This window comes from Lathamus discolor, chromosome W, assembly GCF_037157495.1.
Source record: "Lathamus discolor isolate bLatDis1 chromosome W, bLatDis1.hap1, whole genome shotgun sequence".
In the NCBI taxonomy this organism is placed as follows: domain Eukaryota; kingdom Metazoa; phylum Chordata; class Aves; order Psittaciformes; family Psittacidae; genus Lathamus; species Lathamus discolor.
The window spans coordinates 20,054,290-20,198,468 of NC_088908.1; the positions used below are offsets into that span (position 1 = coordinate 20,054,290).

Sequence of the window (144,179 nt, forward strand, 5' to 3'; positions counted from 1 at the left end):
GCCCAACCAGAATCTCCCCAGGAGTAACTTGTGGGGAGATTGGAAGATGATCCTTGATGTCCCTTCCAACCTGTTATTCTATGATTCTATGTGTAAAGGGGGAGCTCTAGGAAAAATTAAAATGATGCTCAGAAGTGCCTATAAAGCAAAATCTGGGCAATGTATGAAAACACAGTTCTTCCAGGAAATCTCCACTAGGACTGCCAGGAGCACCGGCTCATATTTGCATCCCACAATAGCCACTGGCATTACTGGAAAGCTAGTTTTGAGACAAGACTATTGACTTGGATTCAAGCTGTATAAAACCTGGTGAGGGAAACCCGTGAGATTTAGGCACATGCATCCCCATTGAAGGGATGGTTACACTCAGAACCTGCCTCCATTGCCCACCTATAGGAAGTTTCAGGCTTCATCTTCCTACTCAGGTTTTTCTTTCTGTATCAATGTATCTTCTTGTCCATCCATTGAAACACATCACCACCCTCATCTGGAAGAAAACCTTCCTCTGTATCAGAGCTGGAGGGAAGAGATGCAACTGGAGTGGCTGGAAAATTTCCCACTGAAGCTTTTTTTTTATTTCAGTTGAAAATGCCTTTTCAAACTACACTGAGTCCTTTGTGAATGCAAGAACTGTTCTCGTTATACATTGAGGGGTTTTGTTGGTTTGTTGGGTTTTTTTTCTAAAAATATCACACTTCAGGTACTGCATTTTTGGCAACTGCAAACTCCCATTTTTTCATGGAGGGAGACTTTGGGTGGAAACCCCCAAACTTTCCAAGAAAATCACTACAGCTGAAGTTACTTAAATGCATATTAAAATTTTGGCAGAGAAAGGAAAGGAAAGCACCTTTCTGGTGTTTTCATGGTATTTTTACATGCTTATAGTAGTTTTACGTGTTAATTGGCACATTAATTAATGGCCAGCTATTCCTTCTGTGGAGTTCAATGGTGTATAAAGACCAGAAGCTAATGCCTGTGCATACGCCAAGGTACAATACACCTCTGACCAAGTGGGATGCTGCTCCTAATAAAATAGGTGTTTAAAAGAACAGCATGTTTAGTGGTACCTGGTGAAAAACAAATCACTAATAACAATCTGCTGAGGAAGAAGAATGAGATTTACTCGTGACAAGCTCTAGTGCAGGGCTGTCAGGATGGTGCACGGTTTTAAAATGAGTATGATTTTGGGAACAGCACCTTTGTGGGCAGTTTCTATACTAAAAATGCAGCCATGTGTTACATTTTTGGTTCATGACCTGATTTAGTTTCTGTGCTGCGCCCATAGGCTTTCTTGCTGCACTGTGGCTGGAGTGGAGGGTTTGGTTAGAAAGGGCCATCTTGGTTATTAAAGGATTTAAGATGGGCTTCAGAAGGCTCCAAAAATTGCCAAAAGCCATGTTGGCAGCCAAATAAAGAAAATTGTGGGAATACAAGATGAAGGGACTGGATGCATGATTACAGACACCTGGGTAAACATGGTGTGGTAGCCAACCATGACACAGCCATGCTGCTGTCCCTGAGCCTATCCCCAAATAAATCTGGTTTTCCCAGACTTCATCCAAAGGTCAGAATTTAGTTTAAAATAAAACCTCACACCCCAATCATCTGCAGTCCTTACTGCCCTGGGGAGTCCTTTCCAGGCCAGTTCATATTTCCTCGGTGCTGCTGATATGTGGGAGGCTGATGGAGAGGAAATTCCAGATTAGATCTCACACCAGCCTTGAATATCTGCAGGGTTTTCCGTCTGGAAGATGCTTTTGCCACCACTGAGTGTCAGGTTGACCTCCGCAGATGCTGCCATTCCAGAGCTGGATCTTGACTGTCTTTAAACCGCAGCAGGATTTCTCCAGTACATTTAACTAACTCTGGAGACGCTGCCTTAAAGGGTACAAACAGAATTAGACAGGGCTGTTAAGTTGGATTTTTTTAATAACCTGGTGCACATGTGGATGGAGTGAGGTGACATTTGGGATAAAAGAATAATGATGAAAAAATACAATAAAAAGCAAATCAGCTTATGATAAGTAACTGAGCATGGATGGGGGAAGACAAAATAGCATTGAGCAGTGGGAGCAATGCAAAATATAGAGAATAAAATTAGCACCATCCTATTCCTGGTGTGCCTTGCAGTCAAAAACACTGTGGAAAGGCACAGATCTCCGGTTGATCCCATCCCTTGAGTGCAGAAACATTCCTGGCCCTATAAAGAGCAGAGCACAGCCCAATGGAGCAGTTCTGGGGGGATGGGGATACAGGTAATGGGTTTTGATGTACAACATGGTTCAGAAAGACAAGTGCAACGCATCAGGGAGACCCAGCCTTTGCAGAAAACCTGCTGGGAACTTCAGCTATGCTTGAGAAAGAAAAAGAACCTGCCACAGAGCAAAGGGAGAGAGAGGATTAGCTGGAGGAATGCATGCTGCTACTGCATCCTCAGCATGAGAGTAGCGGGATGTATCTCTGAAAGTCCAGCTGCTCAGAAAAACATCTCCAGCATCCCAGGAAGGCAGGCAGCTTCTACTGGGAATGTGATCCTGTGAAGAACAGAGGATGGGGAGAGGGGGAGGAGGGACAATGCACTGGCTTCCCCAAGCCCAGGCATGAGGTGTGATTTGAAGGCTTCTCAATTCAGTGGGCCACCATCCACAGGGGAGGATGTTTTTTGGCACTAGCAGCAGGGCTTCGCATGACCTCACAAATTGCAGGCAGCAATTAGGGATGCCCAAATGATGCTGAAGGGGAAGCAAATCAAAGTGAGCTTAGAAAAATCAACCCTGTTTCACAGGGAAAGAAAGGGAAAAGGCAGCTGAATGTGGAATTAAATACCAGGTTGTTTAAGTGGTTTAGGGAGGTTTATGTTTTCCCAGGCCATCTGTGGTGGAGCTGTAGAACTCAGCTGACCTCCATCTCAATGGGAAAAGCTCCTGGAGGGTATTCCAGCCAGCCAAGCCAGGGGCACGTTATCCTGGTAACATAATGGAGGAGGAATAAGGGCACTGGTCCATGCTTGCTCCAAACAAAAATACAACTGGGAAATCACAAGACAGAAAGAAGTGAAACTGCAGCGGCATAAACCCACCAACGCAAGGTGGAATTGCTGAATACACGCCACAGCCTTGCTCCTGAGGCTGCAGGCTGGTGGGGAGATTTCTCTGGCCAGAGTATTGCAGCCCTGTGTTACAACCACCTTTTCTGTTTGATTCCCACTCCTGTTTGGAGATCTTGATCTGCCAGTCCTGATCCACATCTCACTGGGACGGTTTGGGGAGCTGATATCTCCTTCTCCCAAGCACCGGCAGTCCTGGGCTGGTTCCAAGTCATAAGCAACATGGAAATAAATGATCCAGAGTTCTTCAGAATCAATATTCCTGGAAATAAAGCACAAGGCAAGAAGGGTCTGCAGCAGACCACCATGCCACAGCAGGGACTTGACACAATCTGATCTTTAAGCAGCCACATCCATAATATCTAATCAAAATCTTGTGATCACTGGGGACTTCAGACAGAGCGATGGATGCTGGAGGTTCTGAGCTTCCAGTATTAAAATATCCTTAGGATTTGAGGAGTAAAAAACAAGATAATTTCCTAACTGCAAAAAATATTGCCTCCCACATGAAGGAATTCCACAATCAACCTCACCCTGGCAGGTGAAGATGAATTTCTCACCATACTAGGCACAAGCAATCATGGCTTGATTACATTTGTTATGTGCAAAAAAATAAAGATCAAAGCAGTAATATATTTATATACTTGCCACTTTAAAAGGTCCTGTTTCACAAAGCAGAAAATAATTACAAGTCAGATCGATTTGGAGAAAGTCTTTAAGTGATAAATGTATTGGAAAGGGAGAAGCCTTTAAGAATATTTTATCCAAAAAGCAGCAATGGAGACAGAAATCTTAGTTAAAAAAAAAACCTAACAGGGCTTGGAAAGGAAGTGAAAGAGCCTCCAAGACTAACACATAAAATACAAACAGCCACCAAGACTAAAACATAAAATATAAACACACAAAAAGAACAAAAGGGAAACTGGTAGTAATTAATAGACCCCAGAAGACAGGGAAATTAAAGAGAGAAGGATATTTTCCAGGATTTTCAATAAAAGGAGCCTTGTATTAGCAGTAGGTCAATATTCCACAGAAATTGAAGGTTTATCAATAGCATCTAAAAGGCAGAAATGCTCAGTGCAGGTTTCTTCCTGGTATCTGGTGGAAAAAAGACAACATGCTAATGAAATACTTTCCAAGGAGATACACGGAACAGCAAGCTGATGGAGCTCAATATTTTTAAACCAACAGAGCTGAGTAACTTGCAAGAGTTGTAGAGGAGTTGGCCAAGGAGCTGTCTAGATTGTTAATGGTGGCTTTCAATCGGTCCCGGAACAGTCATCGAAAGTACTAGAAGGCTGGGAAAAAGCCAGCACCATGCCCACGCTTTAATGGGGGAACAGGATGCCACCAATTTTAATCCTCTAAGCCTGGGAGGGATCTTGGACAATTAATGGAACCAGTAACACTGAACTTGAGAGATGGAGAATTAAGATGCTGAAGTAATGAATGGCAAACAGGAGTTAGAGGGAAATAATAGGCTCACCGCCTTTCACTGATGAGGTGACAAGGGTGTTAGGTAGAGATAATCATACCCATGCAGTATCCTCAGCTTTCTGCACAGCTCTTGGTTTGGTCCCATGCAACAGGTTGATCAGGAAACAATCGGGGGGGGGGGAGGGGGGGGGGTGTGAGTGAACGAGCTTTTGTGGTTGGGTTTAAGCCACGACACAGGGCTTGCATGAAACAGATGAAAACTGCATAAAGGAAAGGGCTCAAAGCACAGCTGTAAACAGCGAGTGTGGGTTGAGCAAGCACGTGTACAGAGGCAGCATAGGTAGCAGCTCTGGGCTGCAGCATGCCTGGATAAGGTAAGGACTGAGGTGGTCCGAATATCCTGCCTGTGTCACCAGTGTATGCAGAGGAGCTAAATGCTGGGGATCAGAGCAACATGGCAGGAAGAAAGAGGAGGGGTTTATTCTCTATATCCAGCTTAGAGCCCTGCACAGTGGGACTTTCCAGAAAACATATCTCTGCCTGGCAACAGGGTAGGAGTCAGTGGGGGTCCTGCAGCAGCCAGATGGATGGGAAGCCCTCTGGGATGGGATCAGACTCGATATGAGTGTTTTTAAATAAACAGGGGACCTCCCACCCTGGCTTGTAACTTTTTTGACAATTGTTCACCTTGTGTGTCTCTCCTGCATTTGGATGGGTGCTGTGGGCACCCCTCACTACCACCACCAAGCACAACTGCCAGAATATTCCCAACATCTAACAGCAGGTTTGGAAACTGGAATGATTTTCATTTTTGCTTCCCACTCATTTCCTCCCCCAGTTAATTGAATTCCAGGAGTATACAATCACCTGATGTTGTCCCCAAATTTTATCTACTTTGTCTCTAGATGAATTACCCCCAAACCCAATCAAAGAACAGAATGATATTGCAGCAAGCAGGACTACTGTTAATCTTCTGGTAGATTATAGCTTATGAAAGTAATTGAAATGGTTGGAAATTACATTACTTGAAAGAGGTCAGCCTTTGAGTCGCAAGTAGTATTTTTCTTTTTTAATATGTGGCTGCTTCAGTGCTAATCATCTTTCACGGGTTGACAAAAGTCAAGACCCGGGTTAACCAGAATAAGAAACTCCTGTGTGTCCTTGGGTTTAATACCTTAGCAAAGAGCTAAGGAAAAAAAAATCCGAAATGTTTTGCATTCTACAATAACCCTCATTGTCTCAGAGGGGAAATGGGTTTGTAGAGAGAGGAAGGACAGGGATGGCTAATGTGCATGTTACAGGCATGAGTACAATAAATTACCTTGATTGATTGTCTTCTTTGTGCCAGGCATGGGCTAAGTGCATTTGCTGGTCACTGAGCGTATCACATTAACCTGCTGCATACAGTATGTGCCTGTTTATCCTGCCAATGACTGCAAATCTAATCAGCTTTATTAGGGTAAAAATAGAGCCAGTTTCTGTGTGGAAATCAAGAGGCACAAAAACAGCAGCAAAGAAGCTGATCCTGATCAACTGAGCTCATGGGATGAAAGATTTACAATGCTGGGAGCATGGAACGTGTTATGATGTTTTCTTCCTTGTGGCCAGATGGATCTTTCCCCCCAGGCCTATATTTTCCTCAGCACCCATCGGACAGCCTGAAGGAAGGAGCTGGGGAGCTTGGGAACCACAGGCAGGCAGAGACCTCTTCTGAGCACTGATGCTTTGTGTGCTTTCAGGAGCAAAGGAAAAGAGCTTCAATCAGCTGGAAGGGACAAATGAGTTGACACTGATGCAGAAGGAGGCAGAGGTGTGCACGAGGTATTTTGCATTAAGGGCAAAGAAAGCTGAGCAGGTAATTCAGGTCATTTGGAATTCAGGCTGGGGAAAAAAACCATCTTGCTGCAGGTTTATCTAAATTGGTAGAAGGATGATAACCACAGCCAAGTTCCTATGTGCTGTGAAAGACACCCAGCAAGTGTATTCAGTAAAATTGACCTGCTATCCTGTGTAAAGGCCCACAAAGCAGATATCATACATGGAGAAAAGGAGCAGTATGTGGCTCCACAGGTGGTAGCAGCTCATCCTTACTCCCTCCATCCCTCTGTGATGCTTGACGAAGGACAGAGGTAGCTTTTGCCCACTGTGATCTTGGAAGCTGAAAAATAAAGCCAAAGGAAAACAATGTGATTTCCCCCGAAGATGCCTCATTTGCCCTTTTATTTTACTAGATCACCCTACAATAACTGTGTGTTGAGCTGTTTGTTCATGATAATCCCTACATCCTCCTCATGGTCACTGCTCTGAAAGACACAGCCTGCTATGTAGTGCGGCTCTGCTTTGCCCTTCTCATCCAGGTGGCAAACCTCTGCAATAGTTAATGTGATAACATAATTTATACAAACGGACTCGGCTTCCCCAGTCACCCACATCTCCCCATATTCTCTACCCTGCTAGTCTGCCCACTGCTCTCATGGAGGTCGGGCATGCCCCTTGGCACAGCAGAAAACTTGGTGGCTAACTTTCCATAGCTGAAAGATGCTGTCCATCATATTTGAAAAATCATGGCAGTCAGGTGAAGTTCCCAATGACTGGAAAAAGGGAAATATAACACCCATTTTCAAGAAGGGGAAAATGGAAGACCCGGGGAATTACAGACCAGTCAGTCTCACCTCTGTGCCTGGCAAAATCTTGGAGCACATTCTCCTGGAAAGCATGCCAAGGCACATGAAAAACAACAAGGTGTTTGGTGACAGCCAGCATGGCTTCACTAAGGGGAAATCCTGCCAGACCAATTTGGTGGCCTTCTATGATGGGGCTACGGAAATGCTGAAAAGGGTAGAGCAGTTGATGTCATCTACCTGGACTTGTGCAAAGCGTTCAACACTGTCCCACATGACATCCTTGTCTCTAAATTGGAGAGACATCAGTTTGATAGATGGACCACTCAGTGGATAAAGAACTGGCTGGATGGCTGCACACAAAGAGTTGTGGTCAATGGCTCAATGTCTGGCTGGAGACCAGTAATGAGTGGTGTCCCTCAGGGATCGGTGTTGGGACCGGTCTTGTTCAACATCTTTGTTGGTGACATGGACAGTGGGATTGAGTGCACCCTCAGCAAGTTTGCCGATGACACCAAGCTGTGTGGTTTGGTTGATACTCTGGAGGGAAGTAATGCCATCCAGAGGGACCTTGACACGCTTGTGAGGTGGGCTGATGCCAATCTCATGAAGTTTAACCATGCCAAGTGCAAGATCCTACACCTGGGTCAGAACAATCCCTGGCACAGCTACAGGTTGGGTAAAGAAGAGATTCAGAACAGCCCTGTGGAGAAGGACTTGGGGGTGTTGGTTGATGAGAAACTTAACATGAGCCGGCTTCAGTGTGTGCTCGCAGCCCAGAAAGCCAACCATATCCTGGGCTGCATCAAAAGGAGCATGACCAGCAGGTCAAGGGAGGTGATCCTCCCCCTCTACTCTGCTCTTGTGAGACCTCACCTAGAGTATTGTGTGCAGTTCTGGTGTCCTCAACATAAAAAGGACATGGAACTCTTGGAACAAGTCCAGAGGAGGGCCACGAGGATGATCAGGGGACTGGAGCACCTCCCATATGAAGATAGGCTGAGAAAGTTGGGGCTGTTCAGCCCGGAGAAGAGAAGGCTGCGTGGAGACATCATAGGGGGCCTATGAGGATGCTGGGGAGGGACTCTTCCTTAGGGACTGTAGTGGTAGGACAAGGAGTAATGTATTCAAACTTAGGGAACGTTTAGATTGGATATAAGGAAGAAGTTCTTTCCTGTGAGGGTGGTGAGGCACTGGAATGGGGTGCCCAAGGAAGTCGTGAATGCTTCATCCCCGGCGGTGTTCAAGGCCAGCTTGGACAGAGCCTTGGGTGACATGGTTTAGTGTGAAGTGTCCCTGCCCATGGCAGGGAGGTTGAAACTTGATGATCTTAAGGTCCTTTCCAACCCTAACTATTCTACGATTCTATGCTTGTAAATAAAACCTAGGTAGCCAGACTTAACCAAACGAAACAGAGCCTTCATTTCAAGCCCCTGAATTTTACTTCTAAGACCAAGGAGCAGGATCAGTGCTGATAATTAAAGGACATCTGTCACCTGCATGTTTCTGCTGGTTTTGTCAGGAAAGGTGACTAACATAATGTGTAGACGAGAAACCTGCTTCAGAAAATGACTTGGCAAGCTGGTTTCCTTATTCATCACTGCCATGTGCAGGGCTACTCCTGCCTGCTGAGGGTGGAAAGGGCCAGAGGAGCTAATGCGGGGCTGGTCAGCCTTCCCGCCTGGGCTGGGTTACAGCCCAAAGCTTCACCAAACCTAGCAGCAAAAGCCATGTCTGCTCCCTCTGTCCCACCTCAGTCTTGAGACAGGCTTCAACCTGCATGAGATTTAAATGAATAAACAACTCAAAGGGGGATTTTTGTTTGTTTTGGGATATTTTTTGAAAGGAGATTGCTTTTTCTGGCTTTTCTTAACAGCTACAGAAAGTCATTTCTTTTTATTTGGAACGCTCCCATAAGAACTCCAGGATTTCTGGAGCTGAGGGTTGCAAGTATTGGCCAAAACTGCTTTCATAGAATCATAGAATAATTTGGGTTGGAAGGGACCTTAAAGCTCATCCAGTTCCAATCAGTTGCCATGGGCAAGGTCACCTTCCACTAGACCAGGTTGCTCAAAGCCCCATCCAACCTGGCCTTTTTTCCCTTTTTTTTACTTTTTTTCCCCTCAAGCTCACAATGGACTGAATACTAATATCTGACTTTGCCAGTGGGGAAACTGAGGCTGGGACCAGCAACACATCTTGCCAAAGGTGACACTGAAAGGCTGTACCACTGCTGTCACACAGCCATGGTCAGAAAGAAACACTCATTCCTCTGGAAAAGGCTTCTCTGACTCTTTGGAAAAGGTGCTGCTTCTGAACTCTGGAATCAGCATTTGCTGTTGATGGAAGAAATAAGGCTCCATCCCTGTTTTCAAGAGTACAGAAGATTACTGGTGTTCTGCAGCTCATTGTGTATCGGTACAGCTGCTCCTGTTGCTAGCTACAATCATAGGATTTTTAGGCAGTGTTGTCCTCTCCATGGGATTACCCGCCACTCGCCAGCCTCAGCAAAGCCAAGCATTAAGCTTGAAACTGTGGACACTCAGTTATGTATCAAATAATGAAATAGTTTGGCACCTGATTAGAAAAAAGGGATCATGCTTTCACTGTAATGGAGATGCTGATGTAGGAATTTCTGTGTGAATAATGAATGTTTGGAAATGCTTGGAGCATTGCAAATTGTAAGGGCAGTGTATTTTCCTGTATTCAGAAAGCCAGTGGTGGTAGTTCCCAGAATTGTTTGGACTGTAGCAATAGAGATTCATAATTCATAACAAAGAAGAAATGTCTTTCATCGAAGCAAGAAGACACAGTGAAATAAAAAAGTTGACATTTCTCATATTCTTTTCTTATTAAATACTGTCACGCAAGGGTCTTTTTTTTCTGAGCAGATAAACAGCTATTGAAGGATTTATTCCATATTTGATATAGTTTTTCAAACAAGGTTTCTTTCTTTTGGCCTGTTTTGTAGGGGATTTAAGCAGATTCCCTCTGCAGTCTAGAATAGCGTGTCTGATACTGTCTGAATAGACTATCTGAACACATGAAATCCTTTGCTTTCCAAAAGCCAGAGTAGAAAGCTGTACTACACATTTCATTCATTGTGTTTAAAAAAAAATGCAAAGCACAAAACAAACCTCCACAAAACTCAAAGCCAGATTCATGGGGTTTCAAGATCTACTTAAGGAGTCATCAAGCAGGATTCAGAAATAGTTAATAAGAGATTGTATTAGTACCTATTAACATGGAATAAATCAGGAGGAAAAGAAAGAGCAAGGGATAAAGGAATGCCACCCTAGAATAGTGAGACACTTAGAAATTAAGTCATGAGAAATCTAAACCATGAGATTAACTCAGCTGTCACTTTCAAGCAACACCCCAGGTACAAAGCATGGTAGGCAGCAGGGATGAAGAAGAAAAGGGTATTTGAATTTTCACTGTGATAAAACACACACATTTGTCCTGCTGAGAAGATCTCAGGAGCACATGGTGCTGATAAATCCCAGCTGGGAACTTCTCTGAAGTGAGGAAAATTTGGATTTGGTCTGAAACTCCACTGCTCATCCCAGACACAATTGGATGAATGGAGCTCCCTGAAAGGAGCAGAGCTGGAGGCTACCTTCCCTGTCCTCCATCTCGTTCACTTCATACCCAGTTTCATTTTCATCCAGGAATACAATCTTCCTTGGGCTTCCACCTCTTGGAAATGATATTTTACTTTTTTTTTTCACAAACACTCCAAGCTCCTCCTTTACCCTCTGATCATATTTACCAGTATTACTTGACTCTAACGAGGAAATGCACTTGCACCACAAACAGCTGGAGTTTTCTCCTAATCAATCTGGCACCCCAGATGGGACACTCTCTGCTCGGCTGCAGGACCCGCTGAGGACAGGGCTCCCTAGGGCCCTCGGGAATTTTTCCTGGAGGGACCCCTAGACTCATTCGGATCACTGCGGGAGCAGACAAGGACCATCTTCATAAAAAGGTATTCTTTTCTTTTATATAGTCTATAAGGTGCAGGGGGCATCTCGGTTTGGTTTGGTTTGGTAAGCGTACGCATGGTTTGGAAGCCTTCCGTAAATCGAGATAGGAAATCTCGTAGGTAAAGGCATATACCCAGCTGCTAGTGTCCATTTGGTATACACCCACAAGAAGCAAGGGGCTTCTTGTGGTTTTGGGTCCTGCAAGACGCAGGGGGTGTCTTGTGGAAACGGTTTTGAATCTTACTGGTCAATTTGTTTTGTGGCTTGTTACAGTGCTGATTTTGGTCTTGTGATTTTGGTCTTGGTGAACTGTATTATTAATTGTGTTTGATAGAATTTTAGTCTCTGTATCTGTTTCAAGTGTTGTAACTGTGTGGAGTGTGTCTGTGGGATCCCGTGTGTGTGTGAGTGAGAGCTTGATAATGGGAAATCAGCAGAGTGAGGAGATCATGAAAAAGAGTCCTTTAGGGTGCATTTTGGCACACTGGAAAGAATTGGGAGGGTCTCCTGGGAGCTCAGTAAATAAGAAAACATTGATAAAATATTGTAACCAATGGTGGCCTTTGTACACTCTGGAGGATCAGGAAAAATGGCCTAAAAATGGAACTCTGAATTATAATACATTGTTACAATTAATGTTGTTTTTGAGGCGGCAAGGAAAATGGGATGAAGTAATATATGCAGATATGTTTTTAACGTTGCGAAATCACCCAGAATGGCAGAAAGAATGTGGAATTAATATAGCACCTTTGTATCCTTTAATTTTGGCTTTAGAAAAAGAAAGGAAGCAGGCAGGGAATAGATTGGAAAGATGTTGTTCTGGTTGTGATATTGGGGAAATTTGTTTGAAACTTAAGAAACGAGCTGAGGATAACAGGGTTGAAGATAGAATGGAGGATTATGTTTCCCCAAAAGTACCAGATCAGAGACCACCTCTGATTGAGGAGGAATCCTCTGATTCAGATGAGGAGCAAGAACAAAGTGTAAAACAAGAACAAAGTGTAAAGCAAATTTCCTCCTCTCCTGTTGCTGCCTGGATTCGTAGTAAAACTAAGACTGTCCTGCAAGCCCTTCTGAGGGAAGCAATGGGACCGGAGGGACGTACTAAAATAAAAGTGAATTTTTCTTTAGGAGATTTGGATAATTGGAAGCAGATTGCAAAAGAGTATCGAAATAACCCTATAGGGGTAGCAAAGAAATTTGAGATACTGGTAAAAAGCCAGGATCCTGACTGGAAAGATATAGATGTAATCCTGGATGCATTAACAGGGACAGAAAAACAATTGGTTATAAAAACTGCTTGTACTCAGGTAAATGCTCAGATTACTGCAGGGGCGATAGAGGGGAGGGTTGAAGATCATATTCCCCTTACAGCTCCAAATTGGGATTATGATGATGATGAAAATTATGCATCTTTGAAAAGATATCAGAATTGGATTAAATATGGGCTTGAAAATGCTATTCCTAAAGCGGTAAATTGGTCGGTGCTGTTTGAAATAAGACAGGGGCCGAGGAAGTCGATGACAGAGTTTCTGGATAAGCTCAGAGAAGCTATGAGAAAATGCACCACACTGGATCCTTCCTCAGAGGAAGGAAAATTACAGCTTGCAAATTCCTTTGTGGGGCAGTCATCGGATGATATCAGGCGAAAGCTTCAAAAGTTATCTGTGACTGAAATAAGAGATATGGAAAAGTTACTGGAAGTGGCTTGGAAAGTATACAGGAATAGAGAACAAGTTAAAGAAAAGAAATTAGGAAAGGTCGTAACAACAGTTACAATTGCAGCATTGGGACAAGTGAATGAGGGATATAGTGGAATGAGAGGCAGAGGTCATGGCCGAGGAATGGGAATGAGAGGCAGAGGGGGGGACTATAGGAGAACTCCCCTTAGTCAGGATCAATGTGCAAACTGCAAAGGATTTGGACACTGGAAGTGGGAATGTCCACAGAGAAAACAGCAAACTCAATTGACCACTGAATTGGAATTAGATTGATGGGGACCTGGGGAATCTACCCTAGCGGATCCACTGGTTAAAATCAAGCTAGGGGCCACAGAAAAGGAAGTGGAATTTCTTATAGATACTGGGGCAACTTATTCAGTTCTGAATCAAGATTTGACACTAAAAGGAAAAGAGTCTGTAATGGTTGTGGGAGCTACTGGCTGTCAGGAAAAGGCATTCTTTCTAAAACCTTTAAAATATAAGATAGGAAAACAAATTGGGGTACATCAATTTCTATATATGCCAAATTCACCCAAATCATTATTGGGAAGAGATTTATTAGAACATTTGGAGGCGATCATAACTTTCAAAAGAGGTGAAATAGAACTAAAAGAGGACCAATTAATTGAAGCTATGAGTGTGTCATTAATTCAACAGGAAATCGAGAAGTCCAATTCACCTGAAGTAGAAGAAATCCTCAATCAGGTATATCCAGGAGTTTGGGCATCAGAAATTCCAGGTAAGGCAAAAAATGCTTTGCCTATTAAAATTGAAATAAAAAGGGGGGCCTGCCCAGTTCGAATAAAATAGTATCCTTTATAGAAGGGGAATTAAAGGAATAATTGATAATTTTTTAAGATATGGTTTATTAGTGGAATGTGAATCGGAATATAACACCCCCATTTTACCAGTAAAGAAAGCAGATGGGAAAAGCTATAGGCTAGTTCAAGATTTAAGAGCAATAAATAAAATAGTAGAAGATATTCACCCTGTGGTGGCTAATCCATATACTTTATTGACCAAACTAAAACTAAATCAGAAATGGTTTGCCGTCCTGGATTTAAAGGACGCTTTCTTTTGCTTGCCATTAGCCAAAGAAAGCCAAAATTTATTTGCTTTTGAATGGGAAAATCCTGATACAGGAAGAAAAACCCAATTAACTTGGATGGTATTACCTCAGAGGTTTAAAAACAGTCCAACAATTTTTAGAAATCAGTTAGCATGAGAACTAGAATCCTGGAAGCCACCTATTCAGACGGGGACTCTGTTACAATATGTGGATGACCTGTTAATTGCTACAGAAACAAAGGAAGAATGTATCCAGTGGACAGTGGAATTATTGAATTTTCTGGGTCTGAATGGTTATCGGGTATCCAGACAAAAAGCCCAACTAATCCAAACCCGAGTTTCCTATATGAAATAACAGGAGGACAGAGAGAACTTGAAACTGCCAGAAAAGAAGCCATTTGCCAGACTCCATGACCGTCAACCGTCAAGGAGCTCCGGACATTCCTGGGAATGACTGGATGGTGCAGACTTTGGATCCATGATTATGGAGTTCTTGTAAGACCACTATATGAACTGTTGAAGGGAAACCCTCCCTCTTTGGACTGGACTGATAAAGCAGAGGGGGCTTTTAGAAATTTAGAGTTAATGAGAGCTCCAGCTCTGGGACTTCCGGATGTAACTAAACCATATTGGCTATATTCCTATGGAAAACAAGGAATAGCCTTGGGGGTCCTTGCTCAGAAACTAGGACCATACAGAAGGGCAGTGGCATATTTTTTAAAACAACTGGATGAAGCGAGCAAAGGATGTCCTGGATGCCTAAGAGCTGTGGCGGTGGTTGTCATGAATATTGAAGAGGCTCGCAAGTTCACCTTGGGACAGAAGATTACTGTGCTAGTGTCCCATGTGGTATCAGCAGTCCTGGAGCAGAAAGGAGACCACTGGTTATCTCCTTCACGTTTTTTAAAATACCAGGCCACCCTTGTGGAACATGATGATACAGAAATTGCGGTCACTAATGTGAATCCAGTATCCGTTTTGCAAGAACAATCGACAGAACCACTAACACACGACTGCTTGGCCACCATAGAGACTGTGTATTCGAGCCGACCAGACTTGAAAGAAAAACCTCTGGAAGGTGCTGATTCTTGGTTTACTGATGGTAGTAGCTTCATGAAAAATGGTGAACGAAAGGCAGGATATGCCGTTACCACCACTTCACAGGTAATAGAAGCTAAACCTTTACTCTCGAGCACCTCTGCCCAGAAAGCAGAAATAACAGCGTTAATGAGAGCCCTGGAATTGACTAAAGATAAAAGGATAAATATTTGGACTGATTCTAAATACACATTTGGTGTGGTACATGCACATGGTGCTATCTGGAAAGAGCAAGGACTTTTGAACACACAAGGGAAACAGATTAAACATGCTACAGAAATTCTACAATTACTAGAAGCTGTTCAGCTACCTGAAGAAGTAGCTATTATGTACTGTAAAGGACATCAAGGCGACTCTGATCAGGAAATTGGAAATAATTTGGCCGATTTTGAAGCCAAACGAGCAGCTGAACAATCTAAAATCATGTCCTTAATCCCTGATGGCAAACTAACAATTGAGAAATCTAAACCTAGGTATTCAAAAGAGGATAGAAAATTGATTCAAGATCTAAAAGGACAGGAAAATAAAGAAGGTGGGGTTCAGATACCTGATGGGAGAACTGTAATCCCCTATAACCAACTCTGGAATTTAGTTCAGGAGGAACATAATAAAACTCATTCGGGTAGTAACTCTTTGTATAAATACTTAAACAAACAAATTGTAGGAAGAAATCTATATACTATAGTTCAATTAGTGACAAAACAATGTCAGCTATGTCTTAAGAATAATCCTAAAACTGAAAATAGAAATCAAATTGGGACAACTGTGAGAGGAAGTTATCCGGGACAGCAGTGGCAAACAGATTTTTATGAATTACCAAGAAAAGGGGGTTATCGATATTTGTTGGTGTTAACGGATACTTTTTCAGGCTGGCCAGAAGCATTCCCTTGTAGGATAAATAATGCAAAACAGGTGATTAAGACATTATTAAATGAAATAATACCTCATTTTGGAGTACCAGGGACAATTTCTTCTGACCGGGATTCACACTTTAGTGCAAAATTGTTAGAAGAAATTAGCAAAAAATTAGAAATTGATTGGCAACTACATGTTCCATACAGGCCTCAGGCCAGTGGGCAAGTAGAAAAGATGAACCATCTGAATAAACAACAGATTAATAAAATATGTCAGGAAATGAATTTATATTGGTACCAAGCGTTACCACTGGCTCTATTAAGAATTTGAACTAAACCTCGGTTGAAAAAAGAGGTTAGCCCATTTGAAATTTTTTTATGGAAGACCATATCAGTCCCAGTTTAAAGGAGAAAGTCTTCAGGAAGTGGAGGAAGGCTATCTCTAACAGTTTCTGATCAATCTGGGAAAACAATTGTAGGAGATAAATAAGAGAATAGTAGGGACAAGAGCAAGAGGTTTGGATTATCCGATTCACCTTTTCAGATCTGGAGACTGGGTTTATGTTAAGAATTTTTCAGGATATCCTCTACAGGAAAAGTGGAGCAGACCGTACCAGATATTACTGACCACCTTTACAGCAGTGAAGATAAAGGAACAACCTGCTTGGATACATTATTCAAGAATAAAGAAAGCACCAGAGCCAGAGAAGACATGGCAGGTCGAACCTTCAGGACCCTTGCATATGAAATTGCGTCAGTCACAATTAGGACTCATATGATAACTGGTGTACAAGCTTGGAACCAGAATTTATACCTGAAATTAGTGCAGAATGTTACTAATATTTTTAATCGTAGTGACTGTTGGGTGTGTGCACAGTTGCCTAAACCAGGAGAAAGCCTGCATCTCCCATTAACTGGAGTTCCAATTCCTAACACTGTCTCAATGACAAATTTGTGGGTGAACACTAGAAATCTGTATTCGAAGGAAAGGTTAAAATTTTGAATAGTTAATCCTAATCCAGGTAATAAATAGTACACCTGTGCACAAAGATGTATTACACCAGGAACCAGGGTAGGAGATCATGCTTGTTCAAATGCCACAGATGTAGGTCACTATTCAAAATGCAATCATACTATTAATATAGATGGCATCGTAGTTCAGTGGTGGCTGTTTCCTAAAGGGAAAGGATGGTATTGGTTATGTGGAGAAAATGCATACAAGATTCTACCCCCCAACTGGAAAGGAGCATGCACCTTAGGTGCTGTAATACCCAATTTTACTATTATCGACAGGTATCCTTCCGGGACCTGGATTAGAAGTTTTGCTAAACGGATTAAGCAAGGATTTAACCCTATTATTGAAAGGCACACTGCATTTCATAGTTTTGTAAGAGGGCTAATTCCATCTTTGGGAGTAAGTGAATTAGAAAAAGCAATTGCAAATATCTCAGCAACTATAGAGGAAATGGAAAATAAAAACACTGATATAATCCAGGCAGAACAACAAGAGATAACCAGCCTGTCTAAAGCGGTATTACAAAAACGAATGGCTCTAGACATGTTATTGGCATCACAAGGAGGGGTTTATTCCATAATCAATTAAAGCTGTTGTTCCTATATAGACCAAAGTGGCAGAATTGAAACAGATCTGGAGGAAATTTGGAAACAAATTAAGATATTTCATGAAATGGCTATGGATGACACCTCCTGGGGTTTTGAAAAGATATGGAAAAGGTTAACTTCATGGTTACCCAGTCTCTCCTGGTTAAGGCAACTGGTTGCAGTAATATTGATGTTAATTACTTTAATATTGATTACCTGTGGTATGATACAATGTTCCCTCTGGTGTTGCAAACGATCTATGATAAATTATGAAGATTGGAAAAGAAATTAAATTAAGCACCAAGTAGAAACAGGAAATTATTTCAAAAAGACTTTTGATGGCAATGGTAACATATAAAATGCTGCAAAAGAATTTGCAAAAGGACAGAAAAAGGGGGGAGTTTGAGACAAGGGGGGCACAAAATCACAAAATGGAACATATAAACCTTTAGAATTAGTTTTGAGTAATGTCAAGTTTGATGGCTTTTTAACAGTAGCAGTGGAAAATTACTGAGGTGCAGGATACATAGAGAAAAAAAGAGTACAGCTAGAGAACATACTGAGAAATCTCACACAAGATAAATCGTTATAGTTGACATAGTTTTAAGAAAAAACAGTCTAGAAGAACAGGACACAGGGATAAGGAGTATCTGGGAACGGCAGGTGTCCAGGATGGGCTACAGTTAAACTAACTGATAAGTAGGAAGATAGGAGTCTCTGGTGCTAACGAACCAATTAAACTGGTATAAACATCTACTGCGCATGCTTCAAAGGCTGCCAGAAGTGATGAAGATTGTTGGAAGAAGTAAACGACCCTCAGAGACCACCACCACAATTCTGTACGCATGCGGGGAGCTTTCTGGAAAATGATGTAATCAATACGTAGCCTCATGAATATGTATGTATGCCCAGTGACTATAAAAGGACAGCGTGTGTGGCAAATAAGGAGACACACGTTAGGTGGAGCTATCCCCCGTGTCTCTCGGCACCACAATAAAGAATACCTGCTTGTCAGCTTGAAAACTTTGTTGGCAAGTTTGTTCCTGGAGTTTTCTCCGAATCAACTCTTTCCTCCAAACTTCATTTGTGATTAAAGTCACCAGGATTTTCAAGAGCCTGTGAATTTTGGATGGTTAATTCTGAAGAAGGTCTCAAACTGAAAGTCAATGCCAAATGAATATCTGCTTCAATTTTTCCCTTATCTCAAATGTCCAAGGGCTTGCCATCTTTATTATGAAACTGAAGAACATACAGGGGTCTGATTTGTTAAAGTAGGCAGCCCAAGTCAAACTCTGGAGTGAAAAGCCTCCAAATCATTTGTTGAAAGTGAAAATTTGGAAGAAACTGGTTTTCAAGCCACATGCAGGCACCCAACAGACTACCAGAGCTGCTAAGCACTCAGCTTTGGTCTTCAGCTCTGAACGTATTGATTCTACACATTTATCCATAGCTCTGGAGCGCTGCAGAGCATCCTTTGCTCCTACTGAAATACTGGCAGCACTCAGCCCCATACAGCATCTGTCCCTAAATCTGTGTATAAACCTCCAAAATTTCAACAGCCTACTTTCCCTGCTGGGCAGAGTATGGCAGAGGGGCATGTCCCAAAAAGGGAAAGTCACATCCTGGGAAAAAAAAAAAAAAACAAAAACAGCTGAAGTCAATGAAGGATTAACCATGAGTTTGAACACGGCTGGGATCTTGTGTTGCCTGCAACAGGTGTCTGTTTTGGTGTCTGTCCTGGGTTCAGCAATAGCAGTCATTTTTCTCCTTCTTAGTAGCTGGTGCAGTGTTGTGTTTTTGACTTTCAGCCTGGGAACAATGCTGATAACAATGATGTTTTCAGTTGTGATGCAGAGGGCTGACCAATGTACAGGGGGGTTGTACAAGGGGGTTGTGCACGAGGGGTTAAAGGAATTCTGCTTGCTTAACAGAAAGTACTGTTTGCACATACCTATCATGCTTGCCATGCAGTACCAGGACAATAAGCTGCTGATAAGGGGGAGAAACAGACTGATAAGGGGGGAGAAACAGTTACTTAGTTCCAGTGAAAACCAGCTTTTCGGTTTGGACTTTGACCAGACTCCTAAAGAGCATGCGTGATGGCTAGAGGTGAAAAGTTCAGGCTCGAGGAAGACTCATTTACTTCATCTTGAAGACCTCTACTCACAAGAGGAAGACTCATTTACTTCATCTTGAGACCCTCGCCTATGCCCACGGGGAGACACTGTGCAGGAGCAAAGGACCTTCTAGATCATTATAATACAAAGCGGGGATAGCACATAAATATGTATAGGCGTGTTGTGCAAACTTATGTATATGTATAACTTTAGAGGATAAATGTAAAAGGGAAAAGGCATTGGGGTGTGCATGCTTTGGAAGATCTATCCCCATGCGCCTCAGCACTGAATAAAAGCATACTTACTTTACAACTTCAACGAGTTGTGGAGTCTATCTGCCTATCAGTTGTTGCTAAGTAATGTTTACTCTGACCAAGGACTTTCTGAGTCTCATGATCTGCCAGGGAGAAGGGGGAGCCGAGAGGAAGCAGTGATATAGTTAATCTGCCAGGTGAGACAAGGAGGCACAAAAGCACAAAATGTAATCAGTTCTAAGTAACCTTAAGTTTGATGGCTTTGTAATGGAAAATAACTGAGGTGCTTGAAGGTAGTTGACATAGTTTCAGGTCCTTAGGACCTTAGTACAAAAAGTGTAAGAAAAACAGGACAGAAAAACAGGACCGGAAAATGGGGAAGTGAGTAGCTCGAGAGAGGACACCTTCAACACCGAAGCAGGGGAGAGATCAGCGTCCAGGAGCCTCAACTCAGAGCGGCCAGAGCCACCGAGGGAACCTCAAGTCCTCGATAGGATCTGCCCAGGAGCTGGCAGCTCAGCTGACGCGAGCAGCTGACTCACAGGGGGCGGAGCCAGGAGCAGCGGCACCATTTTTGAGTGGTAAAAAACCTGCCCCAGGGAGCGTGAGCAGGCGAGCACCTGTCGTATGACCAGGGCTCGATCAGGGAGCTATGCTCTGGCTGCCCCGGCGGTGGCCAGCATAGGCAGCCAGACAGAGCCCATGAGAGGGGAGGCTGCAACGCAGAGCTTGGAGTGTAGAGAGTGCCTGCACTGGTCTTGTGAGTGAAAGGTGCACAATGGGCAAGGTTGCACTCGGTGCTCCCTGGTGGAGGTCCTCCTGCAGCAGGTGGCTGAGCTGCGGAATGCTATTAACGGGCTGCAAGATGTCAGGGTAGCTGAGAGGAAGCAGGGCTGCTTGCTCCAGCTCCAAACTGTGCAGGGGCCTCAAGCTTCCCCTCCAGCTCATGAAGAAAAGAAGGAGGCTGTTATCCTGGGAAGCTGGAAATTAGGGACAAGGAAAAACAACAAAAGAAGGAGGAAAAGGACAATTAAAAGCAAGGGGCTTCCTCCTAAATCTGTGGTCCCCACGCAGAACCATTTTGCTGTCCTGCAGGAGGCTAACGAGGAAATGCACTTGCACCACAAACAGCTGGCTGATGCACAGGTAAAGATCTCTACTGGTGCTGCCAAGAAAAAGCGGTGGGTTGTAGTAATAGGGGACTCTACTTTGAAAGGGACAGAAGCACTCATCTGTTGGCCTGACCCTGTCTCAAGGGAGGTGTGCTGCCTACCAGGAGCACGGATCAGGGATGTTACAGAGAGGCTGCCTGCTCTAGTAAGTCCCACGGACTATTACCCGCTCCTGGTGATCCATGTGGGTGCTAGGGATATAGATAGTAGTAGACTGGGGACCATAAAGAAAGACTACAGAGCCCTGGGAGAGGTGGTTAGGGGCTCTGGAGCTCAGATAGTCTTTTCGTCAATTCTCCAGGACACAGGGGAGGACCTAAAAAAAGCTAGGAGGATTAGCCAGATTAATAAATGGTTAAAAGGGTGGTGTCATAGTCAGGGGTTTGGGTGTCTTGAACACGGGACTGAAGTTCGTAGGCCAGGTCTACTGGGGGCTGGTGGAGCTGGTCTGATGATAAAGAAGGGGAAGAGCAGTTTTGGTAGGAGGCTTGCCAGACTGGTCAAAGAGGCTTTAAACTAGTGTTGTGGTTTAAACCCAACCACAAAAGCTTGTTCACTCACTCCCCCCACTTCTTGCCCTCCCCCTGCTCCTGGAGGGACGGAGAGGAGAATTGAAAAGAATGCAACTCCCACGGGTTGAGATAAGAACAGTTTAGTAACTAGAGGTATAACACAAACCACTACTGTTAAAACCAATAATAATAATGATAAAAGAAATAACGAGGAAAGAATACAACACCTCAACACCAGCCGACCAATAACTCTCCCCACTCCCCCCAGCCGAGCACCAGCCGATACCTCGTCCAGCCCTGCAGTCCTAGCCCTTTGGGGTCCCTGCCATGCCCGCACGAAGACGGAGGCGAGGACAAGGGCCAGGACAGTGAAGAGCAGCGGGACGGCCAGGTACAAGTCCACGGCCACGTCCATCTCGCCCTGCTGCCAGAGCCCGCCTGTATTACAAGTCCTTGCCATAAAGTACAGTGAGACAAGAGCCTTAGCCCAAGCCCCCCATCTTATAAACACTATCACAGCAAATACCGGCACTAAGTAATGTGCTACATTCTGAAACTCTGAGAGCAAGAGGAATAACTTTGAGAGCAAATAAATCAGCATCGTGACGACTATTAATCCAATCATCTCTGTCGTTATCTCAACCCTTCATGCCCCACGTTGGGCGCCAAAAAGAACTGTCATGGTTTAAACCGATCCACACAGCTCGTCCACTCACCCCCCCCCCCCCCCCCCCCGACCCTCCCCGCTCCCGGAGGGATGGGGAGGAGAATCAAGAGAATGTAACTCCCACGAGTTGAGATAAGAACAGCCCAGTAACTAAGGTATAACACAAATCACTACTGCTACCATCAATGATAATATTGATAACAGAAAATAACAAGAGAATACGATACCACCGCCAAACGAGTTCGACCCCCCCTGAAGAGAGACCGTGCCCTTCCGGGTAACTCCCAGTTACCTCCCTGGGCATGACGTGCTGTGGTATGGAATACCTCTTTGGCTAGTTTGGGTCAGGTGTCCTGTCTCTGCTTCCTCCCGGCCTCCCCTCATCCATGGCAGAGCATGAGACTCATAAAGTCCTTGGCCAGAATAAATAAATATATATAATATTTATACATATATTTACAAATATTTATATATTTACACCTATAATAAATGCTCGGAACAATGTAGATATATTCCAGCCGCTCCAGCCAACGAGCTGGCTTCATTTGGAGCTCGGCTCAGATGCCTCTATACAAATGCCCGTAGCATGGGGAACAAACAAGAGGAATTAGAGATGTGTGCATGTCTACAGGGGTATGATATAATAGGCATCACAGAAACATGGTGGGATGGCTCCTATGACTGGAGTGTTGGAATGGAAGGTTGCAGGCTCTTTAGAAAAGACAGGCCTGGCAGGCGGGGAGGGGGAGTTGCCCTTTATGTTAGGGATAGGCTGAAGAGTATGGAACTCTGTCTGGGGACAGGTGAGCAGTTTACAGAGAGTTTGTGGGTCAGGGTTAAAGGGAAAACAGCCGTGGGAGACATTACTGTGGGAATCTGTTACAGGCCGCCTGATCAAGGAGAACCTGTGGATGAAGCACTCTAGAGACAGATAGGAAAAGCCTCACGCTCGCAGGCCCTTGTTCTCATGGGGGATTTCAAGCACCCTGACATCTGTTGGAACGATGGCACTGCACGGCACAAGCAATCCAGGAGGTTCCTCGATTGTGTGGAAGACAACTTCCTTCTGCAAGTAATAGAGGAGCCGACAAGGAGAGGTGCCGTGCTTGACCTTGTGCTCACCAACAGGGAAGGGCTCGCTGAGAATGTGGTGCTCCAGGGCAGCCTTGGATGCAGCGATCACGAGATGGTCGAATTTGAGATCCCCAGGACAGTGAGAAGAGCGTGCAGCAAGCTCACTGCCCTGGACTTCAAAAGAGCAGACTTTGGCCTCTTCAGGAGCCTGCTTAGTAAGGTTCCATGGGATATAGCCCTGGAGGGCAGGGGGGCCCAAGACTGTTGGTTGATATTCAAGGATCACCTGCTCCAAGCTCAGGAGTGCTGCATCCCAACTAGAAGGAAGTGCGGCAGGAGGGCCAGGAGACCTCCTTGGATGGAAAAGGAGCTGCTGAGGAAAATTCAAAGGAAAAAAGAGGCTTATAAAAAGTGGAAGCAAGGACAGGCAGCCTGGGTTGTAGTACAGGCAGTACAGGGATGTTGTCCGGGAAGCTAGGGACCAGGTTAGGAAGGCTAAGGCCCAGGTAGAATTAAACTTGGCTAGGGATGTTAAGGATAACAGGAAGGGATTCTACAGGTACATAGGAAACAATAAACAGACTAGGGACAACATAGGCCCCCTGAGGGAGCTCTTGGGAGAACTGGCTACACAGGATTTGGAGAAGGCTGAGGTTCTGAATAAATTCTTTGCCTTGGTTTTCACTGGCAAAGGCTCTGACCACACCGCCCAAGCCTTAGAAGGTAGACGCAGGGACTGTGAGAATGAAGACCTTGGGCCCACTGTAGGAGAGGATCTGGTTCGAGACCATCTTAAAAATCTGAGTGTGCACTAGTCCATGGGACCTGATGAAATCCATCTGCGGGCCTTGAAGGAGCTGGCGAATGAAGTTGCTAAGCCACTGGCCATAATATTTGAAAAATCATGGCAGTCAGGTGAAGTTCCCGACGGCTGGAAAAAGGGAAATATAACCCCCATTTTCAAGAAGGGGAAAATGGAAGACCCGGGGAATTACAGACCAGTCAGTCTCACCTCTGTGCCTGGCAAAATCTTGGAGCACATTCTCCTGGACAGCATGCTAAGGCACATGAAAAACAACAAAGTGCTTGGTGACAGCCAGCATGTCTTCACTAAGGGGAAATCCTGCCTGACCAATTTGGTGGCCTTCTATGATGGTGCTATGGAAATTATGGAAATGGGTAGAGCAGTTGACATCATCTACCTGGACTTGTGCAAAACATTCAACCACTGTCCCACACGACATCCTTGTCTCTAAATTGGAGAGACACCAATTTGATAGATGGACCACTCGGTGGATGGCCACACGCAAAGAATTGTGGTTAGCATTTGTTACAGGTTTATATACTTTCAATATTGCATTAGTTGTATATATATTCATAATTCCCGCATATAAGCGGGGAATATTATAACTAGCTCCAGGAACTTATTATCATAAGTCTCCTCCTCTTGGTGTCTGCGCACTGCTCTGTGGTGATTGTGGGCAGGGGTCTTGAGGATGAAGTAAGCAGTCTTCCTCATTTGCGTAGGGGTCTTCAAGATGAAGTAAGCAGTCTTCCTCATGGTGTACTTTTCACCTTTGGCACAGTTGGACGCCCCAGTAATCACAAAACTAGCTGAAACCAACCATATCTGTAATTCTTCTGATAGCTGGCAAAGATTTAGAACATTGTGACCTTCATGCAAAATTTCTTGCAAGGAAAATTGGATGGGCAGACAATGAGTATCCAAAGCTAGCAGATGTTTGGGATGCACTGTCTCTAAACTAACTGGTAAGTAGAAGGATGGTGTGAAGTAATTCACTCATGTTTAGTGGGGCACTAAATTCTGTTATCTCACCACAGACTTACAACACAAACATTGCTCTTTATCTTCAACCGAAATTAAGCTAAAAGTACTTTAACTCTGTGTCTTCCAGGCACTAGCTTTCCTCATATCAAGACATCCCCCCCCCCTTTTCTTTTACCTTTACAAATTCTTTTACTATGTGACTCCATTTTGCTTGAGAGTTCTGGCCATTTTCAACTTGTTGTCTAATCTTGTGTCTTTAGCGAGCTTTGTTTCTGTTATTGTGAACTCATACAGTTATATCCACATAGCAACACCTATGATTTGCGAAAGCCAATACATTTATGCGTTTATCACAATACCATCCATGCAACCCGTAGGCAAATCTGAAGATGATAAAGCTGTTTCAAAATGTTAACCAGAATCCCAGTATAGAGTGGGAAGGGGGGGGGTGTGTGTGAATATCGCCATTTTAAGAGGCCTTTAGTGTCGCTTATTTCTACATTTTTAAAGATAATCTAAAGTCAACTGTCCAATTTTCTTTGCATAGCACGGCTTGGTTTGATGAGGCTGTTCAGGCAAATGCTAGTACCAAAAGCTTTATCAGGATTTTGGCATCACGCACCCAGCAGCAGCTCGGCCATACCGCATCCCTGCACCAATCAGCGCCAGGGGCGGGATTAAGGGAGGGGTGGGCTATAAGGTGGTGATTGACAAGTCTTCGAGACCCTGTTTCTGTACGTGAGGAAGGGCGTAGGGCCAGTGTGCTGGTAGCCAAGCACCAGGTGTGCGTAGACGGCTCAGCTAATCGCTGGGGTGGTGGGTGTGGTTCCCCGCAGGGTCAGGCCGGGAGTGAAGGTGTTCCGCCGCTCCTTTTTCTTTTCCTCCCGCTCCATTTCCGGTTGTGACTTCTCACTGCGGGATCCTTCCGCCACTATTCGTGGGTTATCGTACAACCCCGGCTCCCTCCGCCTGCTTGCTGCCTTCCCGCGAGGGATTATTTCCCGCGGTTGTGGCGTTGGCGGGGTGGTTTTGGTGGGTTTCAGTGTGGCGAATGGAGTCAGCTGACGCCCGGTTGAGAGAAGGAGCTGCCCCGTGAGGGAGGGAGAGCGTGGGAGCGCAGAGAGCTGCTCGAGGCCGCCAGGCCCTGCCGGGTAGGGACCCTGCGGCGAAGCCACGCTTCAGCGCTCGGGCCTGCGCCGCCGGTAGCCGCCCTCGGGGGGCCTGTACCTGTCTGCCGTCAGGGGCTGCCCCAGCGCTCTTTGCTGCCGGCCCCCCTTGCCCCCCAGGAGCCAGGCTTGTCAGGGGGGCGGGAGCGCAGAGGGGGACGTTTCGGGGGTGTAAAGGCGCTGGCCTTACGGATCCTCCTCGGGGCGCTGTTGCCCGCCCTCGCCGCCGCGGCCTCCAGCAGGGTGTGCGTCTTCCGGACCAGGAGAAGGCGGAGCACCATGGTGGAGAAGCGGTGCCCGCGGCTGCAGCGGGACGGTGTGTATCGCTGGTTCTCTGAGCTGCCCTCTCCGCAGCGTGTGGAGTTCCTCTGCGGCCTTCTGGACCTTTGTATCCCGCTGGAGCTGCGCTTCCTGGGCGCCTGCCTGGAGGACCTGGCCCGCAAGGACTACCACTCCCTACGTGACTCTGAAATCAAGGCCAACAACCCCACCGACCTGGGGAGCCTCACTAACCTGACAGACGAGGTGGTACGTAGCAAACTTCTAGTGTCTCTCGCCCTGCTCGGGTCTGCACACCGAGAGGCGGCCGGGGTCCTCTTCCGTACCCTCACCCACATCGATTCGGTCATCAACAACTATGGGCTACAACTCAACGAGGGCCGCACAGGGGATGAGTTCCTGTTGCTCTTCACAATGGCATCCAACCATCCTGCTTTCAGCTTCCACCAGAAACAGGTCCTGAGGCAAGAGCTCACCCAGATCCAGAATATCATGGCCAGCACCAGCAGGAATCCCAGCACCTCTACCCTCCATGCTATGCCAACCTATCCTGGCTGCCGTAAGGTGGGTATGCTGCTTTTGCACCCCATGATGGCACTGCTGCAGGGTAGTCGATTGTATTTTTAGCTATGATTTTAAACCATTCTTTTAGTACAGGCATTCTAGTGGTAAATGGCAGCCTGAGACTGGTGGTGACCACTTACTTGGTTAATGATAGGGATGGTCAATTGAGGGCAAAAAGAGATGCATGGGGTTTCTATGGGCTTGTGACATTTAAATGGGAAGGGGTTCACAAGCTGATTAACAGGCAGCAGTGCAAACCTTGACTGATTGTTTCTGGCAGTACATCTGCTGAGGGGACAGTCCTGCCAGTTGTGTGGAAGACCAGTGATTTAGTAGAGGAAACAAATGTGTAGTATTTCTAGATTTGGGAACAAGTATCTGTTTTAATAGTTTTCTTGGAAGAAGTTGGAAAGGAGGATTAGCTTTGGGAGTAGCTTTCTAGTGGCAAAGGCATCTTGGTAAGTCTGAGTTTTGTTTAGACAACTGTGATGGCAAACACTTTGAGTTTTTGATACTAAACTTGAAGAAATATCGTGGTTGCCCATCACCCTGAATGTCTCAGGATCTTAGTGGCTCACTGTCATAAAATTGCTGTTTGTTCATTCAGCTGCCAGCAATTAAGCTAGACAGTATTATTTTAAGATGTGCTGCTAATCATTACATATGTTACTGAGTGCTCAAGCGCTCTTGGCCTTCTGCAACTTAAGGGAGTTAAACTGTCTTTTTGACTGAATTTAACCTGCCTGAAAGTTCAAGCTAACTACCAGTGAGGTGGGAGTATGTGATCTGTTAAACAGTCTCTAGCTTTTGAGGATACATGATATTAGTCAATAAATAACTGTTTTAACCTTCTATTGGGAAAGGTGGTGTATACCTAAAGGCTATGGAAATCCCTGGCTTGGAGTAGGATCCTAAATAAAGCTTTTTCAGAGGGCTCAGTACAGATTCTGTTGAGTATTGAATTTCAGACTGAGATAGAAATCTATTCTCAGTCTTCCCCGAATACATATTTTTCTGATTTTGTGTGTGAGTACCGCTGCTTTAATTGTAAAATTTAAATGAGTATTATTAAACTTTATATTTCTCTTTATCTTACCTTCCTATGTTAGACATAAAAATAGTGCTTTTTCCTGACATTTCTTTTTCAAGGGAAAGAACAAGGTATGGGATTGCCTTTTTCTTCAGTTTAAGCCTCTATGTGAATAAAATATAGAAGGAAAGATTTCATGCAGAATGTAGAAGGGTATAATTAAAACCAGAACAAACTTCCTTTCAGATGCTTAACTACTTGCAACTTCCCTTATTCAAAAGGTGCATGGACCCTAGGCTTGAAAGGGAAGGCTATAAATCAGATACAAGTTTTCCCAAAATAAGGTGAGTAAAAAAAGATAAAATTTTGTGGGCAGGAATATTTTTTTTTTTTTTTTTTTTTAGAGTATGCTTTCAAAGCTTCACAATAGCCCACAGTTTATGTAGCTGAAAAACTATCACTATATCAATCCATCCTACCATCTCTTGTGCCAGCAGTAAGGCACACAGAACAGTCGGGGTTTTTTTTTGTTGGGGGTATTTTTTGTTTTGTATTACACAGGGTTTGTTTTGGGTTTTTTGTTTGCTTGCTTGTTTGATGGTTTTTTTTTTGTTTTTTTTATTCTGAACTCATTGAAGGGTTGTTTCTTTAAGAAGTACTTGTTGAATACTGGTTGCCAAGTACAGGATAGTTGAGAGGGAACAAAAAAAAGGCGACTTTGCTTTCAGTCTGTTGCATATGCATTTTGTTTGAACAGATAAAATTTTCCTTTTTTAAAATTGTTCCATTTTTTTCATGTTGATAGCTGGGTAATTTTGCTACTTTTAGAGTAAGCACTTGGCTTAAAACAGGAGTTGGATGAAGCAAGTGGAGAAAACAAGGTCTTTGTTCATTCAGCCCAGTTTAAATATGCACAAATCAATTCCAACACTGTGGACTTAATTTAGTAACATCACAAGATCATGTTGTGACAATACTTGTATTGTAACATCACCTAGGAGGCAAAAATCCCACAAAAACAAACAAACAAAAAAACCAAGAATGCAGATGTCAAGAGAAAGTGAGTGGCAGTGGGCTGCTGCCTGCCAAGAGTTCTGTGTTCTTTGTCTTCTTTGGAACTGGAAAAGAATTTATTCCCCAGTGCCAGCACTTTCTCATCACTCTTGTTGCTTTACTACGGCTTGAGCTATGTGAAACCAGTACTTGAAGTCAGTGCTGTGTGTTAAATTGTGTGAAAACTTCTTTGATCTCATCATTAAAAATTAATTTGCAGAAATGAGCACCATTTGAGGTCCTGAGAAACTTTGTGAGTCTCGAATGGCATGGATGTATAATGGCATGCAAATAGGGAGCTCCTTGCGAGCAGGGCTGGTTATCCATCAGCGTTTCCCTTGTGCCAAGTGTGGGAATAGGGACTAACACTTTTGTGTGACCACCATTTCTTCTGTATAACTAGAGATCTGTTGCAGTTTCTAATGACTTGTACTTAACTTGTTTATTCAGGGAGTTACAACAAAACAAGTTGAAGTGTTCTGTTGTCTTTGCAGAAACAAATGTAAATGTTGCTGCTTCTCCTTAGTCCTATTAAAATATGACCTAACTTGATAATACCTACTTTTTTTTTCCAGAGGATTGGAGCTTGCAGTCCTCCTTCCATCTCTTATCTCTTTCACATCTTATAGTGAAATATCTCAAAAATAAATTCTGAAGTGACTGAACAGTTGATACAAAATTACTGTAAGCATTTCATGACCCTTCAAGTTACTTCACATCACTAACTAACTTCAAATGTCTTCAACTACCCCAAAGAACTGCTTTTTGTTCTCTTTTACAGTCTGCTGCAATTACTGAATACAAGGAGGCTCAAAACAACTGCTTTAATTTGTGCTCTTCAAGCTTATTCTTGTAATACATGAATTAAAGCAAAAGGTGGCTGTGGCTGGTTTTATGATGGTCAGTAATTACTAGGTTTATGGTTTCTACTTGATATTTCAAAATTAACATGGTTACTTTGCCATGACAAGGGAGAATTCTGCCTTCTCTACAACAGACTACGGCTTTAGTTTCTGTAAAGATGATAAATTCTGCCCCTTGTCATAGAATCATAGAATGGTTAGGGTTGGAAAGGACCTTAAGATCATCTAGCTCCAGCCCTCCTGCTATGGGCAGGGATACCACAGCACTAAACTGTGTCACCCAAGGCTCTGTCTAACCTGGCCTTGAACACTGCCAGGGATGGAGCATTCACAACATCCTTGGGAAAGCCATTCTAATACCTCACCATCCTCACACTAAAGAACTTCTTCCTTATATCTAACCTAAACTTCCCCTGTTTAAGTATGAACCTATTACCCCTTGTCCTATCTCTGCAGTCCCTACTGAGGAGTTGCTCTCCGACATCCTTATAGGCCCCCTTCAGTTACTGGAAGGCTGCTATGAGATCTCCATGCAGCCTTCTCTTCTCCAGGCTGAACAGTCCCAACTTTCTCAGCCTGTCTTCATATGGGAGGTGCTCCAGCCTCATTGTTGTCCTTATGGCATTCCTTTGAACATGTTCCAACAGTTCCATGTCTTCCTTATGTTGAGGACACCAGAACTGCACACAGTACTCCAAGTGAGGTCTCATGAGAGCAGAGTAGAGGGGCAGGATCGCCTCCTTTGACCTGCTGGTCACTCTCCTTTTGGTGCAGCCCAGGATAGAGTTGGCTTTGTGGGCTGCACACTGAAGCTGGCTCATGTTCATTTTCTCATTGACCAACACCCTCAAGTCCTTCTCCACAGGGCTGCTCTGAATCTCTTCTCTGACCAACCTGTATCTGTGCCTGGGATTGATCCAACCCAGATGTAGGACCTTGCACTTGGCATGGTTGAACTTCATAGGGTTGGCATCAGCCCATCTCACAAGTGTGTCAATGTCCCTCTGGATGGCATTCCTTCCCTCCAGTGTATCAACCGAACCACACAGCTTGGTGTCATTGGCAAACTTGCTGAGGGTGCGCTCAATCCCACTGTCCATGTCAGCGACGAAGATGTTGAACAAGACTGGTCCCAACACCGATCCCTGAGGGACACCACTCATTACTGGTCTCCAGCCAGACATTGAGCCATTGACCACAACTCTTTGTGTGCAGCCATCCAGCCAGTTCTTTATCCCCTGAGTGGTCCACCTATCAAATTGATGTCTCTCCAATTTAGAGAGAAGGATGTCGTGTGGGACAGTGTTGAATGCTTTGCACAAGTCCAGGTAGATGATTTCAACTGCTTTACCCCTTTCCATCATTTCCATAGCCCCATCATAGAAGGCCACCAAATTGGTCTGGCAGGATTTACACTTAGTGAAGCCATTTTGGCTGTCACCAACCACCTCATTTTCATGTGACTTGGCATGCCTTCCAGGAGAATCTGCTCCAAGATCTTGCCAGGCACAGAGGTGAGACTGACTGGTCTGTACTTTCTTGTGTCTTCCATTTTTCCCTTCTTGAAATTGGGGATTAAAGTTCCCTTTTTCCAGTCCTCAGGAACTTCACCTGGCTGCCATGATTTTTCAGATATGATGGGCAGTAGCTTAGCAACTTCATTTGCCAGCTCCTTCAGGATCTGCAGATGGATTTCATCAGGTCCCATGGACTTGTGCACATTCATGTTCTTAAGATGGTCTCGAACCTGATCCTCTTCTTCAGTGGATCTTTCATTTTCTTCTGGTTTTGAATGGTGGCAGTGCTTGCAGGACTTGAGTTGTGGATTCTTCAAACTATTTGCTTGTAGGTATGAAATCTAAGGTGGTTGTATGATTTTTGGAGATTAAAACAGTGCAGCAAATTGTCTTCAACTGAAGGACAGGCATATGTCTGAAGAAGCAGTTCTTTAAAAGCTTTTGCTCCTGAGATTAACAGCGATCGGTTTATTTTTAACTGGAAATGATGTGACTGAGTTTTCAGGCTGGTTTTGTACCTTACGATGCCCATTCAGGTGTCTTATACCTTTGCCACAAAGGAGATGGAATGGTTTTCTGGCCAGTACTTCAAGCCAAGCATCTCATTCTTCTGCTGATGTATAGTGCTTAGAACTGCAAACTGCTACTCTCTTCCTAGTGGAGGGGGAGATGTAAGCATCAGGGCACATCAAAACCAGTAACCAAATGTCTGCTGCCGTACATGTACGTATCTGGGTGCTTTGGCAGGCAAACTGCCACTGCTGAATTTGTAACTCACAGAGAATGGGGAAATGCCTCTGTCATAGTTCAAGCCCAGCCAGTAGCTCAGAGCCACGCAACTGCTTGCTCACTCCCCCGACTTCTTCCCCCCCCAGCTCCCAGAGGGGTGGGGAGGAGAATTGAAAGAATATAACTCCCACAGGTTGAGATCAGAACAGTCCAGTAACTAAGGTATAACACAAACCTGCTACTGCTACCACCAATAATAATAATGATAAGGGAAATAGCAAGGGGAGAGAATACAGTTGCTCACCACAAGCTGACTGATACCCAGCCTGACCCGAGCAGTGATCTGGGCTTTGGGGTGACTCCCCCCATTTTTTGTACTGGGCATGATGTGCTGTGGTATGGAATACCCCTTTGACTGTTTTGGGTCAGGTGTCCTGTCTCTGCTTCCTCCCAGCTTTCCCTCTTCCCTGGCAGAGCATGAGATTGAAAAGTCCATGATCGGGGTAAGCATTACTTAGCAGCAACTAAAACCATTGGTGTGTTATCAGCATTGTCCTCATGATAAAGTTGAAAACACAGCACTGCACCAGCTGCTAAGAAGGAGAAAAATAACTGTTACAGCCGAACCGAGGACTGTATCCACCCCTTATTCCATACCATTCATGTCATGCTCAGATCCCATTTTTTTCAATATACCATTGCTTTTTTTTTCATATATATATGTATGTATAATACACACCCCCACACAGAAAGAGATATCATTCCTTAGTCTGTGGACCAATACCTATGAAGTTGCTGAATTCATCTAGTCCATGATGTCAGGCTCCATCTTCTGTACCCATCTTTCAGGGCAGGAGAAACGGTGTGTAGTGTTGGATTGTTGTCTGCTGACGATACCGTTGAACTTGTCTGGTCACTGCTGAGCTCCTCTGGTTTCATCAAAGTTCATTTTTTGTTGGGGTGATGATCAGAGGGAAGTCAGGCTCAGATGATTGTGACCTCAGATGATGGTGATTGGCATTTCTGCTGATATTGGCTTTTCCCATGACTTTATTCTCTGCTAGTCATCATGACAGCACATATCTTCTTTTTAAAGCCCAGAATAGTGATGGGCATATAGCTGTTGGGTTATAAAAGTGTTATATAGCAGGCAACAGCATATCATTGAATTCATTGGCTGTTTTCCCCTAAAATCAAATCCCCTTGAGGTACACACTGGAATTCCCCATCTTCCCGCATTACCCACCAAGTATGTCCAGGTCCCTGAGCAAAAGCAATCCCACGAGTGGGTTTGCCTTTACCTGAAGCAGGAATAACCCAGACTGTCTTCCCCAACAAATTCTTTATGTGCACCACAGGAACTTTGTCCCCCCTCTACAGTGCATAAAAGTTCTGATTGGGCTGGGGCAGCCCTGTTGGCAGATCCTCTGGTGTTGACCAACCAGGTGGCTTTTGGTAAATGTGTATCCCTGTTCTGCTGACAGACAAGGTAGGCCACAAAATGACCACATACTAGCTGTATAATATGCAGAGTTTATTAAAGAAGCACACTAAAGCCAATAAGCATGCTAAAAGCAAGCACACTAATGTGAATTAGGTAAGTATCTCTATATATAGTGAATAAGTAAAATAAGGCAAATTGGAGGTAGAGGTATATAAGTACCAAAGTAAGTTAGCAATGTATTAGGTCATTACTGTATAGAGAGAATAGAGATTAAGAAGAAATGCATCACCAATTACCACTGAATCATCATCCAGGCCCAGCAGCCTGCTTCAGCCCAGATGGCTTTACCTCTGGGTTGCCACTTGCCCTGCTTCTATTGCTGCAACCACACCCACAGGGCATTTGCCACCATTCGTGAGTCAGTAGAGAGAGAAAGTACTGGCCACTGTTCTCGTTCAGCAATATTCAAGGCCAGGTGGATGTCTTTCACCTCTGCAAACTGACTCAATTCACTCTCTCCTTCATCAGGTTCTGCAGCTTGTCTTAGGGGACTCCATACAGCTGCCTTCCATCTCTGATGCTTTCCAACAATAAGGCAGGACCCATCAGTAAACAAGGCATGCTGCTTTTCACTTTCTGACAGTTTATTATATGGTGTGGCCTCTTCAGCGTGCATCACCTCCTCCTCTGGTGACATTCCAAAATCTTTGCCCTCTGGTCGGTCCATGATAACTTCTAGGATTCCTGGATGACTGGGATTTCCTGTTCTAGCTCACTGTGTGATTTACGTGGCTCACTTCTTCCTTGTAGCATTGGTTGCATGATGTGTAGAGAAGACCCTGCCTTAGAACATCCAGTTCAGCACAGGCAGCTGGGGTGCTGGGAGGAGCTGTGCTTCAATGCCAATCACTTCTGAAGCAACTCAAACCCCTTCATAGGCTGCCAGTATCTTTTTCAGTTGGAGTATCGCCAGCCATGTATCCCTGTATCTCTGTATCCCTGACTCTAAAATCCAAGGGGTCAACCTCGAGTCTCCCCTGGAGTTTTCTGCAGAGGCTTCAGGTAGGACCATTCTCCCCAGCTGTGGTGTAAAGCACTTGTTTCATATCTTGCCAGGTCCGGACTGCTCCAAGGGCTACTGCATGAACTATCTCTCATTTAGTTTGCTCAAAAGCTTCTTGTCGCTAAGGGGTCCATTTGAAATCATTCTTCTGAGTCACGTAGTAGAGAGGGCGTACAATTGAACTGTAATTTGGGATGTGCATTCTCTAGAACCCCACAACTCCTAAGAAAGCTTGTGTTTCTTTCTTATTAGTTGGTGGAGACATTGCTGTTCTCTTGTTGATCACATCTGTGGGGATCTGGAGACGTCCATCTTGCCATTTTATTCACAAAAATTGAATCTCCTGTGCAGGTCCCTTGACCTTACTGTGTTTTATGGCAAAACCAGCTTTCAGCAGGGTTCGGAATATTTTCCTCCCTTTCTCAAAAACGTCTTCCACTGTATCTCCCCACACAATAAAGTCATCAATGTACTGAAGGTGTTCTGGAGCTTGCCCCTGTTCCAGTGCAGTCTGGATCAGTCCATGGCAGATGGTAAGGCTGTGTTTCCACCCCTGGGGCAGTCAGTTCCAAGTGTACTGGACACCCCTCCAAGTAAAAGCAAACTGTGCCCTGTACTGTGCTGCCAAAGGAATTGAGAAAAATGCATTGGCAATATCAGTTGTGGCATCCCACTTGGCTTCCTTTGACTTCAGTTCATACTGAAGTTCTAGCATGTCTGGTACGGTAGCTCTCAATGGTGGTGTGAATTAATTCAGGCCACAGTAGTCTACTGTTAGTCTCCACGCTCCGTTAGACTTTCGCACTGGCCATATGAGGCTATTAAAGAGTGAGCAGGTCCTACTGATCACTCCTTGGCTCTCCAGTCGACTGATCAGCTCATGGATGGGAATCAGGGAGTCTCGGTTTGTGCGATATTGCCACCGGTGCACTGTTATGGTTGTGATTGGCACTTGTTCTTTGACCCTCAGCAACCCCACAACAGAAGGATCCTCTGAGAGACCAGGCAAGGTGGGCAGCTGCTTAATTTTCTCTGTCTCCAAGGCAGCTCTACCAAAAGCCCATCAGTACCCTTTTGGGTCTTTTAAATACCATCACCTGAGATAGTGTATGCTAAGGATACATGGAGCCTCTGGACCAGTCACAATGGGGTGCTTTTGCCACTCCTTCCCAGTCAGGTTGAGTTCAGCCCCCAGTACAGTCAACTCTTGGGATCCTCCTGTCACTCCAGAAATAGAAATGAGTTCCACCCCTTGATAGTTTGATGGCATCCTGGCTGTAAGCAGGACCCTTTAATAGTGATCCTAAGATTCTCCAGTTTGCATCTTGTAGAAAGTGATTAGAATTCCTTATCACAGGAGCTGGAGTAAAATCACCTCTTCCACTCCTTCTGGGAAGCTGCTCACCCAAGACTGGAGTAGCAGCTTTTTTGGGAGGATAATCCTTGACCACTGTTCTCCAATTCACGCACCTGTTCCTCCAGAGCTGAGGTAGGTTTTCCATCCCACTTTCTCATGTCTTCTCCATGATCCCACAGGTAAAACCATGGGGTGGCCCATTGAGTGTATCTCCTCTATCTTCTCCCTCAGGTAGTAGGGTGCTTTCTGTTATTAGCTGAGATGTGGGTTGGTACACGTAGGGAGCTGGATAGATCTTCTCTCAATTGTTTGAACTCGTGGGGCATTTTTTCCACAGCTGAAATGGTGGAAGGGGTGAGATTGTCTTCAAACTCTCGGAGCTGATGACTCATTTCATCCACTGTTGGTGTTGTTGCCTCACTCCAGGTCATTGATGCCAATGAGTGGGCATATGATGATGGCACACACCATGTAAGTTTCCTCCTTATGAGTCATATCCATTCAACTTTATTTGGATCTACGGATGCATTCCTGGCATCTGGCCTATGATAGATCATCATCTATGGAGGATGATCAGGGGACTGGAGCACCTCCCATATGAAGACAGGCTGAGAAAGTTGGGACTGTTCAGCCTGGAGAAGAGAAGGCTGCATGGAGACCTCATAGCAGCCTTCCAGTATCTGAAGGGGGCCTATAGGGATGCTGGAGAGGGACTCTTCACTAGGGACTGTAGTGATAGGACAAGGGGTAATGGGTTAAAACTTAAACAGGGGAAGTTTAGGTTGGATATAAGCAAGACGTTCTTTACTGTTAGGTTGGTGAGGCGCTGGAATGGGTTGTCCAGGGAGGTTGTGAATGCTCCATCCCTGGTGGTGTTCAAGGCCAGGTTGGACAGAGCCTTGGGTGGGATGGTTTAGTGTGAGGTGTCCCTGTCCATGGCAGGGGGGTTGGAACTAGATGATCTTAAGGTCCTTTCCAACCCTAACCTATTATTCTATGATCTCTAGAACAGCTAATTCCCTCAGGTACTAGATGGCTTTTTCTATCCTGGTCTACTTGGCTGAGTGACACATTACATCATCCTTGTAGGGAACCCTTTCCTTCACAGCTGCCAAGAGTCACCTCCAGAGGCTAAGGTTCCATTTCTCTTTTGCAATCTCTTTGTCAATTCCCCCTTCCCTAGCAAGTGATCCCAGCTGCTTAGCTTCCCTGTCTTCTAGTTCTTGACTGTTGGCCCCATTGTCCCAGCATCGGAGCAACCAGGTGATGATGTGCTCCCCTGGATGATGAGTGAAATCTTTTCAGTTATTCCACAGTTTGGTTGAGGTCTGGGATCGAGAAGTTACCTCTTCTTCTTTCTCTTTCTCCAATTCCTGTAGGAATCCCTCTCAATCAGAAGGTCCCCTGTAGCACACGCAGTGGGTCTTTCTTCACTGCACGAATTGTTGCTCTTGTTTTCTTTTGCCCTTGCTTACAGGGGCAACTGGTGTTGGCATGGATTGGTCTTTTGGTTTATCTGCAGTGTCTTTCACTGTAATTGGAGTGGCTGCAGTTTTTGTCACCAGAGATGGTATGGCTGCAGTGTTTGTTGTTGGGGTTGGTGTAGCTGCTGTTCTTTGGGGTTGAGTATCTGTGTTGTCTGTTGCTTTGCCATGAGATCCAGTTACATCTTTTTCCAGAGACGCTCTGTAGGCATAGGCCAAGCCCCAGCATGTTGCCGTGATTTGTCCCTCTGATATTTCCAGGAAGACAGCACAGCTTGTCTAAGTGTTCTGCTAATTTTTCCAGATTTCGCACTTGTTCAGGGTGAAATTCCAAAGCAATGGAGGGGCCACTGGCCTAGGAGCTTGCCCATATGATCCTACACTCCTTGCCACTTATGACTGTCCAGCCTTGGGGAAGATCTCTTGGTGGTCCTTTCAGTTTGTCATTTAACCTTAGACAAGATCCAAGCCCGACCCTGCTTAGTTTTTGAGGTCAGACAAAATAGGGTGTTCTCAGGGTGGTATGGCTGTAGGTAAAACATGCTGTATGTGTGGCAACATGGTGATCCCCAGTAAAAGCAGCAGACAGGTTTCAAGGGTATCCAAAGGTAATCCAGAACCTTTGGAATTCTCACATGCTGCTGTAAATAGCCTGGTGGGGGAGTGGAGGGTGTGAGGGAATGTCTCCTTCTTAGGTTGACCCTGTGAGGAGTTAAAGATGTGTAATTGCTAAAAATTCCCATTATATGCCTCCCAAAGTATATAGGTGATGACTACGCTGAGAACGCAAGCCAGACCAGTTTCATGATCAATGATTCTAGTGTATTACAAGTAATTGCCATGAAGTACAGTGAAACAAGAACCTTAGAGCAGCCCCCAAAGCCGGTAAACGTTAAACAGCAAATACTGGCTGTAAGTAAAGTACGACATGCTGAAACTCTGAGACCAAGCACAACAACTCTGAGAGCCAATAACTCAGCATTGTGACGAGTGATTATTTATCCGAAACAATGAATGCTTCTCACAGATACAATTAGACACACTCTGGTCAGATCTGTCATTATCTCAACCCTTTGAGTTCCATGTTGGGTGTGACAAAGGACTGTCGTGGTTTAAACCCAGCTGATAACTCAGGACCATGCAGCCGTTCACTCACTTCCCTGTCTCTGCTTCCTCCCAGCTTCCCCTCTACCCTAGCAGATCATGACACTGAGTAAGTCCTTGGTTGGAGGAAGCATTACTTAGCAACAACTAAAAACATCGGTGTTATCAGTGTTGTTCTCAGACAAAAGTTGAAAGTACAGCACTGCACCAGCTACGAGAAAGGACAAAATTAACTGCTACAGCTGAACCCAGGACATAAATTATTTGGGAACATGAGTTGCGTCCCTCTATTGGGAAATAGTAGCATTTTTGCCTAAGAATGCCAGGGTTGTGTCATTGCCATCAAGCTCCTGCTGGAGCATTTTAGAATCATAGAATAGTTATGGTTGGAAAGGATCTTAAGATCGTCTAATTCCAATAACCCTGCCCTGTAGCTGTGTTTGGGATTGCCCCAATGCAGGTGTAGGACCTTGCACTTGGCATGGTTAAACTTCATAAGGTTGGCATCAACCCACCTCTCAAGCGTCTCAAGGTCCCTCTGGACAGCATCCCCTCCCTCCAGCGTATCAACCAATCCACATAACTTAGTGTTGTTGGCAAACTTGCTGAGGGCGCACTCAGTCCCACTGTACATGGTGCTAAAAAACGTTGAACAAGATCAGTCCCAACACTGACCCCTGAGGGATACCACTGGTCTCCACTTGGATGTTGAGTCATTGACTACAACTCTTTGCTTGCGGCCATCCAGCCAGTTCTTTATCCACTGAGTGGTCCATCTATCAAATTGATGTCTCTCTAATTTAGAGACAAGGATGTCATGCGGGACAGTGTCTAACACTTTGCACAAGTCCAGGTAGATGATGTCATCTGCTCTGCCCTTGTCCATCAGTTCCATAGCCCCATCATACAGAAGGCTACCAAATTGGTCAGACAGGATTTCCCTTTAGTGAAGCCATGCTGGCTGTCACCAAGTACCTTGTTGTTTTTCATGTGCCTTGGCATGCCTTCCAGGAGAATGTGCTCCAAGATTCTGCCAGGCACAGAGGTGAGATTGACTGGTCTGTAATTCCCTGGGTCATCCATTTTCCCCTTCTTGAAAATGGGGTTTATATTTCCCTTTTTCCAGTCATTGGGAACTTCACCTGACTGCCATCATTTTTCAAATATGATGGACAGTGGCTTAGCAGCTTCCTTCACCAGCTGCTTCAGGACCCATGGTTGGATTTCATCAGGTCCCACGGACTTTTGCACATTCAGGTTCTTAATATGGTCTCGAACCAGATCCTCTTCTACAGTGTGCCTAAGGTCTTCATTCTCACAGTCTCTTCATCTGCCTTCCAAGACTTGGGTGTTGTGGTCAGAGCACTTGCTGGTGAAGACTGCGGCAAAGAAGTTATTAAGAACCTCAGCCTTCTCCAAATCCTGTGTAGCCAGTTCTCCTGATAGCTTCTGGAGAGGGCCCACATTATCCCTAGTCTGTCTTTTGATTGGTACGTACGTACGTAGAGAATCCCTTCCTGTTATCTTTCAGAGTCCTTGCCAGGTTTAATTCAAACTGGGCCTTAGCTTTCCTAACTTTGTCCCTGGCTTCTGGGACAACATCCCTGTATTCTTCTTGGGCTGCCTGTCCTTGCTTCCACCTTTTATAAGCTTCTTTTTTCCTTCTAAGTTTTCTCAGCAAAATAGGATTGTTCAGTGTTAAAGACCTTTGTGTTGACCTCAAAATAAGTTGCTTTTAATACTCCCTAATATGAAACTGGCAGGAACAGAGTTGACTTTTTCCTCCTACCAGACTACGCTGCTCCAATCCCTGAATGCACTCTTAGATGTTACCTGCATCACCCTCAAGCATGGAGGTCAGTTTATGGTTATGAAAAAACTTTTTTAATGGAGACTTCCAAAGCAAATATTGGCAGAATCATTTACCTGTGGGACTTTCCCAGTGTATCACTGGCTGGTTTTGTAAACTGAGTTTTATGTGAAAACATTTTCCTGCATGATCAGTGTAATCCTGTGTAATGCAGGACCTAAATTTCATATCTATCTAGGTATAGAAATTGTATTTTATTCTCTTGGGTCCTGTATCATTGTTGCATGCATACTCTAGGTAGTAAGCTATGTTGATTTTTAGTATCGGCTCCACTTCAAACTCAGTCAGCAAATACTTGGTATTAAACCATGTATTTTCTGTGTTCTGTTCAGTTATTTTTAAAAGGAGCATATTGCTGTTTTGGTAAAATTCTTACCACATGAAGTTTGACTTCTATCAGTCGTGTTCTTTTTATGAAAGACTGCTGTATTAAATGTCAGGCATTGTCTCTGGGGAGCAAAGCTAACAGTTACTGAATCTGGCTTCAGAGATTTACTGTTTTCTATTGACTTCAACTGTCTTGGACAGCTTCAGGTAGCAGTGGCTGAAAGAGAACCTGTTGAAGTAACTGCTCCTGGTGATTTTGTTCTGCAATTTTTTTTTTTCTTTTTTCCTTTTTTTTTTTTTTTTTCCCTCCTGTGTGCTTTTTGATGGATCAAGGGGTTTAGAGAGCTTTCTAGAACTTTTCTTTTTGCTGTCCCAAGAAGTTCTGTGCCTGTTAGTATGTCTCTGAAGCTGAGGAAAAATAAAATAACTGCACTGTTGGGAAAAAAAAAATAATAAATGTTTCCTGGAAGATGGAAAGGGAAAAATGTGATAATGGCTAAAGTTCTAGCAGTGACTTCTGGTACCTTGACATGTTTGTCCTCAACCCCTGAATCAAAGCAGTTGTACCACTTCTTTGCTGACTCCTGGCGGTGAAAGGCTTCAGGGTGGCATTCTGTGATCCTTCTGTCTAGCCCTTGTTGGGAAGGATGTGCTTTTCAGTTTTACTACAGGTTTTATTACTATGGAGAATGAGGCACAGAAGATTTCAGGCTGACCCTCAGTCATTAGGTACTGATAAATTTTCTTTGTTATTGTCGTGGTTTAAGCCCAGGCCATAAATCAGAACCACGCAGTCTACTCCCCCCACCCCCCCACCCCCACCCCCCCGCTTTCTTCCCTCCGCTCCCAGAGGGATGGGAAAGAGAATTGAAAGAATATAACTCCCACGGGTTGAGATAAGAACAGTCCAGTAACTAAGGTATAACACAAACCACTACTGTTGCCACCAGTAATAATAATGATAAGGAAAATAACGAGGGAAGAGAATACAACATCTCACTGACCGATACCTAGCCCAACCCAGCAGTGAACCAGCCCTTCCGGGTAACTCTCACTTTCCATCCTGGGCATGACGTGCTGTGGTATGGAATACCTCTTTGGAGAGTTTGGGTCAGGTGTCCTGTCTCTGCTTCCTCCCAGCTTTCCCTCCTCCCTGGCAGAGCATGAGGCTCAGAAAGTCCTGGGTCAGACTAAACATTTGAGCAGTAACTAGTACAGTATCCACCCCTTATTCCATACCATTCACATCATGCTCAGATCCCACATTTTCAATATACTATTACTCTTATCTCAGTGCACTCTTATCTTAGTGCATGGACCAGTCCCTATAAAGCTGCTGAGTCCATCTGGTCCATGATGTTGGGCTCCGTCTCTTGTAATAGACTTTCAGAGCAGGAGAGGCTGTGTGCACTGTACACACTCCTGAATAACCTGGGCAATAGTGTCCATTGCTATGTCCACCCCTCAATCATGAGTACATCTCTATGTTGCATCTCTGCCCTGATGGCCTGAAGTGTCATGGGCCCACCAGGCTCAAAATAACTCACCCTCTCCTTCAGCAGTTTCTGCAACTTGTCATTGGGGACTCTATACCTGCCTTCCATCTCCGACGCTTCCAAAGCACTGGAGGGGCTCAGTGGACTAGATACTTGCCCATACTGTCCCACACACACTGCCACTCATGACTGTCCAGCCTCAGGGAAAACCTCTTGATCCTCCTATATTGTCATTTAACCCTAGACAAGACCCAAACCCGACTCTGCTTAACTTTCGAGATCAGACAAAATGGTCATGGGTAAAACACACTCCGTATGTGTGCCAACATGCTGATCCCCATCACAATCAGCAGGCAGGTCGCAAGGGTACTCAAAGGCCATTCAAACCCTTCAGAACTCTCAAATGATGCTACTGTACTTGTCACTGGGGCTGGTGTACCTGCTGTACTTGTCACTGGGGCTGGTGTAGCTGCTGTGCTTGCCGGCTCTCTCACCACCAGCTTCTCTTTTTCTGAGTCCAGATCTTTCTCCTCTGCCTTGCTGGGAAATGCTGCATGGTCTCCTGCATCCTCCACTTGTCCTGGGTGCCTGAGGCTGGACTCAGCTGAGGCTCCCAAAGGTGGTATCTTGCTCTTCGCATCCTCCTGGGGCTCGGCCGCGGGGCTCAACAGCCGCCTCCTTCCCCTCCTCGACCGCCCTGACCTCCTCCACCGGCAACCGCTCCTTCCTGGCCTCCAGCCCTGCTTCCACTGCCTCTTGGTCCCCAGGGCCGCTCTCCTGGGCTGCTTCAGCCACGCCGGCTCCCGGGGCCACTTCCCCTCAGCTCCCCGCAGCCTCACGAAGACGGAGGCGAGGATGAGGGCCAGGACTGTGAAGAGCAGTGGGACGGCCAGGTACAAGTCCACAGCCACGTCCATCCCACCCTGCTGCCAGAGCCCGCCTGTATTACAAGTCTTTGTTATAAAGTACAATGAGTCAAGAACCTTAGCCCAGGGCCCCCAGCCAATAAGCACTAATACAGCAAATCCCGGCTGCAAGTAAGGCACAACATGCTGAAACTGTGAGATCAAGAGCAACAAAATTGAGAGACAATAAATCAGCATTGTGATGAGTGACTATTAATCCGAAAAAATGAACGCTTATCACAAATACAATTAGACACACTCCAGTCAGATCTGTCGTTATCTCAACCCTTCGTGCCCCACGTTGGGCACCAAAAAGAACTGTTGTGGTTTAAGCCCAGGCTGTAAACCAGAACCACTCGGTCTACTTCCCCCCCCCCCCCTTCTTCCCCCCACTCCCAGAGGGATGGGAAGGAGAATTGAAGGAATGTAACTCCTATGGGTTGAGATAAGAACAGTCTAGTAACTAAGGTATAACACAAACCACTACTGCTGCCACCACCAATAATAATGTTAAGGAAAATAACAAGGGAAGAGAATACAACACCTCACCGACCGATACCTAGCCCAACCCAGCAGTGAACCAGCCCTTCCGGGTAACTCTCACTTTCCATTCTGGGCATGAAGTGCTGTGATATGGAATACCTCTTTGGCTAGTTTGGGTCAGGTGTCCTGTCTCTGCTTCCTCCCAGCTTCCCCTCCTCCCTGGCAGAGCATGAGGCTCAGAAAGCCCTTGGTCAGACTAAGCATTTGAGTAGTAACTAAAAACATTGGTGTTATCAGTGTTGTTCCTAGGCCGAAAGTGAAAAACACAGCACTGCACCAGCTACTATGAAGGAGAAAAAATTACTGCTACTGCTGAACCCAGGACAGTTATTTTCTGTTATGACTACTACTTTAACTTGAAATTCAAGAGACAATCTAGGTTTTAATCTGGACAATCAGCAGTTCGGCTGTGAGCCAGATGCTTTGCTGTGGAGGGAGTAGACACAACATTTAGAGTTGAGTAAAAATAGTTTAAGAATCTCTTCTGCACCTATTTGAGTGGTGCATCTTTTGGAGTTGTTGAATAAGCCACTCTTGTGTTAAAACAATTCATAAATAATCTAGTGAAACTATGTCTAGGTGGAACAGAGGGCTTTCCTTCTCCCTTGTCCTCTACAAAATGCTGTGCTAAGGGTAAGATTAGGTATAGTGAAGAATATTTCTATTCCTTTAACTCTCTGGGGTTGCTGTTGTATTTGATTAGTCTTCATGGACTGTTTCTGCTAATGTTCTCAAATATTTTCAGTTGAAAAATCCAAAGTCTTCAGATGTTTGATGCTGTACCCTCTTAGGCCTTAAATGATTGATGAATTTTTCTGCACTTATAAAAATGTCACTCCTGTGGTTTTATGATCTATAGCCTGTGGTTTGTGAGGCCAGCTTATCCACCTTTACTGTGGACTCTTACTGCTTTAGAAAACAAGCCTTTAACAGTTCTTGAACAGCAGATGCTTATTCTTTAATGGCATCTTGGCTTTCTTCAAAGATGTTACAGATCCCAAAAGGCCCAAAGCAATTTACTTGCGACTTCTCAGAATCTTTATCTCACTGGAATGCCTTGTTCTTTATTCAGAATCTAGTGACTGCTTATTAGTAATTGTGCTGAGCCAAATCTATGGGATTACAGTAATGTTCAGGTATGGTGAACGTTCCTCCCAGAACTGATATGACACTGAGTTTCTTAAGTTGAACAAGTTGTACAAGTTCTTCCTGGGCATTTCTCTACTGTTAAGCTTTTGCCAGTGGTTCTCCTAACTCTCCTAGGACACTGTCTTCTGCAGTTTGTAGCTCATGGGTTATTGTTCCTCTGGTTTGCTTGGCCTCAAATTAAAACAAAAAAAGCTGTTACAACTTTGGAAATAAAACTTTGATTTGCAAAACTTTTTTCATTATTTTACTTTTCCTAAGCAAATCCAAACCTTTGCAGTATTTGTATGTTTAAGTCAGTGGAAAAAAATATTTAAAATTTGGAATGAAAGTTTCAAGCAGTCGGATTCACTGGTTATAACCCTGATACGTGGATAGACTCCATAACTCGTTAAAATTGTAAAGTAGGTATGCTTTATTCATCACTGAGGCGCATGGGGGATCACTCCTCCAAAGGCATGTGCATCCCAGCATTGTTCTCTTCTATATTTATCCTCTAAAATACTACATATGCATTAGGTTATACAATACGCCTATACATATTCATGTCCTATCCCCGCTTCGTATTATAATGAGCTAAAAGGTCCTTTGCACTTGCGCAGTGTCTCCTGGTGGTCTTGGGCGAGGGTCTTAAGATGAAGTAAACGAGTCTTCCTTGGGCCTGAACTTTTCACCTCTAGTCGTCGTGCATGCTCCCTGATCTCTTGGTCCAGAGAACAGGAACCAAGTTAATGTTAAGCAAGCAGTATACATTGTTTAGCAAGCAGCTACGGCTACAGTTCCTTCCTCTTATCAATAGCCTTGCATCCTCCCATCCTGTTTTGGCGAGCACAATAAATGTTAAGCAAGCAGTATACATTGTTTAGCAAGCAGCTGCAGCCCCTAATAAATCATTCCTTGACCCTAACTCCCTTGCATCGGTTAACCCCTCACATCAACCCCATTCAGCTCACTAACAAAGTGCTCCATTTGGAACTAATCACAGCTTTGTGATTTTTCTAGGCCAAATTTAAACTGCTTTCCTTTGTGTGGCTGAATCAGATAGTATATGAGCTCAGTCAGTCAAGACATATGGGCTAAATTAATCTTTATCAAGTATATAAAAATTAAGTCTTTATGGAAAAAAATGGTGATTATGTATAAACAAAATGTGAACTTTAAACTGCATGCGATGCCTATTGTAAGGATGGTGGAGAGAAGGGAATACAAGATAAGAGGCAATATATTGTAACAAACTGCTTGTTTAGAGATTTTTCTGATCCATGTGGGTCTTACTGAGTTCTTACTCAGTTTCATGTACTATAAGTGCTTATATTTGCTGATTGTTCTGAATATTTAGAACCTGGTTGTTCAGGATAACATAGTCTTGCCTGAATCTAATTTTCTAGCTTTCTGTTACTCGCTTGCTCTCATGAAATCTTCTCTGGCCAGGATGGTGGTGTCATTGCTCAGTCTGCTGGAACTTCCTCTCATCAGCAATCCACTGGACTGAGAGTTTAATCAGCTCCAGGAGAGAGATGGTGTGGGATAAGCTTGGGTAAAGACTGACTTTGGCAAGGAGACTTAAACTATTCTTCACCCTCCCCCCAAACTTGATATTTAATGGCTAGTCTTCCTAATGGGAAAGCTTGATACTAAGTTTTTGTTACTGCTGGAAAGCTGTGCTGAAGAAGCATACAAGTAAACTTTATTTTTTGATCAAAAAATAGACAGTGTTGAAAAGGAAAGCAGGTACTTGTAATCCTGCTTTCTTCTGACACTCATCTGTCCTTCTGGATTGCTTTCTTTGCACATATAAGTTTTCTTATGGATGTCAAGTATACCAAGTCTTTACTTGTGCTACTGCGTATATTTATACTGTGTATAAATCTATAAATGTCAGTCTTAAAATGGAGCTTACAATAGGTAATTTTAGAGTAAGGATGTGCTATTTTTGACTTGCATTATGTATTCTGCCTGATGTCAATGTGTAAGGCTAATGGTAGGGTGAGCAAAGTATTGTTTTCAGCTTACATTGTCCAAACTCACACCAGTCTCACATAAACAGGGTCTGAGTGAGCCTTTTTTCCTTACAGGGGCCTGTAGTCACTGGTTTTAGTTACAATAATAAAGGATAGCTTTTCTTGTGATGTGGAGACGCAGGTTATCTCCTGTGATTTGTGAAAGGCTAAAATGGATGCTAAATTCTAGTTACAGCTCTCCATACCAGGATTTTGCATTGATTCAAAATCATAGAATAGTTAGGGTTGGAAAGGACCTCAAGATCATCTAGTTCCAACCCCCCTGCCGTAGGCACGGACACCTCACACTAAACCATCCCACCCAAGGCTTCATCCAACCTGGCCTTGAACACTGCCAGGGATGGAGAACTCACAACCTCCCTGGGCAACCCATTCCAGTGCCTCACCACCCTAACAGGAAAGAATTTCCTCCTTATATCCAATCTAAACTTCCCCTGTTTAAGTTTTAACCCGTTACCCCTTGTCCTGTCACTACAGTCCCTGACAAAGAGTCCCTCCCCAGCATCCCTATAGGCCCCCTTCAGATACTGGAAGGCTGCTATTAGGTCCCCACGCAGCCTTCTCTTCTCCAGGCTGAACAGCCCCAACTTCCTCAGCCTGTCTTCATACGGGAGGTGCTCCAGTCCCCTGATCATCCTCGTGGCCCTCCTCTGGACTTGTTCCAGCAGTTCCATGTCCTTTTTATGTTGAGGACACCAGAACTGCACACAATACTCCAGGTGAGGTCTCACAAGAGCAGAGTAGAGGGGCAGGATCACCTCCTTCGACCTGCTGGTCACGCTCCTTTTGATGCAGCCCAGGATATGGTTGGCTTTCTGGGCTGCGAGCGCACACTGGCGGCTCATGTTCATTTTCTCATTGAGCAGCACCCCTAAGTCCTTCTCTGCAGGGCCGCTCTGAATCTCTTCTTTGCCCAGTCTGTAGCTGTGCCTGGGATTGCTCCGACCCAGGTGTAGGACCTTGCACTTGTCATGGTTGAACTTCATAAGGTTGGCATCAGCCCACCTTACAAGCGTGTCAAGGTCCCTCTGGATGGCATCCCTTCCCTCCAGCATATCAACCGGACCACACAGCTTGGTGTCATCGGCAAACTTGCTGAGGGTGCACTCAATCCCACTGTCCATGTCAGTGACAAAGATGTTGAACACGACTGGTCCCAACACCGATCCCTGAGGGACACCACTCTTTACCGGTCTCCAGCCAGACATTGAGCCATTGACCACAACTCTTTGTGTGCAGCCATCCAGCCAGTTCTTTATCCACCCAGTGGTCCATCCATCAAATTGATATCTCTCCAATTTAGAGAGAAGGATGCGGTGTGGCACAGTGTCAAACACTTTGCACAAGTCCAGGTAGATGACGTCAGCTGCTCTACCCCTGTCCATCAGTTCTGTATCCCCATCATAGAAGGCCACCAAATTGGTCAGGCAGGATTTCCCCTTAGTGAAGCTATGCTGGCTGTCACCAAGCACCTTGTTGTTTTTCATGTGCCTTAGCATGCCTTCCAGGAGAATCTGCTCCAAGATTTTGCCAGGCACAGAGGTGAGACTGACTGGTCTGTAATTCCCCGGGTCTTCCATTTTCCCCTTCTTGAAAATGGGGGTTATATTTCCCTTAATGGGGGTTATATTTCCCTTGATATGGCAATTGAATTTCAAGTGATGCTTTAGTTAGCATGAGTGCTTTTGTTAGTCTTAACTACCTCTTTAAAGCACACTTTCCTCTATATGGTACTTAAACCCTTGTGTTCAGTACTGCTAATATAACTCTTCATCAACTTCTTCTCATTACCTAGAAAACAAGAGAGTAATTGCCTTGCTTATGAGGCAGGCATTGAATATTATACTGCAAGTAATAGATGTGGTTTTGTTGCTACATAATTGTGAATGCTCTTGTGGACAGCAGCTTGTGGGCAATGTTCAATTCTGCTTTTTCTAATGACTTCTGTTTGTTTCTGTAGCTTTAATGGTGAAAATAAGTTTTCTTACAGTAAATGCAATTTAGAAGGTAGGTGAAGGCCATGAAGTCTGTTTTGATGATGCAGCCTTCTGCTTTTGCATTTTTAGTGTGCAATTTTTCATTGAAATACAGTCATGATAGCAGGCTTTTAAATTGCAAAGACCGTTATTTTTTTGTTGAATTGGAATTCATTCCTTGTATTCTTATGGAAATACTTTGAAATGACCAAAACAAAGAATTTGTTCACCACTTCCCATTGGCAGGCCAATGGTATTCAGCCATCTCCAGAAAAGCAGGGGTTCATCATGCTAATGGTTACTTGGGAAAACAAAATGCTATTACTCTGAATGTCTCCTTCTTCCCCCAGCTTTTATAATGCTGAGCAAGATGTCATGTGGTCTTGAATATCCCTTAGGTCAATTGGGGTCAGCTGTGTACCCTCCTAAATCCTTGTGTGCCCCCAGCCTGTTTGCTAGTGGGGTGAGCAGCAGGAGCTTGGACTCTGTGTAAGCACTGCTCAGCAGTAACTAAAACATCCCTCTATTATCAACACTGTTTCCAGCATAAATCCAACAAACAGCTCCATACCAGCTACTGTGAAGGAAATTAACTCTATCCCAGCCACAACCAGCACAGTGCCATAACATAAAAATGGGATTTCCCAAGAGCCCTTTTCCCCTAGTTTTTTTCTTGAGGAGTTAAAACTGCAGTGTGGAGAGGTTAAGGATATTGCAGTATCTCTACAATTGACTGCTGTGTGACTATTGTTTAAAAAATATTTATACTTTAAGTAGCTTTATAGAAAAAGGGAAATATAACCCCCATTTTCAAGAAGGGGAAAATGGAAGACCCAGGGAATTACAGACCAGTCAGTCTCACCTCTGTGCCTGGTAAAATCTTGGAGCACATTCTCCTGGACAACATGCTAAGGCACATGAAAAACAACAAGGTGCTTGGTGACAGCCAGCATGGCTTCACTAAGGGGAAATCCTGCCTGACCAATTTGGTGGCCTTCTATGATGGGGCTACAGAATTGATGGATAAGGGTAAAGCAGTTGACGTCATCTACCTGGACTTGTGCAAAGCGTTTGACACTGTCCCACACGACATCCTTCTCTCTAAGTTGGAGGGATATCAATTTGATGGATGGACCACTGGGTGGATAAAGAACTGGCTGGATGGCCGCACACAGAGTTGAAGTCAATGGCTCGATGTCCGGCTGGAGACCGGTAATGAGTGGTGTCCCTCAGGGATCGGTGTTGGGACCGGTCTTGTTTAACATCTTCGTCGCTGACATGGACAGTGGGATTGAGTGCACCCTCAGCAAGTTTGCCGATGACACCAAGCTGTGTGGTCCGGTTGATATGCTGGAGGGAAGGGATGCCATCCAGAGGGACCTCAACACGCTTGTGAGGTGGGCTGATGCCAACCTTATGAAGTTCAACCACGACAAGTGCAGGGTCCTACACCTGGGTCGGAGCAATCCCAGGCACGGCTACAGACTGGGCAAAGAAGAGATTCAGTGCGGCCCTGCAGAGAAGGACTTGGGGGTGCTGGTCGATGAGAAATTGAACATGAGCCGGCAGTGTGCGCTCTCAGCCCAGAAAGCCAACCGTATCCTGGGCTGCATCAAAAGGAGCGTGACCAGCAGGTCGAAGGAGGTGATCCTGCCCCTCTACTCTGCTCTTGTGAGACCTCACCTGGAGTATTGTGTGCAGTTCTGGTGTCCTCAACATAAAAAGGACATGGAACTGCTGGAACAAGTCCAGAGGAGGGCCACGAGGATGATCAGTGGACTGGAGCACCTCCCGTATGAAGACAGGCTGAGGAAGTTGGGGCTGTTCAGCCTGGAGAAGAGAAGGCTGCATGGAGACCTAATAGCAGCCTTCCAGTACCTGAAGGAGGCCTATAAGGATGCTGGGGAGGGACTCTTTGTCAGGGACTGTAGTGACAGGACAAGGGGTAACGGGTTAAAACTTAAACAGGGGAAGTTTAGATTGGATATAAGGAGGAAATTCTTTCCTGTTAGGGTGGTGAGACACTGGAATGGGTTGCCCAGGGAGGTTGTGAGTGCTCCATCCCTGACGGTGTTCAAGGCCAGGTTGGATGAAGCCTTGTGTTGGATGGTTTAGTGAGAGGTGTCCCTGTCCATGGCAGGGGGGTTGGAACTAGATGATCTTGAGGTCCTTTCCAACCCTAACCATTCTATGATTCTATGATTAGCCAAAATAATCTAAATTTGTGAATATCTGCTGACTAAAACAGCTTCCCTGAACTGTTACTTGTGGAATATCGGTAGTAACACCCCTGGGTTTTAGAAGAAACAAACTTCTAACTGCCATCAAAGTGGTTCTGCTCACTCTGGAGGAAGGTGTGATTTTTGCACATTCCTTCAGTTTATTTTATTGGATTTTTGTGTTTTGTTTTTTTTTTCTTTCCAGGTCACTCTAAGATCCGAGACCCCCATCAACAGTGTCAGTACTAGTTTGGAAAATGTACTACATACATCAGCACATTCCATTGAGGAGTCATTACCCAAGAGGCCTTCAGGGAAACACTCCAAAGGTGTGTCCTTTTCCGCATGCGCACTTCCAATGGGGTAACAAACTCCTATCTCTTGGTGGCAATTGGTGTTATCTTAATTGTGATTAGGGACTGGAATCTTGATACTTTACTTCTCAACAAAGGAAGTCACAGAAGGGGTTTTGTAGTAAGATTATCAGTGAAAAAAATCATCAGCAAGAGACAAATATGCTTATTTTTCTGTTGGGGAAATAAACAAGAACTTTCCTTATGAACTGAAATAGCAGCTTAGCTCTCATGAAATATTCTCAAAGTGAATATCTGACAATCCACCTCTCATTCTTATAGTAGCAGGCTATTTCTTGGATGAAGCATATGGTGGTGAGTGTTGCTTTATGGGGGAGAAGGTGTTTAGAACAGCAGTTAGGCTTCAAATTTGCCGATGACACCAAGCTGTGTGGTTCGGTTGATACGCTGGAGGGAAGGGATGCCATCCAGAGGGACATTGACACGCTTGTGAGTTGGGCTGATGCCAACCTCATGAAGTTTAACCATGCCAAGTGCAAGGTCCTACACCTGGGTCAGAGCAATCCCAGGCACAGCTACAGGTTGGGCAAAGAAGAGATTCAGAGCAGCCCTGCGGAGAAGGACATGGGGGTGTTGGTTGATGAGAAAATGAACATGGGCCGGCTTCAGTGTGCACTCGCAGCCCAGAAACCAACCATATCCTGGGCTGCATCAAAAGGAGAGTGACCAGCAGGTCGAAGGAGGTGATCCTGCCCCTCTACTCTGCTCTTGTGAGACCTCACCTGGAGTATTGTGTGCAGTTCTGGTGTCCTCAACATAAAAAGGACATGGAACTGTTGGAACAAGTCCAGAGGAGGCCCATGAGGATGATCAGGGGACTGGAGCACCTCCCGTATGAAGACAGGCTAAGAAAGTTGGGGCTGTTCAGCCTGGAGAAGAGAAGGCTGCGTGGAGACCTCATAGCAGCCTTCCAGTATCTGAAGGGGAGCTATAGGGGTGCTGGGGAGGGACTCTTCATCAGGGACTGTAGTGACAGGATGTCGTGGTTTAAACCGATCCACACAGCTTGTCCACTCACTCCCCCCCCCCCTTCTTTCCCTCCCTCTATTCCCGGAGGGACGGAGAGGAGAATCAAAAAGAATACAACTCCCATGGGTTGAGATAAGAACAGTTTAGTAACTGAGGTGTAACACAAACCACTACTGCTACCACCAATAATAATAATGCTAAAGGAAATAACAAGAGGAAAGAATACAACACCTCAGCACCAGCCGACTGATAACTCGCCCCACTCCCCCCAGCCGAGCACCCACTGATCCCTCATCCAACCCTGCAGTCCTAGCCCTTCCGGGTAACTCCCAGTTACATCCTGGGCATGACGTGCTGTGGTATGGAATACCTCTTTGGCTAGTTTGGGTCAGGTGTCCTGTCTCTGCTTCCTCCCGGCCTCCCCTCCTCCCTGGCAGAGCATGAGGCTCAGAAAGTCCTTGGCCAGACCAAACATTTGAGCAGCAACTGAAAACATCAGCGTTATCAACACTGTTCCCAGGCAAAAAAATGAAAACATAGCACTGCACTAGCTACTAAGTTGGAGGAAAATGACTGCTACTGCTGAACCCAGGACAGTATCCACCCCTTATTCCATACCATTCACGTCATGCTCAGATCCCACATTTTCAATATACCATCGCTCTTATCTCAGTGCACTCTTATCTTCGTGCATGGACCAGTCCCTATAAAGCTGCTGAGTCCATCTGATCCATGATGTCAGGCTCCATCTCTTGTAACAGTCTCTCAGAACAGGAGAGGCTGTGTGCAGTGTTCACACTCATGAATAACCTGGGCAATAGTGTCTATTGCTAAGTCCACCCCTCGATCATGAGTCCATCTCTATGTTGCATCTCTGCCCTGATGGCCTGAAATGCCATGGGCCCACCAGGCTCAAAATAATTCACTGTCCCCTTCAGGAGTTTCTGCAGCTTGTTGCTGGGGACTCCGTACAGCTGCCTTCCATCTCCGACGCTTCCAAAGCACTGGAGGGGCCCAGTGGATTAGATACTTGCCCATACTGTCCCATACACCCTGCCACTCATGACTCTCCAGCCTTGGGGAAAATCTCCTGCGCCTCCCATATCATCGTCTAACTCTAGACAAGACCCAAACCCGACTCTGCTTAACTTCTGAGATCAGACAAAATGGTGGTGGGTAGAACACACTCTGTGTGTGTGCCAACATGCTGATCCCCATCACAATCAGCAGGCAGGTCCCAAGGGTACCCAAAGGCCATTCAAACCCTTCAGACCTCTCAAATGATGCTGCTGTACTTGTCACTGGGGCTGGTGTAGCTGCTGTGCTTGCCGGCTCTCCCACCGCCAGCTTCTCTTTTCCTGAGTGCAGATCTTCCTCCTCTGCCTTGCTGGGAAATGCTGCGTGGACTCCTGCGTCTTCCTGGGGCTCGGGGGGCGGCTTCCGGGGGATGCTCTCGGCCGTCACGAGGCTGGGCTCGGCCGCGGGGCTTGGCTCCTCTGCTGCTTCCTCCCGCTGCTCAGCAGCCGCTTCCTTCCTCCCGCCGCCACCTGGTCCCCGGGGCCACTCTCCTGGGCCACTTCGGCTGCAGCCAGCTCCCGGGGCCGCTCCCCCTTAGCTCCCCGCAGCCTCACAAAGACAGAAGCTAGGACAAGGGCCAGGATAGTGAAGAGCAGCGGGACGGCCAGGTACAAGTCCATGGCCACATCTGTCTCTCCCTGCTGCTGTAGCCCGTCCGTATTACAAGTCTTTGCCATAGAGTACTGTGAAACAAGAACCTTAGCCCTATCCCCACACTTGATAAACACTAACACAGCAAATACCAGCTCTAAGTAATGTACATCATTCTGAAACTGTGAGAGCAAGAGAAACAACTTTGAAAGCCAATAAATCAGCAATGTGACGACTATTAATCCGATCATTTCTGTCGTTATCTCAACCCCTTGTGCCCCACATTGGGTACCAAAAAAAAGAACTGTTGTGATTTAAACCGATCCACACAGCTTGTCCACTCACTCCCTCCCCCCCCCTTCTTTCCCTCCCTCTATTCCCGGAGGGACGGAGAGGAGAATCGAAAAGAATGCAACTCCCACGGGTTGAGCTTTCCCTCCTCCCTGGCAGAGCATGAGGCTCAGAAAGTCCTTGGCCAGACCAAACATTTGAGCGGCAACGTTATCAACACTGTTCCCAGGCCAAAAAATGAAAACATAGCACTGCACTAGCTACTAAGAAGCAGGAAAATGACTGCTACTGCTGAACCCAGGACACAGGGCAAGGGGTAACAGGTTAAAACTTAAACAGGGGAAGTTTAGATTGGATATAAGGAAGAAATTCTTTACTGTAAGGGTGGTGAGGCCCTGGAATGGGTTGCCCAAGGAGGTTGTGAATGCTCCATCCCTGGTGGTGTTTAATGCCAGGTTGGATAAAGCTCTGGGTGGTATGGTTTATTTAGTGTGAGATGTCCCTGCCCATGGCAGGGGTGTTGGAACTAGATGATCTTAAGGTCCTTTCCAACCCTAACTATTCTATGATTCTATGATTCTATGATTATGCGATTCTACTTCCACCTTTCTCTTGGTTCCCAAGAATGTGTGAGAAGCTGAGGGAAGAGGAGTGGAAGACAGGAGAGAAAACTTGCACCTTTCTCTGCACATGTGTGCACCCTGAACGTTGTTACAAAATAAGTCTTATTTTTGTAATGCTGTATTGCATTCTGACCTGTCTAAAACCTGGGCTTAGCAAATTTGAGTTAACAAGTTTGCATTCCATTTTCACACTCCAGGCTATGATTACGGATATTTAAATGTTGAGGTGAAAAACTTACTAATAGTATTTTTTTGTAATGCATACAAAAAGCACTGTTAAGTGAGGAAAGTCTTTGAATTGTGAGCTGCTATTTGTGTAGCAAATAGCTACTCTTTGTGGTATTAATAAAAACAGCTCTGTGTGGCAGAGCTAATGTGGGGTGTCGTGGTTTAAGCTCAGCCGGTAAATCAGAACCATGCAGCCTCTCTTTCACTCTCCCCCCCCTTTCCTCCCCCCAGCTCCCGGAGGGATGGGGATTAGAATAGAAAGAATGTAACTCCCACGGGTTGAGATAAGAACAGTCCAGTAACTAAGGTATAACACAAACCACTGCTGCTACCACCAATAATAATAATGATAAGGGAAATAACAAGGGAAGAGAATACAACCGCTCACTACCCGCCGACCGATACCCAGCCTGACCAAAGCAGTGATCTAGCCCTTCCGGGTAACTGCCCCCAGTTCTACATCCTGGGCATGACATGCTGTGGTATGGAATACCTCTTTGGCTAGTTTGGGTCAGGTGCCATGTCTCTGCTTCCTCCCAGCTTCCCCTCCTTCCTGGCGGAGCATGAGACTCAGAGTAAACATGACTTTGCAACAACTAAAAACATTGGTGTTATCAGCACTGTTCCCAGGCTGAAAATCAAAACCACAGCGCTGCACCAGCTACTAAGAAGGAGAAAAATGACTGCTACTGCTGAACCCAGGACAAGGGGAAATGCACCATCATAGCAGCATCACTAGTATATTGCCTTTAAATGTTATTAAAAATACTGCCGTGGACCATATAATTTTTTTATTTGGAGTTGGTCTTCAGGGTTCTGTTTCCTTCTCTGCCACTGGCTTGCTGCATAACCTTGCAAATATAGTTTAATGCCACATAAATGACAATGAATGATTTCAAAGCATATCTTCACTCAGAGAAGCTGATATGGATTGGAAAGGGTTACGTGTCTCAAGAAAATGTTCTTAGCTTGCCTGCACCAGACCTGCTTTTCTGTGACATACTCAACTAGTATCCCAGAAGCTATAAGCAGCAATAATTTTTTACAGCAGAATAGTGCTCTAAGTAGCTATTTTTCCAGCTGTAAAAACTATCTGGGTAGAAGAAAATGAAGCACTAAGCAGAAACATGGCTAAGATTTGTGGCTTCCATCTGATTAAAAATAGGACAGGGTTCAACACTGTTTTCAGTTGTACTCAGTGATTGCTATTCCAATACCATATATGCCAAGATTAGTCATGGGTAGCATTCTGTGATCTTTCTGTCTAGCCCTTGTTGGGAAGGATGTGCTTTTCAGTAGGTTTTCCTCTGATGTTTTTCTTTTGTAGAATGCCTGCTTAGTTTTCAGAGAATGTAACTTTTATAGATTTTAGAAGAATTAGATTTTTAGAGGAATTTAGAATTTTATAGATTATTCATAGATTGACTTAGTAATATCGATAAAAGGAGTCGTGGAACAAATACAATTTTTTTACTAACTGATACTGTCTTTTCTGTTTCACCAGCGACAGAGTGTTGAATTCTCCATGATGTATGATCTGTCTGGTAGGGAGTTCTGCCTTTTAAGGTTGGAGCACAGCTGAAGATCATTTGCCTGCCTGGAGCCACCATTGCTCACTTACAGATTTCTGATTCTCATAGCAAATAGACACATCTCTTAATTTAGCAGGACCCACAAACTTTTTAACCTAGAGTACATGAAATTCAGTTGTGCGAGTATGGGATGGACAGGTTGCTTGATGTTGAAGGTTGTAATTCTTGTGTTGTTATTTTCTAGTGAGTCTTGTTTCAGACAGTTTGAGAGGATGGGATTTCTTCTCGCAGTCAGAAGTAGTGAGCTGCCCAAGTTCGTCATTCCTCTCTTGGCAAACTGCTGGAGCTGGAAGTGTCTCAGTTAAAAAGGCTGTAGCTAAAACAGAAGAAAAATGGGCAGCTCATGAAAGGTGCGGTATCCATGTGCTTAGCTGGCTTAGAGACAGTTTGTATTAATCCGAGGTTTTAATCCTGATTTGCAGAAATGTTAGTAATTTAACATACTCTGTATGTAGTTGAACAGTGAACGGGTTTGTAGTAAGCTTGGACCTGAAAGCTGTCAGTGGCTGTATCTTCCCTAAACCACACTTTGAAAGTAGCTTTTAGTATAAAGTATTTCCAGTTTCTACATTGGAGAGAGATGAGAAGAATGGAGTATATTGCTGAATACTCCTTAACAAGCTGTGGTGGAGGTCTGTATGCACTTGTTTGCATTAAGTGGTTAGCTGGAAACTTTCATACATGCTTCATGTAGAGACCTGTCAAATACATAACTTCTGAATAATTTCACCATCCTATCTGCACAGAATATTGCTGCCTTGGGAAACAAATTTATACGAGTGTCACTGAGAAGCCTTTATCTCAGAGGCCCAGCTAACTGTAGGAACACTCTCAAGCACTGGGCTCCTGGATCCATGCTGTAATGCCCAAGTTGTTAGGAGTGGTGACCAGCTGAGGGCAATCATATGGTTATTTAGGAAAATTCATCAATTCTTTTATGCTGGTCCTTCAGTCTTAGTTAAAACCCCCTCTCCCTTCTGCATGTGTCAGTGCTAAAGCAAGGCAAACCAGAGGGACATTTCTGCAAAGACACTAGGTGCTGTTGACATAAGCACTTTGGGTATCTGCACTGTATTTTACAAAGTCCACATAAAGTTAAAAATTTTGGCCTATGCAAGTTTAGAAAAATTGCAGATGGGTATTGACATAAAAGGATGTGGACCTCTTTTGGAATCTAGTAGCTGTAACATGCAGCATAAACTGTGCTTTTTACTCATATCTTTTGGTGATTTAGGATTGTACAAACCTGTTTTCACAGATGTGGAAGTAATTTTAATTGAAGGTAACTTCAGGAAGTGGAGACTTTCCCTGTTCTCAGGGACAGGCTATTGTTGTGCTTGTAAGCTGCAGACAGGCTTATTTACAAGTTTTAAGGTATTGACAGATCTCACAGGTCTCATAACTGAGTGATATGCACTTGTCACTTAAGTTAAATTTACCTGATGCCTTTTAACTGTTTAATGTACTTACATTCTAACAATGTATTGTTTCCTGTCTTTTCATGTTCTTTCCCTCCCCAAAAGCACAGTTTCTTTAAGTATAAACTATTTCATAGTGTCGTGGTTTAAACCAATCCACACAGGTCGTCCACTCACACCCCCCCCCCCGACCCTCCCCACTCCCGGAGGGATGGGGAGGAAAATCAGGAAAATGTAACTCCCACGGGTTGAGATAAGAACAGCCCAGTAACTAAGGTATAACACAAATCACCACTGCTACCACCAATTATAATATTGATAAGAGAAAAGAACAAGAGAATACGATACCACCGCCGAACGAGTTAGAGTTAGACCCCCCCGAAGAGAGAGAGCCTGCCCCTTCCGGGTAACTCCCAGTTCCCTCTCCGGGCATGACGTGCTGTGGTATGGAATACCTCTTTGGCTAGTTTGGGTCAGGTGTCCTGTCTCTGCTTCCTCCCGGCCTCCCTCGTCCCCAGCAGAGCATGAGACTCACAGAGTCCTTGGCCAGAATAAACATTACTTAGCAACAATTAAAAACAATCGGTATTATCAGCTCTCTGCCCAGGCTGGAAGTCAAAACACAGAGCTTGCACCAGTTACTAAGAAGGAGCAAAACGGCTCCTGGTAAACCCAGGACACATAGCAGAGAGCATCTCTTGTCATTCCATTATTTGGACTCTGGCCCATCAATATTTTGATGCAGACTGGTATCTCTTAAAAGAAATAGTTTGTGAATTAATGTGTCATGAAACAATCCAAGGTATGATTTTGCTGGTTGTTGAATTGAGCAGAGTTCAAGCTGAATGTTTTCAGTGTCATCCTCTTAATATTTAGGGATTCAGAACCTCTTAGGTCAAAGTATGAATTGAGGCTTTGGGAACATGCTTCCAGTGAAATCTTCCTCTAAAGGAGTCTTGGGGACAGATCAACAGTGTCATCTCTTTCTTGGCTTTGATGACAAAACTACTACAAGCTAATACTGCAGTTCTCTGATTTATTACAAGGGATTTTAGTAAGTAAACATGAGACTGACCTGATTTGAGGTCCTGGGATATATCATTAACATCAAATTCTCAGCAGCCTGGAAGTTGCTGATCAATACCGGAGTTAGGTAGGTCTCAGTTCTCACTTATCTGCTCATCTTACAGACTTTGGCCAACCATTTCTGTATGTGCTTTGAAAACCTAGTATTTGATCTGCAAGTTTTCTCCAGGCTTCCAGTATTGTAGTTAATAAATAATTTAAGTTTTGAGAAGTATGAGGCTAGTGAAATAAAATAAAATTAGTTGATATGAAAACAGTCGTGTGTGTGTGTGTGGCAGAAGAGGTTCAATGTATTTGCTGATGTCCTGGGTTCAGCAGTAGCAGTCACTTTTCTCAGACTTAGTAGCGGGTGCAGTGCTGTGTTTTTGACTTTCAGCCTGGGAACAGCACTGATAACACCAATGTTTTTAGTTGTTGCTGTTTACTCTGACCAAGGACTTGCTGAGTCTCATGCTCTGCCAGGGAGGAGGGGAAGCCGGGAGGAAGCAGAGACAGGACACCTGACCCAAACTAGCCAAAGAGGTATTCCATACCACAGCATGTCATTCCCAATATATAAACTGGGGGCAGTTACCTGGAAGGCCCAGTTCACTGCTTTGGTCAGGCTGGGTATCGGTTGACGGGTGGTGAGCAGTTGTATTCTCTTCCCTTGTTATTTCCCTTATCATTATTATTATTGGTGGTAGCAGTAGTTGTTTTGTGTTATACCTTAGTTACTGGACTGTTCTTATCTCAACCCGTGGGAGTTGCATTCTTTCAGTTCTCCTTCCCTTTCCTCCAGGGGTCAGGGGAGGAAGAAGTGGGAGAGTGAGCGAGAGGGCTGCATGGTTCTGAGTTACTGGCTGGGCTTAAACCACTACAGATCTTTTTGGTGCCCAACGTGTGGCATGAAGGGTTGAGATAATGACAGATCTGACCAGAGTATGTCTAATTGTATTTGTGATAAGCATTCATTTTTTCGGATTAATAGTCACTCGTCACAATGTTTATTTGCTCTCAGAGTTGTTGTGCTTGGGCTCCTAGTTTCAGCATGTCTTAACTTACAGCCAGTATTTGCTGTTTTAATGTTTATTGGCTTTGGGACCTGGGCTAAGGTTCTTGTTTTGCTGTACTTCATGGTAGTGACTTGTAATGCACTAGAATCATTGATCATGAAACTGGCCTGGCTTGCATTCTCAGCGTGGTCATCACCTCTGTACTTCGGGAGGCATGTAATGGGAATTTTTAACAATTGCACATCTTTTTTTTATTCCTCGGCTGGTCAATCTATGAAGGAGACATTCGCTCACACCCCCTGCTCCCCCACCGGGCTATTTTACAGCATCATTTGAGAAATCTAAAGGTTTTGGATGTCCTTTGAATACCCTTGAAAACTGCCTGCTGCTTGTGCTGGTGATCAGCACCTTGCTACACATGTGTGTGTTTTAACCAGGACCATACCAACCTGAGAACACCCTATTTGTTCTGAACTTGAAAGTTAAGCAGGTTCGGGTTCGCGTCTGGTCTTGGGTTAAACGATGATATAGGAAGACCACCAAGAGATTTTCCCTGAGGCTGGACAGTCATGAGTAGCAGCGTGTGTGGGATCGTATGGGCAAGTATCTAGGCTAGCGGCCCCTCCAATGCTTTGGAACTTTGCCACTCAACAAGTGCAAAATCCGTAAAAACTAGTAAAGCACTTAAACGAGGTATGTTGTCATCCTGGTCATACTAGAGAAGGACAAATCACGGCAACATGTTGGGGCTTGGCCTATGCCTACAGAGCCTTGTTCAACACTATCTAGCACCTTCAAAGGGAAAAAGATGTCTCTGGATTTGATGGCAAAGCAACAGACAACACAGATACTCAACCCCAAAGCACAACAGCTACACCAACCCTGACAGCAGACACTGCAGCCACTCCATCTCCGGTGACAGAAACTGCAGCTGCTCCAACCACAGTGATAGACACTGCAGCTAAACCGAAGGACCAATCCGTGCCAATACCAGTTGTACCTGTAAGCAAGGGGAAAAGCAAACAAGAGGCACAAAGAGCAACCTGTGAAGTGAAGAAAGATGAAGTCCCAATGTACTTACTAAGGGGACAGCATCTGAACAAAAATTATTAATACAGGAATCAGAGGAAGAGGAAGAAGAAGAGGTGACTTTTCAATCCCAGACCTCGACTGAGCTGCGGAATATGTGAAAAGATGTCAGCCATCTTCCAGGGGAGCACATCTTCACCTGGTTGCTCTGATGCTGGGACAATGGGACCGATGGTCATGAACTAGAAGGTAGAGAAGCCAAGCAGCTGGGATCACTTGCTAAGGAAGGGAGAATTGACAAAGAGATTGCAAAAGAGAAATAAGCCTTCAGCTTCTGGAGGTGGCTCTTGTCAGCAGTGAAGGAAAGGTTATCCCTGCAAGGACGATGTTATGAGTCATTCAGCCAAGTGGACCAGGATAGAGAAAGGCATCCAGTACCTGAGGGAATTAGCTGTTCTAGAGATGATCTGTCGTAGGCCAGATGCCGGGAATGCATCTGTAGATCCAGATGAAGTCGCATGTACATGACCCATGAGGCGGGAATTTACACAGAGTGCACCATCATCATACACCCAATCTTTGGCATCAATGACCTTGAGTGAGGCAGTGCCACGAAGAGTGGATGAAGTGAGTCTTCAACTCTGAGAGCCTGAAGACTCTCACCCCTTCCATCATTTCAGCTGTGGAAAAACTGTCCCAGGAGTTCAAACAATTTTAAGACGATCTATCTGATATATCCAGCTCCCCATGTATACTGACCCGCGTATCAGCTATTAGCAGAAGGCACCCTACTGCCTGAGGGAGAAGATATAGGAGGTAAACTCCACGGGGCACCCTATGGTTTTACCTGTGGGATCACAGAGAAGGCACGAGAAAGTGGGATGGAAAACCTACCTCAGCTCTGGAGGAACGGGTGCGTGAACTGAAGAAGAAAATAACGGTCAATGATGATCCTCCCAAGAAAGCTGCTGCTCCAGTCTTTGGTGAGCAGCTTCCCAGATGAAGTGGAAGAGCTGATTTTACTCTAACTCCTATGAATAGGAATGTTAATCCCTTTGTACAAAAAGTGGAGAATCTTATGATCGCTGTTAGATGGGCCCTGCCTCCAGCCAAGTGGAGGTAGGGGACAATCAGGTTTACTGAACTGTGTGGATCAGATGGCCTGGCACATCAGTCCCACAGAAGTATAAGGCTCTAGTAGATACCGGTGCACAGTATACCCTGATGCCATCAAGCTGTCAAGGGGTGGAACCCATTTATATTTCTGGAGTGACAGGATGAACCCAAGAGCTGACTCTACTGGGGGCTGAAATCAGCCTGACTGGGAGGAAGTGGCAAAAGCACCCCATTGTGACTGGTCAAGAAGCTCCAAGCATCCTCAGCATAGACTATCTAAGGAGAGGGTACTTAAAAGACCCAAAAAGGTACCAATGGGCTTTTGGTATTGCTGCTTTGGAGACAGAGGAAATTAAGCAGCTGTCCACCTTGCCTGGTCTCTCAGAGGATCCTTCTGTTGTGGGGTTGCTGAAGGTCCAAGAAAAACAAGTGTCAATTGCGACCACAACAGTGCACTGGCGGCAATATCGCATGAACCGAGACTCCCTGATTCCCATCCATGAGCTGATTATCAACTGGAGAGCCAAGGAGTGATCAGCAGGACCTGATTACCCTTTAATAGACCCATATGGCCAGTGTGAAAGTCCAGCAGAGAGTGGAGACTAACAGTAGATTATCATGGCCTGAAGTCACATCACACTTGAATGCTTCCATACCGGACATGCTAGAACTTCACCATGAACTGGAGTCAAAGGAAGCCAAGTGGGATGCCACAACTGATATTGCCAATGCATTTTTCTCAATTCCTTTGGCAGCACAGTACAGGGCACAGTTTGCTTTTACTTGGAGGGGTGTCCAGTACACTTGGAACTGACTGCCCCAGGGGTGGAAACACAGCCTTACCGTCTGCCATGGACTGATCCAGACTGCACTGGAACAGGGGCAAGCTCCAGAACACCTTCAGTACATTGATGACTTTATTGTGTGGGGAGATACAGTGGAAGACGTTTTTGAGAAAGGGAGGAAAATAATCCAAATCCTGCTGAAAGCTGGTTTTGCCATAAAACACAGTAAGGTCAAGGGACCTGCACAGGAGATTCAATTTTTGTGAATAAAATGGCAAGATGGACGTCTCCAGATCCCCACAGATGTGATCAACCAGAGAACAGCAATGTCTCCACCAACTAATAAGAAAGAAACACAAGCTTTCTTGGGTGCTGTGGGGTTCTAGTTAATGCACATCCCAAATTATAGTCTGATTGTAAGCCCTTTCTGTCACGTGACCCAGAAGAAGAATGATTTCAAATGGGCCCCTGAGCAACAACAAGCCTTTGAGCAAACTAAATGAGAGATAGTTCATGCAATAGCCCTTGGACCAGTCCGGACCGGGCAAGATGTAAAAAATGTGCTTTGCAGCACAGCCAGGGAGAATAGTCCTACCTGGAGCCTCTTGCAGAAAGCACCAGGGGAGAGTTGAGGTTGAGGCAAGGGGGGCACAAAATCACCAAATGAAATATATAAACCTTTAGAATAATTTTTAAGTATGTTAATTTTGATGGCTTTGTAACAGTAGCAATGGAAAATTACTGAGGTGCCTGATTCACAGGAAAAAAAAATAGAGTACAGCTAGAGAACATACTGAAAATTCTTGTGCAAGAGAAACCATTGTAGTTGATGTAGTTTTAGGCCCTTATGACCTTAGTATAAAATAAGTGTAAGAAAAACAGGCTAGAAGACGAGGACATAAGGATAAGGAGTATCTAGGAATGGCAGGTGTCCAGGATGGGCTGCAGTTAAACTAACTGATAAGTACAAGGACAGGAGGATTATTATGTCTGTGGTGTTAATGAACCAGTTAAGATGGTATAAACATTATCTACTGCGCGTGCTTCAGAGGCTGCCAGAAGTGATGAAGATTGTTAGAAGAAGTAAACGACCCTCAGAGACCACCACCACATTTTTGTATGCATGAGGGGAAACTTTCTGGAAAATTATGTAATCTGTACATAGCCTCATGAATATGTATGTATGCCCAGTGGCTTGTGTAGCAATACAGGGACACACGTTAGGAAGTGCTATCCCCCGTGTCTCCCAGTGCCACTATAAGGAATGCTTGCTTGTCAACTTGAAAACTTTGTTGGTGATTTTGTTCCTGGAGTTTTCTCCAAATCAAGGTCAACCCCTCAGCTCTTGGAGTCGGGGATGCAGAGGATCTGAGGCCAGCTATACCCCAACTGAGAAAGAGATACTGGCAGCCTATGAAGGGGTTGGAGCTGCTTCGGAAGTGATTGGCACTGAAGCACAGCTCCTCCTGGCACCCCGGTTGCCCGTGCTGGGCTGTATGTTCAAAGGCAGGGTCTTCTCTACACATCATGCAACCGATACTACATGGAATGGAATAAGTGGGCCACACAAATCACACAACAAGCTCGAATAGGAAATCCCAGTCCAGGAATCTGAGAAGTTATCATGGACTGGCCAAAGGGCAAAGATTTTGGCATGTCACCAGAGGAGGAGGTGATGCATGCTGAAGAGGCCCCACCATATAATGAACTGTCAGAAAGTGAAAAGCAGTATGCCTTGTTTACTGATGGGTCCTGCCGTATTGTCGGAAAGCATCAGAGATTTAAGGTAGCTGTATGGAGTCCCCTAAGACAAGTTCCAGAACCTGCTGAAGGAGAGGGTGAATCGAGTCAGTTTGCAGAGGTGAAAGCCATCCAGCTGGCCTTGGACATTGCCGAACGGGAAAAGTGGCCAGTACTTTCTCTCTCTACTGACTGATGGTGGCAAATGCCCTGTGGGTGTGGTTGCAGCAATGGAAGCAGAGCAACTGGCAACGCAGAGGTAAACCCATCTGGGCTGCTGCACTGTGGCAAGATAGAATCATAGAATCATAGAATAGTTAGGGTTGGAAAGGACCTCAAGATCATGAAGTTCCAACCCCCCTGCCATGGGCAGGGACACCTCACACTAAACCATCCCACACAAGGCTTCATCCAACCTGGCCTTGAACACTGCCAGGGATGGCTCACTCACAAGCTCCCTGGGCAACCGATTCCAGTGCCCCACCACCCTAACAGGAAAGAATTTCCTCCTTATATCCAATCTAATCTTCCCCTGTTTAAGTTTTAACCCATTACCTCTTGTCCTGTCACTACAGTCCCTGACAAAGAGTCCCTCCCCAGCATCCCTATAGGCCCCCTTCAGGTACTGGAAGGCTGCTATGAGGTCTCCATGCAGCCTTCTCTTCTCCAGGCTGAACAGCCCCAACTTCCTCAGCCTATCTTCATATGGGAGGTGCTCCAGTCCCCTGATCATCCTCGTGGCCCTCCTCTGGACTTGTTCCAAGAGTTCCATGTCCTTTTTATGTTGAGGACACCAGAACTGCACACAATACTCCAGGTGAGGTCTCACAAGATATCACTGCCCGGGTGCAGAACCTGGTGGTGAAGGTACGCCACGTAGATTCTCATGTACCCAAGAGTCAGGCCACTGTGGAACACCAGAACAACCAACATGTGGATAAAGCCGCTAAGATTGAAGTGGCTCAGATGGACTTAGATTGGCAACATAAGGGTGAATTATTTTTAGCCCAGTGAGCCCATGACACCTCAAGCCATTAAGGCAGAGATGCAACATAGAGATGGGCTCGTGATCGAGGGGCGGACTTAACAGTGGGCACTTGGAGGGTTGGTGTTTCCTTCTTTATGTTATTAAGATAAGTCCATGCACGTTTGATTGATGGCTTGGCTTGGCTTTGTGAGTGAAGATTTGGGAAGGGTTTTGCCCACGCTTACTACAAGCACAATGACCAAGGGCAAGTGGGATCCGCAAATCTGGTTGGAAAAAAGGTTGCTTAGGCAATCAGGAAGTGTCTGACCAGGACTGTCATCTCCTGGGGCAATCTCGAGCGACCCATGCCCTGGTCTGCCCACATGCAAGGTTGGATCTGCAGCTACCAATGCACCTTGTCACCTGCCGTTTTGACCCTCGCCTGTCCATACAGACAAGTGAGAGTAAGCCCTTCCAGCCTGCGCAGTGGTTTTTTTAGGTGAGGCACAGTGTGCGCAGAACTGGCCCCACCCTTTACACCTGAGGTTTAACTGCCACAGCCTAGCTATTAGGACAGTGACAGCGAAGTCCTCAGGTCGTAGGTTTTGTAAGTGTCCTCCTCTTACGTTTGATTAGCACTCTATTATATAGATGAGTGGTATGATAAGGCCATGAGGAACTTTGCATTTAGTGTATTGTTTGAGTGCTTGTTGAGACGAAGCCTTGCTAAGGCTGGAGTTGAAAGCATCACACAGTGGTGTTGTCAGCCTTCCTGTCTGCTGAGCTAGGCAATCCTGAGCTGTGCACCTGAAGGACTTCCACAAGCATCAGGTGCTCTCAAAGCAAGTCCTGGCACTCTCAGAGAGTCATCACTTTTGCATGCATTTAAGAATATCTGCTTCATTCTTCTGATCTCTTTGTTTTTTCATAGTGAGCGTTGAAAAAGTAGAACTAAAGGGACTGGCACACAAGAAGAATGAAAGAAATGTTGAATATTCCTTTGAGGTAAGTTTGGTGTTTTTACTATGAAAAAAGGGAGGATAATAGTACTTAAGAAGTATTTAAGTTCTCAAACCTCATTGCTAGATCCCAGAAATTGGTCTAGTGGAGCTCCTGTGAGATAGATGGTAGTATTTTTTAATCAGTGATTTGGAAGTAGTCATAAAATGCTGGTTATGAACATATGTGGATGATCCAGAGATTGTCTGGTTAGTGGAATACAGGCAAAGTAGATATAGACTGTAATGCAGCAAGTTATGGCTAAGTATATATTTAGGGGAAAATATCATGCCACACTTATAGAACAGTTATCAATGGGCTGAATGCAGAAGCTAGAAAGAATTTAAATCTTAATCTGGACAAATGCGAATTTAAGGCACTTTGGGCACTGCTGCACATACAGAAAAAGAGATGGGATGGTCATTTAGCTTTTGCATGCAGCGCTGAGGGGAATGTGAGACCGGTGTATCCTTCAGTCATTACTGGTTATAAAAGGGGTGTTGAGGAGTACAGAAAATAGTTCTGGAAATTATTCAAAGCTTGAGGAAAATGCCATGTAGTGAGAGACTTAAAGAACTTGACTGAAAGATGATTTTCAGTATTATATAAAAGCATTTTCAAAGGTAAGAAAACGTTATACTGTAAAGGGGGCATTAATCTAGCAGAAAAAGGCATAACAGGAACTGTGGTCTGGAAATTGAAGTCAGACTAATTCAAACTGGAAATGAGAATAGTTTCTTTTGAATGAGGGTGGTTAGCCACAAGCTTCTAGAAATGGCTTCCCCACCCCTTTTCACTCAGCTTTTGGAGGTCTGGTCATTGCTCACAGTTTCTGTGGAGGGATGACTTCATTCTGTGAAGCCTTGTGTTAATAGTGGAGACTGAATTCTGGGTGCTGGTGAGCAAGAATGACAAACTGCTTGTCTCCTATCTAGTTGGAATGATGTATTCCAAAATTCAAAATGCAAAGCCCAGAAAATGTCTTTGGTTTGCTTAATGAGGCAGCAGAGCCAAATGGTTGGTGAGAAAAGGAGAACCTGAAAGCAAACAGCAGAATTTCAATTCTTTACAACTTTTACCAAAAAAGAAAAAGTTATTAGCTAAAACTATCACCCAAGATAGAGCATCAGTTCAGCATCTGCTTGTGGTGTTGACAGTGTTAAACTCTGTGACTTGGTTCATGGATAATGTTCTGAATTTTCCAAATCCCATGATTGTTCCAAATATCAATATTAGAAAGGAGTTTTTCAAGGGGTTTTAAAAAGTCTTTATGAAGTATGCAGTCGTGGTGATTCCAGTTGCATATTAGCATCTTGTAAAGCATCTTTTCCTATTATAAATTTTTCTATAAATACCAGAAATCACTTTTACCAGCATTTCACTTGACAGCTTATAGCTCAAAGAATAGTATGTAGTTTAGTTAAGCTAATAAATTGCTCTTTGCTTGGTTAGAAACCCAACTATTAAATGTTTTGCTTAGCAGCTTGGGAATAAAAGGTCAATAGTGTAGTTTAGTGTTTTCAGCATCACTTTCCTGCATTTATGGTTCATATTTTTGTTTTATAAGTATTGAAAATTATAACAAGTTGGCAAAATGGAAGTCATAACAAATATTGGGTTATTACAAAGCTAGAAAGTTCTAATTTTTTCTGAAATTTCTCATGAATCTAAAAAAGTATTAATTTATCATGAATGTAAAAAAAAACCCCAAACAAACAAAAAAGCCCCACCAAACAACAAAAACCCCCACAGGCTTTGTAAAACCAGAAACTGCTTAAGTTCTCCTTATCTTTTCCTTTTTTTTTTTTTCTGTGTAACAGCTCTTTAGAGAGGAAATTCCTCCATTATGTAATGTATGTTGAAATACTCTTCTCTCACCAGTCTTTTTGGCAGCATTTTGATGGATGGAAAAACTTTCTGTGTGTTTTCAGTTGTCATTGAAACTAGTGTCATTTGAGAAGATGATCTCCTGATTCTTAACACATAAACCCAGCTTTCTCCCCTAGCAATTCTAACTGCTGAAGATCCATATGCTTCCCAAATGCCATGAACAGATACTTGAAGTCTGAAGGCATTTATCATTGGCCAGTCTCATGCTGATGTCCTTTGTGCCAAGAAATCCTGGCTTTGGCTCAGTTAAACTAATCATCTACCAAGCAATAAATGCCTTTGTATCTAAGAATGTAATGACTTAATGCATATGAGAAGAGATACTGAACCTTTTCCTTCTTCTACGGCATATACAAGATGGTGTCTAAAGAGCATAGCTAAAGCAGGAACTGCAGGTTTCCTTTCTAAGGCTATACCTTTCTTTGCAGTGGGGTGATTTACTGCCATCTTCAACTTTGCATGGCATATGGAGTTGTTTAACTATAAATGGGCTCTGTTGTGCTGTGGTGAGTTGTTCATATTGTATATCAGATTCTACAAAGCAGGTATTTTCTTTAACAGTAATGAGAGGAAAAAATCTATTACTTAGTAGTCTGTTGCTTAATGCAACGTCTGCAGCGTGCAATAGCTGTGTAAACTATGGAGTGCTTTTTTAAGCATTTAGAATAGCTGTTAAGTATAATAACAGCAAGAACAGGGCAGTGAGGGAGAACTGAGTAATAGTTACTTGTGCACAAAGGAAAAAAAAAAGATTTTCCTTATTGCTGTCACACATTGCAAACTTTACTGCAGTCTGGGGGGTGACATTTGATACCTATTATTGATCTTTTGGAACCAAATTTAAATCCCTGACCATTAGTTACTAAACTGAATACTTTTTACTTCCTAAGGTCCTGTGGTCTGATTCTTCAATGACATTGGTAACCAAATCTTCCATTGAAGTGACTGAATTTATTTTAAAGGTAAAGGCAGTATGAAAAGTATTTTGAACATGGAAAGATGTTTTATTCCTGCATGTAGTTTTGTTAAATGACATTTTTTAAATTAGATTGAATTTCATAAAATGTTTGACTTAAAAGTTACTGTGCATTGAATCTCATATGAGTAACAAGTCTTCTTTTCACTTATTATTTGTACTGTACTCTACATTTAGCTATCTCAGCTGTATCCAGAAGAAAACTTGGAGAAATTCATTCCTTGCCTAGCTGGTCCAGATTCATTTTACCTAGAACGGAACCACATGGACCTGGAATCGGACCTTAGGTATGCTGGGATTTCTGTTGTTGTGGGGTTTTTTTCTTGACACCTGGCTTTTTTCACCAACTGAAAGAAAAAAAAAACAACCAACAACCAGGAAATAGAAATAATACATTCATATTCTAAGTTACTCTCAAGAAATTACAGCCTGATCCTAAGCATTATTTCTTGATGTTCTACTAATTCCAGTGCAGAAGAATTTTCCAGGAATTCTTTCTTCAGAAACATAGATGATAATAATATTCAGTATTAAGCTTCCTGGAGAACTGACATTTCCTCATTCCTTGTTCAAAACAAATAGAGGATCATGGGATTTGCAGAAGCTTGGTTTGGGATCAAAAAATAGCCCAAACTGCTTTAATAAAAAACAAACAAACAAAAAACAAACACAACAAACAAACCCACACCCCAAAACTCAGTAAAAAGATAGCTGCCTGAATAGTCATCCTTCTGTATTGAGGGATGGGTTGTGGGGATTTTCCCACACACACACCCCTTTAGAGAGGTGGGATTTTTTGTTTGTTGTTTTTTTGTTGTGGTTTGGTTTGGTTTTGTCTTTTTGTCTCAGTTGTTTTAGGCTGTTGTGGTATTTATTTTACTTTACTTTTTAAAAGGTAGATATGTATGTATATATAATAGCATTACATTTGTGGAAGCCATTAACAGATAAGATATTTTTAAAGCATTATGTAGTACCTCCTCGAATTATCACAAATCACTTGGCCATTATCTAATCTAAATCACCATTTAAAAAAATCTTCATCTGTGGCAGGTCACATCAGTTCTCTCTTTCTAAATACTGAAATAGTTTTGCTAGGAAAATTTGAGGGACTTAATTATTTTCATCTACTACTATCTGTATCTATGCAAAGTATTAAATGGCATTTTAAAATACTAACTTTTCTTAGAGCTTCTGCTGAACACCTATTTTCCCTAAGTTAAGAGACCACTGGCAGAGCCACCATGGATATTGGTTTTCCACAGTCAGAGCCAGCAGGTGCATGCCTAGATTATTTTTCATGGCAAACAGCATTACAGACCAGTCAGTCTCACCTCTGTGCCTGGCAGAATTTTGGGGCAGATTCTCCTGGAAGGCATGCTAAGGCACATGAAAAACAACAAGGTGCTTGGTGACAGCCAGCATAGCTTCACTAAGGGGAAATCCTGCCTGACCAATTTGGTGGCCTTCTATGATGGGGCTATGGAACTGATGGACAGGGGCAGAGCATAGACGTCATCTACCTGGACTTGTGCAAAGCATTCAACACTGTCCCACACAACATCCTTGTCTCTAAATTTGAGAGACATCAATTTGATGGATGGACCACTTGGTGGATAAAGAACTGGCTGGATGGCCGCACACAAAGAGTTGTGGTCAATGGCTCAATGTCCGGCTGGAGACCAGTAATGAGTGGTGTCCCTCAGGGGTTAGTGTTGGGACTGATCCTGTTCAGCATCTTTGTTGGTGACATGGACAGTGGGATTGAGTGCACCCTCAGCAAGTTTGCCGATGACACCAAGCTGTGTGGTTTGGTTGACACACTGGAGGGAAGGAATGCCATTCAGAGGGACCTTGACACACTTGAGAGGTGGGCCAATGCCAATCTCATGAAGTTTAACCATGCCAAGTGCAAGGTTGTGGCAATCCCAGGCACAGCTACAGGTTGGGGAGAGAAGAGATTCAGAGCAGCCCTGTGGGGAAGGACTTGGGGTGTCAGTTGATGAGAAACTGAACATGACCTGGCAGTGTGTGCTCGCAGCCCAGAAACCAACCATATCCTGGGCTGCATCAAAAGGAGCGTGACCAGCAGGTTGAAGGAAGTGATCCTGCCCCTCTACTCTGCTCCTGTGTGACCCCACTTGGAGCACTGTGTACAGTTCTGGTGTCCTCAACATAAGAAGGACATGGAACTGTTGGAACAAGTCCAGAGGAGGGCCACGAGGATGATCAGGGGACTGGAGCACCTCACATATGAAGATAGGCTGAGGAAGTTGGGGCTGTTCAGCCTGGAGAAGAGAAGGCTGCATGGAGACCTCATAGCAGCCTTCCAGTATCTGAAGGGGGCCTACAAGGATGCCGGAGAGGTCCTCTTCATTAGGGACTGAAGTGATAGGACTAAGGGGTAATGGGTTCAAACTTAAACAGGGGAAGTTTAATTTGGATATAATGAGGAAATTCTTTACTGTAAGGGTGGTGAGGCACTGGAATAGGTTGTCCAGGGAGGTTGTGAATGCTCCATCCCTGGCAGTGTTCAAGGCCATATTGGACGAAGCTTTGGGTAAGATGGTTTATTGTGAGGCATCTCTGCCCATGGCAGGGGGGTTGGAACTAGATGATCTTAAGGTCCTTTCCAATCCAAGCCATTCTATGATTCTATGATTTTAAATAGTCCCTTCTGTGCTTTGAGGATCACAGCCTATTGATGAGAATTAGGGAGGGTATGACATAATGCATGTTGCTGCAGTTCAACAAGCAACAGTTTCTACAAATCTAGGTTAATGGAGCAGCAATCTATGTTCACAGAGCGATGGTTGTGTCTGTGGAGCAGAGAAAGAAGCTGTTCTGTTAAATGCTACATATTTGAAATATTCAGAAATGAACTGTGATTTTTCAAGGTGGAAAGCACATTTGTATGCATGTGTATAGTTGTATTATTTTTTACTCAAAGACTTTTTAAACTTGACAAAGATATGGTCAAAATTGTCTCTTTTTTAAAACATTTTTCTATATATTTTTTGAAATCTATAGAAGATTTGGCCAAAGTTTTTGCATTACTACAAGTTTAGTCATGTTGATAGAACACACTTTATACTTTGCAAAGTTTTAGGATATTTTCCCCTAGAAGAGGCACGGTAATCGCAGAGAAAATGTGACATGAGTTTCACAGACTTTTTCCCTATGCTACCAGACTGTGCCTCTGCTCTTTATCTCCAAGAGGAGAAAATTAAATAACAGATCTATCTATACTTTATGGTTGTCAGATTCGTGAATTTGAAAGGAAAATTTCAAGTTTATATTTGAACATTTTCTGCCTTACAGGTGTTCAGTGTTCCTAAATTAAGCATCTTTACCAAAATACTCAACAGAGTTGAAAGCAGCACAATGGTGACATGTTTAAGTAGTATTCAGCATAAGAACATCCATACTTTGATTCAGTATTGCATGGTGATATTAATTTGAAAGGTCTTTTATGTTTTAATTTTAAAATTTCCAATTCAATTTAAAAATGTCATGTACATTCTGTAATCTTGATTGTATAGGCGGCTGCAAATCAAATATAACAGAATGGGGGGGGGGGGGTTGTTTGCTTTTGATGAACATGCAGGTGTTTGGCACCATTACCTTCCCATGTGGTGAAAAATGACCACGTTAGAAAGTTCTTCAGCACTTCATCTCCTTCACAGCAACTTCAGAGTTCAAGTAAGTTTAAATAAAGTTTCAATTTTTTTTTTTTTTTTTTGTTCTGATACACATTTCATAAACCAATGCCACTTGTAATTTCTGTTTCCTGTTTTTTAGATCCTGGCGACCCCTCCCTTTATAAAGTAGGAGCTTCACTGGGAACATCTGGAAGGTGAAGCATTTATTATGTTTAAAATTGGTCTGATTAGTTGTAAAACCCCATCACCTCAGGAACTATCTGTTATTGGCAGTTATGAAATCAGCAGTGGCTCTCTTGCCCTAAGAAATGTGTATATTCAGAGGGAAGAATTTAGGGAAACCTTTTGACCAGTGTTAACATGGGAGATGAGATCAGAGGATTGCAGTGTTCCTGCTGGCAGAAAAAGCCTATGAACACCTGCTCTAAGCAGCCTTTCTCTGAAGGTTTAAAGCTTCAACACTTTAAAGTGTTAAAGCTTTAACACTTCAGTGTTGAGCTGTGGTGATGGATGATGTCTTTGTGATACACTGCTTGCTGCAGAAGTTGTAATGGTCTCAATCGCATACTTAGAAGGAATTGTTTTGAATCCGAATTGTAGGCGTGTGTTATCCCTAGTACAGGTCTTTGTGGGCAAAGGGAGACTAGAGTATCTCTGAAAGGGTTTTTTTCTCTGTACAGCATATTTGAATGCTTCCTTGTACATCAGGGTTTTTCATTTCAGAGGGAGGAGGAGACCTCTTCCAAAGGAGGTAGAAATCAGCTTTTGGAAAAGGAGGAAAGAAATTCTTTTGCCTTTTGTTAGGATTTTGCAAACTCAGAACTCATTCTCTTAAGAGGCAATTTTAATTTTCTCCAACAAAACCCAGGACCCTCCAAGGAGCCAATATTGTGGGTTATTTTGCTAACTCCACATGTAAAAATTCCCACAGGATTATATTTGGGCTTCTTTTTAATAATACAAAGAATTGCGATGAACCATGGCCATTATTTCTAAACTTATTTTAAATCGCAGATGTAGTAGAACATACGCTATCTGTGATTATAGAAGGAAACCTCTGCTTAAGCTAAATATAACACTATTTGCCCTAAGCTGCACTGGTTTTATTGTGCTATTGAACAGCAGAGAGATAAATCTGTAACTTGGATCCAACAGTGCAGGTTTTACCAGAAAACCTGGAAGTGGTAGATTTGTATGGCCGTAGTAGCTGAACTATGGGTGAGACGGATTCAATGTGCTAAACTGAATTGTGTTACTGTTTTGCAGACCTATATGTGGAGTGCCTGGCATTCAGTCTTCTCAGAATCACATTCAGCACTCAGCTGCTGCTGCTGTTGCACTACCCCACTGTTCCCATGCAGGAGGTACTGGCTCACCGTTGGCCTATCGCACACAGATGGACACCTCTTCTTCACCCATGTTAATGTCTTCCAGTCCACAGACCCCTCAGACACAGGAGCAAAATGGGATCTTAGACTGGCTCAGGAAACTGCGGTTGCACAAATACTATCCTGTCTTCAAACAGCTCACAATGGAAAAGGTAGGGCAGTAGATTAAGCAAAGGGAGCCAGCTTTTAAATCATACTTACATTCTCTAGTGCAGAGAGAGAGGCTGCAAACATCTGCATCAACAATTGCAGAAGTTATTGGCAAATACTGTGAAGGTTTTGCTCTCTTGAAGCAATAATATTTTGATGAAAGCCTTTCTATTTTGGCTCTGTGTTGTGTCCGGGGCCTGGGCTGTTCCACAGCTGCCTCCTGTTTCAGAAAACTGAATGCTTGAAGGTCCAACTTGCATGCGGCCTTAGGAGCTATGTTTTGGTTCCCTGTTCATCCCTTTGATATGCAGTACATAACTAAAATTTGTAAAGATTTTTTTTATTCTGCTTCTTTGTGGATTTTTCTCTGAAAATATTTGGTTATCCTGATTTAAAAAAAATAGATTCTGAGACTTTTGACATAAACATTAGTGTGTCATGTACCTGCAAGTGAACGTGAGGTGTGTTTTTTTTCTGCAGAAATTATTGTGGAAAACCAATCACTTCTGTATTTACATAGTAAGAGTCACAAATGGTATCTTTGTGTGCTGGCTTTTACCTAAATGGAATACCTTTACAGCATTTACCCAGCTCCATCTATAAAATTCATGTCCTCTTACTGTCTTGAACGCCCTCCAGTGGAGCAAGTGCTTAGGTTGAGCCAAGTCTAAATTGGGGTGGCTTTGTGCTTGCTGGTTGTAGTATGTTGTATGGATTTAATTCTAATCTGTTACCAGAGTCTTCTGATTCGATTTCCTTCATTATGTGAGGGAAATATATAGGAGATTTTTTCTCTAATAAAGTAGCAAAACTGCATAATCTAGCGTGTTTTAAAAAAGCATGTGTTGTTATGCATACTTTGCTGCCTTTAATTTTCATTACATTATATTATAAATGTATATATTTCAATTTCATATTCTATGTCTATATTTTATTTTAAGATTTAATTTTGGAGTATATTTTCTAATTAAGCTGATGAGATGATTGCACATTGATTTCTGTGTTAAATGACACAACTAGGTAAACTAGAGTGTTTTTGTTTGGGTTTCTTTGTTTTGGTTTGGTTTTGTTTTGTATTCAGAGAATCATATCCTTAAACCCATTATAGCACAAAGTTCTATTTAAATTATGTACACAAGTTACTTCATCTTTATTGTGAGTAATTAATATAAACACATACCTAATTAATCTACGTATGTTCTTTCTTTTGTTCTGGTCCCTCACACTTTTTTCTTCATTGATTCTATAGTTAAAAACTAGAGAGTTTCTTTGAATTAACACATGTTAAAAAAATTGCTTTAAAGTTGCTTTTCAGAATTCATCTCTACTGAAAATGTACATAAGAATATTCCAGGCTGTAAAACTAAGCACATGGTTTTTTTCTTTACAAGTTTCTGAGTCTTACTGAGGAAGATCTGAATAAGTTTGAATCCCTCACCATGGGAGCAAAGAAGAAGCTCAAGACCCAGCTAGAGTTGGAGAAGTAAGTGTGTGTGTGTGTGTGTGAGCTCTTTTTAAGGCCATAAGATATTTAATGCAAGTTCTGTGATGGTCTTTGCTTTCTAGAGCATAAGCCTACCAGGATTCCCAGCTGTAAATATAGGTAATGCTTATCTCCCTTCCTCTGAAGTTGTGTTGGTTACTTTGAAAAGCTCTTACTAGATAATATTTAGTACTTAGTGGTTTACTGTTGCCTGTTCAGGGTTGTGGTAAGGATCACCAAATGGAAAGAATTTGTGAACTCTGTTTTAAAAGGATACAACGACCCAGTCGTAACATAAATACCTGTTGTCACCTGGTCTCAGGAAGACCACAGTTTCATGTGGTGAAGGTGATATAAAGAAGGTGACATAATATTGCCAGTGCTTTGTGCAGTATTAATAGCCCTTTGGGGAAACTGATGCAACAGACTGTCCTATTTTTTGCATCTCCTCTTGGAGGGAAATGTTTATTCTGAAGCTACTGCAGTTACTTAAAAAGTAATTAAAAACCCAAATCCATGCCCATTTATCAAAACTCCTTGACAGCACTTTTCATCAGTTTTAGTTTTTCTGAAGTGTGTTTACAAAAAGAAAACTTTGGGCTGCATTTGGCTTTCCTCTTTGGTTTTGGTGTGCATGGCTAGGCTTTAGGATGTGCTTATGTGGTAGAATTTAGTCACTGTTGGGTGATATTTTCCCTTGTACAAATAAAAGCATTAGTAGCTTCTTGCCAGCAGTTATATTTGGACTATGTGCCAAGATTGATGTGATTTCCAAATGTTTCCAGTTGAAATTAGCATAGCATTTAGTTTATTATTTAGTGGGCTCTGTCTGCTTCAGTTTCATTCAGAAATTGATTTATCTATTGTGATTTAGCCAGTTTCTGTTTCCTCATATGTTTCTCCATCACCCTATAGAGAAAAGTCAGAGAAACGGTGCCTAAACCCCACAACACCTTCTTCAGTTACCAGCAGCGGTGTGGCAAGGGTTCCCCCTACTACACACATAGGGCAAATCCAGAGTATTCATGGCAACCATGCTGCAGGTAAGAAAGAGGAGCAGAGGACACTGCTCTGCTCTCAAGGCTGAATGTGTCCTTGCACAAGAGTAAGCTCATTCTTACTGTGCTTTTTCACCAACCTGCCATAAGCTTTTTCTTCCAAAATGTCATTGGCTTAATGGGAGCAATCAAAAAGTCCGATTCCTTACTGTGAGGGTGGTGAGTCACTGGCACAGGTTGCTCAGAGAAGCTGTGGCTGCCCCATCCCTGGCAGTGTTCAAGGCCAGGCTGGACAGCAGTTGGAGCAACCTGGTCTAGTGGAAGGTGTCCCTGCCTGTGGCAGGGGGTTGGAATTAGATGAACGTAAAGGTCCCTTCCAACCCAAACCAGTCTGGGATTCTGTGTATATGTAGTGCAATAAAAAGTAGTTTCCTCCTCGTGTCTTCATGTGAATGGCTGGCTGCACTAGTCAGCAACCTATGCCTCCAGACTTCTGCTCCTTAGCTGATGAATGTGTCTGTAAATCTTGACCATCACTGTATGTTAGATGGTGTCATGAAACAGTTGTAATTAGGTACTGCCAAGTAGGTGTTACCATTCTTGTTTGCACTCCCTGATGGCGTGTACACCCTTTATCTGCAGAGCTGCGAGTGGATGTGGATCAGCCAGCCCACCCACTGCCCCCTGAGGGCAGCTCTTCAGAGTACTCCAGCTCTTCTTCAAGCCCCATGGGGATCCAGACAAGGGAAGAGAGCTCGGACAGTGCCGAGGAGAACGAGAGACGTAAGCAGAACCAACCAAAGAGGGTGCCTGTGTTGCCCGGCTTTGTCTAATGAAGCAGTTATATTTATAGATGTTTCTGTCCCTAGGTTTAGAGATTCACTTAGATGGTTCAGAAAAGGAGAAGTCAGTGATGTTACTGAACCATTTCACTTCAAGCTCTGCCAGACCCACAGCTCAGGTCTTACCAGTGCAAAATGACATGGGCTCCAATCCGTCCAGCCACCATGCTCTGCCCATGCAAATGATGTCAGCAGCCTCTACTCACATCACCCCCATTCGGATGCTAAACTCAGTGCATAAATCAGAGCGTGGCAATGCAGACATGAAGCTACTTTCATCGTCTATGCATTCTCTTTTATCTTTAGAAGAGAGAAATAAAGTTTCTCCTGGATCTAGGGGCAGCATAAAAGTGGAAAAGAGCTTTGGAAATACAGTGGTGGATGTTATGTCTGCATCTTCTCCCCACCAGCCCTTGCAAGTGCTGTCAGGGGCCACTGAGAACATCTCACCCACTTCTACTATTAACTTTGGTCCTCGAACCAAAGCTGTGCATGCTTCAACTCTGGACAGAATGATAAAAACAGCTCAGCAGCCAGGATTAATAGTAGAAACGAGTACTGCTGCCACTGTAACATCCAGCACAGTCTTCCACGTGGCTCGTCCACCCATCAAACTCCTGGTGTCTTCATCTCTTCCTACTGATTCTGCCATTGCTGGACAGACTTCCTGCTCTAGTAATATGCAAATAACAGTGTCTCCTGCAATAATAAATCCTCGAACTGCTCTGTACACAGCCAACACCAAAGTTGCCTTTTCTGCAATGAGCAGCGTGCCAGTGGCGCCAATGCAAGGCAGCTTCTGTGCAAGCAGCAACACAGCCTCCTCCAGCAGCCACCCCTCTATGTCTTTTGTGACCATGGCCAATCTGCCCAGCTGCCCTGCACCCAGCTCCAGCCCCACACTCTCCTCTGTTGCCGAGAACAATTTCTACAGCAGCAGTAGCAGCAGCGGATCCGCAGGGAGCATCCCAGTACCAAACCAGAACCACCACCACCATCACCACCAGCAGCTGCAGCCGTCTGGGTGCATGGTGTGCAGCTCCTGCGGGTGTAGTGGGAACTGTGGATCGAGCGGTATGACCGTCAGCTACACTAACTATTTTCAGCCCCCTTTTTCAGGCCCATCAATGTTTACTTTTCCATTTCTGCCCTTCAACCCTTTGTGTAGTAACAGCTACATCAACACGCAGCAGTACAACAGCAGCACAACGTTCCCCATGGTCCACGCCACTTACAACAGCGGTATAGCACCGGACTCTGTGATGACTGGGCAGTCAACGTTTGCAGTACCGCCAGTGCAGAACTTTATGGCAGGGACAGCAGGGATGTATCAGGCACAGGGAATGATGGGAAACAACAATGGTTCAAGTCACAAAAAAAGTGGGAATCTCTCCTGTTACAACTGCGGGGCCAGTGGTCACAGAGCTCAGGACTGCAAACAGCCTCCAATGGATTTCAATCGACAAGGTAAAGCAGAAAGAGGGACTGATGCAGGACATGGCTTACACATAGAGTGCTGTGCTTAGCCAAGGGGAATGGGTGCATGCCCTGAGGGCTGGAGGGAGTCTGATGGCAGTGCCCTGTCTTTAACTTCTGACTTGCATAAACAAAAATCTTGTTCTTGAAAGCTGGAGGGGTTTAGCTGTATTTGTAAATTGAACTTGGGTTTGTGCAGACCCAGTGCAAGGACATAGGGTCCAAGTAAGGTCCAGGGTCAGACCTGGGTGCTCTGCAAGGCAAGGGGAGAAGCATGGAGGGAGGGAAGGAGCTTCTGTCAACAGGTTGCAGCTGAACTGTTGCTGCTTATACCTTGTCATCCAGATCATCTTTGATTCTAATGGCAAGTTCCCCTGGAAGTTTACCAGCTGAACAGCTCTGTTCCCCCTTTCCCTTCCTCCCCAAAATAGTAACCTAAATGAAGAATTACTGTTCAGATGCTCCTGAAGGTCCTGTGTTTGCTGCTATAATTATTTTTTAGGGCATATTGGTTACACAGTTATAGCCCAGGCTTCTTCAGGAGAGAGCTGAAATCCTTAATTCCAGGTGGGAAACCACTAAGAGAGAAACATTACTTTTGCTGAGAGCACTTTCTAGTCCCATTTTAATTTATTTTGATTGACATACTGTGGTGGGATAATTTGCATGTGGTATAGGTTTGAAAAATGAAATATGAACTTTTGACTGGAGGGAACTGCACTGAGGTGCTCATTTTACACAGTGTCTTGTCTGTAGTGGGTGTCTGGTTTTATATGGTGCAGACAAGTATTTGAACACTATAAATTGACAAGTTACTCTAGTTTTGAGGCAGCAATTGAGAGCACTGCTAAAATGTACATAATTAATGGTGTTTCTGTGGATAATATTTTGATAGTGGCCAATGGGGAAGAAGCGACACTGCCTCATCAGTCCTAATTCAGAGAAATTCAGAAACAGTCCAATCATTTTTAAGCTGAATTTCATTTCATTAATTAAATTTCCATTTAAACTATCCCAAATGAATTTTTGCCAGCCCTAAACTATATCTAAGCCAGTGACGCTGACTGTGTAAAACCAGGCTTTGATTTTTAGCTCCACCAGCTGTAGATACATGTTTATCAGCCTCTTCTGCAGCTTCAGTGGCATGCTGCAAGCCAGCGTTCTACTGTAATATTGTTCCGTGTCTATGAAGCAGTTTGTTTTAGAAAGTGCAGAGAAGTAATGGATGTGAGGGGGTTGATGTTGTTAAATTCTTCTGTTTCCTCTCCCCCAGGTACATTTAGGCTGAACTATGCTCCTCCCTCTGAAGGTCTTGACTCCACAGACTGATATTTTATCAACTGGCAAGAAAATAAGCCATGGAGATATAAGGAGACTGAAAAACAAAACTGAAACTTCCAGTTGCTGTTAAGCTTAATGTATTTTTTTAATCCAAAGGTGCTTTACTTTATTAGACTAGGTAGAAAATCTAGTTTAGGGGTGCATCAAACCCGTTTTTGATTGCCAAATTCAAGCTTGGATCTTGTTGGAACTTCTGAGTACATGTCGTAGGATTGATGGATGGTGGAGCTGGCCTGATGCGAGTACAACATCTAAGGTACTTTCTTTTTGCTGGAGCATGTTGCCATATGCAGACTTCCGAAGGTGAAACGTCAAACTCCAGGGCAGCTACATTCTGAAGTGGAAGCTGGAGGCTGAAGGTGGGAGTGACTGTTTGCCAGAAGGACTCTGCCACCCCTGGGCTAGGTAAAATGTCTACTTTTTTTTCAAAAGTGATCAGGCACTGATCTCTGGGATTTTTAAGGATTACACTACAGAAGAATGTAAAACTCTTCAAGCTTTCTGCGCTTTTAGCAGACAGTGTCACTCTGAGACCAGTGCAAGAGGCAAAAGTTCCAACTTTTAACAGTTGGCACCAGCAGGCTATGTGACTTAACCACACAATAAAAATCTGAAGTAAGTCTTTCCTTTCCCTTCCAGAAGAACACACATGGCAGTTTTGGTTCCTTCTGGAAACAAACTTGTACTTCATTGTCTCATTACTAGATAGTGCTAGGTTCCCAGTAGTAGTATAAGCTTAGTTTCCAAGGGTCCAAGTCCCAGAGACTCCAGAGTTATAAAGGCTTCAAGGATATATTCCTTTAATACACAAAACCTTTGCATCCTGTTACTGTATATAGGTCTCTTTCACAGAAACCTTATTATTCTGCTTTTGTAAATGAATTTTAAACCATCCTAAAAGGAAAAAAACCCTACAAACCCTCTGGCAGCAGAGTCTGTAAACTTTTGCTTTACTTTATATAAAAAATACCCCTTTGACTCCTACCCTGAGGCTTTTGCTACAGGATTCAGAAGTGGTAGAAGTCAAACATGTAAAAGGTAGTAAACTTCATTATTATCAAGACTTTGGAGGATTACTCGTCAGCCTCAGTTGCAGTAGATTGTAGATGACTAGCTTTGGTGCTAACTACTTAGTGTACATCATTTGTGGGTGGCAAATCTAAATTAGGACTTGAGAGGAAGCCAGACAAATCTTGAACTGCTAATTTGAAACAGTTTGGTCCTGTCTGGTTGAAAGAAGATACTAATCCTCATGGTTCACCCAGGGAATCTGATGGCATTAGATGGGTGAGGCCTTCTCTTTAAAACATCTGACATCATATCAACATTTGCTTACTGTAATTGAGAAGACACCTTGAAAGTCTGAAGCCTTGTTTATACTTGGAGATATTTCTTACACCTATTTAAACCACACCAGGACGAAGAGTATTTGTAGTGGTGCAGCCAGTTTTTCTTGGAAGCAAGGGAAGTTGTATTGGAGAAGGTTGTAGAGCTGCCCTGAGGGGCCTTAGCAGTGAAACATTCATGTGAGGGGGTGATGCACTAGCTTGACAGCTGAGACCTTTCTGGACCATGTTCATAGAAAAGAAATGTTCTGGGCAATCCTTCAGTCATGTGTTCTCAGAGAGCAGTTGTCAGCCTCACCAGGGAGGTGAGCAGGAATAAGGAGCATTGCTGGAGAGGCACAGCAACGTGAAATGGCCAGGAACCAGGCTCAGTCCAGGTAGTGATCTGTGGCTTGTAGCAGATTTGGCTTCATGGAAACCCAAATCTAAATTTGCCTAACATTCAGTTTTAAAACAAACAAAAAAAAGATTAATTTTTATTCCTATGCAATGAAGAAGAAAGATTTGTGTATCCCCAACCCAGCTCACGTCCTGCAATACTGCATGCACTCTGGAGATTCTTCCTTCGCTCTGCCCGTCATAGAGGAGGTTCCCTGAATTCTAACAACCAACCTTCAGACCTACAACACTGAAGTGATGAAAACTGACAATGCAATTTACTTTGCCTTAATGAGCTTGAGACAACGGTAGGAACAATCTGTCGTACTGTGTTACACTAAGGAAACGTGCAGTTTTCAGTGGTGATGTTTACTCTTTACAGCTTGGAGGGTCTCTCCAGTGGCCTGGAACATGTGCTGAAAGCTAAACCTTATTTTATTTGGGGGGGGATTCACTTTTTTTAAACAATATTTTAAAATTGAATTGTGTTTAAATAAACTGTATTTCAACACACATGCTAGTGTTACAATCCCTCTCAAAATAGCAAAAATCAACAGCAAAAAAAATTAATACTAATTTCTGTACCAGTTGTATTTTGGTTTAATGCCTAAGGCTGGGCACAGTGTCTTGACTAATATTTATCACAGTCTCAAAACTGTAACACAAGGACTGTAAAACTGAACTTCTGTTCAGCAAACTTTCATTCCTTTCTTCTGAGCTTTCTTTGGGATAGTTTCCTTTGTGTAAAGTTAAGGCTGATGTTTCTTAAACTGGCTTCTGTGTACTTTTAGGTAACAGTTTTAAGTGGTGGAGTCTGGGTTTAGAGTAAGTTCAACTTCAGAGGTCTCGAGTACCTTAAATCAGCACGAGTGTTTGATGAGCCAACAGCAATTCCCAAGCCTTCCCTACACCCAGTGAGCTGAGGCTCCAGATCTGTGAGCAAACGCTGTCCACTTTAAAGTACCAAGAACATCCCAAGTTGGTACATCTGAACAGAGCACTTTGGTTCCATAAAATAATCTTTACATCTGTTTTTAAAGGCACAAATCCATCTTTTTACCCCCAAAAAGCAAGTCAGCTTGGTTTAGGATTGTAGTTCCAGCTTCACTGGCTGAAAGAACCAGTTCTTAAAGCCTATTTTTATACATTGAGAGATGGGGATTTCAAAGAAAGCTATTTATTCCTGTCTGTGTCCTAGAAGTATCAAAAGAATTAATTCTCAAACTGGATTTCACTGTGGAATAGAAGTGATTTTTAAATGTAAGGTGGAAGAGACTCCTGAGTCCTCTCCTGCAGGGGCACAGAGAAGTTAGTGCTCAAGGGAGTGAGTGATGTGCGGTGCCTTCTCAGAAGTGGTTTCCATTTGGGAGTGTTGGTGATGGAAATACTTTAAATAGGATGGAATTTCCAGCAAGTTCCTCCTTGCACTGGCAGTCTGCAAGTTAAGTGTTAATAAATAAATAGGCTAGGCTTGCCACTGAACAGCAGGAGGGCGAAGAAGGAAGCCTTGTTTTAGCAAGTGGGGTATGGATCAGAGTTCCATGAGACTTCTTCAGACAGCATATTGCACTCCCCTTTATGTGAAACCTTTTCATACCATGGTCAGTAAATCTTAGCAAATTAAGTAAGTGCTAGACTTTCAAAAATAACGGTCTAATGATAGGCCTTTACCATTACCCCAGTTCCATTCTGTGCTATTCCTGGCTGATGAGCTGCAGGGTGAGAGGGCACTTGGAAATGAAATGGGGCCTGGTGGCATTCAGAGCAATGCTCCTCCCCAAAATAAACCTGACATCATCTGAACCCCCAGAGCATTGGCTCACTGCCTGGTTTTTAGTCTGGAATGCCGTTAAATGAGAGGGATGTGGGCAGAGAATTATGTGACTGAGCACTTCAAGAGGTCCAGAAATATGTTGGGTGGGTGAGGCCACAGCCCAATGACACCTCCTGTACCAAACCCTTGGAACTACCCCTTTGCTCCCTTCCATTTTTCCTAACATAAGGAAGAACCATGTTGGTACTGAAGCAGTAAAGCAAATCCTGTGTGTTTGCAAGTGCAGTTTAACAGCTTCTCTTGGACATAACTTTCCACTAGGAATGAAAGAAACTCCTGTTCCATTTGAGCCATTTCTTTTACTTCGGTCAATTCTAGTATTACAAATTGCGCATGTAACTTTATAAATATTTTTAATAGTTTTGGAAATATTTAATATTCAGCTAATTTGATTTTGAACTGTAAATGTCAGGTATTCTGGTATTGGGATTTTTATGTTTTATTATACTTTGTTAAAAGTAAAATTGTACATTTTTAGAATGTTTTTATCTGAGTAAATTTAATGTATGGAAAATAAAGAGTTAAACAAAATCCCTTTGTATTTTTGTTTTGCTTTGGGGGGATTTTTTGGTTTGTTTAAAGGAGCTTCATCTGTGTCAGGGCTTCTCCTGCCTGGCACTTACCAGGGGCTTTTCTTTTTGATTCCTTTAATTGCTGCTGCTGTCTCTCCACCCACCCATAGACATCTGGTTGTGAAGCACAGACCTATTGTGCTTGCAAATGCTCCGTTCCCAGCTGAGCCAAGGAAGCCAAGCTGCTCTGAAAGAGTTTGTTACCAAGAGTATCTGTGGCCCAACTCTGGTGCTTACCCACGGCAGCATCATGGGGGGACAAGCAGGGAAGCTTTGGCCCCTGTTCTGTAAGAAGGTGGCAGCTGAGCCTCTGGGCTCCACTCAGCCACCTCAGGTCAGCCCTCGTGTGCTGACTGCAGAGCAAGGCATGGGTTGGGGGTGAGCAAGAGGAATTGCCACCTTGCTGTGTCCTTAAACCTTTTGTGGCCGGTGCCTGGGCTCATTCCCAAGGAGCAGAGTCCCACTTGTGAGAGCATAGGGATTCTGAAGCCGTGAGGGAGAGGTAGGTCAAGCAGGAGCAGCAAAATTGAGATATGCAGGCACACCCTGGGCTCAGTGATCAGCACCAGCAGGTCCTGTACCTAAGTAAGCTGTCTAGAAATAACCACACGAGCTGTTGGGATGTAATCCATCTGTATTGGAACTGTATTAAATTTTAAAAAGCAAAATTTGTACAGGAGTATCAATCATGTAATTACAAGTATGGTTGTCAGTTATGAGTTAAACAATTTCTTACACAAAACTAAATATAGATCAAGCTGCATTTAAAAGTTTACACTGGAGTACAAACACAAAGAACAATAAAAAAATCCCAAGTCAGTCAGCCTTGTGAAGGCAATGCATGCAGAGATGTGTAGGTAGTACAAAGTGTACACCTTGCTGAGCTAGAGTGCTGAGGCGCAGTAGTAGTATTGCTTCTTTTTCCCCCATTATAGTAAGTTAGCGTCCAGTAACAGATGCAGTTAGTTCACAGACACATAATATACATGAGTAATCTCATCCTGCTACACTTCACTTGACAGCAACTCTATAGAAACACAGGTCCTACGCCATACCGTTTCTCTGCACAGGCTGCTTCCCTTCTCAGGACAGGCCTAATACCAGGATCTTCCCAACCCCATGCAAGTGGCAGGAAACATCAGTGATGGCAAAAATTATTTGTTCATCTCTGGACAGCAGCTCCTGGGGCTGAGCTGCTTCCAAAAGCTGTTCTCCCTGACCCAAAACAAGTGCCAGACTGGTTAAGCAGCATGGGCTGGTAATTCCAGTGGCAGGTCCAAGTCCAGCGCTAGGTACAACAAGAGGGGTACAACAAAGCCATTGGAGGGCTTGAACATGCCAGCCCTGCCAACAGAAGGAGCGAGGACAGGTGCTGCTCATGTCTCAGCCATCACTGGCCTGCTCCATGGCTGGCCACACACATCCCAGCAGCCCCAGTGATGCTGGCAGGTCCCTCCACAAACTCCTCCTGGCAGGCTTTGCTGAGCAAGGGAACGGGCAAACCTCCAGGCTGGGGGGAAAATCTTTAGGAAGCAAGCTCATATGAACAGTGTTTCACTGAACACACAGGAATTGGAAATTCATAACAGACTGGAGTTTATTTCAATGTTACCTGTCCAGGTGTGTATTTTACAGTTAAACACTTCCTAAAACTACAATAAAGCTGTGGTGTTTGGTATGAGTATTTCAGAAACTGGCACTGTTCCTACATTTGAGGTGCCACAAAAAACAGAGACAAAAAGAGTTGGACTCCCCCAGCTCACCTCAAGCGCTCGCCTTAAATCACTGCAGCACTGACACGAGTCTGATCGAGCTGCAGAAGACAAAGCTCCACTTTGGAACATTAAAACATATTTGCTCTCATAAGAAGCCTTCCCATTATTAAAAAAAAAAAAAAAAAGCTTTTAAGGAATCAGGGAGATTTTCTAGAAAACTGTCACAAAACACTTTAGGTACTCCCTGGTGCCTGTTTGCTTGTTAAAAGTCAATCAAGTGTCCCTTTATTTGCAATGGTCACATGCACAATCGGGTTCCATTCATAAAGTCCAGAAATGTAAATGTTCCTGTGTGGAATATTACAGCAGGTTTCAAAGCTGGAGGTGCTCGTCTGTACTGTTTAATAGTTACAAACAAAGCAAAGTAAGATGAGACACCTGCTAAAGCAAGACTATGCTAAGGTACTGAGAGCATAGGTGACATCTGTTTCTTTTCCTGGAGGGGGGGGGGTGTGGGGAAGAGTGGGGGTGACAGCAAAGGGTAAACCAGAATGCTAGGCTAGAAGCCACTTGCATGTCTTAGATGGAAGACTACACTCCAAAAGTCTCCTGAGAGGCATACACCATGTACAGGAACCCATCCTCATCCTTCTCGCTCTCATACACCTCGGATATGGGTGTGGAAACACTCACCATGCTGTGTCCATTCACCAGGAGGAAGAACGCCTGGTTGGAGTTCAGCTGAAGGCGTCGCCTGTGAGGGAAAGGTTAGGGGAGCAGAGGGGGAAGGAGTGCGACAGTGATGACTTGGCATTTCCACACGCTTCATAAAGGCAAACAACAGATGGCAAAACAAAGTCCTCCAACACTGGCAGCAGTAAGATGACCCCACACAAAGCAGCCCTGCCACTGGAGAAGTCATTTGCTTCCCACCACAAAGTTGTACTAAGTTCAACTACTCAGCCCAGTCAGACATATCCACTGGCAGAAGCCCTTATTCCTCTGGAAAAGCTCCACTTGACAAGGGTTTTAAACTGAAGGGAAAAGGAGAAGCCAAGGTGATCCCGGTACAACCAGGGAACACACAAGGCCTGCAGGCCCTTTGGCTCACACCTTAGCTCATAGAATCATAGAATAGTTAGGGTTGGAAAGGACCTTAAGATCATCCAGTTCCAGCCCCCTGCCATGGGCAGGGACACCTCACACTAAACCATCTCACCCAAGGCTCTGTCCAACCTGGCCTTGAACACCATCAGGGACGAAGCATTCACAACTTCCCTGGGCAATCCATTCCAGTGCCTCACCACCCTTACAGTAAAGAACTTCTTCCTTATATCTAATCTAAATGTCCCCTAAGTTTGAATCCTTTACTCCTTGTCCTACCACTACAGTCCCTAATAAATAGTCCCTCCCCAGCATCCCTATAGGCGCCCTTCAGATACTGGAAGGCTGCTATGAGGTCTCCATGCAGCCTTCTCTTCTCCAGGCTGAACAGCCCCAACTTTCTCAGCCTGTCTTCATATGGGAGGTGCTCCAGTCCCCTGATCATCCTCATGGCCCTCCTCTGGACTTGTTCCAAGAGTTCCATGTCCTTTTTATGTTGAGGACACCAGAACTGTACACAATATTCCAGGTGAGGTCTCACAAGAGCAGAGTAGAGGGGCAGGATCACCTCCTTCGACCTGCTGGTCATGCTCCTTTTGATGCAGCCCAGGATACGGTTGGCTTTCTGGGCTGCGAGCACACACTGCCAGCTCATGTTCATTTTCTCATCGACCAGCACCCTCAAGTCCTTCTCCACAGGGCTGCTCTGAATCTCTTCTGTGCCCAACCTGTAGCTGTGCCTGGGACTGCTCCGACCCAGGTGTAGGACGTTGCACTTGTCATGGTTAAACTTCATAAGACTGGCATCAGCCCACCTCACAAGCTTGTCAAGGTCTCTCTGTATGGCATTCCTTCCCTCCAGTGTATCAACTGAACCACACAGCTTGGTGCTATCGGCAAACTTGCTGAGGGCGCACTCAATCCCACTGTCCATGTCACCGACAAAGATGTTGAACAAGACCGGTCCCAATACCGATCCCTGAGGGACTCCTTTCATTACTGGTCTCCAACTGGACATTGAGCCATTGACCACAACTCTTTCCAACTCTAACCATCCTATGATTCTATGTGGAAGTGCAATCAAAGAAAGAAGGAAAGAACAGCAGATCAAAAAAGCTTCCTGTCACTTCTGCTCGCTGCCAAGTGGCAGCAGCATCTGGGAACAAGCCTTTATTTAGCCTTCCAGACACAGCCCTGGAAAGGGACCCTTCCAAACCCAATCTCTCATCACCCCAAAGACACCAGGCTGGGAAAAGGCAGCAGCTATCTGAGGGCTGGGAAGGACAGGCCTTGCTATAAACAAGAGGGGCTGGCAGAGGACCAAGTCCAGCTGGTACCGAGTTATCTATTAACAATAAAGCTAAAGCAAAAAGGTGGGAAATATCCTTCAGCTTCCTGTTAACCTTTTTGCCCAGGGCCTTTAATGTTCATGAGAAATTCTGGAAGACTTAAGCAATCTAGATCCTGCTTCCAAAACCCTATCTCACTTTCTTACTCGTGTAAGAGCTGGGATTTGTTTGCAACAGACAGTTTCTGTACAAGCCTTATAGGCAGGGGATTGTTTGGACAACCTGGACAACTCTCAGTTTTTACATCTTGTGGCCTCCAGGAACCAGCTCCCTGCTACACCATGACCAACAAAAAGCAAACTCTGGTTTGTTGCTAACTTCGAAGTTTACCACTTGAGAACTTTTGCTAATCAACAACTATTCCTTCTAAACCAGGAGAAATGCACTTCCAGCAGAAATTTTGACCACACAACTTCCACTCCATGGCTATTTTACCTGCTCTTGTAAGCAAAGCTGCAGCACCAGAGTTGAGCAGTCCTCAAGCCACAGTCTGTGTAAACAGCTGGGACAAAGACACTGGTCTGAAGGGGTGTTTCTTCAGGCCTCAACACCATCATTGAGGGAAACATCATTTCAGTATCAAAGGGTGCCAACATCTACCCTGAGCAATAGCTCACAGCTCTGGCTGTGAGCTCACACTCCCCTTCCAGTGGGTGGGAACTCCAGGGAGGTACTCCCAAGCAGAACACCAAGAAGGCAGCCTAAAATAGCCAAGCAGGAAGCACTGAAGCCCTGGGCCGGAGGCACAACTGTTAGATGGGGATTCACAGACCCAGACTCTCTCCTACGTCTCAGGGAGACAGTTATTTCTCTTGAGAGCAGACTAACAGCTCAGCAATTTTCAGAGGTTTGGGGTTTTTTTCCTGCAAAGCCAAAGGAAAAGTACCAATTTGTCCTAGTGATGATACCAAGGGCCCATTAGATGAATTTTCTATTTAAAGAGATCCCAAATGCCTACACCAGGTGGGGAATTAACAAAGAAACATAGTCTTAGGCTGATGCAATTTACACTGAAATCACAGCATACTACCTGATAATTTTGATTAGCTCGCTCATGTTGACATGATCTGGCACCAGGAACTTGGTCTTATCCAAAACTGGAAGCTGCTTCTCTCCCTTGTACCTTTCAATGATCACCTAAGGAAAAACACAAAAAGAAAGGAGCAGAATATGCGAAAGGCAGAAACCGTGTCTGGTGCCCTCATCTCCCCCCTCCATTCTAAACACAACAAAGTATGAGCATTTATGCTAAACTCCATTTCCCCTCATTTGTGAATGCAGCCTCTCACATATGAAAAGAAACAATTACTATTGTCTTCATGTGCTCCTCTTGTTCTGTTCACAAGAGTCACTGCTCAAAGGGGGAACAAGCAGGGATTTAGCAGCACACATTCATAGCTTCAGTGCAGTTTTAGAACTGCAGTTAATTTGCTGGAATCATTTAATCTAGCATTGAATTGCCCAGCAACAAGGAAACCCATGATTTGTAGAAAAACTCTAAGAAATCGCCAACAAAGTTGACAAGCAGGTATTCTTTATTGCGGTGCCGAGACAAGGGAGATAGCTCTTCCAAGCATGTCTCGCTCGAGCACAAAACAAGCCATGATTATATAGTCATCAAACATACATATTCATTCCATTACATGCATATTCATAAAACTACTTATACATGACATCACTCTTCTAGAAAATTCTTCCTGCGTGCGCACAATAATGTGGTAGTGGTCTTTGGGACTCCTGGTGGTCGTTTCTTCATCATCTTCCTCTTCGTCACTTCGTCCTTTAGCTGAACTTCAGAGTTGGCCAGCCTTTTTGTCCGTTTGCCAGCTCCTTATTTGGTTCTAACTAGTTTCCCTAAACATTAACTGAAGAGTTCTCTTCCTTATCAATATTATAGAGTCCACATGGGGTCCAGGTCACTTAGTTATAAGCAAAAGGTTCATTCTATATACAATGAGCTACCCTTCATTCTACCTTTCTTGTTCTTTCCCCATCTCACCCAAGAAAAAGATAAAGCACACTTCACTCTAGCACATTACAATGGCTGATTAGGAACTTGGGCTGCTACAGAAGTCTGCAAATTCAAGCAGTTTTCACTAGAATTTCACCAGTTTAGGGCCTTCTCTTTCTAAGAACTACACCTCCAGATTAGTATGTGATTCCATTCACCTCCCATGGTTACTCTAATGCATGAGAGAAAGCTACTTCTGAAGACTATAAAGCCTCAAAGGAAAGAACTTTCTCCTCCTTAACCTCAAGACAGCATGCTTAGGAACCACTAATTCCATCAAGATTGCTAGGTAGTAACTACCAAATTCACAAGGAAGCTGCAGATTTGCCAATTTAAGAAGCACCCTGCCTAGCAAATGTATATAGCTCCTGCTTTTAAGAAATGATCTCAGAATTTGCGCACTCCCGCTTCCACAGCCATGTGGGGTTTGTTGTTTTTAAAGCAACGGTAGCAACGTGACACCATCCACTTGGATCATTTCCATGCTTACAGGGCCTGGCTGTGTTGATATTCAGAATCTGCACAGATTAAGAGATAGCAAGCCAATTTCATTATTTCAGAGAAAGACTTCCTTACAGCAGTATAAATAAATGCTGGCTCATTCTGGAAAAAAGTCCCCACACCATTATTTTTAAAAAGTGTCCTGGGTTCAGCAGTAGCAGTCATTTTTCTCCTTCTTAGTAGCTAGTGCTATGTTTTCATTTTTTTGGCCTGGGAAGAGAGCTGATAATGCTGATGTTTTTAGTTGCTGCTCAAATGTTTGGTCTGGCCAAGGACTTTCTGAGCCTCATGCTCTGCCAGGGAGGAGGGGAGGCCGGGAGGAAGCAGAGACAGGACACCTGACCCAAACTAGCCAAAGAGGTATTCCATACCACAGCAAGTCATGCCCAGGATGTAACTGGGAGTGACCCAGAAGGGCTAGAGGGACTGCAGGATTGGACGAGGTATCGGTCGGTGCTCGGCTGGGGGGAGTGGGGCGAGTTATCAGTCAGCTGGTGCTGAGGTGTTGTATTCTTTCCTCTTGTTATTTCCTTTATCATTATTATTATTGGTGGTAGCAGTAGTGATTTTGTGTTATACCTAAGTTACCGGGCTGTTCTTATCTCAACCCATGGGAGTTGCATTCTTTTCGATTCTCCTCTCCGTCCCTCCAGGAGTACAGGGAGGGCAAGAAGGGGGGGGGGGAGTGAGTGAATGAGGTTTGGGGTTGGGTTTAAACCACGACAAAAAAGCAGACCATAACCAAAAGATAATATTTCCAACAGCAAAATGAAGGATATTGACAGCATGGGAGGGATTAACCAGCTAGCATGACGCTGCCATCTTATCTCAAAGCTAGGAAACAGACAGGCAACTCCAGCAAGCCTCCAAGGATCCCAGCAAGCCTCTGCCATCACTGGGAGTTTGCATCACTGTATCTTAGAATAGAATCAGAGAATAGTTAGGGTTGTAAAGGACCTAAAGATCATCTAGTTCCAACCCCCCAGCCATGGGCAGGGACACCTCACACTAAACCATCTTACCCAAAGCTTCGTCCAACATGGCCTTGAACACTGCCAGGGATGGAGCATTCACAACCTCCCTGGACAACCTATTCCAGTGCCTCACCACCCTTACAGTAAAGAATTTCCTCCTTATATCCAATCTAAACTTCCCCTGTTTAAGTTTTAACCCATTACCCCTTGTCCTGCCACTACAGTCCCTAATAAATAGTCCCTCCCCAGCATCCCTATAGGCCCCCTTCAGATACTGGAAGGCTGCTATGAGGTCTCCATGCAGCCTTCTCTTCTCCAGGCTGAACAGTCCCAACTTTCTCAGCCTGTCTTCATATGGGAAGTGCTCCACTGGAGAAGGCAATACACAATACTCCAGGTGAGGTCTCACAAGAGCAGAGTAGAGGGGCGGGATCACCTCTTTCAACCTGCTGGTCACGCTCCTTTTGATGCAGCCAAGGATATGGTTGGCTTTCTGGGCTGCGAGCACACACTGCCGGCTCATGTTCATTTTCTCATCGACCAGCACCCTCAAGTCCTTCTCCGCAGGGCTGCTCTGAATCTCTTCTTTGCCCAATCTGTAGCTGTGCCTGGGACTGCTCCGACCCAGGTGTAGGACCTTGCACTTGTCATGGTTGAACTTCATAAGGTTGGCATCAGCCCATCTCACAAGCATGTCAAGGTCCCTCTGGATGGCATCCCTTCCCTCCAGCATATCAACCGAACCACACAGCTTGGTGTCATCGGCAAAATTTGCTGAGGACACACTCAATCCCACTGTCCATGTCACCGACAAAGATGTTGAACAAGACCAGTCCCAACACCCATCCCTGAGGGACACCACTCGTTACTGGTCTCCAGCCGGACATTGAGCCATTGATCACAACTCTTTGTGTGCGGCCATCCAGCCAGTTCTTCATCCACCGAGTGGTCCATCCATCAAACTGATGTCTCTCCAATTTAGAGACAAGGATGTTGTGTGAGACAGTGTCAAACACTTTGCACAAGTTCAGGCAGATGACATCAACTGTTCTAACCTTGTTCTGTAGCCCCGTTATAGAAGGCCACCAAATTGGTCTGGCAGGATTTCCCCTTAGTAAAGCCATGCTGGCTGTCACCAACCACCTTGTTGTTTTTCATGCCTTCCAGGAGAATGTGCTCCATGATTTTGCCAGGCACAGAGGTGAGACTGACTGGTCTGTAATTCCCCGGGTCTTCCATTTTCCCCTTCTTGAAAATGGGGGTGATATTTCCCTTTTTCCAGTCATCGGGAACTTCACCTGACTGCCATGATCTTTCAAATATGATGGACAGTGACTTAGGAACTGCATTTGCCAGCTCCTTCAGGACCCGCGGATGGATTTCATCAGGTCCCAGGGACTTGTGCACGTTCAGATTTTGAAGATGGTCTCGAACCAGATCCTCTCCTACAGTGGGCCCAAGGTCTTCATTCTCACAGTCCCTGAGTCTACCTTCTAAGATTTGGGTGGTGCGGTCAGAGCCAGTGAAGACCGAGGCAAAGAAGTCATTCAGAACCTCAGCTTTCTCCAAATCCTGTGTAGCCAGTTCTCCCGAAAGCTTCCTCAGGGGGCCTATGTTGTCCCTAGTCTGTTTTTTATTTGCTACGTACTTGTAGAATCCCTTCCTGTTATCCTTAACATCCCTAGCCAAGTTTAATTCTACCTGGGCCTTAGCCTTCCTAACCTGGTCCCTAGCTTCCCGGACAACATCCCTGTACTCTTCCCAGGCCGCCTGTCCTTGCTTCTATTTTTTATAAGCCTCTTTTCCTTTGAATTTTCCTCTTCACCAAGTATGTCCCTTAGAATTTTTGCCAGTAGTATGCAGTAGTATGTCCGTGGCTGACTTAAAATGAGAGCTTTGCTATAAATCAGTGGCTTTCCATCTGTGGTCACAGAGCTTGGGCACTACAGTGATCTGTGAAAGGTGGGTGTAAAAGCGTGACCAGCAGGTCGAAAGAGGTGATCCTGCCCCTCTACTCTGCTCTTGTGAGACCTCACCTGCAGTATTGTGTGCAGTTCTGGTGTCCTCAACATAAAAAGGACATGGAACTCTTGGAACAAGTCCAGAGGAGGGCCACGAGGATGATCAGGGGACTGGAGCACCTCCCATATGAAGACAGGCTGAGAAAGTTGGGGCTGTTCAGCCTGGAGAAGAGAAGGCTGCATGGAGACCTCATAGCAGCCTTCCAGTATCTGAAGGGCGCCTATAGGGATGCTGGGGAGGGACTATTTATTAGGAACTGTAGTGGTAGGACAAGGAGTAAAGGATTCAAACTTAGGGGACATTTAGATTAGATATAAGGAAGAAGTTCTTTACTGTAAGGGTGGTGAGGCACTGGAATGGATTGCCCAGGGAAGTTGTGAATGCTTCGTCCCTGATGGTGTTCAAGGCCAGGTTGGACAGAGCCTTGGGTGAGATGGTTTAGTGTGAGGTGTCCCTGCCCGTGGCAGGGGGGCTGGAACTGGATGATCTTAAGGTCCTTTCCAACCCTAACTATTCTATGATTCTATAAAAGCAATCTTTGGTCAGGAAACAGGATTTGTTAGGAAAGGGCCTTTTGGGAAAACTGTGCATTCCATAAAAGTAAAAAAAAGAAAAACCAAGCTCTGCTGTAAAATAGAGCTTGTTCCCATGCCCAACAGCACAGTAAAACAGCAGCAGCAGCTTTGAGATGAAACAGTTTAAAGCTGAACAGAAGCTGAAAACCTTTTGGTTTCTATCCAACATGGAAGCAACAGCTGCTTTGTTAATGAAGTTGTACTGGAAGTGCAGACATTTTGCAAGCAGTCTGCTCACAGCAGAATTTCCACTCACAGGGATCATCAGCTCTCATCACTGAGTACCAAAGGCTGATACATCCAATACAGTTCTCTGTTCCATCCCCCAAGATCTCCTAAGACCATCCCTGTTCCAGCCATATGTATTTATTCCTTACTGCAGTGACAGCCATCACACAAAGCCCACCAGCTGCAAAGAACTCATCATCAATAGAACATGATCCATGCCTTTTGCTTCCTAGGATGCTTTACTTTGCATTTGTAACCTCTAGGGTGCCATAAGTAAAAGAAAACAAATATTCAGGCAGCATTTGGAGATGACCAGCTAAAGAATAAGAAGGTGAGGGCTGATCTCTTCGAGGTGAGGAGTTTAACAGCCAAGCAGCGTCTCTGGGCCCTCAAGCACAAGCCCATTTCCCAGAAGACAAACATTTCTGTCTCAGCACAGATTGGTGATAAAAGGTGGATCTGTCTTTACATTACTGTGTATTCTCCTTGGTTAGCCCCTGCAAACTCTTCTTTTGGAGAAGAAAATCACTGAGATGAGGAGAGCTGAATGCTCAAGGGAATCTCAGAACCAAGCCAGGGTATAGTTTTCTTTGAAGTTACAACACACAACTGCAATACACAGGAAACCCCACTTCCTTCAGTCCCAGCTAGCACCTTGTTCTGCTACACCAACTGCTGGCTACTCATTTTAGAATGTTTTTGAAATCCAGGCTTAGTGACCCTGAGCAGCCAAACTTTCATCTGGTCTCATCAGGACAGCACTTTCACACATTTCTGACTACTAAAAGGAATATGAGACTGGAAATTGAAGTGAAAAATGAAAAGAACCAGACTTACTGGTATTTTAGTTGGGTGCTGCTCTCGAATCAGCAGTACATCTTCCACTCTTTGCTCTGTAAGAGATTTATAAAAAGTCTGTTCAAAAATCCACACTTAATGCTGTTATTACCTTATTTCTCTACCACTGAAGACTGCATGTTAGCAAAAGCAAATTCAGGCAAAGTGGTTTTCAAATGGAACAGCACTGTCGCAAGTAAAACCTCTCCTGTGACTGATGACACTTTGCTTTTTAACCCAACGTAACAAGTACTACATGCACACTACCTGGGAATCCTAGAAAGTATTGAAGGAGACAGCTTCCTCCCCGCACACCCCTCATTTTCTGCCCACTAAAGCAAACATTTAATCTCAAATTTATGGCACCAAATTACACCACCCAAGTTAATGACTAAGTATTCTGTACAATTTCTATGAGATCCCAGAAGAGGAAATAGTAAACAGTTATGTGAGAGCTGAGACCAGCCGAAGCCTGGCAGCATCAGCTTACTCTGTGTGTTCTGGTATTACCAAATTACAGTTTTCTGTTTTGATTATGCTGCACCCACTGTTGCAGAAGCCGTTGGTAGGTTCTTCTGTACCTAGACATTGCACTACTCCCTGTGCCAATTTTCAGGATAAAGTTCATCTCTCAGGCATAAATATTAATAGAACAGATATTATAAACCAGGCTAAAGTACATGTCCCAGGCAGAGTAAATAGGTGCAGTTGCTTTTAAAGTCAGTTGCATCTGCTTATACCCTGCCTACTTTCAGATTCAGCAAACTCAATTTTAACCTCACCAGTCCTTTTCAGCGGGTCAGGGCTTTCCAGGCCATCTCCATCTTATAAACACTTCTCAGAGAGGAGATTTAATGTTGCATCACAGTTTTAACAGACACTCAGCTAGGGAGAAGTGCTTCTCATAGGAGAAGAAGAGCTTAGATCAACACCCATCAGCCCAACCCGCTGCTGGTATGCTAATGCACAGGACCCATTACCTGTCCCATTGCTCAGCAGTAGCATCACTCAGCTCTCCATTAGTCCATATTAAATTTGGGTGCATGAAATACATCCGTGTACCTTTTTACAAGCCTGGTTAAGGATATGCAACTCATGTGAATCATGGTTTTGAGCTGGAGATGAATCAAGCTGAACTAAGGCAAGGAGCATGCAAAGCTTTCACCTGACTGCAGGACTGAGAACCTGAAAGCCATCCTGCTTCACATCCCACAGTGCAAGCCACGCTCTTACAGACCAGCATTAACACTCCAAAGGCAGAGGCAGAGATTACTAGCTAATTAAAATACTTTTTAAGATCAACCAGAAACACAAGAGATACAGGGAGGAATGAGACCAACCATCAACCTAGCAAGCACAGGGTTTGATTAACTTTGCAACTGAAACAGGTTTGTTCACTGCAGTGTTATTCAACAGAACTCCCTGGAATAACAGGAACATAAACCGGACAAATCATTGAGATTATTGCATATGGCATTCTCAAAATCAAGCTTCAGTCAGCCACAGATAAACACTGTTCTCTGACGACATTAGTTGCAGTGGAAACTGCTTGGCTGCCATCCTAGCTGAACTTAATACCTGCAATAGGGGCTGCTGACAGGCAATGGGGTCAACAATAGTTTTGGAAGATTCCAAGAAAAGGGGCAGCTTAAACAGAGACTTTGTTAGATCAAAAATCTCTCTGTTTCAATGCAGAGAATGGCTTATGGCAAAGGGTGAGCACACCAGAAAGCTCTCTTAAGCTGCTTGACTTTAACCCAAAAGCAGAAGGAACAGAAAATCTGGATCAATTACTTCCATCAATTCCATTTTATGTATGGGATTTTATAGTTCATGCAGAAATAGGTTACGCTGCCAGTTCTTGTTATCCTCGGAGCATTTCAGCCTACCTCAATGACACACATGAACAGATACCAAGCTCTTTGATTACTTTGGTCCCATACTAAGCACAGAAAGAAGTGTTGGCACTGCTCTATCAAGGCTGTTCCTCCTAGAAAGGGACTAATCTCATTTCCCCAGCCATAATTACACAGTTCTTTTCAAGGCCTTGATAGTTTTCAATAACTAAACGGAGACAGAAGGCATACATCCCGGTCCACTCATGGCTCCCCGGGTAGAGAATTTCTCACCCCACGCCAAATACCAAACTTAAAGTGGAGCTTAATTCTCCTCTTAATAGCACAGATGAGGCAGGATGCTGAGCAGACACATCGGGAAGGACGGGCAGGCCCAGCTCCTGGCACACAACGTAAAGCTCCTGGGAACTTTGCAGTCGATAACAGATGATGTGAAGAGGCCATCTCCCCATCCCAAGCCCTTCTCCCAACGCAGAGCTCACCCTGACACAGCACTGTGTCCACCTCCACACCTCATTCATCACCCCCGGACACCCGAAACAGAACCCTAGCACAAGCTCTCAGGCTCGCCCATCTTACCGGCGAGCGGAGGCCGGCCCAGGGGTTGTTTCCATCTCAGTGCCGAGCAGGGCAGTGACTCCCCTTCCGCCCCAGCACCAGGGATACCCGCGCAGCCCTCGGCGGAGCGGCACGACGACGCCGGTGATCGGAGCAGGGCGGCCGGGCCCGCTCCGGCCGCGGAGCCCCGCTGTCAGCGGAAGCCGGCCCCAGCCTGGGCTGCTCGGAGATCTCCGAAGTTCCTACTCAGACCTGTCCCCTCCCCGCTTCGCCGATCCCTCCATCCTGCAGCCAGGGCAGCAGCCGCCACCGGCCTGCCCCGCCGGCCGCCTCCGAGCGAAGAGGCCAAGAGGGGACAGGGGCAGCCGGCGGGCCCTGTCGGCGACCCGACCCCGCCGCGTCCCTTCCCGGGGGGGCTCACCGAAGGTGCGGCGCTGCTTGAAGCTCTTTTCCGAGGGCATGGCGGCGGCTCAACACAGCGACGGCAAGCAACCCTTAATGCCGACGCCCGCCACCGCCAGCGACTCCACCGTCAGCGACTCCACCGTCAGCTGACGCCGCACGTCACGGCGAGGCGGGGCAGTCATGGCTGCGGCGACAGCTAGAGTGTGGCGGGATGGGTCGCCTGTCGCCGCCTGGCTGGGTGCTTCGCCCCGGTGCATGGTCCCGCGGGGTGCGTGGTCACTCTTCGAGCTCTGTCACGTTCCTGCTCGGTGACACAGCCATGACTGTCTCAGAGAGCCCTGCCACTGTAACCCCACAGCCATGGCTGTCTCAGAGTGTCACCGAAAGTCGGAAGAATAAAACTCCTTAACACCAATGTATCATTAAGAAGCAAGTATTATTTATTGCAGCGCTGGCTGGGTGCTAGGTGGAATTTCCACAAATCAAGCACACCCCATACTGATTTCGTCCATTATATTTATACACAAAAATTACAAGGTAGTACACTCCCAGTTACAATGATTGGTTAGTGATTTACATACAATTATAATATCTGCAGTGTCATTCTCTTCTGCTACTATGCTTGTGCGGGGGAAGGGTCTTCTCGATCTGTGGGTGTGTTTTTTCGTATTATAATGAAGGCAGTTTCCTTCAGGACACCTTAAAAGTAAGTTTTCTTGCCAAGTTGGCCTGCTAGATTTCTACCTTGCCAGGTTGTCAAATAACTCATCCTATATACAATAGACCCTAGGTGCTTTGGTTATGGTCTAGAGAGTAAGGACTAAAGCTAGCATGTTACGGAGAACAAGGACTTCAAGCAACACCACATCGGATTTCAAGTAACACAGCAACTGGTGCTAACATAAAGGCTAACTTCTTAAATCAAGATGTTCCTATAGATAACTGTTTCACAAATGTGATAAACACATAAATGTATTGGCTTTCGCAAGTCATAGGTGTGGTTACGTGGATATAACTGTACAAGTTTACAATAACAGAAACAAAGCTCGCTAAAGACACAAGATTAGACAACAAGTTAAAAAGGGTCAGAACTCTTGAGCAAAACGGAGTCATAGCAAAAGGATTTGTAAAGGTAAAAGAAAGAAGGGGGGGGGCTTGATATAAGAAAAGCTAGTGCCTGGAAAACAGAGTTAAAGTACTTTTTAGCTTAACTTAGGTTGTAGAAAGAGAATAATGTTTAAGTCTGTGGAATGTAGTGACCCCACTAAACATGAATGAGTTATTTCACACCATCCTTATACTTATCGGTTAGTTTAGAGGCAGCCTCCCAAACATCTGCCAGCTTGGGATACTCCTTGTCTGCCCATCCTGCAATAAATTTTGCAGGAAGGTCACACTGTTTTAAATCTCTGCTAGGTATCAAGAGAATTATAGATATAGCTGGTTTCAGCTAGTTGTATGATTACTGGGGTGTCCGACTGTGCCAAAGGTGAAAAGTACACTGTGAGGAAGACTGCTTACTTCATCTTGAAGACCCCTACTCACAAGAGGAAGACTGCTTACTTCATCCTCAAGACCCCTGCCGACAATCACTGCAGAGCAGTGTGCAGACACCAAGAGGAGGAGACTTATGATAATAAGTTCTTGGAGCTAGTTATAATATTCCCCGCCTATATGAAGGAATTATGAATATGTATGTAACTAATGTAATAGTGAAAGTATATAAACCTGTAACAAATACTAATCATTTCGCCTCTGGCTACGGTCATGCACCCAGTGCTGTTGCTTTTGCTTTATTTACTTTGTCCCTCAATAACACCTTGTTATCTTGTTTAGAGGAGTGAGTTCGTATCTCACACAAGCACAAAATATAGAAAGATTAATTAAAACTTAAGATAATCTACAACAAGAGCACTGCCAGTGTACCCACACAGTGAAAACACAGCCATGGCTGCCTCAGAGCGTCCTTCCAGTGTATCCCCTTAGCGACACACAGCCATGGCTACCTCAAAACACCCCACCATGTACTCCCTCAGCAACATTTGTCTATGACCACCTCAGAGCACCCTGCCAGTGTTCCCCCTCAGTGACACAAAGTCATGGCCACCTCAGAGTGCCCACCCTGTCCCCCCCTCAACAACATGTGCTTTTAAGTGACTTCGCCTCCATGCAAGTTGAGTTATTTGCCTTTAGTTTACATTCAGCATCCATAGACATGAGTATGAGGAGGCCGTGGTAAAATTTATGTTCAGGGAACAACATTTTAGTAGCAGGTGTTGCAATTCCACTCGAAGCCCACCACCCGGTCTCATATGGTTTGTCAGGAATTGCTTCAAACTTGGTGACTGTGCTGGAACAGGGCCCTTTAAAAACCTAGCCTACAGAGCATTTTTAATTCTACTCTTAGAATGCTTTACAAAGCATTTAACCTGAAAAAGAGAAGACTTAACTGAAAGAAGATATTATATCTTCAGATATGCAAAAGGTTGCTGCAGAGCAGGAGGGAATTAGCTCTTCTCTGCATGCAGTGAGTCTAGGACAAGAAATAATGAGCTTACATCTTGGAAAAGGTGATAGAAATTACACATTGGGTTAAGGGTAAGAATAGTTGAGCACCAGAACAAATTGCCTAGGAAAGCAGTGGAATAGTCACCATTGTATATTTTTATATAACAAGAAATTAGTAAAGCATCTGTTCTGAAGAGTTTAGAGACAATTGCTCTTATCTCAGGGAAAAGAATGGAGAAAATAATCTCTTACAACACCTATCAGCCCTAGTTTTTCATGAAGCAAAAGAGATGTGATTTGCCCAAATTTACAAAGCAGGTTAGAGCACAATCTGGATTTGTATTCCAGCTAAGATCCTCATGTCTGCAACCTATACATCAGGCTATATTAAATCTGAAGTTGAAAAAAAAGACAGGTTTTCCCAGATGTTCTCTCTTCCACAAGGCTGGGTTTGTTGTTAGTTTTTTTTTTTTTTTTGTTAAAAAGCCAGCATGAATGGTGACTCCAAGCCCTAGCTGATATTTACAGCATTTCCCTGGAGAAAAACTCCCACTTTTCTTTTTCCCTTTTTTTTTTTTTTTCTACATATGAGCTGCTTTACAACAAAGTGAGAGTGTTTCACAATCGGAATTATAAACCATCCCTTAATTTCTCTGGTACAACAGTACTGAAAAGGCTTTTTACAGTGAATACACAAAGCTATTCCTCTGCAGTGCTACACCCTTGATGGAAGACAGCACTTAAGTGTCTAGGGCTATTAGCTCAGCAGCTGTCAGCAGTATTAAATTCACCAGAAACAGACAGAAAATCCCCACAAAATAAAAGGAAGGAAGGACGCTGTGCTGACAGTAACTTGCATTTAAACCTGAAAAAAATACATTCCCTCAGTTATTTTCACATGAATTGTTATTATTGATCTAGCTTAGGTAAAGATCAATGTGGCCCTTGATTTTTTAACAAAGTGTGCAACCATTACCTAGCTAATATGGAGATTTTCAGACGGAAATAGATTGTAGTGAATTGTTTTCAATGCCTTAAAATAAGTCTTCTGAGAAGTTTTGATCTTGAATTTGTCCTAAGATAAGATTAGTCTATGAACAAATTCCCAAACTTCACATTTCTCTGCAGAAGTCACCTTTTAAGTTAGGAGAACTCTAGCAAGAAGTGATGAGAAGGACAAAATATCTCTCTTTTTGGGAGTTATAAAAATGCAACTTGATAAAAGTGAAGTTAAAGAAACCACTTACAGGATATTTTCCATGTGTGGGTTTTCTCTGAGATCTAACAACAGATGAGCCCATCCCTCAGTGGGAATGCTGACTCTCTTCTATCTGGCCACATATTTCACAAGACTTCTGGAATATAACACTTTTGAGATTAATAGACAGATGCTTTTTTGGATGGTAAATCAAAACTAACATACCTGTTCAATGTCACCACAAAACCACCATTTTCTTAGAATGCTTGGCTAAAATCTCATTGCACTCCCCCTGCCCAAGACATCATTGCCATGTACCATAACCCTGACATCAGGTACTGCTGTTATTTTTATTCCAGCAAGTATTGCTTGGCTTCAGGATCACATTTTAAATGGAAGCCATTTGTTTCACAAGGAAACACAGTAAATCGGTTGGTGTAAGCAATAACAACTTATGTTTACGTACTACCTTTCGCTCAAACAGATCCATCACTTCTTGGCAAACTCACAATAGTGTGAGAGCAGAAGGCATAACAGGGAAATTGTGGAATAATACAGCATGCAACAAAGTCTTCCACTGATTTTTAATACTCCTAGGATTTAAGCAGTTCCACACATATTTAAATATTAAGAGTACTACTGTCCTGGGTTCAGCAGTAGCATTTTTCTCCTTCTTAGTAGCTGGTGCAGTGCTGTGTTTTTGACTTTCAGTCTGGGAACAACACTGAGAACACCGACATTTTTAGTTGTTGCTAAGTAATTTTTACTCTGACCAAGGTCTTTGTGAGTCTCATGCTCTGCCAGGGAGGAGGGGCAGCCAGGAGGAAACCAGCTGGAATTAAGCAGTGACAATTGCACACATCCTGGCCTCAGGATGACCATGGCAACACAGTTCAACCTGATGAATAATCAACAGCAGCAAAGAGCAGAACAAGACCTGACATACAGTCACTACAACTCCCCTTCAGACTTGCAGAAACTCTAGTAGGATGGCAGTGAGTGGCCAGGGCACAGGTAAAGTGCAGGCTGATTTGAAAGGAAACTGCTCAAGAATAGTCTATGATAGACAGCCTTATGCATGCAGTGAGCCAGGTTTCCAGAGGACATAAATAGCTGTGGTTTTGCTGAAGCTAGTAGACCTGTGCTGGGAGGTAATAAAATATATTATTAGATGCAAAGAGATTTTAAGGAGAACTTTAGTTTTCCAAGTAGCCTATCCTGGTTAACTTGTTTCAGAGATTTGAGAGCTGATCACTCCAGAAGAAAACCAAAATACCCTCAACAAAATAGATGCTGTAACATGGGAATTTATGATATCTTCAGTAGTCCATGATGTCGGGCTCCATCTCTTGTAACATTCTTTCAGAGCCGGAGAGATGGTGTGCAGTGTTGGATTGTTGCCTGCTGATGATACCACAGAACTTGTCCGGTTCTACAGCACCCGGGATTCCCAGGCGGTCTCCCATCCAAGTACTAACCGAGCCCAACCCTGCTTAGCTTCCGAGACAAGTGAACTTATGGAAGGAAAAAAGAGCAGCAGTAGTTTGGCAGTAATTCCTCACATCACTGACTACGACTTATTTAAGCCTCCTTTTTCCCAACACTCACAAGCTGAAGCCTGTGGCTTCAGTGAACACTACCCTTATTTACATTGTGAGAAACTGAGGTACATAGAGGTTCAGTGAGCTGCCTGTGGTTGCAGCAAACCCAGTAATAGCATCTCAGACACCTGACTGTGTGTCCCATGATCTGTCCTGGACAGGATAATGCTTCTGTGAACTAAGCTGGCAGAAGTGTTGGGCACAATAAAATTGTTCAGGCTGGACAGTGGCCAAAGCAGAAAGAGCAATGACTGCTTCTAGCAGAAATGCCATAAAGTCTTTGGTGACCTCAGGCACTCATGACCACAGCTGATCATTTGGATTGACTAATACCACATTGCAAGGACAGTGTGTTATAGAAAAAACATACTCTTTTTCATAAAGAGAAGGCACCAAGCTCAGCTCTAAAGCAGAAAGATGCAAAACACTTCCTGAATCATCCACAGCATTTTCTGCAGTGCTCTGGATTTTCCCTGAAGAGCCCAGTCTGTCCACTAATCAGTTTATCCTGCAAAATCAATGTCCAGACAAAAAGGAAGAAGGTAGAAAACACTGAAATCAGGATGAGAAAAGCTATTTTCCAGCTTAAAAAAATCGAAGAAAGGCTATCTGAGAGGAAAAAATGACGATGTTACCATAAAAGTCGGAGAAGCTCTCTAAGACTCAATTTGGAGTTTTAGAAAGCAGCATTCTTTATTACAGTGCTGGGCGCACACGCAAATCATTTTGCAAAGGTGAGCCTTTACTTGCTGGCAGCAGCTATATATCTATCATACTCATGCATATTCACAGCTTTTCCATGAAATTATTGATATATATTAATGAGATTTCCAGGAACTAATTATAATATTTGCATCCTAATTATGTATGCCCTTTCTTGCTGAGTGGGGGTCTCTGGTGGTCGCTGATAGTCTTCCTCAGTATGTTTATTGAATGACCTTAGTGCTTGCACATGCTCGCAAGGTCCTAGTGCTGAGTTAGCAGTTGGTATGTCATTGCTTCTGTTCCATTCCAGTCTTGCTCTACGTTGGGTGCCACTCTGCTATCTTGAAGGCTGGCACCCTTGTTCTTATTTACTGCCTCCTTAGTTGTTATCAGTCCCAAGATGTTTCTTCTCCATCAGCTGGACATTCCTTTCTTTCTACATGTTAGTAAGTTAGAACAGTCTGGCCTATTTTACTATGTTAGTTTAAAGCCACACACACTATTGTTAGTTTAAACCTATAATTTAAGCCTACTTTTACTGTTTTCCCTATCATCACAAACAAAGCTGGTAGATTCAGATAATGGATTCAGTAACAGAGAGGGGAAAGTGCCAGTTTTATAGTGTGATGACAGGGTGGTAATCACTGAAGTTGTAAGTTATATTCAATTATAGCACCCTGCTCTTCTCTCTGCCTTCCAGGCCCCAAGTACCTTTGCTGTGACCAGCCTACAAACTCTCTGCATGTAACTACAGTAGGATGCTCCACAAGAACAGCACTGGAAACCTTTTCTGTCTGGGTCTTGAAACTTAGGGTGGAGACAATGATTGTTTCTCCTCTCTAATGTGATGAAAAGCTGATATTCCCCCCCCCCCCCCCCCCCCCCCCCGCTCCATGGGAAGGGGAAATGCGGTCACCCCAAGCACTGGAAGCCCATAGGTCTTGTCACATTGCCTTGGCTTTGCTGGGCTTTGCTCCCTGCCAGGTGACATCAGTGCATCATGGAGGTGGCACTGCCTTTCAGCCAGATGGACTTTTCCCCTTCTTAATCTGAAGGAAATGAGAATGGGGCAATGGAGGTCTGTGGGAATTGGAATAGATTTATGATGGTCTCTCCTACCTTCTGCTGCGCCAGGCTGGAAAGGGGGGCAAGTGGGCCAGGGAAAAGTCTGAGCACTGAGGGACAGAATAGGATGCAGTGGCTGGGCACCTGTGGAGCCAAGGCTGGTGGATAAGGTTATAGGGATCAGGTGGGAGAGGGAAAAGGAGAGAAGGTTGTAGGGAGATTAGGCACAGCAGAGTATTCAGAGGAAAAGGAGAAAGAAGAATGTCCAGATAAAAATAGAAAATGCAAAAGAGTGAAAAGCTTGTGTGTGCTGTAGACCATTGAGATTCTGCTCTTTTGCTTCATTCACATGAAAATCCTTGCCATCAGTACTTTTTCCCTGTCCTCTCCATGAATCCATCAGTTCCTCAACAAACAGACATGATTAGGTCTTCTAGAGGTCTGTCAGAAACTGTGAGTACCAGCTGATGTCCTGGGTTTGGCTGTAACAGTTATTTTCCCCCTTCTTAATAGCTGGTACAGTGCTGTGTTTTGGCTTTAGTCTGAGAACAATGCTGATAACACAACAGTGTTTCAGTTTTTGCTAAGTAATGCTTACCCCAATCAAGGAGTTTTCAGTCTCATGCTCTGCCAGTGAGGAGGGGCTGGGAGGAAGCCGAGAGGAAGCAGAGACAGGACACCTGACCCAAACTAGCCAAAGAGGTATTCCATACCATAGCATGTCATGCCCAGTATAGAAACTGGGGGAGTCACCTGGAAGGCCCATATCGCTGCTCAGTTCAGGCTGGGTATTGGCTGGCAGGTGGTGAGCAATTGTAGTGTGCATCACTTGTACTTATTCTTTTTTCCTTTCCCATTTATTTTTGTATTTTCTCCCCTTGTTATTTCCCTTATCATTATTATTATTATTGGTGGTGGTAGTAGTACATTTTTATTATGCTTTAGTTACTGGACTGTTCTTATCTCAACCTGTGGGAGTTACATTCTTTCAGTTCTCCTCCCCATCCTTCTGGGAGCAGGTGGGAAGAAGTGGGAGTGAGTGGCTGTATGATTCTGAGTTACCGGCTGGGCTTAAACCACTACAGTCCTTTGTGGCACTCAACGTGGGGCTCGAAGGGTTGAGATAATGACAGATCTGACCAGAGTGTGTCTAATCGCATTTGTGATAAGCATTCATTGTTTCGGATTGATAGTCACTCGTCACAATACTGATTTATCTGCTCTCAGAGTTGTTGCACTTGGTCTCAGAGTTTCATTATCTTACACCTTACTTGCAGCCAGTATTTGCTGGTTTAATGTTTAAGAGTTTTGGGTCCTGGGCTAAGGTTCTCGTTTTGCTGTACTTCATGGTAATGGATTGTGATACAATAGAATCGTTAATCATGAAACTGGGCTTGTATGCATTCTCAGGGTGGACATGACCTCTATACTATGGGAGGCATGTAATGGGAATTTTTAACAATTGCACATCTTTTTTTTTTTTTTTTTCCCCCTAGGAGGGTCAATCTATGAAGGAGACGTTCCCTCACACCCTCTGCTCCCTCACTGGGCTATTTGACAATACTAAGGGTTTGGAATATTCTTTGCATACCCTTGAAGCCTGCCTGCTGCTTTTGATGGGAATCAGCATGTTGCCCCGAATACTGCATGTGTTTAAGCCATGGCCATGTCACCCTGAGAATGCCGGATCTTGTCTGATCTCAAAAGATAAGCAGAGTCGGGCTCGGGTCTTGTCTAAGATTAAATGACTAAAAGGGACACCAAGAGGTCTTCCCTGAGGCTGGACATTCATGACTGGCAGGGTGTGCAGGATTGTATGAGCAAGCTCCAAGGCCAGTTGCCCCTCCAGTGCTTTGGAACTTCACCCCTGCACAAGTGTGAAATCCAGAAAAATTAGCAAAGCACTTAGACAAGGTGTGCTGTTGTCCTGGCAATACCAGAGAGGGACAACCCGCTGCATGCTGCGGCTTGGCCTACACCTACAGAGCCCTGCTCTGTAAAGAGCAAAAAAAAAAGATGTCTCTGGATCTGATGGCAAAGCAATAGTCAACACAGTCCTTCTCCGCAGGGCTGCTCTGAATCTCTTCTTTGCCCAATCTGTAGCTGTGACTGGGATTTCTCCGACCCAGGTGTAGGATCTTGCACTTGTCATGGTTGAACTTCATAAGGTTGGCATCAGCCCATCTCACAAGCGTGTCAAGGTCCCTCTGGATGGCATCCCTTCCCTCCAGTGTATCAACCGAACCACACAGCTTGGTGTCATCGGCAAAATTTGCTGAGGACACACTCAATCCCACTGTCCATGTCACCGACAAAGATGTTGAACAAGACCAGTCCCAACACCCATCCCTGAGGGACACCACTCGTTACTGGTCTCCAGCCGGACATTGAGCCATTGATCACAACTCTTTGTGTGTGGCCATCCAGCCAGTTCTTCATCCACCGAGTGGTCCATCCATCAAATTGATGTCTCTCCAATTTAGAGACGAGGATGTTGTGTGGGACAGTGTTGAATGCTTTGCACAAGTCCAGGTAGATGACATCAACTGCTTTACCCTTGTCCATCAATTCTGTAGCCCTATCATAGAAGGTCACCAAATTGGTCAGGCAGGATTTGCCCTTAGTGAAGCCATGCTGGCTGTCACCAAGCACCTTGTTGTTTTTCATGTGCCTTAGCATGCCGTCCAGGAGAATCTGCTCCAATATTTTACCAGGCACAGAGGTGAGACTGACTGGTCTATAATTCCCTGGGTCTTCCATTTTCCCCTTCTTGAAAATGGGGGTTATATTTCCCTTTTTCCAGCCGTCGGGAACTTCACCTGACTGCCATGATTTTTCAAATATGATGGCCAGTGGCTTAGCAACTTCATTCGCCAGCTCCTTCAGGACCCGTGGATGGATTTCATCAGGTCCCAGGGACTTGTGCACATTCAGATTTTGAAGATGGTCTCGAACCAGATCCTCTCCTACAGTGGGCCCAAGGTCTTCATTCTCACAGTCCCTGCATCTACCTTCTAAGACTTGGGTGGTGCAGTCAGAGCCGTTGCCAGTGAAGACCGAGGCAAAGAAGTCATTCAGAACCTCAGCTTTCTCCAAATCCTGTGTAGCCAGTTATCCCGAAAGCTTCCTCAGGGGGCCTACGTTGTCCCTAGTCTGTTTTTTGTTTGCTACGTAGCTGTAGAATCCCTTCCTGTTATCCTTAACACCCATGGCTAGGTTTAATTCTAACTAGTCCTTAGCCTTCCTAACCTGGTCCCTAGCTTCCCGGACAACATCCCTGTACTCTACCCAGGCCCCCTCTCCTTGCTTCCATTTTTTATAAGCCTCTTTTCCTTTGAATTTTCCTCAGCAGCTCCTTATCCATCCAAGGAGGTCTCCTGGCCCTCCTGCCGCACTTCCTTCTAGTTGGGATGCAACACTCCTGAGCTTGTAGCAGGTGATCCTTGAATATCAACCAACAGTCTTGGGCCCCCCTGCCCTCCAGGGCTATATCCCATGGAACCTTACTAAGCAGGCTCCTGAAGAGGCCAAAGTCTGCTCTTTTGAAGTCCAGGGCAGTGAGCTTGCTGCACGCTCTTCTCACTGTCCTGGGGATCTCAAATTCGACCATCTCGTGATCGCTGAATCCAAGGCTGCCCTGGAGTACCACATTCTCAACAAGCCCTTCCCTGTTGGTGAGCACGAGGTCAAGCATGGCACCTCTCTTTGTCGGCTCCTCTATTACTTGCAGAAGGAAGTTGTCTTCCACACAACCGAGTGTGCTTTTCCTATCTGTCTGTAGAGTGCTTCATCCACAGGTTCTCCTTGATCAGGCGGCTTGTAACAGATCCCCACATGTCGTGGTTTAAACCCAACCACAAACCTCATTCACTCACTCCCCACCTTCTTGCCCTCCCCCTGCTCCTGGAGGGACGGAGAGGAGAATTGAAAAGAATGCAACTCCCATGGGTTGAGATAAGAACAGTTTAGTAGCTAAGGTATAACACAAATCACTACTGCTACCACCAATAATAATAATGATAAAGGAAATAACAAGAGGAAAGAATACAACACCTCAGCACCAGCTGACTGATAACTCGCCCCACTCCCCCCAGCTGAGCACCGACCGATACCTCGTCCAACCCTGCAGTCCCTCTAGCCCTTCTGGGTCACTCCCAGTTACATCCTGGGCATGACGTGCTGTGGTATGGAATACCTTTTTGGCTAGTTTGGGTCAGGTGTCCTGTCTCTGCTTCCTCCCGGCCTCCCCTCCTCCCTGGCAGAGCATGAGGCTCAGAAAGTCCTTGGCCAGACCAAACATTCGAGCAGCAACTGAAAACATTGGTGTTATCTGCACTGTTCCCAGGCCAAAAGATCAAAACACAACACTGCACTAGCTCCTAAGAAGGAGAAAAATGACTGCTGCTGCTCAACCCAGGACACCACAGTAATGTCTCCCACGGCTGTTTTCCCTTTAACCCTGACCCACAAACTCTCTGTAAACTGCTCACCTGTCCCCAGACAGAGTTCCATACTCTCCAGCCTATCCCTAACATAAAGGGCAACTCCCCCTCCCTGCCTGCCGGGCCTGTCTTTTCTAAAGAGCCTGTAACCTTCCATTCCAACACTCCAGTCGTAGGAGCCATCCGACCGTGTTTCTGTGATGCCTATTATATCATACCCCTGTAGACATGCACACATCTCTAATTCCTCTTGTTTGTTCCCCATGCTACGGGCGTTTGTATAGAGGCATCTGAGACGAGCTCGAATTGAAGCCGGCTCATTGGCTGGAGCAGCTGGAATATTTCTACATTGTTCTGAGCATTTATTATAGGTGTTGGCAACTGACTGGGTGTGTTGGGATGGAATGATGCCCCCCTCCCCCAACGCATCTAGTTTAAAGCCTCCTTGACCAGTCTGGCAAGCCTCCTACCAAAACTGTTCTTCCCCTTTACCAGACCAGCTCCACCAGCCCCCAGTAGACCTGGCCTACTAACTTCAGTCCCGTGTTCAAGACACCCAAACCCCTGACTATGACACCACCCTTTTAACCATTTATTAACCTGGCCAATCCTCCCAGCTTTTTCTTTGTCCTCCCCTGTGTCCTGGAGAATTGACGAAAGGACTATCTGAGCTCCAGAGCCCCTAACCACCTCTCCCAGGGCTCTGTAGTCTTTCTTTATGGTCCCCAGTCTACTACTATCTATATCCCTAGCACCCACATGGATCACCAGGAGTGGGTAATAGTCCGTGGGACTTACTAGAGCAGGCAGCCTCTCTGTAACATCCCTGATCCGTGCCCCTGGTAGGCAGCACACCTCCCTCGAGACGGGGTCAGGCCAACAGACGAGTGCTTCCGTCCCTTTCAAAGTAGAGTCCCCTATTACTACGACCTGCCTCTTTTTCTTTTAGCGGGAGTAGAGATCTTTACCTGTGCATAATCCGGCTGTTTGTGGTGCAATTGCGTTTCCTTGTTAGTCTCCTGCAGAACAGCAAAGCGTTTCTGCGTGGGGACAACATATTTAGGAGGAAGCTCCTTGCCTTTAATTGTCCTTTTCCTCCTTCTTTTGTTATTTTTCTTTGTCACTAATTCCCCACTTCCCAGGCTGGTCTATCGTAGGCCAGATGGAGAGAGGCATCCAGCACCCGTAGATGAAGTTGAATGGACATGACCCATGAGGCGGTAGGATCATATGGGCAAGCTCCTAGGCCAGTGGCCCCTCCATTGCTTTGGAATTTCACCCTGAACGAGTGCTAAATCTGGAAAAATTAGCAGAACACTTAGACAAGCTGTGCTGTCTTCCTGGAAATATCGGAGAGGGACACATCGCGGCAACATGCTGGGGCTTCGCCTATGCCTACAGAGCGTCTCTGGAAAAAGATGTAACTGGATCTCATGGCAAAGCAACAGACAACACAGATACTCAACCCCAAAGAACAGCAGCTACACCACCCCCAACAACAAACACTGCAGCCACTCCATCTCTGGTGACAGAAAATGCAGCCACTCCAATTACAGTGAAAGACACTGCAGATAAACCAAAAGACCAATCCATGCCAACACCAGTTGCCCCTGTAAGCAAGGGGAAAACAAAACAAGAGCAACAATTCGTGCAGTGAAGAAAGACCCACTGCATGTGCCACAGGGGACCTTCTGATCGAGAGGGATTACTACAGGAATCGGAGAAAGAGAAGAAGAAGAGGTAACTTCTCAGTCCCAGAACTCAAGCAAACTATGGAATATCTGAAAAGATTTCACCCATCATCCAGGGGAGCACATCATCACCTGGTTGCTCCGATGCTGGGACAATGGGGCCAACAGTCAAGAATTAGAAGGCAGGGAAGCCAAGCAGCTGGGATTACTTGCTAGGGAAGGGGGAATTGACAAAGAGATTGCAAAAGAGAAATGGAACCTTAGCCTCTGGAGGTGGCTCTTGGCAGCTGTGAAGGAAAGTTTTCCCTACAAGGATGATGTAATGTGTCACTCAGCCAAGTAGACCAGGATAGAAAGAGCCATCCAGTACCTGAGGGAATTAACTCTTCTAGAGATCATAGAACTACAGAATAGTTAGGGTTGAAAAGGACCTTAAGATCATCCAGTTCCATGCCCCCTGCCATGGGCAGGGACACCTCACACTAAACCATCCCACCCAAGGCTCTGTCCAACCTGGCCTTGAACACCGCCAGGGATGGAGCATTCACAGCCTCCCTGGGTAACCCATTCCAGTGCCTCACCACCCTTACAGTAAAGAATTTCCTCCTTATATCCAATCTAAACTTCCCCTGTTTAAGTTTTAACCCGTTACCCCTTGTCCTGTCACTACAGTCCCTAATAAATAGTCCATCCCCAGCATCCCTATAGGCCCCCTTCAGATACTGGAAGGCTGCTATGAGGTCTCCATGCAGCCTTCTCTTCTCCAGGCTGAACAGTCCCAACTTTCTCAGCCTGTCTTCATATGGGAAGTGCTCCACTGGAGAAGGCATTTGCTTCCCACCACAAAGTTCTACTAAGTTCAGCTACTCAGCCCAGTCAGACATATCCACTGGCAGAAGCCCTTATTCCTCTGGAAAAGCTCCACTTGACAAGGGTTTTAAACTGAAGGGAAAAGGAGAAGCCAAGGTGATCCCGGTACAACCAGGGAACACACAAGGCCTGCAGGCCCTTTGGCTCACACCTTAGCTCATAGAATCATAGAATAGTTAGGGTTGGAAAGGACCTTAAGATCATCCAGTTCCAACCCCCTGCCATGGGCAGGGACACCTCACACTAAACCATCTCACCCAAGGCTCTGTCCAACCTGGCCTTGAACACCACCAGGGACGAAGCATTCACAACTTCCCTGGGCAATCCATTCCAGTGCCTCACCACCCTTACAGTAAAGAACTTCTTCCTTATATCTAATCTAAACTTCCTCTAAGTTTGAATCAGTTACTCCTTGTCCTACCACTACAGTCCCTAATGAAGAGCCCCTCTCCAGCATCCTCATAGGCCCCCTTCCGATACTGGAAGGCTGCTATGAGGTCTCCATGCAGCCTTCTCTTCTCCAGGCTGAACAGCCCCAACTTTCTCAGCCTGTCTTCATATGGGAGGTGCTCCAGTCCCCTGATCATCCTCGTGGCCCTCCTCTGGACTTGTTCCAAGAGTTCCATGTCCTTTTTATGTTGAGGACACCAGAACTGCCCACAATACTCCAGGTGAGGTCTCACAAGAGCAGAGTAGAGGGGCAGGATCACCTCCTTCGACCTACTGGTCATGCTCCTTTTGATGCAGCCCGGGATACGGTTGGCTTTCTGGGCTGCGAGTGCACACTGCCAGCCCATGTTCATTTTCTCATCAACCAGCACCCCCAAGTCCTTCTCCACAGGGCCGCTCTGAATCTCTTCTGTGCCCAACCTGTAGCTGTGCCTGGGACTGCTCCGACCCAGGTGTAGGACCTTGCAATTGGCATGGTTGAACTTCATGAGGTTCATATCAGCCCACCTCACAAGCATGTCGAGGTCCCTCTGTATGGCATTCCTTCCCTCCAGCATATCAACTGAACCACACAGCTTGGTGTCATCAGCAAACTTGCTGAGGGCGCACTCAATCCCACTGTCCATGTCACTGACTAAGATGTTGAACAAGACTAGTCCCAACACCCATACCTGAAGGACACCACTCGTTACTGGTCTCCAACTGGACACTGAGCCATTGACCACAACTCTTTGCTTGCGGCCATCCAGCCAGTTCTTTATCTACCGAGTGGTCCACCTATCAAATTGATGTCTCTCCAATTTAGAGACGAGGATGTCGTGTGGGACAGTGTCAAAGGCTTTGCACAAGTCCATGCATATGATGTCAACTGCTCTATCCCTGTACATTGCTTTTGTAACCCCAACATAGAAGGCCACCAGATTTGTCAGTCAGGATTTCCCCTTAGTGAAGCCATGTTGGCTGTAATTCCCTGGGTCATCCATTTTCCCCTTTCTTGAAAATGGGGGTGATATTACCTTTACTCCAGTGGTCGGGAACTTCACCTGAGTGACACGATTTTTCAAATATGATGGCCAGTGGCTTCACAACTTCATTTGCCAGCTCCTTCAGGACCCGTGGATGGATTTCATCAAGTCCCATGGACTTGTGTACGTTCAGGTTCTTAAGAGGGTCTCGAACCGTATCCTCTCCTACAGTGGGCCTAGGATCTTCATTCTCACAGTTCCTGCATCTGCCTTCCCAGAGAGACCTTGGAAAGCAGTTTTGGACCTTGGAAGAGAGGCTTGGAAGAGTCTCTGAGAGACCTAGCTTGGTCTCTCAGAGGATCCTTATGGCGTGGGGTTGCTGAAGGTCAAAGAACAGCAGGTGCTAATTGCAACCACAACAGTGTACCAGCGGCAATATCACACCAACCAAGACTCCCTGATTCCCACCTATAAGCTGATCCATCAACTGGAGAGTCAAGAAATTATCATAAGTACCCACTCACCATTTAATAGCCCCATATGACCAGTTCAAAAGTCTAATGGAGAGTGGAGACTAACACTAGACTGTCCTGAATGAAATCACACCACCATTGAGTGCTGCCCTACCAGACATGCTAGAACTTCAATATGAACTGGAGTCAAAGGAAGCCATGGGGGATGCCACAACTGATATTGCCAATGCATTATTTTCAATTCCTTTGGCAGCACAGTGCAGGACACAGTTTGTTTTTACTTGGAGGGGTGTCCAGTACACTTGGAACTGACTGCCCCAGGGGTGGAAACACAGCCTTACCGTCTGCCATGGACTGATCCAGACTGCACTGGAACAGGGGCAAGCTCCAGAACACCTGCAGTACATTGATGACTTTATTGTGTGGAAGACGTTTTTGAGAAAGGAAGGAAAATAATCCAAATCCTTCTGAAAGCCAATTTTGCCATAAAATGGAGTAAGGTCAGGGGACCTGCACAGGAGATTCAATTTTTGTGAATAAAATGGCAAGATGGACGTCACCAGATCCCCACAGATGTGATCAACAAGAGAACAGCAATGTCTCCACCAACTAATAAGAAAGAAACACAAGCTTTCTTGTGTGCTGTGGGGTTCTGGAGAATGCACATCCCAAATTACAGTCTGATTGTAAGCCCTATCTATCATGTGACCTCGAAAAAGAATGATTTCAGATGGGGCCCTGAGCAACAACAAGCCTTTGAGCAAATTAAACGAGAGATAGTTCATGCAGTAGCCCTTGGACCAGTCCGGACCTGGCAAGATGTGAAAAATGTGCTCTGCAACACAGCCAGGGAGAATGGTCCCACCTGGAGGCTCTGGCAGAAAGCTCGAGAGGAGGCTCAAGGTTGACTCCTCGGCTTTTGGAGTAAGGGATACTGAGGATCCACAGCTGGCAACACTCCAACTGAAAAAGAGATACTGGCAGCCTGTGACGGGGTTCGAGCTGCTTCAGAAGTGATTGGCACTGAAGCAAGGCTCCTCCTGGCACCCCGGTTGCCCATGCTGGGCTGGATGTTCAAAGGCAGTGTCTCCTGTACACATCATACAACTGATGCTACATGGAGGAAGTGGGCTGTACTAATTACACAACGAGCTCAAATAGGAAATCCTAGTCGTCCAGGAATCTGAGAAGTCATCATGGATTAGCCAGAGGGCAAAGATTTTGGAATGTCACCAGAGGAGGAGGTGATGCACACTGAAGAGGCCCCACCATCTAATGAACTGTCAGAAAGTGAAAAGCATTATGCCTTGCTTACTGATGGGTCCTGCCGTATTGTGGGAAAGCATCAGAGACTGAAGGCAACTGTATGGAGTCCCCTAAGACAAGTTTGAAACTGCTGAAGGAGAGGGTGAATCGAGTCAGTTTGCAGAGGTGAAAGCCATCCAGCTGGCCCTGGGCATTGCTGAAGGAGAAAAGTGGCCAGTACTTTATCTCTATACTGACTCATGTATGGTGGCAAATGCCCTGTGGGCGTGGTTGCAGCAATGCCGGGTGGACCCATGACACCTCAGTCCATCAAGGCAGAGATGCAACATAGATATGGACTCATGATCTAGGGGTGGACTTAACAACTGACACTATTGCTCAGGTTATTCATGAATTGGAAACGTGATGCAATTAAGCAAGCCAAGTGGTTAAAGCCCCTCTGGTATAGAGGAGAGTGACTGAAGTAGAAATATGAGGAAGACTGGCAGACTGACTATATCACACTTCCACCAACCCACTAAGGCAAGCGCCATGTGCTTACAATGGTGAAAGCAACCACCAGATGGCTGGAAACATGCTGTGCCCCACGCCACTGCCCGGATAACTATTCTGGTGTGGAGAGTGAAGGTGATAAGATTTTCATGAAAAACAGTCTGGGAATGAGCTCTGAGGCCTTGGTGCTTGACAAGCCCTGGGGCTATGAGTTGGGACGTTGAAGGACAGGGAAGGTTGAAAAACAAGCCTTGGAGGGATGGGCCAGGATGTAGTTGTGGCGGGAATCTCAGTTGGAGGCCAGAGGATATGGGCGTTGTGAAAGGGTCTGAGGCGGCGGGGTGAAGCTGTCACCATCTGGACAACATGTGCTCAGCATTGTGATTGGACTATTAAACTGGAGGTTTTTACAAGGGCCAATGAGACTGAACGTGGCATGTTTGTGCAGGTTGGGAAAGTACCGAACAAGGGGATAAAAAGGGCTTGATTGTAATGAAGTTGGATTTGAGGCTCCTCATCAACTTGAGTCCGTGTCATGAAACACCACTTTCTGGGACTTGAGAAACAAATCTTGTGGCAACACGTCACCCCAGAGAGAATTGAGTCAGACAATGGGACTCATTTCTGGAACAACCTGATAGACACTTGGGCCAAAGAGTATGGTGTTGAGTGGGTATGTCACATCCCCTACCATGCACCGGCCTCTGGGAAAATCTAACGGTACAATGAGCTACAAAAACTACACTGAGAGCAATGGGTGGTGGGACTTTCAAACACTGGGATACACACCAAAATCCACCTGGTTTGTCAACACGAGGAGATCTGCCAACAGGGCTGGCCCAGCCCAGTCAGAACTTTTACATACTGTAGAGAGGGATAAAGTTCCTGTGGTGCATGTAAAGAATTTGCTGGGGAAGACAGTCTGGACTATTCCTGCTTCAGGTAAAGGCAAATCTACTTGTGGGATTGATTTTGCTCAGGGATGAAACAAAGAAATACAAAAAAAAAAAAAAAAAAGGTTCAACCCTAGCAGAAAAAGACACTGTTTGCATCACTAAAAAAATGGTGTAATAAAAAAGGCACAAAAGCAGTGGGGCCACAAGTCCGTGCTCTTATGTCTGATCCTGATTAGGTCCCGGAGACATGGGATGGAGATATTTGGGGTACCAGTGAGTCTGAATCAAATACCAATGATGAGGCAGATGTGAAAGAAAAAAATAAAAGGAACTCTCACAGCTCCTGTGTTAAATCATAAGATGATTACTGGGGCAAACGGACAAGTAAGAACAGACGTATTAACAGACTGTGGTCCCGAGATTAAGAATTTACTGGATAAATACAAACAGAAATAGAGAAAGAATGCTATGTAGGGGTGGAAAATTAATCCATTCCTTAAGAGACAGGACCAGTGTGCATATTGTAAAAGAGATTACATATTGAAAACGGGAAAACCCTAGTTAAATGATCCCCAGATAGCTCTGGTGACTGGATTGGAGCTAGACTGACAGGAACCTGGAGAATCTACCCTAGTGGATCCACTGGTTAAATTAAAGCTTGGGACCTGAGAAAATGAGGTGGAATAATTACTGGATACAGGAACAACCTATTTGGTGTTAAATCAGAGTTTGACTCCATTGGGAAAAGAATCTGTTATCGTTGTAGAGCTACTGGCTGCCAAGAAAAAGCATTTTTTTCTGAAACCTTTAAAGTACAAATAGGAAAAGCAAATAGGAATGTGTTGTGGTTTAAGCCCAGGCCATAAATCAGAAAAATGCAGTCTAATCCCCCACCCTTTTCTTCCCCCCACTCCCAGAGAGATGGGAAGGAGAATTGAAAGAATGTAACTCCCATGGGTTGAGATAAGAACAGTTTAATAACTAAGGTATAACACAAATCACTGCTGCTACTACCAATAATAATAATAGTGATAAAGAAAATAACAAGTGAAGAGAATACAACCACTCACCACCCCCGACCGTTAATACCCAGCCCCCAGCAGTGCACCAGCCCTTCTGGGTAACTCTCAGTTACATCCTGGGCATGACGTGCTGTGGTATGGAATACCTCTTTGGCTAGTTTGGGTCAGGTGTCCTGTCTCTGCTTCCTCCTGGCTTTCCCTCCTCCCTGGCAGAGCATGAGGCTCAGAAAGTCCTGGGTCAGACTAAACATTTGAGCAGTAACTAAAACCATTGGTGTTATCAGCGCTGTTCCCAGGCTGAAAGTCAAAAACTGCACCAGCTACTAAGAAGGAAAGAAAAAATGACTGCTACTGATGAACCCAGGACAGAATGCATAAATTTTATACATGCCGAACTCTCCAAAATCCTTACTAGGGCGAAATTTACTAGAACATTCAGAAGCAACTATAATGTTTAAGTAAGAAATGGAATTAAGAGTTAAAGAAGAACAATTAATTGAAATCCTAAGTTTATCTTTAATTCAACAGAAAAGCAGAAAGGAGGACCTCCCTGAAATAGAAGAAATCTTTAATCAGGTGTCCTAGGTTCAGCAGTCAGGCTGGGTATTGGTTGGTGGGTAGTGAGCAGTTGTATTCTCTTCCCTAATTATTTCCCTTATCATTATCATTATTGGTGGAAGCAGTAATGGTTTTGTGTTATACCTTAGTTACTGGACCGCTCTTATCTCAAACTGTGGGAGATAGATACATTCTTTCGATTCTCTTTCCCATACCTCCGGGAGTGTGGGGAGGAAGGGGGAGAAGTGAGCGAGCAGCTGGTGGTTCTGGGTTGCTGACTGGTCTTAAACCATGACAGTTCTTTGTGGTGCTCAACGTGGGGCACGAAGGGCTGAGATAACAACAGATCTGCCCAGAGTGTGTCTAATCATATTTGTGATAAGCATTCATTGTTTTGGATCATTAGTCACTCGTCACAATGCTGATTTATTGGCTCTCAAAGTTGTTTCTCTTGATCTCAGAGTCTCAGCATGTCGTACCTTACCTACAGCTGGTATTTGCTGTTTAATATTTTCATCAATGATCTGGATGAGGGAACTGAGTGCACCATCAGCAAGTTTGCTGATGACACAAAACTGGGAGGAGTGGCTGACACACCAGAAGGCTGTGCTGCCATTCAGCGAGACCTGGACAGGCTGGAGAGTTGGGTGGGGAGAAACTTGATGAAATTTAACAAGGGCAAGTGTAGAGTCTTGCATCTGGGGAAGAACAACCCCATGTACCAGTACAGGTTGGGGGTTGACCTGCTGGAAAGTAGCGAAGGGGAAAGGGACCTGGGGGTCCTGGTGGATAGGAGGATGACCATGAGCCAGCAATGTGCTCTTGCGGCTAAGAAGGCAAATGGCATCTTAGGGTGCATTAGAAAGGGAGTGGTTAGTAGGTCAAGAGAGGTTCTCCTCCCCCTCTACTCAGCCTTGGTGAGGCCGCATCTGGAATATTGCGTCCAGTTCTGGGCCCCTCTGTTCAAGAAGGACAGGGAATTGCTTGAAGGAGTCCAGCGCAGAGCCACAAAGATGATTAAGGGAGTGGAACATCTCCCTTATGAGGAGAGGCTGAGGGAGCTGGGTCTCTTTAGCTTGGAGAAGAGGAGACTGAGGGGTGACCTCATCAATGTTTACAAATATGTAAAGGGTAGGTGTCAGGATGATGGAGCTAGGCTTTTTTCAGTGATATCCAGCGATAGGACAAGGGGCAATGGGTGTAAACTGGAGCATAGGAAGTTCCACGTTAACATCAGAAGAACTTTACTGTAAGAGTGACAGAGCACTGGAACAGGTTGCCCAGGGGGGTTGTGGAGTCTCCTACACTGGAGGTATTCAAGGCCCACCTGGACAAGTTCCTGTGTGATGTACTGTAGGTTACCCTGCTCTTGTGGGGGGGTTGGACTAGATGATCTTTTGAGGTCCCTTCCAACCCTTGGGATTCTGTGATTCTGTCAGTGTTTATCGAGTGGGGGTCTTGGGCTAAGGTTCTTGTTTCACTGTACTTTATGGTAATGATTTGTAATACAATTGGCTCATTGATCATGAAACTGATCTGGCTTGTGTTCCCAGTGTGGTCATAACCTCTATACTTTGGGAGGTATATAATGAAAGAGTTTAGGAATTACACATCTTTTTTTTTCCTCCTCTGGTGGTCAACCTATGAAGGAGACATTCCCTTACATTCCCAGCTCCCCCACCAGACTATTTACAGCATCATTTGAGAGTTCTGAAGGTTTTGAATGGCCTTTGGGTACCCTTGAGACCTGCCTGCCGATTGTGACAGGGATCACCCCTTTGGCACGCATGCAGAGTGTGTTTTACCCACAACCATTTTGTCTGACCTCAAAAGTTAAGAAGAGTCAGCTTTGGGTCTTTTCTAGGGTTAGACGATGATATTTGAGGACCCAGAGATTTTCCCCGAGGCTGGACAGTCATGAGCGGCAGGGTGTGTGGGTTATTATGGGCAGGTATCTAGGCCAGTGGGCCCCTCCAGTGCTTTGGAACTTCACCACTGAACAAGTGCAAAATCCAGAAAAACTAGTAAAACACTTAAATGAGGTGTGTTGTCATCCTGGTCATACCAGAGAGGGAAAAATCATGGCAATGTGCTGGGGCTTGGCCTACACCTACAGAGCCCTGTTCAACACTATCCAGCACCTTCAAAGGAAAAAGATGTATCTGGATCTGATGGTAAAGCAACAGACAGTGCAGCTGCTCAAACTCCAAATACAGCAGCTACACCAACCCTAGTGACAAGTACAGAAGCTACTCAAACTCTGACTAAAACAATGCAGCAACTCCAACTCCAAGTACTATAGCTACTCCAACTCCAAGTACAGCAGCTACACCAACCCCAGTGACAAGTACAGCAGCTACTCAAAATCCAATCGCAACAGAGCAGCTACTCCAGCTCCAAGCACAGCAGCTAAACCAACCCCAGCGACGAGTACTGCAGCTACCCAAACCCCAACAATAGATACTGCAGCCACTCCTGTGGAGCACTGGCTTGTCGAAAAAGGTCAAAAGGTCACGTTCCCATCAACGAGCTGAAACAAGACGTCTGTGTAGAACATGGTGCAAACCTCTCACGCCAGATAATGAGGAAATGAAGGACACCGGCAAACAGCAACATACTATGACCAATCACAGCCAAGGCCACTAAGTGATAAGTGCATGAGAAGGAGGATGGTGGGGGGGTGCACGGTGTAGCTGCAAAAATATAGAGCTTACACAATGCCTTATTTGTGCCAGAACCAATCAAGTGCCTAGTATTTGCATATTCACTGTTATATTAACCGAAGGTAGAAGCCCAATAAACGAAGCTTGCTGTTAACTCATATTGAGTCGTCCAAGTCTTCCTTTCACGACAAATGGTGACCCCGACGTGATTTGAACACGGAGCGGAGGGTACCGACACCACGGCCGTGAAAAAGTGGCACTTGGCTCCGATCTTGCCCCGGAGGGTCAAAGCGGCGCATCGCGCGAAAGGACGACCATATAGATGGGATCTGGGCGCCGCCGGACTTGCAGTGGCTGCATCGGCAGCGTTGCACCAAGGAGGAGGAGCAGCCGAAGCCTCGTAGGGCAACGGAGCGCGAGTACCTTAAAAGGGGGTATGGAGAGGCAAGCTGCCCTGAATTTATTTAATTGCTTTTTAGAAAAGCGTGGTATTAAGGAGAAGGAGTTAAAGAAGGAATTAGCGGGAGTGATAGCTTATGGAGTAGCGAAAGGTTGTTTCCTCGACCTGAATACGATCTTTGATCGTGACGAGTGGCAGAAACTAGGAGATAAGCTGTGGGCAGCCACCCTTGACGGTGATAAAACGGCAAAGCAGTTGGGAAAAACCTGGTGGGTAGTTGCTAACGCGTTAGATCAGCGCCGTGCCGAGCAGAAGGCGGCGAAAGCCATCACTGAGCGGCTCGGCGCGGTCTCCTCTAACACCTCGGGGGGGGGGGGCGGGAGACCCGTGGCCCTTGCCGCCCCTCACCAATACGGTTTATATACCGCCCACCGCCCCCCCCCCGCTGGTCCTTGTTTCCTGGGGTCCGGCTGAAAAACCGCCCACCGGCTCTCCCTCCTCCTCGGTCCTTGCTTCCCCGGATCCGGCTGAAAAGCTGCCCCTCGGGAGCGCAGAATCTGGGGACGTGAGTAAGCTGGAGGAGGAGGGAAACCTGCAAATTGGCAACAAGGGCATGGGTATTGATCGTGAATGTATATGGAAAAAGATAGCTGCACAGGCTGCCCAGGAGGGGGATCTTGAGGCTGCCGCTGATATGTTACAGGCATTCCCGGTGACCTGTCAGCAGGGGCCTCAGGGTGGCCTTACAGCTAGCATCACACCGTTAGATTGGAGCGAATGTGGTATTCAGGGGGAGCCCGCTAAACAAATGTTGGATTATATCTGGGGGGGGGGGGGGGGGCTGTTACTCTCCAATGATGTCAAGAGTCTCACCCGCCTCATATTCACCCCACATCAGCAGTTGTTATTTAACACATACTGGCAAGCATTTTGCCAAGAATCAGTGGCTGAACAACGCCACCCCGGGAATCCTTTATACGGGCTGACTATCCCTGAGCTGATGGGGTTGGGTCCTTTTCTACGTACAGAGGCGCAGGCCCTCTTAGGGCCTGATAAAATCAGGGAGACAATGGCCATGGCCCGGTGCACCATAGATCGAATGAAGGCCCCTGGTGGATTGCCCTCCTATATGTCCCTGAGGCAGGGCCGGGAAGAGTCACTAGGTTCCTTTGTAGACAGAGTAGCCACAGCCATAAAATCAGCTGGGGTGCTGGAATATATGCAAGGAGCTACCTTAAAGCAGTGTGTCTTGCAAAACGGGAACAGCGTTGTTCGAAATCTTATAGTGACACTGCCAGGGAATTGGAGTGTTGAGGAGTTATTAGAACGTGGCGCGCAAGTCCCTACCGGTAATCAGGCTATGTTAGTGAATGCCATCAAAGAATTAGGAGAGGGATTGAAAGCACAAGCAGAAACATCCTGAAACCAAGTGTTCGCAGCCCTCGCTCCTCTCCGCTCGCCCAGCCAACCAGTACCAGCAAAAAACTCTGAGAGTCCGCTGTTTCTGATGCGGCCAGCAGGGCCACCTCCGGCGAAACTGCCCCGCCGGAGCAGTCTGGTGTCCTCAATGCCAATCTGCTGCGCACTGCCCTGCCACTTGCCGAAGACTACAGGGAAACGGAGGACAGAATGCGAGGGGGACCCGCGTGATGACACAAGTAGCCCCCCACATTGCTTCCCACCACCCCTGGCCACCCCTGAGCCTCTGCCAGTTGCCGCCGCGTCTGCAAAGACTGAGGACAGAGATGAAAACAGTCTTTTTGACCCGGACCCTATTGACCCCAAGAAGGAACCTGTGCGTGCTCATCAGGCTGCTGTTGCTGCTCCTGAAGTTCTGACGCCTGTTAATTCTGATGCTGACCTGGATGATCCTTTTGACATGGAGCCGGAAAAGAAGCCTAATTTATATCCCCCAGATCCTCATGATAAATGGACAGCTGTAAAGGAAGAAGCGAGATGGGTGTGGGATGCAGATGTGTTGTGTGCTTTCCCTGTGATGTATGTGCTGGATCAAGACCCGCGGTGGGAAGGTCTCTCGTATGCCCTTATCAGGGGTATTGGGAGGACTGTGGCGGACTGTGACAGACCGTGGACTTGGGGCCCCATATACAACTCATTTGATACAGTCTGTGATACTCATGTACTAGAAGTTAGCAAATATGTCTATGATTCTATTGATGCTTGGAAACCTTTATAGATATTGCTGGCCACTTCTTCTGACATAGTCTGGCCACCTGTGTCAGAATGAGTGTGCATTTTGGTCAGTATAAAAGCCCAAGCCTCATGCAATGTGAGGGAGGCAGAGCCTCTGCGGGGACGCTCCCTAGGGCTGAGCCTGCCACCTCACACTGCGATGATGCTTGTTGGAGCTGGTTTCCTGATAGTCTTCACAGAGTCCTTATGCCACGTTCTGTATGTGGGACTTCATAGTGCGAGTAATGATTGTCTGGATTTTGTGTTTCAAATATTGTAGTTGTGTGAAATGTGCTTGTGGGATCCCATATGCATACGTATGTGTGTGTGTGTGTGTGTGATGAGAGCAGATGGTGTTCTATGTATTTTTTTTTGTTATTGTGTTCATGTAAAAGTTTTTAACAGGTAGTGGTTTAACATTTCAGGCAAGAAAGGGTTAACGCAAAAGTGTGGTTGCTGACAGGTATTTATGGTTGCTGCTGAAGCAGGCAGGCAGCTGTAGCTGCTGCCAAGCAGGCTGCTGTTTGTAGCCGTGCAAATCAGAGTGAACAACTTCTGGAAAAAAAAAAAAAAAAAAAGGGGGGGGGGGAGAGAAGAAAGGAAGGTAAAGTTGCAGAGCACAGGTAGACAAATGCGAATCCAGGTGATAGATTGGAAATCTATTCAGAGAGAGGCTCTGTCAAACAATGATTTTGATTGTTGCAGGAAAAGATTCTCGCCTTTCCTGTTAAGTACCAGATTAACGCTCAAGGTCAGGCAGTAAATGCTGAAATGTCTCCCTTAAATTGGAAATTGCTATCTCAGTTAAGGCAAACTGTTATTTCTACAGGCATTCAGTTTGAACCCACTAGGCAGATGTTGTCATATATTTGGGGAATAGATTTGCTGTTATATTAAAAGTATTGTGAAATTGATCCTCACCCCTTCGCAGTTGTTGTTATGGAACATGTATTGGCAGAAAACCTGTCAAGAGGCAGTTGCAGTTCAGCGAGGCCAGGGAGATCCCCTGATTGGGGTGCAATTACAACACCTGATGGGAACTGGACAGTTCTCCACTAAGGAGGCTCAAGTCCAGCTAGGTCCAGAATTGTTAAAAGAATCTATGAGACTAGCCTTGCTACTGGGGAGATCATCATCTGCCTTGAAAGGACTATTCATTGTTCCAGGTGTCATCGATGCTGATTATATGGGTGAAATTACGTTAAATTATTTATGCATCTTTGGTGATGAACAAACTCCAGCGGTTATTAAGCACTTTGTACAAACAGAAGATAAAGCCTTCTTTTAAGGCGTACTATTGAGATCCTAATACAGATTTGTGGCAGGGACCGGCAGAAGTAATATATCTGGGCCATGGTTACGCCTGTGTTTGTGCTCCTGCAGGACCCTTGTGGGTACCATCCAAGTGACTAAGACCGGCTGTTGCAGAAGCTCCAGTGATGGCGTCTCCGAGCTAGTGTATGGACCCTGACTCGCAGACCCGGGAGGAGCGTTGCTTGCGCCGAGCGCTACAGCCACTAATAGAAGAACTTAACTCCTTAATCAACACAGAGCTTTCGTTGAGCACGGTCGCCCTCCTAGATCCGGTCCATGGCCACAGGCATAGAGTGGTACAACTGAGATTGGTGATACAAGTGCTTCGATAACGCTGTAGTTTTTGTCATCAGTGTGACCCTACAGTAGAATTGTATTGTGGTGGTTGTCAGTCTATAAGGCATCTTCGCCAGAGTTAGCTGAAACAAAGACTTTTTGTATAGTCTGTCAAATTATCTTTTATGTAACCCGCTTATAGCGCTTCAGAAATATTTAGCTGATTTTAGAAGTTTCACTTCATAGAGCTGCATATACGTTTGCTTTACAAGCTGCTTCGCCGTTATAGGTCTCATAATTATAGGGGGTTTGTTACTTTGTTATGCTTTGCAATGTTGTTCTGCTTGTTTACAACGACTCCTGACTCAGTCCTTATCCCTTTATAAAGAAAAAGGGGGAATTGTGGAGGATTGGCTTGTCGAAAAAGGTCAAAAGGTCACGTTCCCATCAACGAGCTGAAACAAGACGTCTGTGTAGAACATGGTGCAAACCTCTCACGCCAGATAATGAGGAAATGAAGGACACCGGCAAACAGCAACATACTATGACCAATCACAGCCAAGGCCACTAAGTGATAAGTGCATGAGAAGGAGGATGGTGGGGGGGTGCACGGTGTAGCTGCAAAAATATAGAGCTTACACAATGCCTTATTTGTGCCAGAACCAATCAAGTGCCTAGTATTTGCATATTCACTGTTATATTAACCAAAGGTAAAAGCCCAATAAACGAAGCTTGCTGTTAACTCATATTGAGTCGTCCAAGTCTTCCTTTCACGACAACTCCAACCACAGTGATAATCACTGCAGTTAAAACAAAAGACCAATTCGTCCCAATATTGGTTGCCACTGTATGCAAGAGGAAAAGGAAAAAAGAGGCAAGAAAGGTGAAGCAATATGAAGAACCAATGCACTTACTATCTGGGACAGCATCTGATCAGTTGTTATTATTACGTGAATCAGAGGAAGAAGAAGAGGTGACTTCTTGACCCTGGACCTCAACCAAGCTATGGAATATGCAAAAAGATTTTACCCATCAACCAGGGGAGCACATCATCACCTGGTTGCTCTGATGCTGGAACAATGGGGCCGATGGTCACGAACTAGAAGGTACAGAAGCCAAGCAGCTGGGATCACTTGCTAGAGAAGGGGAAATTGACAAAGCAATTGCAAAAGAGAAAAAGTCAGTCTTTGGAGGCGGCTCTTGGCAGCTGTGAAAGAAAGGTTTCCATACAAGGACGATGTTACGAGTCGTTTGGCCAAGTGGACTGCTTCAAACAAAGGCATCCAGTCTCTGAGGGAATTGGCCATCGTAGAGATGATCTATCACATCAAGCCGAATAACGGGGATGTACCCATAGATCCAGATGAAGTTGAATGTACACAACCCATGTGGTGAAAACTCACACAGAATGCACCGTCATCATATGCCCACTCATTGGCAGCAGTAACCTGGAACGACATAGCACCACCAAAACTGGATGAAATCATTCATAAGCTCCAAGAGTTCAAAGACAATCTCAAACCTTCCATCATCTCAGCTGTGGAAAAACTGTCTCAGGAGTTCAAACAATTGAGAGATGATCTAGCAGATCAATCCAGCTCCCTACGTGTACCAACCCACTTCTCAGCTACTAAAAGAAGCATACTACTGCTCGAAAGAGCAGATATAGGAGATATACGTCACTGGCCACCCTATAGTTTCACCTGTGGCATCACAGAAAAGACATGAGGAATCCGGTCAATTGCTGAGGTGAGTAGCTCGCCTTCAAAACCGGAGCGGGGGAGAGATCAGAGTCCAGGAGCCTCAACTCAGAGCGGCCAGAGCTACCGACAGAGCTTCAAGTCCTCGACAGGACCTGCCCAGGAGCAGGCAGCTCCGCTGATGCGAACAGCTGACTCACAGGGGGCGGAGCCAGGAGCAGCAGCACATGAGTGGTTAAAAACCTGCCCCAGGGAGTGCGAGCCACCAGGCTCAGATGCCTCTATACAAATGCCCATAGCATGGGGAACAAACAAGAGGAATTAGAGCTGTGTGCATGTCTACAGGGGTATGATATAATAGGCATCACAGAAACATGGTAGGATGGCACCTATGACTGGAGTGTTGGAATGGAAGGTTACAGGCTCTTTAGAAAAGACAAGCCCGGCAGGCGGGGAGGGGCAGTTGCCCTTTATGTTAGGGATAGGCTGGAGAGTATGGAACTCTGGGGACAGGTGAGCAGTTTACAGAGAGTTTGTGGGTCAGGGTTAAAGGGAAAACAGCTATGGGAGACATTAATGTGGGGATCTGTTACAGGCTGCCTGATCAAGGAGAACCTGTGGATGAAGCACTCTACAGACAGGAAAAGCCTCACGCTCACAGGCCCTTGTTCTCATGGGTGACTTCAACCACCCTAACATCTGTTGGAAGGATGGTACGGCCCGGCACAAGCAATCCAGGAGGTTCCTCGATTGTGTGGAAGACAACTTCCTTCTGCAAGTAATAGAGGAGCCGACAAGGAGAGGTGCCATGCTTGACCTCGTGCTCACCAACAGGGAAGGGCTTGTTGAGAATGTGATGCTCCAGGACAGCCTTGGATGCAGTGATCACGAGATGGTAGAATTTGAGATCCTCAGGACAGTGAGAAAAGCGTGCAGCAAGCTCACTGCCCTGGACTTCAAAAGAGCAGACTTTGGCCTCTTCAGGAACCTGCTTAGTAAGGTTCCATGGGATATAGCCCTGGAGGGCAGGGGGGCCCAAGACTGTTGGTTGATATTCAAGGATCACCTTCTACAAGCTCAGGAGTGTTGCATCCCAACTAGAAGGAAGTGTGGCAGAACGTCCAGGAGACCTCCTTGGATAGATAAGGAGGTTGCCTGTGCTGGGCTGGATGTTCAAAGGCAGGGTCTCCTGTACACATCTTGAACCGAAGCTACATGGAGGAAGTGGGCTGCACTAATTACACAACGAGCTCAAATAGGAAATCCCAGTCGTCCAGGAATCTGAGAAGTCATCATGGACTAGCCAGAGGGCAAAGATTTTGGAATGTCACCAGAGGAGGAGGTGATGCACACTGAAGAGGCCCCACCATATAATGAACTGTCAGAAAGTGAAAAGCAATATGCCTTGTTTACTGATGGGTCCTGCCATATTGTGGGAAAGCATCGGAGATGGAAGGCAGCTCTATGGAGTCCTCGATGACAAGTTGCAGAACCTGCTGAAGGAGAGGGTGAATCGAGTCAGTTTGCAGAAGTGAAAGCCATCCAGCTGGGAGAATCGAATGGTACAATGAGATGTTAAAAACTACACTGAGAGCAATGGGTGGTGGGACTTTCAAACATTGGGATACGCATTTACCAAAAGCCACCTGGTTGGTCAACACCAGAGGTTCTGCCAACAGGGCTGGCCCAACCCAGTCAGAACTTTTACATACTGTAGAAGGGGATAAAGTTCCGGTGGTACACATAAAGAATTTGCTGAGGAAGGCAGTCTGCGTTATTTCTGCTTCAGGTAAAGGCAAACCCACTTGTGGGATTGCTTTTGCTCAGGGACCTGGATATACTTGGTGGGTAATGCGGGAAGATGGGGAAGTTTGATGTCTATCTCAAGGGGATTTGATTTTAGGGGAAAACAGCCAATGAACTCAATTGTATGCTGTTGCCTGCTATGTCGCACTTTTATAGCCCACCAACTAGATGTCTTCAGGTCACCAGTGACTAGCCCTGACTTCCCTCTGACCATCATCCCAACAGAGAATGAACTTTGATAGAACCAGATGAGTTCTGTGGTATCATCAGCAGGCAACAATCCGACACTGCACACAGCCTAAAACACAGCACTGCACCAGCTACTAAGAAGAAAAATGATTGCTACTGCTGAACCCAGACACCAGAATAAGAGAAAGTATGGCAGGTCGAGTCCTTAGAACCTATATGTATAAAACTGTGTAGATCCTAATTTGAATTTATATAACTATAGACATAGGCTCGTGGAACAATAATTATTATGTGTCGTTGGTACAAAATGTAAGTAGTTTCATTAATAGGAGCAAATGTTTGGTTTTTACTGAACTGTCTAAATCAGGAGATGGGTTTGAAATCCCTTTAATTGTAGTACCCATTCCCAAAATACATCCTGGACGAATCTATACAGAAATACTAAATTTTCAGGAAATCATACCTCAGACCACGGACTTAAAATAGTAAATCCCTGCCCAAAGCAAAAAAAAAAAAAATTGTACTTGTGTACAGAGATGTAATCCACCAAAAGAAATAGGAAAAATAGACTGTATAAATTCTACAGTTTTTGTGAGTAACTTAAGCTGTAACAAGACCATAAACATTGGTTGGTTCACAGGGAAATGGTGGCCTGTCCCAGAAAGGAAAGGATGGTATTGGATATGTGGAGAAAATGCATATAAACCATTACCCTTTAACTGAAAATGAGCATGCACCTTGGGTGCAGTAGTCCCTAATCTCACAGTCATTAGCACACATCCTTCTGGAATGTGGATTAGGAGTTTTGTTAAATGAACCAAAAGAAGTTCAAACAGGATACCTGACTGAAATACAGCTTTTTATAGTTTTGCCTGATGGTTTGTTCCATGGTTAGGAGTGAGTTAAAAAAGTCCCTTGTAAATATATTGACAACGATAGAAACTATAGAAAACATGACAGTAGATGCCATTCAAGCCATACAAGAATTGTCCGGTCTATCTAAAGTGGTTATACAGAATTGAATGGCTTTAGTTATACTGTTAGCCTCACAAGGAGGAGTTTGTTCAGTGATCAATAATAATTGTTACTCTTACATAGATCAGAGTGAAAGAATCACAACTGATCTAAAGGATATATGGAAACAGGTTAGAGTGTTTCATGAGGTTGCTCAAGATGATACCTCATGGGAATTTGAGGAAATTTGGAAAAAATTGACATCTTGGTTACCAAATCTCTCCTGGTTAAGGCAGTTGTTCATAGGAATAATGATACTGATAATTCTAGTTGTAGTTGTTTGTATTTCAATCCAAAGTTTCTTTTGATATTATAAACAGTCAATGATAAATTATGAGGAATGGAAAAGAAACAAAATTAAGCACCAGGTAGTAACGGGAAAATATTTCAGAAAAACTTTAAAAGACAATGGAATAATTTAAAGGGGTCTTGCAAAAGAATTTGCAAGAGGACAGAAAAAGGGGGGTATTGAAACAAAGAAATACAAAATGAAGTATAATCTTCTGTAAATAAGTAAAATCAGTTCTGCTTTATGTTTAAGTAACATTGAGTTTGGTAGATTTGCCACAACAGCAATGGGTAATGGGCTTTGTCGTAGATGACAGTGAAGAACTATCTTAGGTAAATGTTTTACAATAACCAGGTAGAATTGAACTAGTGTTTGCTGGCATGACAACAGGACTTTCCAAACCTAAAGTTCAGCCAACGGATGAGGTGAGGAAGAAGAAGATGAGGAAGAAACAATCACCAAAGACCACTACCACATTATTGTGTGCATGAGGGAGGAATTTTCTAGAATGATGTAATGTATAAGTAGCTTTAAGAATATGCATGTAATGCAATGAATATGTATGTTCGATGACTACATAGAATCATAGAATAGTTAGGGTTGGAAAGGACCTCAAGATCATCTAGTTCCAAACCCCCTGCCATAGGCAGGGACACCTCACACTAAACCATGCCACCCAAGGTTTCATCCAACCTGGCCTTGAACACTGCCAGGGATGGAGCACTCACAACCCCCCTTAATCACAGCTTGTTTGGTGCTTGACGGAGACACGCTTGGAGGAGCTATACTCCATGTCTCCCGGCACCGCAATAAAGAATACCTGCTTCTCCACTTAAACTTTGTTGGTGAGTTCTTAGAGTTTTTCTACAAATCAGGGACTCGGATATAATTGGTGGGTAATGCAGGAAGATGGGGAAGTCCAATATTTACCTCAAGGGGACTTAATTCTGGGGAAAAACAGCCAATGAACTCAATTATATGCTGTTGCCTGCTATATAACACTTCTATAGCCCATCACCTAGATGCCCATCTCCACCACTCTTCGCTTTAAAAAGAAGATATGCGCTGTCATGATCATCAGCAGAGAATAAAGTAATGGGAAAAGCCAGCAGCAGCAGCAGCAGAACTCTCCTCAGGCAACCATCAACTGACCAAAATTTATCATAATCATGATCATTCCTATACGTCCCACACAAGGTACAATGGTCACAAGGGGTTCCGATTCCACATAAAGTGCAATGGTGACAAGAACTCCTAAGTTGTTGACACGAATCATTCCTGTATACCTCACACTTGGTAAAAACAAAATATACTTAGAAAGGGGGAGAGGACAAGTTCCCACAAATTACCACCAAGGAGGGTGGTACTTAAAAAAGAATTCGGTCGTACTTCAAAAGAATCAGAAACCAATTATGTTTGGAGAGTATCACTGTCTTGGGGATGTTGGAAAAGAGCAGAATTTTGTATGATAAAAACAATTTTATAAAATAGTAGAAATGATTATGTTTGAGAAATTTATAAATCAATAGTGGGGTTTTGTATATTAGAAAATGTTATAACTTTGTAGTTTGTATCATGGCTGTTTTGTAACCAGTGTTGCAATGGTAGTCTTAGTAAAAACCTAACATAACCATGTATGGTGAAAGGTGTATGGGTGGTAGAAAAGTATGTACTGGAGACTATACCCAAGTAGAACCTGTGCATAAGATAGCCAGAAGAACATACCAGAAGCAGTCAAAGGAAGATAAGAAAATGCTAGCATCCACACAAGGATTGGAATATATTCAGGTAAGGGAAAGGTGAAGAGGACAACCTGAGGAAGACTTCTTACTTCATCTGAGGAAGACTCCTTACTTCATCGGAACGACCACCAGGCGACCACCAGAGGGGGCTGCACAAGCGTAGAAGAGGCTGATGTCCTAATAGACTGATGTGGCAATCCTTAATGCATATGTATTAGTTAAATATTGTAACCTATGTTGAATATGTATTAATTGTGAAACTTTTAGGATATAAATTGCGGACGCGATGTGACGAGGTTAGAACCAGATTTGGGTGCATACCCCTGGTTTCTCAGCGCTGCAATAAAGCACCTCATATAACCATTCCGGTGGTTGTTTGTTCCTACGCTAACAGGGAGATCAAATTTTACTACGCGAGGAGGAAGCTGGATATTGGGGGCCAGGAGTATTTTTAACCACTAGTGAACACTATGTACCGTGGTTCTTAACTCAAAGAGCAGCTTATTGGGCTGGAGGATTTAACCATTTGGAAAGGGGAGATCCCCTCGCCATCACAGGGACAGTCAGCCAGTTGGTAGAAAATGTACAGATAGCAGCATGTGTGCAAATGATGTGCGATTGTGTGGGTGAGGGATAGAAATAGTTAACGAAATGGATCCAGGCGTTATCGCCCTGGTCCAGCTTAAGTCTTGGGAATGGTAAAGAAAATACCAGGTGCTGTTGCCCTGGATTTAAGGCTTAAGGCTTAGGAATTGTGAAGAAAACACCCTTGGGAAATGTAAAGAGAACAATGAAGTGTCAAGATCGGTTTGCAAAACAAAGCAGGTGGTTTGCAAGATAAAGCAGGATGTGCATCTCAAAGACAGACCAAACAGTGGGAATATTTGTAACCCTTAGTTTTGCCAAATTGGGATGATAAGGGAGTAAAAGAGTGGAAAGTTACTGCTTAGCACTTAGTAGACTATAAAAGGGATGCCAGAGGCGAAATAAACGATTTCAGATTTCATCAGAACTGGAGTCCCTGCCTGATACGCCACACGATTGGGAGCTTAGACTTAAACAGGAGCCCCCAATGATGATACCGATTGATCGTGAACGCATGACTTCACTCATCCTGAAATCAGTGAGGATCCAATTGCAGGGAAAGATACAAGCAACATCCCAAAGTGAAAGGGCCATTGCTGCCCTGGAAGGACTGCTGTGACATGATCAAAAGGCAGAAAAGAAAGTATGGACATGGGGGGAAGTTGCCCAGGCGTTGATTAATTATGGGAGAAAGTATGGTCCCATTAATATTTCTAGTAAAATTTATACTAAGGTACTGAGGCAAACAGAAGTAAAAACCCATCCTTGCCTGACTGATGGGAAACCCCTGACAGAAAAGCTGGTGTTAGAGTGGCCAGAAATTAATTCCATGGGCCCTAATGAAAACAAAAAAACTCCGCAAAACCTGTAAGGCCTCAGTACCCCCTGCACTTATTAACACCCCCACCCTTTGTGAGTGGAGGTGTGGAAGGTGGATATATATTCAACAGCTCACTGAAAATAATTAAGGAGAATTACTTGGTTTGTGGGACCTAATCAAGTGGAACTCTTAAAGCTGTTACAGATCATGCCACAAAGTTCCACAGGTTTCACAGTTTTAGAATCATACAACAGTTAGGGTTAGAAAGGACATTAAGATAATCTAGTTCCTACCCCCCTGCCACAGGAAGGGACACGTTGCACTAAACTATGTCACCTAAGACACCGTACAACCTAGCCTTGAACACTGTCAGGAAAGGAGCATTCACAACTTCCTTGGGCAACCCATTCCAGTGCCTCACCACCCTAACAGGAAAGAACTTCTTCCTTATATCTAACCTAAACTTCCCCTGTTTAAGTTTAAACCCATTACCCCTTGTCCTATCACTACAGTCCCTAATGAAGAGTCCCTCCACTGCATCCCTATAGGCCCCCTTCAGATGCTGGAAGCCCTCTGTGAGATCTCCACGCAGCCTTCTCTTCTCCAGGCTGAGCAGCCCCAACTTTCTCAGCCTATCTTCATATGGGAGGTGCTCCAGCCCCCTTATAATCCTCATCGCCCTCCTCTGGACTTGTTCCAACAGCTCCATGTCTTATGTTGTGGACACCAGAACTGTACATAATACTCCAAGTGAGGTCTCACAAAAGCAGAGTAAAGGGGCAGGATCACCTCCTTCAACCTGCTGGTCTCACCCCTTTTGATGCAGCCCAGGATACGGTTGGTTTCTGGGCTGCGAGCACACACACTGAAGCCTGCTCACATTCACTTTCTCATCAACCAGCACTCCAAAGTCCTTCTCCACAGGGCACCTCTGAATCTCTTCTCTGCTCAATCTGTAGCTGTGCCTGGGATTGATTGCCCCACCCCAGGTGCAGGATCTTGCACTTGGCTTGTGTCGTGGTTTAAACCCAACCACAAACCTCGTTCACTCACTCCCCCCCTTCTTGCCCTCCCCCTGCTCCTGAAGGGACGGAGAGGAGAACAGAAAAGAATGCAACTCCCACGGGTTGAGATAAGAACAGTTTAGTAACTAAGGTATAACACAAATCACTACTGCTACCACCAATAAAAATAATGATAAAGGAAATAACAAGAGGAAAGAATACAACACCTCAGCACCAGCTGACTGATAACTCGCCCCACTTCCCCTAGCCGAGCCCTGACCGATACCTCCTCCAACCCTCCAGAGAGCTAGCCCTTCCGGGTAACTCCCAGTTACATCCTGGGCATGACGTGCTGTGGTATGGAATACCTCTTTGGCTAGTTTGCGTCAGGTGTCCTGTCTCTGCTTCCTCCCGGCCTCCCCTCCTCCCTGGCAGAGCAGGAGGCTCAGAAAGTCCTTGGCCAGACCAAACATTCGAGCAGCAACTGAAAACATCGGCGTTATCTGCACTGTTCCCAGGCCAAAGGATCAAAGCACAGCACTGTACTAGCTCCTAAGGAGAAAAATTACTGCTACTGCTGAACCCTGAACTTCATGAGGTTGGAACTGGCCCACCTCACAAGCGTCTCAAAGTCCCTCTGGATGGCATTCCTTCCCTCCAGCGTATCAACTGAACCACACAGCTTGGTGTCATTGGCAAACTTGCTGAGGGCACACTCAATCCCACTGTCCATGTCACCAACAAAGATGTTGAACAAGACCAGTCCCAACACCCATCCCTGAGGGACACCACTCGTTACTGGTCTCCAGCTGGACATTGAGCCACTGACCACAACTCTTTGCATGCAGCCATCCAGCCAGTTCTTTATCCACTGAATGGTCCATCTATCAAATTGATGTCTCTCCAATTTAGAGACAAGTATGTCATGCAGGACAGTGTTGAATGCTTTGCACAAATCCATGTAGATGATGACAACTGCTCTACCCCTGTCCATTGCTTCCGTAGCCCCATCATAGAAGGCCACCAAATTTGTCAGGCAGGATTTCCCCTTAGTGAAGCCATGTTGGCTGTCACCAATCCCCTCATTGTTTTTCATGTGCCTTGGCATACTTTCCAGGAGAATCTGCTCCCAAGATTTTAGCAGGCACAGAGCTGAGACTGACTGGTCTGTACTTTCCTGGGTCTTCCATTTTCCCCTTCTTGAAAATGGGGTTTATATTTCCCTTTTTCCAGTCGTCGGGAACTTCACCTGACTGCCATGATTTTTCAAATATGATGTCCAGTGGCTTAGCAACTTCATTTGCCAGCTCCTTCAGGACCCGTGGATGGATTTCATCAGGTCCCATGGTCTTGTGTACGTTCAGATTTTGAAGATGGTCTCGAACCAGATCCTCTCCTACAGTGGGCCTAGGGTTTTCATTCTCACAGTCCCTGCATCTGCCTTCCAAGAACTGGGCAGTGTGGTCAGAACATTTGCCAGTGAAGACTGAAGCAAAGAAGTCTTTGAGAACCTCAGCCTTCTCCAAACCCAGGGTAGCCAGTTGAATTGATAGCTTCCATAGAGGGCCCATGTTGCCCCTAGTCTGTCTTTTGTTTGCTACATACCTATAGAAGCCCTTCCTGTTATCTTTACATCCCTTGCCAGGTTTAATTCTAACTGGGTCCTAGCTTTCCTGACCTTGTCCCTAGCTTCCCAGACAATACTGATGTATTCTTCCCAGGCCACCTGTCCTTGCTTCCACCTTTTATAAGCTTCTCTTTTTCCCCTCAGTTTTCTCAGGAGCTCCTTATCCATTCATGGAGGTCTCCTGGCCCTCCTGCTGCACTTCCTTCTAGTTGGGATGCAACACTTGTGAGCTTGGAGCAGGTGATCCTTGAATATCAACCAGCAGTCTTGGGACCCCCTGCTTCATCCCATGGAACTTTACTAAGCAGGTTCCTGAAGAGGCCAAAGTCTGCTCTCTTGAAGTCCAGGGCAGTGAGCTTGCTGTGTGCTCTTCTCATTGTCCTGAAGATCTCGAACTCGACCATCTCATGATCACTACAGACAAAGCTACCCTGGAGCATCACATTCCCAACTAGCCCCTCCCTGTTGGTGAGCACGAGGTGTGTCAGGGACTATAGATAATGGTCCCTGGTGAAACACACAGATAGAAAAGTACTGTTTGTCTTCTTTGGCTCCTCCCTGGAGAGTCCTGCTTTGGCTGCTCCTTGGAAAGTCCAGGTTTGGTTCCTACTCATAAAGTTCCACTTTAGAACTCCCCGGAAAAGTCTCAACACTTAGATAAATATTGCTATAAAATATTGCTAGCCAGTTCTTCCAATGTAGGCTGGTCCCCTGCATTGGAATGAATGTTCATTTTTGTCAGTATAAAAGCCCGGGCCTCATACAATGCAGGGCAGGCAGAACCTCATACCACCCAGGTCAACATTGCCTCCATGGGGATGTCTGCTAAGGTTGAGCCTGGCACCTCGCACTGCAATGATGATCCTCGGAGCTGGTTTCCTGATCGTCTTCACAGGGTCCTTGGGGTTGGTAAGGTATACACTCTTCAGAAATATCCTTTACTGTATCTGTTAGATTCTCTATATTTTCCTATATTAATAAACCAGTTGAGAGTTCTCTATTTGTTTCTCATTTTGTCTCATCTGGAATCCTCAAACTCTGGAACACGAGGTCAAGCATGGCACCTCTCCTTGTCAGCTCCTCTATTACTTACAAGAGGAAGCTGTCTTCCACACAATCAAGGAACCTCTTGGGTTGCTTGTGTCGGGCCTTACTGTCCCTCCAACAGATATCAGGGTGGATGAAGTTCCCCATGAGGACAAGGGCCTGCAAGCGTGAGGCTGCTTCTATCTGTCTATAGAGTGCTTTGCCCAGAGTCCTCCTGATCAGGTGGCCTGTAACATATCCCCACAGTATTGGCCACCATTGCTGTTCTCCCTTTGACCCTGTTCTGCTGACAGACAGGGTATGCCACAAAATGACTACACACTAGCTATATAATATGCAGAGTTTATTAAAGAAGCACACTAAAGCCAATAAGCACACTAAAAGCAAGCACACTAATGTGAATTAGGTAAGTATCTCTAGATATAGTGAATAAGTACAATAAGGCAAATTGGAGATAGAGGTATATAAATACCAAAGTAAGTTAGCAATGCATTAGATCATTACTGTATAGGGAACAGGGATTAAGAAGAAATATATCACCAAATACCACTGAATCATCATCCATGCCCACACTTCCAGCTGTGATTCCCCATTGCAACCGATGCCAGGAGTCTCAGGTAATTGGGAAAATTACTACACGGTGCATCCACCCATAGCTGAGGCTTCTCTCATGGCCACAGGAAGGTCCTGCTTTTATACCCTTTTCAAAACAACAGGCTTTATGCCAGATCTCTAATTGTTTACTCATGGGACCATGTAGTTTTTCATGATCTCACCATTGCTCACTCTGAGAGCTATGACCAGGTGCCTCAGTGAGGTGAAGTGTGAAGGTCACAGAACAGCTGCACACCTCTGTTTTCCTGCCTCTTTTGACAAACAGTCACAATGAACATAAACATATATACTCTGCCCAGTACACTGTGACAAAAACATCCTTTGTTATGTCTCTCAGTCATGAGAAGGAATCAACTCTCAGCTAGGTTCCCATCCATTACAGACCCTGACCCACAAGCTCTCTGTTGACTGATCACCTGTCCCCAGAGTTCCATACTCTCCAGCCTATCATTGACATAAATAGCTACTCCTCCTCCCCATCTGCCTGGCCTGTCTTTTCTAAAGAGCCTATAACCTTCCACTCCAACCATAGGAGCCATCCCACCATGTTTCTGTTATGACAGTGATATCATATCCCTGTAACTGTGCACACATCTCTAATTTCTCTTGTTTATTCCCCATTGGCCTGGGTGTTTTTACAGACCCATCTGAGTCAAGCTCCAAATGAAGCAGACTCATTGGCTGGAGCAGCTGAAATATCTCTGTATTGCTCCAAGCATTTATTATAGGTGCTGGCAACTGACTGGGAATGTTGGTAGTACCAATGCCCCCTCCCCCAACACATTTAGTTTAAAGGTGCCTTGACCAGCCTGGCAAGCCTCCTACCAAAGCAGCTCTTACCCTTCTTTGTCAGACCAGCTCCAGCAGCCTCCAGTAGACCTGGCCTCCCAAATCAAGTCCCATGTTCTAAATAACCAAACCCCTGACTACGGCATCACCCTTCTAACCATTTATTAAGCTGCCAAATCTACCTAGCCTTTTCAAGGTCCTCCCCTTTAACCTGGAGGATTGATGAAAAAACTATGTGAGCTCCAGAGCCCCTAAACACCTCTCCCAGGGATCTGTAGTCCTTCTTAATGTGCTCCAGGCTACTGCTATCTATATCATTGTCAGCGTAAGAATAAACACATAACCACTTGGGCTATTTCCTTTCGAATACAAAGATACATCAAATATAGCATGAAAAATACAATCAATATCACAATTATAGTTTGTACGAGGGAGTGGACCCTTCCTGTGAGGTGAAGGCCCAAACTATCAAAGAGTGCTCCAATCCAATTTTGTTCAATATATTCTCTTTCTTTTTCCGCTTCTTGTTCAACTTTAGTCAATTGGGAAATATCGTATTCTATGTTCGCAGTTACATTGGGAATATGAATACAACAATGGTCTATTCTGTCTTTCAAATATTCACAAACACCATGTACTTTAAGTAGTAACATGTCCAATGCCATTCTGTTCTGCAAGGTCATTTTAGTCGTGGCTTGTAATTGCAAATTTATATCTTTTTTTGTTATTCTGGCTAATCTTTCTGTTTGACCAATTAGATCATAAATAATTTCTCTATTCCGATATGCTGCAACTTGAGCAAATAAGGATTTCATAGCCCATCCTACTTTAGTTCCTGTGGAGGGTTCCTGCCAAGTATGGCTTTCCATAGAGGATCTCATAGGGGCTTACTGACATTCCACTTCTGGGTTTTACTCTGATTCGTAACAGAGCTATAGGTAATGCTTGTGGCCATTTTATTCTGGCCTCATGACATATTTTACTGATTTGTCTCTTTATTGTTTGATTCATCTTTTCTACCTGTCCACTAGATTGGGGCCTCCAGGGGGTATGTAAGTTTCATGGTACCCCTAATAGTTTACTAACTTCTTGTACTATGGTTGCAACAAAGTGTGGACCCCTATCTGACGATATCCCTAAAGGAACTCCAAATCATGGAATGATTTCTCTAAGTAACCATTTCGCCGTTTCCTTTGCTTGATTGGCGCAACAGGGAAGGGCCTCCGGCCATCCAGAAAAAGTGTCAACCCTTACTAGCAGATATTTGTATCCTTGTAGTTTTGGTAGTTCCGCAAAATCAACCTGCCAATAATTTCCTGGTTCCACTCCTATACTAATTCTTTCCATCTTAACTTGTCTTTTTACTACTGGATTATTTTTCAAACAAATTTCACATTTTGACCCCACTGCCTTTGCCATAGTTAACATCTGTGTGGAAATTATTCCTCGCCTTAAATAAGTTACCAATGCTTCTGCACCCCAATGACATTTTTGGTGTTCAGTTTGTAGGATTTTTCGCATTATTGCTGGTGGTACTATTATCTGTCCATTTGTTGTTGTATACCACCCTTCAGAATTCTTTTGAGCCTTCAAAAGTCCTGCCAGCTTTTCATCTTCTTTTGAATAATTAGGATCTTGTGAAAGATAGGTATGGAGTGGGCTTACCTTGAGAGGTATCAGGGCCATCATGTTCCATACCTTTTGGGCAACTTGTCGAGCTGTCCGATCTGCCAGTGTATTTTCTTCGGATATCTTCGAAGTTTCTTCTTGGTGTGCTTTACAATGCAGAATGGCTACCTGTTTGGGTTTTTGTACAGCAATTATCAGTTTCAAAATTTCTTCTTGATATTTTATATTAGTCCCTTGTGAAGACAACAGTCCTCGTTCTTTCCACAATGCTCCGTGTATATGTATTATACCAAATGCATACTTTGAATCAGTTCATACATTCACCTTTTTATCGTTGCTCAGTTCCAATGCTCTTGTAAGAGCTATCAGCTCTGCCCGTTGAGCTGACGTCCCAGGAGGTAATGTTTTTGCTTTAATTACCTTTTGTTGCATTGTCACAGCATATCCTTCATACCATGTTCCTTTCTCCACAAAGCTGCTTCCGTCTGTGAAAAGTTCCCAGTCAAGTTGCTCAAGAGGTACAGCTTTTAAGTCCGTTCTGGTTGCATATGTATGCTCGATGACCTCTATATAGTTATGTTCAAGAGTTCCTTCCTCTAGGTCAGTTCCTAGAAAAGTTGCTGGATTTAACAAGTTAGTAGTCTTTAGACTTACATCATCTTGTTCTGTTAAGATTGCTTGATATTTCATCATTCGGCTTGGGGATAACCAATACCCCCCTTTTTGTTCCAAGACAGTTGCTATCATATGTGGTACAAACACTTAAATATGTTTTCCCAGAGTCAGTTTTCTGGCCTCCTGTATTAGAACAATAGTTGCTGCTACCGCTCTTAAACATGAAGGCTATCCTGCACTTACCGGATCCAGTTGTTTCGAAAAATATCCTACTGGTCTTTTCCAGCTTCCAATTTTCTGGGTTAATACTCCCAACACCAATCTCTGCCTCTCATGGACAAATAACTGAAAGTCCTTTGTCAAATCTGGGAGTCCCAATGCTGGTGATTTCATTAACACCTCCTTCAGTCTTTTAAAGGCCTCTTTCTGGGGTTTGTCCCAAACAAAAGCATGTGATTTTTGGGCTTCATACAGGGGTTTAGCAATGAGTCTGTAATTCATTATCCACAACCTGCACCATCCTGCCATGCCCAAAAATGTCCTTAACCCATGTAAATTCTGTGGTTCTGGAATGGCACAAATTGCCTCTATGCAGTTTTTATTCCTAGCTGGTTCAGGATTTCAGTAGTCACTTTTATGCATAATGATTTCTGTTCTGTCACAATAAAGATGTCATCTACGTATTGCAATAAGAGATATTGTGATCTCGGTACCTGTACCTTTCCTTGAGTAGTCCATGTCTCCAGTTCTTTAGCCAATTGATTTCCAAAAAGTGTTGGACTGTTTTTGAATCCTTGTGGTAGTCTGGTCCACGTTAGTTGTGGTTTTCGTCCGCTCTGTGGATTCTTCCCATTCAAATGCAAACAGTTTCCTGCTATTTTATCAAGAGGAATGCAGAAGAAGGTATCTTTTAAATCAACTACTGTAAACCATTTATATTTTTCCTTCACAGATGTTAACAGTGTATAAGGATTTGCTACTACTGGGTGGATAACTTTTGTTATTTCATTTATTGCCCTCAGATCCTGTACTAACCTATATGCACTGTTTGGTTTTCTTACTGGAAAAATTAGTGTGTTATATTCTGATTCACATTCTTCCAAAATTCGATATTTCAAAAATTTCTCAATTATTTTTATAATCCTAAACCTTGCCTCTAGCTTCAGTGGATATTGTTTAACTCTTACTGGCCTAACCCCATCTTTTAGTTCCACTGTTACTGGTTGAGCTGCTTTTGATTTTTCCAGGATTTCTGTTTCCCAAACTATCGGTATCGCAGCCTCTTCTAACTCTTTTGGAATTTGAGCAATGGGGTTTTTTCTTTAAGAACCAAGATCTGTCCTGCCTTTGATTCGGGGACTTGCATTATTAATTCACCATTCTCAAAAATAATTCTTGCGTCTAATTTAGCTAATAAGTCTCGTCCTAAAAGGGTAATGGGGCATTCAGGTACATATAGAAATTCATGTGTTAATTCCTTCCCTCTAAATCGCAGATCTAGGGGCTGCAAGAATGGCCGTATTTCCTCCTTCCTTGTGGCTCCCACAGTTGTCGCACCAGTGACTTAAAATACAACCTAATGGAGACTACTTAGGGACCAACGGCATTTTGTAAATACAAAGAGATCTCCAAAACACGCACACACACTTACCACTATGTTACAGAAATTATACTGACAAATGCTGATCCTGCAGCACAAATACCAATACCATAACCACGTTTGCCGAACCTGCAGAGCTTTCACTACTGTCTAATGGACGGCGCCTAGGCTTACCCCGGGAGCTCCCTAGCCCCAACCAAGCGCAGCTTTCGCCGCATCTAACAGGCAGGCTTTACCAGACCCGACTTCGCCAAACCTAGTGCAGCTTTCGCCACGTCTGTCAGGCAGGCTTATCAGAAGTCGGTATTACACTTTACATTACTACACTTTACATTACTCAACACCAGACTTTGCCAAACCAAGTGCAGCTTTTGCCACATCTATCAGGCAGGCTTATCAGAAGTCGGTACTACGCTTTACATTACTCAACAATCGTTACTGTAACCAAAGTAATCAAATTAAAAGCACCTTTCTT

General features: G+C 44.7%; 2 protein-coding genes across 9 annotated transcripts; one reads left to right on the forward strand and one right to left on the reverse strand.

Annotated features, from left to right (window-relative positions):
- Positions 1-25,921: 25,921 nt before the first annotated feature.
- On the forward strand, positions 25,922-85,381 carry LOC136004474 (zinc finger CCHC domain-containing protein 14-like). 4 transcript variants are annotated; one of them, XM_065660969.1, is made up of 14 exons: positions 26,161-26,229; positions 26,599-27,087; positions 51,440-51,563; positions 67,047-67,120; positions 69,895-69,966; positions 70,158-70,267; positions 73,588-73,682; positions 73,782-73,836; positions 74,909-75,182; positions 76,572-76,663; positions 77,579-77,706; positions 78,304-78,444; positions 78,531-79,970; positions 81,253-85,381. In XM_065660969.1, the coding sequence occupies exons 2-14, from the start codon at positions 26,938-26,940 to the stop codon at positions 81,306-81,308; spliced, it is 2,811 nt and encodes a 936-aa protein (XP_065517041.1). In that variant the 5' UTR covers positions 26,161-26,229; positions 26,599-26,937; the 3' UTR covers positions 81,309-85,381. The 4 variants fall into 4 exon arrangements, with proteins under 4 accessions (XP_065517038.1, XP_065517039.1, XP_065517041.1 ...); XM_065660968.1 differs by lacking the exon at positions 26,161-26,229 and having other exon boundaries at positions 26,689-26,772; positions 26,964-27,087; XM_065660967.1 differs by having other exon boundaries at positions 25,924-27,087.
- On the reverse strand, positions 45,416-99,755 carry LOC136004475 (microtubule-associated proteins 1A/1B light chain 3B). 5 transcript variants are annotated; one of them, XM_065660970.1, is made up of 5 exons: positions 99,602-99,755; positions 96,767-96,822; positions 90,649-90,755; positions 87,859-87,919; positions 45,416-45,719 (listed from the first exon to the last, which is right to left on the reverse strand). In XM_065660970.1, exons 1-5 carry the CDS (start codon positions 99,639-99,641, stop codon positions 45,585-45,587), a joined length of 399 nt encoding a protein of 132 aa, XP_065517042.1. In that variant the 5' UTR covers positions 99,642-99,755; the 3' UTR covers positions 45,416-45,584. The 5 variants fall into 5 exon arrangements, with proteins under 5 accessions (XP_065517042.1, XP_065517045.1, XP_065517043.1 ...); XM_065660973.1 differs by lacking the exon at positions 45,416-45,719 and adding an exon at positions 69,941-70,327 and having other exon boundaries at positions 99,602-99,754; XM_065660971.1 differs by lacking the exon at positions 45,416-45,719 and adding an exon at positions 86,067-86,960 and having other exon boundaries at positions 99,602-99,751.
- Between the last annotated feature and the right edge of the window lie 44,424 nt (positions 99,756-144,179).

Bases quoted from the DNA above. Each gene is read 5' to 3' on its own strand.
- LOC136004475 (XM_065660970.1), bottom strand. From the start codon at position 99,641: ATGCCCTCGGAAAAGAGCTTCAAGCAGCGCCGCACCTTCG. The intron at 96,823-99,601 runs GTGAGCCCCCCC...AATCTCTTACAG, and splicing joins CAAGCAGCGCCGCACCTTCG to AGCAAAGAGTGGAAGATGTA. The intron at 87,920-90,648 runs GTAGTATGCTGT...TTTCCCTCACAG, and splicing joins GAGCTAATCAAAATTATCAG to GCGACGCCTTCAGCTGAACT.
- LOC136004474 (XM_065660966.1), top strand. From the start codon at position 26,524: ATGGTGGAGAAGCGGTGCCCGCGGCTGCAGCGGGACGGTGTGTATCGC. The intron at 75,183-76,571 runs GTAGGGCAGTAG...TTTCTTTACAAG, and splicing joins AACAGCTCACAATGGAAAAG to TTTCTGAGTCTTACTGAGGA. The intron at 77,707-78,303 runs GTAAGAAAGAGG...CTTTATCTGCAG, and splicing joins TCATGGCAACCATGCTGCAG to AGCTGCGAGTGGATGTGGAT.